Below are 139,007 nucleotides of genomic sequence, written 5' to 3' on the forward strand. Positions count from 1 at the left end.
CTGTTCCTCAGGTGAGTGAAGCACTGAGCCTGAGGGGGATGTAAGTGAGGCTACAGTGGCAAGGACAGAGCTGCTTCCAAAAGCTGCAGTAGCCAGTCTACCACAGAGCACTGCTTGGAAGGAGTGAGTGCTCACTATCAGGTGTTCAAACATCTCTGGTGATGGGATGTGAAGGATGGAGGGGTGTGCAGCAGTGAGGAGGAATGTGCCTTACTGAACGTTCAGCATGTGCTTTGCACTTTGTGTAAGCTGATCTTTCCTACACACAGTAAGCTAATAGGAAGTAGTTGAGGAGTAATGTTATGATACATCTGCATTCTGTCTCTGTACCAAACAACTGAATCTTTAATTTACTGTGCATTTTATTCATGAAGTTCAATTTCTTGTTGTTTTGCAGGAATGACACCAAGGAAGATGTGTTTGTCCATCAGGTAAGATTTCCTTGAAACTGAAACATATTCTTTCTCAGAAATTGCCTGTTCCTGACCTATTTAAGTAGGATTGAAGTTGGTGGAAGAGCCTTGCCTTTTCACTGTTACTTGAACACAAACAACTGCTTCTTGGTTGCATTGCAAGTAGAGCCTGCTTGCACTTTGGGGTTTTGCATATTGGCCGAGTGGGCTGATGATGTACAATGATGAGAATTGCACTGGATGCTAGCATGGACTTGCTGCATGGAACTGCTTGGAGTCCAGTAATCTTGTGGATTCATACAGGGTTAAGTAAGCATCTGGAAATAAAGTTAAATGAAAAGCTTGCAGCAGGGAGAGAAATTAATTGAACTTAGGGATGAAGTGCCAAAGAAACTCTTTTTTTCCTAGGCAGAATTACAGATTTTATTGCTCTAGTCTTTCAATTAAAGTCTACAAATATTTTAGTAGAGGCTTTTCAATTTAACTGATATGTATCCTTAGCTATAATGTATGGCAAATAGGTAAGCCTCTGGAAAACAGACCAAGACTGCACACCACACCTGTGTCTTACTTTATGGAGCAGACTTGCCTTGGTTTAGTTCTTTGTCTGAATTGAGAAGCTGTGATCAGCAATTTGCTTTTTGCCCTTTCTGGATCAAGATCTCCTTAGTAAGCAGCCCACAAAGAATAATTAGTGGAGCCTACATTTCTCTGGCATTTAGGAGTCCATGGGTCATTCTTTTGTCTCAAGTTAGGGATATGCTGCTGATGTTAACACAAAGGAAGGGAAAAACAGTGCCTGGAAAGCGTTTTGGTTTTGTCATCTTTCTGCTTCATGCTTGTTCTTTGTCTGAATTACCAGCTTTTAGAGGCACTGGTTTTTGAGAGATTATACATACCCTGTGGGTACACTTTCAGACGCAATGGGCAAGTAGGGCCTCCTGTAAGTGACCTTGACTTACTGGTTGTGTTACAGGACTTTTCATGTAGCTGCTATCTATGTTTCTGAAATAACAGTTTGGTAATGATTTGTTTTAGTGTAATATTTTTACAATTAAACAGTTATAGGGCTCTAATCGGAAAGAAATCAGGTTGTTTGAGAAGTCTAGCTGTGTATGCTTTTCTCCATCCCTGTTACATAGCTCAGGTGTCACAAAATGCTGTTGGACTGGTTGCTTGTTGTAATAAGGCTTTCCTTAAAGTTACTGAGACTTGTGGGCATGTTTTTCCATTGATTCTGTACAATTTAGGTGGAAGAAATCTAATAGAATTGTGTGGCAAGTATTTATATTAAAGTCATTACACTTTTATTGCCCTTCAGTTAAAGTGTTTGATAATCAGGACATGCCTGAGCACGGTGTGTATTCAGTGTTAACTTGTCTGTTGAAGATGTCATCCAGTACTGCAGAGCACTGAAAACTGATTCTGTTCTAGTAATGTTGTTTGACAGGTGGCTGCTAATACAGAGGATTGTCTGGTGCTGACACCTGGAAAAGACCAATCTTTGTTGTGCAGTACACAGCTGGAGTAGATTTAGGATTAATTGATTAGCCCTGTAGTAGAAACTATGGTGTTGGAAGCCTTGGAGGAGGAGATCTCTTGATGCCATTTTTATGTTTACAGAGTATGGAACGCATAAGCTGCTGTGTCCTGTGGTGTGTGGGAAATAATGGAGGGCTGGAAGTCCAAGAGGGTGATTAGAAAGGCTATGATATTTTGGTGTATTGGCATCAGAGGAATGTGTAACTATCATAGTGGTGTTGAATTTTAAACTGATTAGGAATGCTTTAGCCAGTGCATGGTGTGAGAGTTTTCCTCTTTGTTTTCAAACTGCCTTTTTAGCCAGCAGACAACATGTTGACAGGTGCTTCCAGTTAACGGTAAAGCTGTTGCACATTTCAAATAGTCCAGAGCGTAATACAGGTACATTTTATGACTTCCTGTATTTTCCCAATGATTCAAGTGCTTTTTCAGGAGTACAGGTCTTTCTCCTAATATAAAGAAACTGAGTATTTAATAATCTTTAAAAAAAAATACCTTCCTTCGTATTCTTATGCTGTGCCTGCACTGTTGTGTTGTTAGACTGCCATAAAGAAGAATAACCCCAGGAAGTACCTCCGCAGCGTAGGAGATGGAGAGACCGTGGAGTTTGATGTGGTTGAGGGAGAAAAGGTAAACACGTCTCTCGGGTGTCAGAGCGCACATGGAAAACTCAGATTGCAGGCTTTGGTGTGGTGCCTGTGGTTTGAGTTGATGCCTGATGACATCCAAGGAGGTGAATGGTTTTTAATTTCTTCACAATACGGATGTAAATCTTTGCTCAGTACTAGACTGTTATGCTGTAGCTGGTGGGATGGTGACTGTTTCACTAATGCTATTTCCACTCTTTAGGGTGCGGAGGCAGCCAATGTCACAGGACCTGGTGGAGTTCCAGTGCAGGGCAGTAAATACGCAGCAGATCGTAACCATTACAGACGATATCCACGTCGTAGGGGTCCTCCACGCAACTATCAGCAGAACTACCAGAACAGTGAGAGTGGGGAAAAGAACGAAGGAGCAGAGAACATACCAGAAGGTCAAGCCCAGCAACGCCGTCCCTATCGCAGACGGCGGTACCCACCTTACTATATGCGTAGGCCCTACGGGCGTCGTCCACAATATACCAACCCTCCTGTACAGGGAGAGATAGTGGAGGTAACATTTGCCTGACATGTGATGCTAAATGGGCTTGGTTGCTTTGGAGCAGGGTAATGGGATGCACCTTTTGACACTCCTTGTAGGTACTACAGATGATTTTGGAAAGGTTTGGCAGTAGCGTGGCAGAGCTGAAGGTCTTCATATTACAGCTTCTAAAAACCAGAGTGTTTCAATTCACATGATTAAGTGGAGGATTCTCCATCATGTGCACACCTGTTCCCTCAAATTGCTGTCCACCTTGACTGAACTGACGACCTTCCAGCTCCTTTTTTACAGTGTGACAAGCTGTGGAGTTAGCACATTTCTGGTTGGGGCTGAGACGGTCTGTGGCCTGATGTCTTGCAGGGTGCTGACAACCAGGGTGCAGGAGATGGCAGACCAGTCAGGCAAAACATGTACCGGGGTTACAGACCAAGATTTCGCAGGTATGCTGCAGATCAGCTGCTGGTTTTAGCCTTGTTCAGCAACAGAGCCAGGACATGGTGATGCTCAGATGCTGCATAGTTAAAGCTTAGCTTGACTTTCAGGGGTCCTCCTCGTCAAAGACAGCCTAGAGAGGATGGAAATGAAGAAGATAAAGAGAACCAAGGGGATGAAACCCAAAGTCAGCAGCCACCTCAACGTCGGTACCGCCGTAATTTCAACTACCGACGCAGACGCCCAGAGAACCCTAAACCACAAGATGGCAAAGAGACGAAGACAGCCGAACCACCAGCTGAGAACACGTCCGCTCCCGAGGCTGAGCAGGGCGGGGCTGAGTAAATACCGGCTTAACATCTCTACCATCATCCGGGTGCGTGACCGGGGCCTGGGGATGCTGTTTGCTGACTTTTTTTGTTGCTTTTCATTTGTGCCTTACAACGTTTGGACTCTTCTTGCTCATGCATGCTGTAACTGATCAGTGAGTGTCTCTGCAGAACTAAACTGTGAGGCTTTGTTGCATCAATGCTGACTAATTGGGAGGACTTAGTTACAAGCTTTAATTGTCATAGATGGAATAGTGTTCCGTTTAAAATCTTGGCTGTGTGCAGTAGTTCAGGTATACAGCAGTCTCTGCTCACCCAGAAATTCAAGCAGTGCAAGTGTAAAGACTTGAAAAGAGTCAGGAGAAGCGCACGCTGAGATTTACCTAGCTCCATCAGTGCCTAAGCTGAGTCCCTGTAGGGAGGTGGATGGCATTGAGACTTTGACATCCATTTCTACAAAGGTGATGTGGAATTAGCAGGAGTGTCTCAGAAGCAGATTTTTATCTAATCAAAGCATTGGAAAAACTGGTAGAAATGGCTGTTTTGTCATAGCATGTGGGAGCTGTATCACAGTGCTGAGACGTGTACTTGGGAGGTTTGTGTGCAGGGCAGGGGCCAAAGACTGGTTTAGTTTCAAGAGAACCTGTCTCTGATTGGGGCATGTTTGGTGCTGACTCCTGAGAGACAGTTCTGCTAATTTGGGAATATTTTCATTGCCAACTCTACTTGTTCTGCATTTCTTGTCACCCGTGTGTGTATCCCGTTCCTTTTGTCCCTCACTCCTTGCTTATTACTTGGAGAGCAGGAAAGTGGAAGAAGCATTTGGGCTGTAGGTGGGAGCAGTCTGAGTGGTCACATTGATGGGATGGACTGGGGCTGGAGGAGTTGGGCTGGGAGAACGCTCAATGTTGGCAGCAGCTGCAGCCTCTCCCAGCTGTGGGAGCTTGGGGATTTGATCTGCATGGGCTCTACTGCTTCATGTTCCACTTGCAGATGGATCATTCACTCACTGTCCAGGCTGTGCTGCAGTGATCTCTCTGTACTTTGGGTGAACATTTGTATCCTGGTATTCATCTTTGTGGTCAACACTTCCTGGATGAATTCTTAGAACATGGGCTTCAGAAGGATGTCACAATGGCACCTTGCCTCCTCTTGCTCTCTGGTAGCATTGGAGAATATTGGGTTTCGTTTCTGTGCTTTGCGCAATGGCTGAATGTTGGCAGAGCCTCGTGGAAGCAGCCCTCCCCATGACTGGAGGGATCTCTTTGGGTTTAAGTTGACTTCTCTCTTTGGAGTCCTTGGCATTGTTCCTGTGCAAAGGTGGCTGGTGTGGTTGTGGGGGATGGAGTGGGGCTGACAAGGAGATGTAGCTGGTGATGGTTGGGCTGTGAGCTTGTGACAGGCAGCTTAGGATGAATTTTTGAGTTGCAGGTGAATCTTGGTACACAGAGCACCCCTGTAACCTTTGACACCTGTTTGATCAGCCTCTTTTTCCCCCTCTTTTTCAGTTTAGTCATCAAAGAAAAGACTTCAAGAAATGAAGAAGAAAAAGAAATTCCAGCAATAAGAAATGAACAAAAGAATTGGAACTGAAGACCTTAAGTGCTTGCTTTTTGCTGTTGACCAGATTACTAGAACTATCTGCATTATCTATGCAGCATGGGGTTTTTATTATTTTTACCTAAAGAATTCTCTTTTTGGAAATGATAAACGCGTTTTTTAAAAGCCTGGTTTTTCTCAATATACCTTTAAAAGTTTGTAAATTGTTTCATATCTGGTCACGTTGAGATTTTTAAGAACCTCATTTTTAATTTGTATGAAATATACGCCTGATTTTTTCAAGTCAAACTGCAAGCATCTGTTAATAAAGGTCTTAAAGCGTTACCATGTGTCCTTAGATGTTTTAAAGGTTTTAAGTAAAAAGGTTTTAAGTATTCATAGAAGGTTTGGGGAAAAAAATGACCGCTTTACTCTTTGGGCATACAGGCTGGTGGGGTAAAGCAGAAAAGTTGAAGTAAAAAAAGCCAATGAAGGTGCAACTGAGTCACATTGGAGAATGATGGGCAGGCATGGAGGGGTGGCAATTTCTAGTGCTAGCTCAGTGTGTTTCCAGGAGCTGTTTGCTGGTACAGCTTGGCTGGAATGCAGCACTTGCAGACCTGAGGTGGTGTGAGGGTGCTTAAAAAAAGAAAGGGTGGGGAGGAACCCTCCCCCCAGAAATGGTAAAATCACACATTGATTTGGGTTGGAGGAATGAGGAGCTTTAAAGCTCATACCCTGTCAGTGGGGCAGGGACACCTTCCACTTGACCAGGTTGCTCCAATCCATGTCCAGGCTGGCCTTGGAAACTTCCAGGGATGGGACAGCCATGGCTTCTCTGGGCAGCCTGTGCCAGGTTCTAGATTCCAGAAAATCCCAGACTTCTCACTGGGGCTGTGCTTTAGCACAATTGCTCCATGAGTGCACTCCAGAGCCAGCTGGGTGCAGAAGCATGGAGATGGAGCTGAGCCTTATGACAAAACTGGCTTTGGCTGCACCCCACTGCCATGGTGAGAGCCTGGTGAGTGGGGACTGCTCCCTCAGCATGGAGCTCACAGCTGTGCCATGGTCTTGACAACACTCGTTAGAACCACTGCAGAGCACCTGCAGGACGGGGTGGCTGTCCAATGGCAGCTTTTGGGACCTTTCTACATACTAGTCAGCTCTGTGCTCTTACTAATTTTTCTGTGGGGTCCAGTGTCCCCCTGGTGTCCCAACAACCCTAGTGCTTCAGGCTTTGCTCTCTCCAAGCACCTGCTAATGCTCCCACCTGCCCGTCCCCTGGCTGTACCATCTGTGAGGATCCTGCCCTCCAGACACTGCTGTTTGACAGCACAATCTCATCTCTGCTCCTTCCTGTCACTCAGTGTTTGAAATTTTCTCCTTTCCCAGGTCCCTGGGGTCCTGGGAAACAGGGACAGACTTGCCCTGGACATTCCATCTTGCAGAAGTGTGAGAAGTTGCAATAAACAACAGCTTTGCTGCTTTTTGGCTTCATGTGAGGGGGCAGATGGCTCAAGAGGACCCTTATAGCACCTCTAGGTTCTGGATGTAGGTGCTTTGCAGCCTGACTGGGCTGCAGGAGTGGGACTGCAAATCTTCACATCTATCTGTTTTGGGGACTGATTGTGCCCATGCAGCACCATCTGCTCAGGCCCGGAGCTTGACCATCCTCCTCTCAGGGTGACAGTACTGAGGAGCTTCTTAGTTTCCGTGCTGCAATGGTGTCTGTGTGCTTAGCTTGGGGTGAGAAGTAAGGGATGAGGCCACAAGCAGCAGTCAGTAATTGAGGGTGATGGGGATTGTGTTAGTGGTGGTTTCAGGTTCTAGCTTGTTTTCATAATGGTTTACAAATGCTGAAAGATGATAATTCATTTGGAAAACAGAATTCCCATTTTGTGTGAACGTAAAAACTGCATCTCCATCAAGCTTCAGACTGACTTGCCTCCTTTTGTCTGGTGTGTATGGCTTTGGTGTTCCTTCATGATCCCCCATGAAAACATGGATAACTAAGTGTTCCAGACTCCTGGTTTTACCCAGTTTTTGAGCACAAGCCTTGTGCTGCCCTGAGTCTGAGCCCAGGGAAGGTTTCTGGTGGGGCTGGTGTGGGAGGGCTACCAGCCACATGGAGTCAGTGCTGCTCCGTGTGGAAAAGACTTCCCACTGAATTCCCCCAAAGCATGGGCTGAGCAATGTCAGAGGAGCTCCTCTGCCCTCAGTATCCTGACAGCTTTCCCGGGGAACAGGGGTATCTTTCCTTAAAGCAATACCTTTCTGGGATTTATTTTCATGAAACCTGGCTGGAAGTGGGGAAAAAACCCTTCCCTGGCTGACTGCTGCAGTACCTTTGCTTTTAGCAGTCAGCTGTCTGTGTCAGAGCCTGGAAGCAGCTGCAGAAACTCAGTACAAATGCTAGTACTTTAATGGGATTGGACTGGCAGGGAGTGTCCCATATCGGGGCTGGGTGCAGGAGGTGCTGCTGGCCATCACACACAGGAATCCATGGCGTACATCTTGCTGGTGGCTGTCCGGGTGGCTGTTTGGCCCCAGGGCTGGGGATGCCTCTGGGGTTGACAGCAGCTGCTGGGGGCTACCAGGAAAGAGTTGGAGTTGTGTCATGGCCAGCAGTTGCAGGGTGACTTGGGACTGCCACACCATGGGGACACGGCAGGAGAAATTAACTTGGACAGCCATCAGGGTTAACTTCCACCCCCTAGGACCAGGCATAAGGATTGGAGATGACATCTGGGGAGGCATCACCTGCCCAATGTCCCTGATTAGGGGGGCTGTATTTCAACCAGCACATCCCTGCAGCCACTGTCTCAGGCTTTGGCTGATGACAGGGATTCAAGTCCATCACAGCCACTGCTTTGAGTAAACATTAGCACATCTTCACCAGGACCTGGAGGCCCACAGATGTGGATGGATCCCTGCACCCCCTTCATGCCCTTACAGGATTTATGGAGCCCCTTACTCAGCCCTGTTCTGACTTGTATAGCCTTCCCAGCCAAGGGGCACAAGCTGGGCACAGAGGGGTTCCCCTTGGTTAGGCTGGACCCAGCAAGAAGCTTCTGTGCCCTCTGAGCTGGTCCTTCACCCCTTAGCCCTGCAGGTCAAAAAGCTACTTAAGATAGGATGGGGTAGAATGAGACAGACTGACCTGTGCAGGAATAGAGGCAGCAGGTCAGCAGGACAGATGCCACAAAGCAGCCCGTGGAGCCAGCCATCCCCAGCCAGCACGACCACCCAAAGTCATAGTGGACTCCCAGGAATATATTGTGTGATACCAGCATGGCCCTCTCCACGTAGACGTCCACTGCATACCACACAGAGCCTATGAGCCCCAGGATGCCTAGGAGGAATGGGGCTTGTTAAAAAGAAGCATACAACACCCCATGCTCCCCAAGCCCCACTGAGGAGGTGCCGCTAGCTCCCGGCATGCTCCCCAGCTCCCTGTGGGACATGAGGTCTGTCTGCTTCAAAGCTCTCCCAGCCACGCACTCCCAGTGCAGAGTATGACTCCAGCTCCATAGCACATCTTCAGTTTGACACAAGGATCTTCCTTGAGGAACGTGATGCAGTCGAGCCCAAGGACCAGTGTAGCCAAACCCAGGCCAGCCAGGAGATCTGCCATGATCATCAGGGTCCGTGTCACCACGATCTTCACTGGGCGGGGAAGTTAAAAACAACCAGAAACAGGAATGAGGAATTATCAGAGGAACAGGTGTCTCCACTTCAGATTTCTGCCCATGTCCTGTTTGACTCACCCAGCTCATCAGTGGCCATCACATTGGAACCCACCAACCCCCATCTCTGCCATGGGCCAAAGGAAGGTGCTCAACAAGCTCATCAGAAACTTAATAAGGACTTAAACACATTATTAGACCAGCTCAAGAAACCAAACAACTCAAGGTATACCAAATTAGCACCTGGTATGTGGTCACCTGCTCAAGCCATTCTTGAGCAGAAGACCCTACTGTCCACACTGTTTTTTTCCTCCAAGTTGTGTAGCAGGTGTTTTGAACAGCAAATGTCAATATACCAGTGAAAAACTAGAGCTGGCATGGATCATATCACCAACTGTGATGGGACTGTGCCCTGCAAAGCTTCCTTCTCCACAGAGCAAGGTGGCAGCCCCCTTTAGTCCATACCATCTACTTTCCTTCTCCACTGCCTGAGTCTGTGTTGTTCCATGTCATGACCCACACAAAGGTTCTCTCTGCAGGGCTTGATGTGCCCTGTGCAGGCCAGAAGAAATGTCCCTGACAGTCACTTTGATGTGACTGTCCCTGAGCTGTGGGCATGAGTCCTTGGCCAGTGGGAATGGTCCTTGCTCTGCCTACAGCATAGCGGGTAGCAAATCCTAGGCTCTGCATGCCGGAACATGTTTGTCGTGAGGTGGCACAGCTTCACAGCCTCTTTTCAGCCTGATGACCCCATGGCAGGTCTGACTGCCAAGTTTCTGCCAAGACCAGGCTATTGGGGCAGGAGACCAAGAGCAGCCCTAGGCTGGTGTGTCTTACTTACAAAGGGCAGCTTGGTGCAATGAAAATCACTTTCCCTCTTCCCTTTCAAGAAGACTATGAGCTGTCAACTTAATAAATGCCTCCAGGCCAGGTCAGCTCACCTGGGTGGTCAGCCAGAATCGAGTCATATTGGTCACAGGTCCTGACCCCATCCTGCATGTTGGTGACACACTCCCTCCAAAGGCCCCGGCATTTGTGACTTACCTGGAAGCAGGAGAAAGGCACTCATGGAAAAAGCACCAGGGTCTCCCCAGCTTCCCATGGATCTCCCAGCCCAGCAGGGCAGATCTCAAGCTCCCACCACTACACCTGGACATTTCCTGGTGACTCCCTGCCCATACCTGCTCTCTGTTTTCTCCTGCTCCGTCCCTCTATCTCTATAATTGTCTAATCCTCCAACACAAAAAGCAGTGGGTTTGTCCCACCGTGTCCCTTTTCCAAGCTGGTGGAGACATGGTGCAACCTCATGGATGGCAGGGTACCCACCTTGCTCTCAGCTGCTCACCTTGAGGATGACGGTTGCTCTGCTCACCTTAAAGGTGGCTACTCTGCTCACCTTCCAGGTGATTTCTCTGCTCACCTCCAAGCTGTCATCAGCATTGACCATCCAGCAGTCTGTACACGTGGCCAGGAGTAGGAAGAGTGTTGAGAGAAGAGTGAGCCCAAATGCTGTCACCTGCAGGGCTGCGCTCATGGGTGACCTGCAAGGGCACAGAGATGTTCACCAAGTCTGCTCTGGCTACTTCCAGACACCCAATCTTACAAGGACAAAGTGCCACCAAGGCCAGGCATCCTCTGGATACCTAGGAGTCATCTGGGTCCTGTCTCACAGTGCTCACTTGCTGCCAAAATGCTCTAATATCCTCAGCCAAGGCTGGGTCACCAGGTTTACATTTAGAGAGAGCTTTTAGACACACAGTAATTTTGTAGTGGATACATTCCCACATTGGTTCCCTCTCTTCCAAATAGAAGATGCCAACCATCAGCACTTGCCCTTTGGCAATCAAGAGCTGCTGGAAACCACTGTCAAATAACTGCTACTACAAAAACCTGTGACCTAAGCATGTCTCCAGAGAACCTCTAGAGACCTCCATCCCTGCCATATGACTTGGTGGGTACATCCTCTGCCTTTTCTTGCTTTTGTTTTTCACTCCAAGAAAACCTGTGAGGTGTTGAACGTCCAGGTTCGAGCAAAAGCAAGTGTCCCATGGAAGTGTCCTAATCTTAAGCACAAGCCCAAAGACATATCTCCCATTCCAAGGGGGACAAAGGCTGCTTGGGGCATGATGTCAGTGTCCTGAGGAGCTGCCAAAGCTTTCCACACAGGAGAAGGGATGGCACCATTTGTTTTTCATCCTAGATGGATGTTTTCCATTCCTAGATGAAGGGACTCTGCAGAGAGGGGAGCTGTGCCCAAGGTATGAGCAGAGGACATTGTGTCTGCAAACCCTGGGCAGGAATCCTACTTTGTCATGTTTTTCAACCCAAAGTGCCAAATATTTTACTGCCTGAAGTTGCAACCACTGCAATAGCCCTTTGGACAGGGGTTCATACAAATGTGTTAATTAGCAAGACCAGATGAGTTTCTAAGCTACATGGGTTAATTGCCATGAGATGATAACTCATCATCAGCAGGTTTAGTACCTCCAGCCAGAGGCTGCCCGCCCTGGCATGGCACAGGCTCCCTGTGGGGCAAAGGTGGGAAGGAAGGTTGTGGTCCCCACACCCAATGTGCCCCATCTACCCCCACATCCCCTCTTGGGATGTCACTGGTACTAGAGGCATCACTCTCCTGTCATCTCTGAGCACTTCCATCAGCTTCACTCCAAGTGGGCAGTCTCTTAGACCCCACTTTACAATAAGTTTTTTTAATTCCCCAGGCTCCCTTCTGAGCTAATTCCCCGGAGCCTTATTTGTTTCTGCTAGACCCCGGCTGTTTTGGAGCCTTTGAAGAAAATCTGTTCAGCCACTTCAGCTATATAATCAAGAAAAAAAAGGAAGAGAAAGAAATTCTTAATGCTGGGAAAAATCAGCTCTAAACCTTGTTGATAATAAAAGGTGTTCATGGGGAGCATTACCTTTACTGCAGGCTCATCCTTGTTGCAGAGGGGTGATGACAGAATGTCTTTGTTGCTGATGATTTGGGATAAGGGATGTAGACCTGGAAGGCTTTTAAGTGCTGATGGAGTTGGATCCTGACTCATCTAATGGAGTCAGGGATACACAGCACCAGCTGGAGCTTGTGCTGGGCTATTTAAGGTTTGTCCAAGGCAGGTCAGCTGGATTTTGTGCTCTGAGACATGATGGGCATCCCTGCAGTTAGAGCAGTCATAGGCTAGGAATGGAGCCTCCCCAAAAATGTCACATGAGAAAACCATTGGAAACCTGCTGGGAACTCTCCGCAGGTGGGGCAACTATGTGTCCTGGACAAATGACCCGTTTTTAAATTAGACCTTTCAATTACTGCCTAAGAATGAGTGGCCTAAGACACTGGAATGGCCTAAGATCCAGGAGTGGTACCAGAGTTCAGAGGGTCGGAAGAGGCCAAAGAAAGGAGCTGGAATGCCAGGGTGGTAATGAGCCTCTTTGGCTGGTAATTAAGACCTTTCTTTTTTCCCCATTAAGCAGAAAACAAGTGAAAACTACTGCAGTGGTGATGGCTCAGGCACCACGTCTGGTCAGCCCCCAAGAGGTGCCTGTGAACCTGGATAGCAGCACCCCAGCTGTCTGGCACTTGGAGCTGCCCTAAAAGCTTCAGGTTTGTTCTCTAATCCCCTACTGTTTGGGGATTACACAGGATCTGTGTTTCAGCATCCTCTGAGCATCCCTGGGCTCATCTGCGCCTCATGGCTCTGCCACCGCTCATAATAATTTACTAAAATATGAATATCGATCTAATATCAATATCCAACTGAGACGGACAAAAAACTCTCTAACAGTTTAAAGTTAGAAAGTGTATATTTATTGCAACGTCCGGGCAGTACGTGGGATAATTCCCTAATGCGCACTGCAAAAATCACAGGTATTACAAAGCCCTTTTATTTACAGAAGTCTTGAATACACAAAATATGAAAGCATATTCATATCCCTGTCACTTCCTCTGCTCCGCTTCATGTGCTAATTGGCAAAAAGGCTATTAAGCATGCATAGTTTTGTTCCCTGAAATGAGTCGGGGGTCCATTTTGAGGAGGGGTCTCCAAAATGAGGAAGTAAAAGAAGTCTTCCTCGTTCTGACTTTTCTACCTTTTCAATGCATACGTGACAAATGAATCCTTGTAGCTTTCCTGTGTTCAATGTTCCTCAAGTATGGGAAGTCTGCAACTGTTTTTGTGTTCCTGAAATCTGTTTATTAAAAACATTCTGTTTTTCATAAGCACAGCTACCCAAACATAAAGTTGACAAGCAATGAGTTACTAGATCCTGGATATCTTATCTAAGATCCGGCTACTGTTAACTATGAACAAAGCCTATTTATCTACTTCGGCTAAATCAGCAACATCTAATTTAACTATCATCTGAACTTTCCTAAAATTCTTAATTCTTCAAAATTAATGTCTCAGTCCTCATCTCTCAATTCTATTTGTGGGTCATAGTTGAGGTGCACTTGGGTTTTTAGGGCAAGTTTGGTTTTTGTTGGGGTTTTTTTTTTTTTTGGTTTTTTTTTTTTTTGGTTTTTTTTTTTTTTTTGGTTTTTTTGTTTGTTTGTTTTTGTTTTTGTTTTTGTTTTTTTTGTGTTTTTTTCCCCCACTCTAGGTAATCCTCTGCAGCATTTTGCTATGGGCATTTTGGCAAAACACCAATCTTGGCAAATCCTTCAGCCCTGCAGAGACGCCCAGGTACCTGATGTGTAAGATTCCTGGGGCTTTGAGTTATTCTATTTTCCCAGAATTCTGGCACATGGCAAATCTAATGCTTTGGAATGTAGCAGTGAATCAAGGCCAAAAATGTTCAGAAGGGTTTGTGAACCTTCATTTTCCAACCTTTACAGTTCAAGAATTTATGGTTCTTGGACATCTGTGACACATTAAATACTGTGTGACCCCAAGTGATACAAAACTATATCTCCATGGTCTTGGCAACACCTATAAAATAGGTGTATTTATATTTTCTGCTCTCTCTAAACACTCAATTTATGATATATCAAACGAATTTGCCTTGTTAATGCCCAACTGAAATCTTTTTGGGGGTGAAAAGAGGCAGGTAGAGGAGCAGAACTAGGAGTAGTCTGTCACAACACAGCTAGTCTGTAGCTGAACAAGGTAAATCTGGCCATAACAAATCCAATTGAACTGACCTGGCTCATTCTGGAAAAGAGGTAACAAAGACCTAGCCAACCCTGTTCAAGCTTAGATGCAGATACACCAGTGGCCAAAGAGCTGGGGGGAGAGAGGTCCCATCCAATCAGCTATCTAAGCTGGAAGATTCAAAGGCCTTATAAAAAGGGCAGCCACATTAAGCTCAATGCTCTTTGCTGATGACTCTCCGTGTTGTGTCCTGTGTCTGTCTCCAACCCACGACTCCACATGACAGTAGTCAAATGATTAAGCTCCTTTCCCAGGTTAACGACAGTGAAAATCAGATCTTGGGTTCTATGAGGTTTGTCAAAAGCATGTGTTAAAAAAGCGCTGACCAGATCCAAACCTTGAACTTCAGCAAATATTTTATTAAAAAAACCTCCCCACCAGCTGTGGCTGGAAGGGAAAAAAAGAAAGATGTTTTCTGAGATGGGATCATCTCAGAGAACTACAGAGGACCCAGTAGATGCTGTAGGGACAGGACAGTGAATAAGAATTATTAAAAACACCACCAAATTCAAACAGCCATGGGTCAGATGTGTGAGAAAAGCTCTTCTGCATGCCTATGTGTGGGAGTCATTTTCCCTTTTCCCTCATTTCTGCCTATTTAAAAAATGGCTGTTATTTCACAGGATTCTGGCTGAAAGCAAGAGGTATGACCCAAAACCTCAATACTGCTCATTAAACTGGTGTCTTGGTTTGAAGAACAGGTGTCTGCTAGGGAAGGCAGGAGCCTCCCTTGGAATAGAGAATGTAAACCCCCTCCCCCCGAATTATTATAATTTTGAAATTAAGGGGCTCTCAGGCAAAGATATGAGGATATAGATAAGAGTTCTTTACTAGTGTGTACAACAAGGCAAGCAAAACAATAACTATGACGTTAACAGAACCAGGGACCCAGTAAAAGCCTTTTTGGCTGCTGGCACTTTCCCCTTTGGTGCAGTTACCGTCACAGCTGGTAGGAATGAGCAAAAAAATCCCGGGGTGGTGGACTAGATGTATTAGAAGTTCCGCAGTGGTAGCTGGAACTCAGGGACGGTGCCGGCTACAGCATGAAGAAACCCAGAGCCGTAGCGAAAACACAGCGGGGACGGCCCGGCTCGGGGCCTTGCAGGGAGAGGCGAAATTCAGGATTCTCAGGGCGCACGAGCAGTTGGGGATCGGTCCCTCAGAGCTGAACTCTGGTGCCGGTTCTCCCTGCAGTAAGCGACAGCCTGGCCGTCCTCCTCCGATGCCAAAGAGCAAGAGCACCCAGCTGCCTCCAACCCTGTCTTTTTACCTGCCCCCCATTCTCGTGGTATCTCTGTCCCTCGGAGAGAAACTCCCCGAGAAAAAAAAAGGTATAGCCAGATGCTCCATTCCTCTCCCGACTTCAGACACAGTCTTTTGTCTTTCTTAAGTACCCATAAGTATCCATAAGTACCCAGTAGTAAGTTTCCTAGCAACGTATGGGGAAAAAAAAATTCTGTAAGTAAAAGTAAAGAAACCAAATCCCCAACAACTGGTTTAATGACCAAAAGATGTCTGTTTCAGCCTGCCTGTGCTGTGAACAAAGGCAGATCCCCCTCTACGATGTGCTTCCAGCCTAGGTGTCCATCCCCAGGGAGCCTTCAGGTGACTATTGTGACTATGTCACAACAACCACCAAGGACAGCAACCACCCAGGACAGCAAATCCCTGGGTTTGAGGTGGGATGGGATGTATTTCTGGACCAGGTACAGGGGGCAAGACGAGGATGCTAATACGACACAGCAGCCATGCAAAAACCTGGATGGAAAACATGATCTCTGAAGAAAAACATGCATAGCAGGGATCACGTCCCTGCCTAGGGGATTAGAAATCAGCTTAAATTAGTAAATACCCAATTAGGCACAAGTCAGCTCTGAATTCACGGAAAATGGGAGAAAACAGGGAGACTTCAGCTATGAGGGCTCATAAGAGGGCCCATAAGTGGAAGATGCTGGTGGCATTTCAGCCTTGGGAAGAGACTTGTGGAGGGGCCAAGCTGGATTCCCAAGGATTTAACCTGAAGTTAAGAAATTTGTAAGACCACATCCCTACCTTTGAGAGCAACACGCGGCAAAAGATGCAATATATTTAGCCAGGAGGGCAAGAACCATTGAGGACTTGGGGCTCCTGCCACACTGCAGAAGTGGCTCTGAACCAGCACTGGAGTCACTGGAGGGGACTTGTGCAGATGGGGAGTGAGGGAAGATCAAAGAGACAGTTCCAGAAAGATGCCCATGACTGAAAATATTTTAATACCACCAAATCACAATTTTGAGTACAAAAAGCAAAGAAGAAAGAAAAAGGCATTAAAAAATCCCCACCTCTCCCATTTCCAAGGCCATGCATCCCATGGAAAAGTTAATGGAATTTATATTAATAGAATAAAAACATTCTTTACACTGAAATATAAAAAGGCCTTTTTAGTATGGTGGGTTTTTTTTGGGGGGGGGTTTGTTTTTGTTTGTTTAAAACTTTGTTTTAAAGCACAAAGTTCCTTTTCAATCCTTACTGCAGTGGCTTAGGTTGGTGTTTTTCAAACCCCAAAATCTGGGTTCAGCACCTGATGAGTGATGTCAGCCTACAAGCACTGCTCTCCCCTGAGGGGTGCAGGTCCCAGTTTTACAGGGGGACTGCAACCTAAAAGAGATAAAGGCAGTTAATGCCAGGGAGAAAGAGAGAAAACACCCCTGCTCCACCCGGGGGAAAAATAGCATTGTTTCTCCTCCAGCACAGCCAGGGACCCAGACCCGGGCATGGCCATATCATCAAATAGAGGGAAATTAAATAAAACGTAAGGAAAGAAAATAAAACAGAGAAAAGTAGAGTAAAATAAAATAGAGCAAAATAAAACAGAGAAATAGAAAATAAAATAAAGCAAAATAAAATAGAGCAACCCAAAATTAAAAAAAAAATCAGCTTTCTCTTCATATTTGGGTTTAAAAATAAAATAAAATAATAGATAATGAAGCTGTTTGGATAATTTGCTGTGTCCTTCCCTGTGGGTTGGTTGGCCCAACACCTGCAGCAAGGCTGGAGGGATGGAGTACAGAGAGTTTGGAGGATTTACAGAAGAAATCGGAGCTTTGGCAGTCGCAAAACAATTAGTAGCAGTAGAATAGAGGTACAAAGTGGTGGAGGTAATTAGCACGTTGTGTTTGGAACCTTCACTGTCTGCTCTAGGGGATCCTGGCAGGTAAGAGGGATTTGGACACAGCAGGGAGGCACCAAAATTCAGGGCTCTGCCCATCTGCCACTCAAAATAGTTGAGTTGGGCACCAAAACTAAAAACAAATAATTTGTGTTCAGAGCCCCTTTTTGCTGCTTTAATTTGCCCAAACTCATTTATTCTTGTTTAACAAGGCACAGCCTGGTCCTGGACAGGAACGGGTCCAAGGTAGGCTTGGGCTGGCAGAGCTCAGCTGGAGCAACTGGCCTCCAGGCAGAAATCAATAATAATTAATAATAATTTTAAGTGTTGCTTTTCAGTAGCAATGAGGCAGGGGAATGGTGCACCCTGAAAGCATCCCTCTGCCAATAGCGGGGTGTGGGGATGCTTGAACCCCAAGTTGGGCTGGTGCTGTTAGAAGTGAAAACCTCATCCAAGGAAAACCAAGCACTGGCTTTCCTCCCTGCTTGCTCCTGAAAACATGATGTGGGAGAAGTGTGGCCATGGTACAAAGTGCTTCTGTGCAGCACACCCCCGTGGGATTGGCCAATTGGCTCTGTGCCTCTGTGCCACTGGCATCAGCCTCTCTGCATCACCCCCACATCATCCCTGTGACAGACAGACATGGCCTGACCACAACGTGGGGCTGGGGGTGCCACCCCGCCCAGATGAGGAGAACATGGCAATGATGGATATGGGAGGTGTGGCACTTAAAACCTCTACTTTATAGGCTGGCACTGAAAATGGTGCTGAAACCTGGAAGGTAAGAAGGAGAAAGGTCTCACAGGGAATTCAGGGTCTAGGCAGGGTGGGAGCACCAGGGTCTTGCCTGTTTTTGGGAGGGAAGGGAGGCATTGGGCAGCAGGAGCACAGGGTTAGGGCTCAGACATACTCCCGGGCTGCAGAGGGCTGTGACTGCTGATGGTACTGCTGTCCTCGGCGCTCCTTGGCAGGGCAGGAGCAGCACAGGAGGGACCCCCCCAACATGGAGAGGCTGGCGGCCCCCCAGCCCACGAAGAGAGCAGAGCCAAATTCGTACCTGTGGTGAAAGGGGCGAGGGAGCATCAGGGAGGGGCAGAGAGGCACAGGTGCAAATGAGATGGGCAACAGGATACTCGAAGCCCTGACGAGGTGATCAAGGTGATGTCAAGGCAGATTTTGGTTCTTCCCTCTCCATCCTCATCTTTCCTGTTGGCTGTATCCAGCTCCCACGTGTCCCCATCTTTTAATCCTCCCCTGGGCTGGAATTCCACATGTGCACCATTACCCTTTCCCAGCTTGTAACAGCTAAAGCTTTAGCATCAGGGACATCTTCTGCAAGGTGGCAGCGAGGGCTGGCAGAGGTCCCACCCATGGGGCACACTGGCCCACAATGCTTTGCCTCACCAAAACCAGCAAGTGAAGGTCCAATGGGAAGTGCAGGGACAAGACAGGATTCAGAAGGGCACCCCCTGAGCCAGGCTCTTACCTAGCGTTGATGGGGATGGTGCTCTCTCTGAAGAACTCATAGGTCACCTGTGTTGCATACAACGACACGGCAGCCAGTGTGCACAGACCTGGGCACAGAATCATGGAATCACAGAATGTTTTGGGTTGGAAGGGACTGTTAAATATCACCTAGTCCAAAGCCCCTGCAGTGAGAGGGTTGTCTAGCTTTTCCACTAGACATCAAACGTTGACTGTCAGTGATATCCAGCCCTCACCAAACTGCTCCCCTTCCTCTATCAGTGTTGAAAGGAGTTTGAGGATTCCTGTACCACTGATGCATGAAGGCTAGAGCTGCCTTACCAGAGAGAATGAAGAGAACACCTCCAGCAACAGCTACGCGGCTTTTGGTGACAGGATCCTCCTCCCCAACTTTAGTGCATTTCATGCCCATCACGCTCATGATGATGCCAAAGAAGCCCAGGAGGAGAGAAATGACCATGAGAGCCCGGGATGTCTGGATGTGAACTGCAAGGGGAGAAGAAAAACTGCTTGCAGCAGGTGCCTTTGGCCACAGCCCGGCACTGGAAGCAAGGTCACTTGTTCCATGCTGGTGATGGATCTGTCCTTAACCATGTCCTTGCTCTGTAGCTCCTGTGTCATATCCTCCCCACTTGACAGATATGGAGACCTCAGCTCAGCTCAAGATACTGCTCCCAATGCCTTCCCTGACCTTCCTCCCTGCCACCCTCATCCTGGTCATGACCAGGCTGGGCTAGGAAACACCTTGCCAGGAACAGCACCACAGTCACCAAATGCCAAAAGGGTGATGCACAGTCATAGTGGGGGGGTTTTGATGTCCCCATGTGGCACTGTTGGTATCTAAATGTGATGCCCACACGGGAGCTCAAACCTGCAGGGGCCAGGAGTGTCCCAGCCACACAAAGGGGCTCAAACCCACAGGGCCAAGAGAGGCTCAGTCCTGAGATGGGGAGGTTGCGGCCCAGGAGTCACAGATGGAGAGGGAAGCTTGGACCCACATCGAGGCTCAGCTCAGTGGATGAGTGGACTCAGACCCTTCTGAGGAGGGTCAGAGATACAATAGGGGTGGGGGCAAGAAGGACTTGGACCTGAAGGTGACTCAGGCTCCAGGAAGAGCCAGGGGAGCTGAGATGCATAAGCAAAGGGGGCATCCAGATGTGAAGAGGGTACAGACCTGTTGAGGATGTTTGTTCAAACTCATACAGGTGGGTTCAAACACAGAGAAGGGCTCAGAGCCATGTGGGGAAGGGTCAAACCCACAGCGGGGCTCAGACAAAGGGGCAAGGACAGCTCAGGATCCCAGGGGAGCTCAGACCGAAGACAGAGACGGGGAGGGGGGACTGCACCCAGGAAAGAAAGCGGGGCTCATCCTACGGAGCCCCGGGCCCCCGTACCCACCTTCGAGGGAGAGCAGCGAGTCGTGCAGGCGGCACTGCACCTGCCCGGTGCTCTGGGCGGCGCAACTCATCCACAGCCCCTCGTGGAGCCCCACGGCCGTGATGATGGCGTCCCCGGCGTACGAACTCTGCCGCCACTGCGGCAGCACGGCGGCCGCCAGTCCCGCCACCCAGCCGGCCAGCGCCGCCAGATACCCGGCCAGCTCCCGCGCCCCGCCGGCCATCGCCGCCCCGCGCCTGGCCCCGGCTGAGGGAGAGCGGCCGTGGGAGGAGGGAAAAGGCCGGAGGAGGGGCTCTGAGGGGGAAGACGGGCCGGGGAGGGGGGGGATTTAAGGTGAAGGGAGAGATGTGGGTCTTGCGCGACGAGATTTAGGTCCCGGGGGGGGATCTTTTGATTCTTCGAGTAGGAGAGTTGGGGCCAAGGGAGTGGGTTACTTGGAGCTTAGGGGGAATTGGGTACCGGGAGGCGGGAATTAAGAAGCCTGGAGGGGGAGCACCGGGGCCCAGGAGAGAGCATTAGGTCTGACGGGGAAAGATTTGAATCTGAGGAGAGTGATTTAGGGTTGGAGGCAAGGGATTTGAATCCTAGAGGGAAGAATGTGGTCTTAGGGGAAAGCTTTGAGGCATGGAGGGTATTTGGGTACTACAGGAGAGATTTGAGTCTTGAGAGAGATGGAAACCGTCAAACGACAGTGGAGGGATATGGGAAAATGGAGGGAGTGGGTTAGTGGGAAGTTACCATCCTTGACCCCCTGCCGTGGGCTGGGAGGCCCCAGAGGTCACTCCAGGAATTCAACAGGGAGCAGGGAAACGGTTCATTCAGTGAGGGAATTCAGGCACACCATGCCACCATGGCACCAACAAGAGAAGCCATTGTCAGTGCAGGAGAGGGACCGGGGGTGTGGGGAACACGTGTCACCACCCTGGTGACACCAAGTCCATTGCAGCCCCAGGACCTGGCAATCGTTAACTGCCATGGCCTCATCAGCAGTCTGCTCACGCGCTCAGGCAGCTGGGGGTGGATGCTGGGATGGTGGGCAGCCTCCACTGGGACCGTATGTTCATCCTGGAGAATACATCCTCCAGATCCCCCCTTGCCCACCCCAATGCTGAATGGCCCTCCAAGTGAGATTGGGGTGCTGGGTGGCTGCACATGGGGCAGGATTTATTTGCTCACATTCCTGGGATGGTTATGGTAATGGCCAGACATCTGCGGGAACAATTCAATGTCCTTGGGGGGGGGGGAGGGTGTGCCAGGGTGCTCAATGCCCTTCTTATTCAAGTTCCCTCCTCACTGGAATATCCCACTCTATGGGAGCAGGGTCCAGGGGATGCTCAGCTGGAGATTGCATTGCCCCTACTGACCCTGGGGCACCCTGTCTCCCACAAACGCCTTTGTGAGGCTACAGGGCTACAATACTCCTGGGCAGATGCTTGCCAGGAGGGAAGGTTGTACCCCAACACTGACGACAGCCAAAGGGTGGCACCAGCCTTCAGTCCCCACTCGGAAAGTAACAGCTTAGAAAAAAAATACTTTTATTCACCCATTTTCTGCAGAAGGCACTTAAATAGCTGCAAATTCAGGAAAGGCACACATCTGTACCTGCTGGCACCAGGGCCCCACCCCTAACACAGCATCCCTCCCTTGTCCCCATGTCACCCATCCCTGAGCCTCCATCACAGACCCCAGGTCAGTTCCGCAGAGGGATACGGGATGCTGCAGGGGTAGTACATGGCATTCCCCAAAGCCCCATTCCAACTGGGTTGGGGGCAGAGGGGGTCCCCTATGTTACCCTTATGACTGTGCAGCCCAAAGCCGCAATGCTGACATGACGAGTCCCAGCAGAGACGTCCTGGTCCCGGTAGGATGTCACAGTTCATCCTTCCCCACCACAATGGCAGCTGGTGATTCCTTCTCTGGCTGTGGCTCCAAATCCCCCTCTTCCATGCCGAAAAGCATTTTCACCAGGTCATCTGCCTGCACACGCTCCTATGGGCAGACCCATGGTGGTAAGTATAGCCACTGTCCCACCCAAAAACCCTACGCACTGCCAGGAGGGAGCTTACCCGCTCACTGTGCCGAGGGTCCAGGGTGAACCAGAGGGCAATAGCGCAGCGCTGACCCTTGGTCACAGCTTTCACCCCATGGGGGTTCTCTGAGCCAGAGGAGAAGCCCACGGCACGGCCACACTGCGGCTGGACTTCCGCCTGTCAAGGGTGGGAGACCAGGAGATCTCAGTCAGGGGTGAGTTGGTTCCCCTCAACCCAAGTTCATCTTTTGCAGTGGCTCAGGGGATATTCCCAGGGGACAAGGCCAACAGGCAGGAGCTGGATTTGGTGTTGCACATGGATCCTTGGAGCTGAGGTACTCACGGTCTCAGTCTTGGCATCCAGCTCGGTGAAGTAGAAAGCGCCTCCTTCAAAGTCCCCATTGAGGTAGAGGATTGCACTAAAGGGAGCAGGGAACAAGTGGAGGTGACAAGTAACCATCACCAGAGCTCCCCAACACCACGGCAAGAGCCAGAAGCAAGAAAGCCCAGGTTTGGTGTCCTCTGACCTTGCTTCTCCTAACTCAGGTGCCACCAAATCATGTGGTACCCTTAGGTGGGGAAGCTGCAGCTGACAGCCACCACCAGTACCTGTAATCCCGGAAAGTGTAGGCTGGGGGTTCCTTCATGCACAGCAGTGCCTCTGCATTGAGAATGCAGTTGTCCACATGCACCTCGTGGCTGTTGTCACTCCTACCTTCTTGCTTCTCTAGGGTAGAACAGGACATGTCAGGACCCCTCTGTGCAAGAAAAGGGTCTATCCCCAAGTATCTTGTGCTTGCGGATGACAAGAGAGTCATGTGTTAGCCTAAAGCACTTCCAGTTGCTGGAATGTGGATCGTGCAAGGCCATTTGGGTGGCACGAAACACTGTTGATTTGTCCCATGGCATTTCCATGGCCCTCCAGGCACAACCTCTCTCAGCACCCATGCCAAAATGCCTCAGAGTGATGAAATCCTGTATGGCATGAAGCCATCTGCCCTGTTAGAGGCAACAACAGAGCTGCTGCTCATCTTCCCAAACTGGGCTTAGGGACAAGCTTCCTACACCCTCCGGGGAAGAGGAGTGGGTTAGGGAACAGCAAGGAGGTCTCCAAAGAAAGGTCCAAGACTACACCACTCCAGTTGTTAGAGGAGATCCAAACAGGACAAGACTTGTTCCTCTGGGCCACACTCACCATCAATGGCTGTGCGACACACTAGATGGGAGTAGGAGAAATGGAGTGGGACCTCCAGGCGGAAGTAGGACTCAATCATGTGCCGCACCTTCTCTGTCACGTTGTAGTACAAGTAGGCACTGTGCAGGGGCACCTTGCCCTCCTGGCCCAGCTGTGGAGGACAGACAGGACAGGGACTCAGCCCCAGATGGGCATGGGCAACCATCTCCCCCAAAACTACCCTCCCTTGTCCCCACCGCCTGTTTCTCCACACAGCCACCCAACCTTGAGGGCCTTGAGGACAGTGACGCCATAGAAGGTCTCGCTGGGAGTGTGAGGAGAGGTCTTCCCCCGATAGCCATCTCCAGCCAAGGCAGCTGCCTGCAAAACCCAATTGGTGTTACTGGTCTGATGTGTGAACTGCAGGATGGGACCCCTTGGCATCCTCTACCCATCTCTGCCTGCTCCACCTGTTCTTGCACTCACGTTAGCGAGTCTCTGCAGCTCTCGGCACTCCTCGGCAGAAAGGACTCCATCCACCACGACACGCTGGGAGCCATTCAGGGCCTTGGAGTTCATGGTGACACTGGCTCCTTTGTACACCAAAGGGCCACCTGTGGCACAAATGGGATTGGTGGACATAGGGAGAGATGCCACCAACTCTGGTGTGGCTGGGGGAAGCTGTGGTCCCTCCACTACTCCTGCTGCCACTCATGTGTGGAGGGACTGTGAGCTGGCAGCAGGGGTCACAAAGGTCTCCATCCCACCTCCCCTCCTGGCCTTCTCCACCTTCTCGGATGAACTTGCTCATGTCGGCAGACTCTTTGGCCTTCTCCTCCACCAGTGTCTCAATCTCCTTCATGAGGTTGCCGATTTCCTCAGAGATGCGTGCTGCTGTCTCCCGCTCCACCCTGGGCATGCGGCAGCCATCAGCACCACCACCCCACTGTCCCCACATCAGAAATCAGGGCCACTAAGACAAGGGCAGGACAAGTTGTCTCAGGTGCTGGTAACAAAGCTGGCACTTAGACTGGAGGGAGTCACCTCAATGCGTCCCTCACTCTGAGGTGTCTGGGGTGACCTACGCATGCCCATCATCCCATGGGTTGATGGGAAGTAAAGTTCTGCCCTCCAGCAGCCTCTTCCAGTCCCAACATCAAAACTTCCCTGGGCAGAAGCTCTATGCCATGTCCTTTGGCCCAAAGCCCACAGAGGAAGAAGGGTTTGTCCTGTCAGACCCCCATTGGGTGAGCTTGGCTGGGGACAGCACTCACTTCTGTTTCTCTCGCAGTCTTTTTGGTATCACCTCTTCAGGTGTCCATGTGTCCTGCCGCCAGAAGAACAACATCAGGAGGTGGACAAAGATCTGGCCAGGACACAGACCCCTCATTTGCATTCCATCTGGCCACTGCATCACCCTGGTCTCACATCACCCACCGGGTCCACAAAAGGGATGCCAAAGACGTCATAGCTGAAGAAGAGCAGCTTCTTCTCCATCAGACTCTGCTGGTAATATACCTGGATCTCCTGTGGCAAGGGGCAGAGGGATGGGGTGAGATACAGCAGGAGGATTCTGAAAAATCCTGAGTGTGGGTAGGAAGATGCAGGTTTACACCATTCCTGTGATCCTTGCTCCAGACCCACAGCCTGGTTTCCTTCTCCATCTGGCAGCTGGGAAGCAAGTGGCACTCCCCATCCTGTCTGAACTTCCCTGTGGACAAGCCCTGGGGAGATGACAGTTGATCAGAGGCACATGTGTGTCCCTTCTGCAGTAAGCTCTTTAGGAGCAGTTTCCCTTCCCCTACTCCAACTGGTGTGGGGCAGAGACTCCCATCATGCCTGTCAAGTCCCAGGCAGGACCTGGCCATCCAAATTTGGCTATTTTGAAGCCAAATCCTCTGCTTTTTAAGCAATTTCACTTTGGTTGTGGAAAAGTGCAACAGAGGTGGCCTCAGATCCTCCTAAAAAGATCGTCCACCTGCCTCTCACAGCCCCTTCTCTCAGGAATGGGTCCATGTGCGCCAGTCAATCAGCTTCACTTGGCCTAAGACATTTTGCCAGTGATGTTTTTCAGCTTTTCAACTACTTTCCAGCTTGTCTGACCTTAAATTCACCCATTCCTGTCCACCTTCAGTAGCTGGCATGGAGGAGACCCTACAGCTTCTGCAAAGATTCCCAGAGAGGAGAGAAGATGTCCCTCACTGAGCAATTGTCCTATCTGATTGCTCACCTCTCGAGGTTGGATGGGTCTGGCCAGGTTTTCCCCCAGGATGGCAGTGTAATAGGCCAAATTTTGGTTCATCACCTCGTCATGTGGGAAGAAGAGCAAATAGGTTTTGGCACATTCAATGGCTTTTTCATAATTCCCATCTGCAATGAGAAATGGGGCTGTTAATGGCATGTCCAAGGACACTGGAGGCAGAACAAAGACAGATATGGAGGAGAGATGAAGTTCTAAACAGTGTCACGAGTAGGGCAGATCCCCTGGAGCAAGGATAACTGCTGCCACAAAGGCAAAATTCAGACTATATGGTGCTCTCCTGTCTCCAGAAACCATCACAACAGAAACCAGATGTACTTGTACAGCTTGGGTACTTTTCTCACTTGGAAAACGTTACAAAGCCTATTTAGAGGTAGCCAGACCCAACCATTTACTGGCAAACCTGCAGTTTCCAGCCACTGAAGCATCCTACCCCACTTTCATGTGGTCTTTCACGGAATCAATCAGATTGGAAGGGACCACAGTGGGTCATCTGGTCCAACCTCTCTGCTTGAGCAGGATCCTCCGAGAGCATACAGCACAGGACTGTCTCCAGATTGCCTGGAATATCCCCAGTGACAGAGATGTGACAACCTCTCTGGACAATCTCTTCAGTGCTCAGTTGCTGCATACGTCCTCATATCCAGGTGGAACTTCCTAGCCATGAGTTTCTGCCTCTTGTCCTATTGCTCAGCACCACAGAGCAGAGCCTGACTCCATCCTCCAAAACTACCCTGCAAATACTGACAAACATTGAAGAGGTCCCCTCACAGCTGTCTCTTCTTGAGGATTTCCATCCTCTTGGACTTCATATTTTTTCTCCTCCTTTTGAAGAAATTCACACAGAAACATTTTATACTTTTCTAAAGAAGTAAATAAAAAATGAAATCAAATCAGGTGTATTTTCCTGGGTTGTAACTCTTCTGCAGTGGGAATGTGCTGCTGTGAATTGAGGCAAGAGGTGGACAGTTGGCGAAGAGGAAAAAAAAAAAAAAGCCTCTCTTGGCTGTTGTTTCACTTGAAAAGTGAAGCTGCCCAGTAATAAAGCAACGTGGAGAGTGACTGCTGCCAAGCACAGAGAGATCCAAGCTCCTGGAGAATGTTTCAGGCAGGAGGAACATGCCTGTATGAACCTCATGAAGTACAAGGCCTAGTGGAAGGCTCTCCATCAGTATCAGTGAAGATGGGGGGATGGATGGGATTAGAGCACCCCATGGAGAAGGATATGGAGATAATAGCGGATAAAAAATTGCACAGGACCTATCCAGGTGCACTAGCAGCTCAGAACCCCACCCCCCAGGCTGATCCCTGGCAGCATGGGCAACAAGTGAGGGAGGGATTCTGCCCCTCTGCTCCACTCTGGTGGAATGCCACTTGCAGTGCTGCATCCAGCTCTGGGTTCCCCAGCATAAGGATATGGACTCCTTAGAGTGGGTCCAGAGGAGGCCACAAAAATGGGCAGAGGACTGGAGTCCCTCTGTGAAGAAAGGCTGAGAGAATTTGGCTTGTTGAACCTGGACATGGGAAGGCTCCTGAGAGATCTTGATGGCCTTCCCATACCAAGAGGGGCCACAAGAGAGATGAAGGCAACTTTTTATAGTTTATAAGGTTTATAGAGACAGGACAAGGGGAATTGTCTTAAACTGGAGAAGGGCAGCATTAGGTTGGCCATAAGGAAGGAATTTTCTCTGATAAGAGTGGTGAGGCCCTGGCACAGACTGCCCAGTGTTAAAGACCAGGTTGGATGGGGCTCTAGGAGATCTGAGTGACCAGTGCTAGATGTCCCTTCATCTTCGGTTGGACTGATGAGATTATTTTTGAAGCTCCTTTCCCCACCCAAACCACTCTGAGGATCCATATTTCAGGCAGAGTGCCCAGTGCTGACAACCCCAGAGGATAAGGTGAGGAGCTGCTTACTGTTGTAGTAGGCAAACTGCAGGTAGTTGAAGTGCGAGGGCAGGAAATCCTCCAGAGGCTTCTCCTGGCCGGGCTGTGAGGCCAGTTCTGTGACGCAGCCCTGCTTGCAGCTTAGCACTTGCATGGAGTGATCTGGCAGAGAAAAACACCATGTCACTGCTTACAGTCACCCATGGGCTGATGGGCAGGACACTGAGGGGTATCCAATCTCCTGCTCATACTGGGGTTGTTGCAAGCTTTTTCATAGTGGAAAACCCTCAGGGATAGGGGTTGTCCACCTCTGAGTTGATCAGTGTGGGGTTATGGTGCTCTCTCATGACAGACTAGCCATCCTCAGCCTCCCATCACATCCTGGTGACCCTCTCCTGGTCTCTCTTCTGTCTTTCCAAGTTCCTCTTGGAGAATTCCTGGGCGTCAGCCCTAGTGCTAAGTGCAGGTAAACACTTCCTGCCACTTACTGGCCACACTTTCCCTAGTGAAAGCTAGGATGGGGTTTCCACTCTTCAGGGACGCCCTACCCCCACCCCAGGTCTTTGTGGACCAGCCCCCGAAGAATTGTACTCTTGTGACAGGACCCAGAAGGCATGGCTCCCACCTGTAACGGCCTGGAAAAGGTCTGCATTGTACTCAAGATAGTTGTAGCCCTCGTAGTCATACGGTCCCTCGCAGAGAGCACGGCACTCAGTGTCAGCCACAAAATACTCCTCCAGTGCCTTCTCCAGGTGCAGGATGGCAGCAGCTGGCTGCTCCTCCGTGTAAAACCGGATGCCCAGCTGAAACTCGCTCTGCGGAAGGATGAGAAATGATGAGGGGATCTCAATGTTTCACTCCCCATGATGGATCACAATGCCACAATGGCATCTCATGAGCTCTCTGAGCCAGCAACTGTGGTGTGATTGCCCTGGGTTGCACAGCGGACAGGGGCTTTGGGAGGGGAGGGTCTTACCAGGTGGGGTTTGGCCTCCAGGTCAGTGAAGTCATCCTCGTGGACTCCCACCATGGCCTGGTAGTACTCCAGGTTCTGCCTCATCTCCTGGTGCCCGGGGTTGGCCACGAAGAAGGTGTGAGCAGCCGCCGCTGCCTGCGCCGGCCGGTTCATCTGGGTGGGACGGGGGTGAGACAGCGCGGATCCCACGCGGCGCGGAGGGGACACCCGCCCCCGGGGCATCCCGGCAGCGGGGAGGGAGGGCGGTGACAGGGGCGGATCCGGCGAGCTCCGACGTGGCACTGGTGGTGGGGGAGCGCGACGGCGGGGGGGGGGGGGGGGGCAAGGCCAGGACTGCCGGCCGGCAACCCCACTCCGCCGGGGCACACACACCGAACCCTCTCGGCGTCCCGGGACCGGGATCGCCACCGGCCGGTTCACCCGGTCCCACCTATCCATCTTCCCGGCCTGATTCCGGGATCGTCCGCGCATCTCGCCCGTCCCAAAACCCGTCGTAGCGGAACACCCGTTCCCCTTTTCCTTCCCCGCCGCTAGTGCCGCACCTTGAAATAGGCGACCTGAAGGTAGTTGTAGGGGCTACGCCGGCCGAACTCCCGGTCCAGCTCCTCGCCCAGGCGGTACCGGGAGGGCGCAGCGGGCCCGCAGCCCCGCAGGCAGGCGGCGCGGCGAAGCAGCGCCCGAAAGAACCACAAGTCCCGGAGCACCGGGTCGGTTTGGGACTCGGTTCCCTCCGCCGGCTCCGCTGTGGCGTTGGCGCAGCGCAGGCGGCACCGCACCAGGCGGGAGCGCACGGCGGCCCGCGCCCGCAGCGCCCTCTCCATCTGCAGCACTACGGTGGGCCAGTCCCCCCGCGCGTACGCCTCGGCACCGGCGGCGAACAGCGCGTCCGGGGACTGGGCGGGCAACGGCGGGTCGCCCGGTGCTAGGGTCGGGACCGGGACCTGGACCGGTTCCGGTGGCGTGGCCGCCCGCGCCAGCAGCACCATCAGCAACGCCGGCAGCAGCAACAGCAGAAGAGGCAGCGGCGACAGCGCCATGTCCGAACGGCGGCCGAACCGCGGCACCACACGCCCCGGGCACGGCGCGATACGAACTCCGCCCCCTCCGCCCCGCCCGCCGGCCAATCAGAGACAGCAGAGCCCCGCCATGGCCGCACCCCTCACTGTGCGTGCTGACGCCTCGGCGGAAGCCTCTCCACCGGGCGGAAGCGGTGGGTCGTGGCTGCCGATGGCGGAGGGCGGCGCGGAGCCTGGGGACGAGGGCCCCGGGCCTGGCCCCGGGCTGGCCCTGGTCGAGGGCAGCGCCGGCCGCGCCGGCCGTGTCGGGGAGCCCGGGGACCTAGTGGCCCTGGCCCAGCAGGTGCAGCAGGTGAGGGCCGGGTCCCAGCGGCGGGGCTGCGGGGGCAGGGCTGGGCTCGCTGTCCACTGCCTCCCGGACGTCTCCCGGGCCTTCTCAGGCGGCGGCGGCCTTGGTGCCTCCCAACGCGTCCCGCTGCTCTTCGGTCGCCCTGGCAGCCTCCTGGTGTGTCCTGTGCTGTTTCCCACAATTTCCCACTGTCCCCTCCCAGTATGTTGCAGTGCCCTGCCAATATCTTGCCGAGTTCCCATGTTGTTGGTGTCTCCAGAACCTCCCATTACACTTCAGTACTTCCCACTGTGCCTTGCTGCCCCACAGTGATTCTTAGAGCATCCCACTTAAGTCCCATCCCAGTATGCCATGCTGCCTCCCAGTATGTCCCACTATATATAGTTCACAGCAGCATGTACAGATGCCTCCCACTACCATCCTCCTAGTCCATTCTAGCACCCCTGATATGTCCTATGACTCCTTCAGTGATTCCCAGTCCATCCTGCCTCTCAGTCCACCCCAGTTTTTCCTGATCTGTTCTACTGGTCCTCCCAGTGTGCTCCAGTATGTTATACTGTAACCCCAGTGCCTCAGAGTACATCCTACTGATCTCCGGTGATGTGTCCCAGAGCTTCTCAGTTCATCTAAATGCTTAGTGTATGTCCTACTGCCTCCCTGTGTATTGCACTACCTCCCAGTCCAACCCACTGCCTCCCAGTATGTCCTACTGCTCCCTCTCACTGCCCCTCAGCCTATCCAGACAGCTCCTGGTCCTTGCTCCTGCCTGGGGGTGCCAGGACAGCTCCTGCGCCCTCCAACTGTTGATGCCTTGAGCTTGACCATAGGTGGCTCAGCACAGTCCAAAGGGCTGTGGTTCTTCCTGTTCTGACCAGCCCTGATTTTCTCTCCCAGGCCAATGACTTTGTCCGAGCAAATGCCTGCAACAAACTGACAGTCATAGCTGAGCAGATCCGGCACCTGCAGGAGCAGGCGCGGAAGGTGAGTAAGGATGGGCAGAAGGCTCATTGCCTTGTCTTGGGAGATGAGCATCTGCTGCAGCTGCTGAGCATTTGGGGAGAGCTGTGGCCTGTGTGTGAGTTGGGGCCAGGAGCTGAGCAGAGGAGATTTAGTGGAAAAATGAGGAGGTTTATTGTCCAGTGTCAAGGGGGATGGGGGAGGGTTGATTTTTGTGCTTTCCCTGTGTCCTCAGCAAACCAGGAAGGACTTTGTGAATAAAGTAGGGGAGCAAGGGTGGCTGGTGTAAAACAGCTTGCAGGTATCAGGACAGAGAGAGATGACTCTGGTTTTGGGACAGGTGACTTGTGTGCACTGTGCTCTTGGAAGGATCTGATGATGATGTGGCCCTAGCTGGATCTGAGGCCCTGGGATAGTGGTGCAATTCAATGGGTTCCTCTGTGAGCAACTAGCGCTTTCGAGGCCTGGAGCACAATCACTATGATACCTGACAACAGAGGCAAAGGATGGGTCTTTGTATGGAAATCTAGGGACAGTTTATTGAGCTTCTAAGGGAATCCAGGAACAAACTTGGATTGAGGGCACAGGTTTTATATGGTGAAAAAGGGGCGGATCTCAGGGTCAAGGTCCAATGGGAACAGGTGAAAATGGTGCAGAGGCGGGGCAGCCAACCAGGGGAACCAGTAGGGTAACAGAGGTGGAACACGGCCTCAGACTGGGACCAATGGGGATCAGGAGAGGGGAGAACATTCTAGGAAATATGGTGAAGAGGGAGCTGAACTGGGGTGGAGCGACTGTACGAACCAATGGAAATTAAGATATTAACATGTGCCTGCAAAAGCCTATGGGAGTGAGGCACTTCTCACCTTAATCTAAGAGGGGTGTTTCTCCTTGCCTGCTTCTGCATCCCGAAGCTTAAAGGGTGATAGCCCTAGTGGTTGGCTCTCAGGCCTCCGTACTGGGAAAGATGAGTTCTCTACCTAACGGTAAGCTTGGTTTGCATGTTTATTCTGATTCATTTGCTGGAGTGGGTGGTCCCAGGAGTACACAGCAGGGCTTGGCTGTGTTCATCAGTCCAGCCTTCCAATCTTACGAGTAAAATCAGGAGCCAGAGTGGGGAAGGATCTGCCAGTCATTGCAACTGACCCACTGCCATTGAGGCCATTACATCATGTAATCATTAACTGGTGGAGCTGTAGCAGTCAGGTGGTGGAACTGGGAAGATGAATTCTCCTTTGTTTGGTGCCCCCACCTGGTTTTAACAGGAAGGCCTGTCTTAGGTTGCAAATGCAAGTTGTAGCTGGGGGTGTGTATTCAATTACCATCTGTTAGAGGTGGGGCAGTTATCTCCTGTTAATTGGGTCACCTGTTAAAACCAGGTGGGGCAGTTTTCTTTATCTCTTCTATGACCCATCTTCCCTCTGGGGAGATATCTTCTGGCAATGGGCCATTGAGTGTCACTGCATGAGTGATAAAATTACATCATCCCATTGGGAGAAGCTCCCCCCAGGGGAGGAGCTAAGCATTCCTACCTGAATATAATCTGACATTTGGAAGACCACAGTCAGCCTTTTCCCACTGGATTCCCAGTGAAGCAGCTTTGTTTTCCACTGGATTCCCAGTGGAAGACCAGGCCCATCTACGCCATCACTGGACCTTCAGAGGAAAACTACATCCTTCTACAGGATCACTGCTTCAACAGAACCACATTTGTCATTCCAGGAGGACTGCAGCCATTATTTAATCAGACTGCTACCAACAGCGTGACCAACAGGGTGTCAGGTCATATTTCTGATTCTGTCAGTGTTGTTTTGTATTACTGCATTTTTATTTTTATTCTTTTCCTAATAAAGAACTATTATTCCTACTCCCGTATCTTTGCCTGAGAGCCCCCTTAATTTCAAAATGATAATAATTTGGAGGGATGAGGCTTACATTTTCCATTTCAATAGAGGCTCCTGCCTTTCTCAGCAGATTCCTGTATTTTCAAACCAAGACAAGACCCCAGTCCAGCAGCTGTGTGTGGAAATGAGGAGTAAGCCCAGCATGTGGTGGCGTCAAGTGTAGAGGTGAATCTGGGGTGAGATGCAGAGGTATCTCCACCTCTGTGGAGAGGTTCTCTTAAGTCCTACTGACAGGGAAGAATTGAAAAAAACTTGATCTCTTTGGAAAGCATCTCTTCCTGTGTGCCAGGGAGATCAAGGCCTCGTGACCCATAGGTCAAGTGATGTGCCTTGGGCTATGGCTGAGAGGCAATAGCATGTTGTCATGTTATTTCAAGTGTAAAGATGTTAACTTTTGTGTATTCCAGGTCTTGGATGAAGCTAACAGGGATGCTGATCTGAACCACGTGGCCTGCAACCTTGTGAAGAAGCCAGGAAATGTTTACTACATGTACAGGCGGGAGAGTGGGCAGCGGTATTTCTCCATCCTGTCTCCTAAGGTGGGTGATTACAGGCCATGAAGAAGCAGGGAGGGGAAAAAAGTAATGTTTCTGGTGCTTGGGAACATATGGACCTCAGGCAAAAGCACCAGCTTGATGGGGATATTTGTTTGTCCCTACTCAGGTTTGGTGTTTGCCCTTGCTCTTGGTTCATCTGCTGGGGCCAGAGCCATTTTATGGAGTTCTCTGGCTCTTGATGGAGAATGGCAAGAAGCCCTTTGGGTCATGGACCTGAATATTGTCTTTTGGTACCTGTGGTTCTTTGTCTGAAAGTAAAGAACTGACAACATGCCCTGAGCCTTCCCTGGCTGGTGTGGCTGCCTGGCAGGATGGTCTCTTCAGGTACTTCAGCCCAGGAACTGAGTTTGCCTGCAGCTGAAGGGATGGTCTTGGAGATCTCCTCCTTCCAGACTACCTATTTTCTTACATGCAGGGTGAAGGCTTCAGGGCAGGTCAGGGAGATCTTGTGTCCACAAGCCTTCCTCTATCAGCAGTGGTGGTGCTCGACCTGATCTTGGACTTGGGGTAGCTGAACCTATTTTTAGGTTAGGAAATGGTATGGTCATGTAGCTGGGACTGCTTCAAAGGTAGTAGGGCTGAAGGACAGCACAGCCCACCTCCAAGGGAAACTGAACACTGATGGAATCTCTCTTTTCTCCACCAGGAATGGGGTACCACTCCCCATGAATTTCTTGGCGCCTATAAGCTCCAGCATGACATGTCCTGGACTCCATTTGAGGACATAGAGAGACGAGATGCTGAAATAACTGTCCTGGAGAAGCTGCTGAGCCAGCCGGCAGCACTGCCTCTGTGCATGGAGCCCAACTTCCAGGGCCTGACCAAGTCACACAAGTGACCACACAGGACCCCCTGAGCAGAGTCCCTGAGTGAGGGGACACAGTACCTGTACGCTGCCAAAGGCAGGGTGGAAAGAGACCAAGAAACAAAAATGCTGATTGCTTTTGTGCTTTAAAGAGACTAATTCTGAATTCAGTCTTACTGGATTTTCTAGTAATTCAATAATTGACTTCATTGACCTATGCCAAGCTGTAGCAAGAGGCAGGTGATACCAGGAGGTGTGAGTTCCAAGAGTGCTCGGAGCAAAAAGCAGAAATGTTTGGGATAGATGTGCTAATACTGTAAAATAATATCTCCTATCTGCCTGGCTCTGGTGTACCTCCCTGTGAAATGCATCAGGTAATGATCTCAGGGCTGGATTTTCCCCCTTATTAAAATGCACATTTAGAGAGCTCTGTGGTCTGGGAAGAGTAGTCAAAAGCTTGTGCAAAGGGTCTGCTGTGATGATTCTTCTGGTCTCTGTCCTAGCTGGTCTGAATCTGGGAACATGAAGCTTTTCTCTGGAAAGAGCATCCTCAAAAGTGCCATGCAGGCTTCAGGTGTTCTCCAGATGATGTGTGTTTCACATCCTCATGCATTCCCCCTTGGATTTGAGTGCATGAGCTGCTAGGTAGAGGCAGGATACCGGATGACTTTATGCCAGAGCAGTGGGGAGAGTACAATAAATCAACTATGATCTCACATGTACCACCAAGACAGGCCCTGTGTTCTTCCTGCATGGCAAAAATACCTTTAGTTTTGCCAGGAAGACTTAGTGGCACGTGGAGCTGGTAGGATACCTCCAGCATGTTTTTTTCCATCTAGGAAAACTAGGGAGAAGTAAAGATCAGAGCTGCTGAGGAGATATCCTCCCTCTGCCCAGCCACACAGGGCTTCTTCAGGAATTTCTGTGAGGAACCAAAGTTGGAATTTGTTGTCAGAGAGGATGTCCAGGTTGGATCCTGGTATGTAACATTAGATCTGGTCGGATTCTCCCATGACTTGCTCACTTTTCTGACATGACAAGACGATCTTGTATGCTACTCCAGGCATTGCATGTAGACAATCACCTTGCCATCTCCATGGGCAACATGAGAGTGTTGGGGACCACTTGTAGGAGCTGAATTCTGACCCTGGGGTCTGGGCCAGCTATGGATGGAATTGGTGCTTCTTGGTGGAGCCTGACTGTGAGGGCATCTGCAAAAATGAGAGCTTGGGGACCAGCACTGTCACTGTGTTTTGCCATTGCTGGAGTTTATTCCCCCTTTGCAGGACACAGCCTTACCTCAAGTCTCTAGCATCCCTCTGTCCTCATCCCCACACACTGGGAGTTGCCTTGGGAAATGCTCAAGGCTGCTGGCAGTGACAGTTCCTCATGGGAAGAGCTGTCTCCTGCTGGTGTTACAGAAGATTGGAAGGTTTGGGGCAGCTCCCTAGCCCAGGATTTTTTTTGTCCCAGATTTTCTTCTCTTAGCTCTGTCCAGTGCAGTAGCTCACCTACATCCCAGCATGGCTGAGCCTCTGTTTGGCAGAAACCTTGGATTCAATATGGGACATTTTTTCTCAATATCTTTCCTCACTTGGAGCACAAGGGCATATTAACAGCAATTTGTTATTAGTAGTAGTAATATTAGACCAGGCTATAATTAATTCCTTTACAAGTTACAGGTGCTGAATTTGACAGGGTTTTTCTCTGCTTGTTTCACCGCCTTGAGTCTGATTTTACTGCATGCTATTATATCTTAACTTGGAAGGGAGAAAGTTAATTACTGCATGGACTTTGTGTGGTGCTAATTACAGCAACACCAGATTTTCATGTGTGTTGATTTATGTTCCTCTGGGACGTGAGGATTCCTGCCCTGGTTTTATCTGTTTCCATCATTAATATCTGTACCGTGGTATGCACAAGAGGATTGGGGGATGTCATGTGTGTCCAGCAGACACCCCTGGCTCTCCATACCCCACAAGTCACCAGTGTTCTGCAGTTCCTCTAGGCACTGTCAAGTCTTTCTCTAGGATTTGCCCCCAAAAAGCAAAACCACTATGGCTTTGTATGAAAAGACAAAGGAGGCCTCAAGAGACAGGACATTGAGGTGATGAGCTCATAGTCATGCTCAGTGTTCTTGGTGCTGTGGGAAGTGGGGAATGAGGCTGGTGCAGGGAGCAGTTGATGGAAAGGGGGAACCATTCCCTCAATACTGCTTATGCACTGTTGGGATGTAATTAAAGCCAAAGAACCGAGGCATCATCAGAAATATTGGAAGGTGCTCTAGAGCCAAAACAACACATAATCTGGAACACAGACAAGGATTAAGCTGGTTGAGGTGGAGACTCCTGTGATGCTTGCGGCGAGGATGAGTTTCTGGAGGAATGATGAGATGGTGCTGTGTGGGAGACTCCAGGGTCTCTCCAGGTTCTTGATCTCATCCACTTTGCTCAGCCTCTACCCAGCTGGTGCCTTTGTGCTAGACAGGGCAGGGATTTAATTGAAAATTATCTGGAAGACACAGTGAGACACTGATATCCATTCATGATTTCATCTTGAAAATTCTTTTGAGAATGTTCCTCTTCCTTTGCTCTTTTGTGAGTGCTCAGGGCAGCAATGAGCATATTCGGAAGGCACAGGCTCTTTCCAAAATCCCCAGGGATGTCGAATATTTGCAGAAGGCACAGATATGCTTCTGACACCATTACATTGGGCAGAGTGGGTTTTGTTCTGTCTTTGGCCATGCAGATGAACCAGGGCTCATTTAAGAAGTCCAACACAAAGATGCTCTGAGGGTTTGACCCATTCCAGGTGCTCTCCAGAGCCAGTGTTTGGTGACTTGAAGCTGCTGGCACTAGTACTTGCAGCTCTTTCCAGCTTTTAAAATTTGAATTACTCTGAAGTTTTCTGTTTCAGGCCAGATTCTTGTTTTGCTTCTCAAAGTAGTCATGCCTGGAGATTTTCTTTCTTGCCTCTTGTTCCTGAACGATGGGGGTGGTTGCCGTAAGTGCCCACTGCTCTGGGGTGTAATCTCCCAGCCACGAGGAGTGTCCCAACAGGAGGAACTGTGGATCTTTGGCCCTTTTTATGTTAGCTTCAGGTCCAGGGAGAAAAGAAAAAAAAACAAAAAACACGAAAAAACCCAAAACAAAACAAAAAAAAACCCACCAAAAACCAAAACCAAACAAAGCCAGAGGGAGTTCCGGCGCTCCCCAGGCGAGCCCCACATCGGGCAGGCCGTGCCTGCGCGCCCCCTGCCGGTCCATGCAGCGCGCTGCGAGCAGCGGCGCATGGCCGGCAGGGGGCGCCGTAGCTGGCACGCCCCTCACCAGCACGCTGCGCGGTGACGTCAATCGGCTGCCCCTGTGCCTGCGCCGAGGAGACCCCGCAGTGAGCTGCCAACGCCCGGCGGAGCGTCCGAGGTGAGAGTGGGGGGGCGGGGGGCGGAGACGGGACTGGGACCCCCAGCCGAGCACCGGGACCTCCGGGACCACCGACCGGTCCTGGTCTCCGTGCGGCACCCACCAATGGACTCCCGGCCTTCACCTCGGCCGGGGCGCCCGCTGTGCGGGAGCCGCCCTGCCGGGCCCACTGTGCGTGCCGGCCCTCCCCGGCAGCCGCCTGCCTGGAGGGAAGGGCGGCCTCCTCCCGGCGGGTCCCGGTGGCTGCTGGCCGGCGCTTGCCTTTGTGGCCCTGATCTGCTGAGACGGTGGGCATGGCCGCCGCTTCTCCTACCCACCCTTCCCCCCCTTCCGGGCGGCGGACAGACTGGACCCTCGGAGCGGCGCAGGAAGCGTTCCCGCGGCCATGGCGGGGCCCGCCCGCACTCCCTTGGCCCTGCCCGTCCCAGCCCCGCTCTGTCCGTCCCGGCCTCAGCCGCGGCCCTCCGCACTCAGTGCAGCCCAGCTGCGCCCGGAGCTGTGGGAGAAGCCTCGAGGGGCTGCGGGCACAGGAGCCCTGAACCGCAGCGGGGTGCGGGCATGGCGAGGAGTAGAGCTCCAGCTACGTGCCCTGCACAGACAGCGCTCAGTCGAGAAGTCGCAGACTCTTCTGGGCATCTGCCTCACGAGCAGTGCTGTGGGTTACCCAGAGCTGTCCCACAGCTCTCGTTACACCGTGATGCCGCTGGCTGTAGCTAGGGCAGGAGCTAGCACTGCTTCGAAGGTTGGTGTTGACATGTGTTTTTCATTCTCCTTGGAAATCTCATAAAAATGTATATACTGCAGCAGCATAACGCCTGTCTGTGTTTTAAAGGTCTGTTTTAGTGATCTAGATTTCAGTTGTGTATCTGTAAGTAGATAGAACTTGCAGCTGGTGACAGCAGTAGGAGACAGTCGCAGAGCCAGGTAGCTGTGGACAGCTAGCACTGGAAACCTGTGCTTAACAAAGAATGGTCAGGATTCCTGGTGTCCTTTCTGTGTGGATGCTGTGGTCAGGGCAGCCAGAGATCCTGTCTTGACAGCAAGCAGCATGAGGAAGACAAGCTCTGGCAAAGAGGCCATGTTAGATGGCAACTGGGTGATCAGAAGTGGCTTGCTTGGTCTGGCCATCTGTGATTGTCTTTGTCTGTGCTTCTCTCCCAGGGAAGGAAGTGTGGGCTGTTCAAAGTATTGAGTTGCAGTGCCCCAAACACTTTTTTTTTATTTTTTGGAAGGGGCATTTAAAACCTGGATCAAGCTCTTTGTATTGCTGATTGGGATAACTCCGTAAAGCATTACAGCTTCTCTTTTTCAGTAAGTAAATTATATTCAGGTGGCTGAATGTGAGGAAGCTGTATGTGAAGAAGCTGTTGTAAATTTCCCTTCTGTTGTAAACTTCTGATTTGTAAACTCTTGTTGTCAGTGTAAGGTTCTGAGGAAGATAATATAGGCAAGTGTATATTTGAGTCAGGTCTTAGACATGCATGTAAGGTTTGAATGAGTATATTGCTGACTCTAAAAATGGTTTGGTGTTTAAACTGTTCTCATTTATGCTTCAGTAACAAAAAAAAGAAAAAGATTTTTAAGTCTTGGCAAGGAATAAAAAATTGCTGTGGTGCAAGATAAAACATGTTTTCACATTGGTAACATATCCCAGGCAGAAATTTTAATCACTAGATTTGCATACTTTGAACTTGGTTATTCATGACCTGCAACTGATGCTCTGAATTCCTTAAGTGCTCTGCTTTAGGGTTGTTTGTTTGCCTAAAACTGATGGCTGGGCTGGGAAATTCATGATGTTTTTACTATTTAAATAGAAAAGCTCTGGAAGCTTTAGAGTGTGAAGTACCTAAAACTGAAACTGTCGTTCTGCTAAAAGCCAACAGTAAACATAAATGGAGCCCCTGTGAAACTCTCAGGGATTTCTCTTATAAGTGTGCTGTGGGCTTTCCTTACTGTAAACTGTGTGTGAGGCTGATGGAAAGTGCAGCATGAAGCTGGTCACTAATCTTGATGTAAAGTTCTTTTTGATTAAAATGCAGCTTAGTACTAAAATAATTTTCCAAGTCTTATGAGCATAGATAGTTGGACCTTACAATTAAAATCTTTTCAGCAGCTCTCTTGTTACCATGGGGGGGTTGGCGTAGCTGGGTTCCAGCTCTGCTGTTAGCTCCAGAAGACTCGGACAATAAATGAACATGCTGCACTACAGCTGAGGTTTGTGTAAGATGTTGCAGGTGCGATGTGTATAATCTGCTTGATGCCCATGTGATTGCTCACAGCTTTTAAAAGTTGTCTGTGGGCTTGTGTGTTTTATCCTGCTTATTCCTCTGCCTGCCCTTTGTGGTCAGCTGAGCTCTCCTGCTGTCATTTGGCTCCATCATGAATTTATGATACGAGTTTCTGGAGCAAGAGACAGGAGGAATTGTAGGGGGTATAGTTATCTTTGCCATTTAGGAAAAGGTTCTTTGCTGACAAAAGAATGACATCTTTTTAGTTTTAGAAGATGAAAGTTCTGTCAAATCAAATGGAAGTGAAATTGGTTTCTGGTGCTTCAGGTAGCAAGAAGCTCTCTTTAACCGCTTAGTTTTCTTCCTTGGCTCCTTTCACTCCCTTACATTAAATGTAGGTGAAAGCACCCTATATTCAGTAGTTAATATATGACAAATAAAACAACTTATTGACCAGATAAGCTTTTATGCAAAGCTTTAAAATAAATTTAAAGTATCTTTACATTTCTGCAGCCTGTCAACATTTAATTATCTGGCTTCCCCCAGACCCTTCACTTTACACTTTATTATGGTTTTACACTATACAACCTAAGTGTATATCCATCAGGAGGGACTGCCATTAGGAGTGGTAGGTAAAGAAATCCCTTTCTCCGGAGTTTCTGCAAGGGCTGAAGCTTGGCATAAAAGTTCTCCCTCCCTGAGGATGTCTGGCCACCCCAACATAGTGGTCAGCTGCCTCTTGCAGCCCACGGTGTGTATGTCAATACCTGAGGTGAGTGACAGGAATGGCATTAAGGCAGGTAAATCCCTGGTGGGGGATCCTTTAGGTTGCTTTTGTGTGGATGGACTGGATTTGATTACCTGGCCCTGGGTGTGCAGAAAACTGCAAACAGTGAGAGCAAGAAGCAGAGTTCGTGTAATTAATCTTTGTAATCTCCCCTTGGAGTTTCAGAGAGTGACTCTGACCTAAAGAGTTGTAAAACTTCATAATACTAATTGGCCTGTTTTCAGTAGAGCGGTGTTGAGAATGTTGATTTTTCTTCTAAACAAGTGATATTTTATTAAGAGAAAACAAAGAATTTGTTTTCAGAAGCTTTTGAAAGATGTTATTATGTTTTAAGCTCTTGTGCTGCCAGTTCACCCCACTACTTTAGAGTGTTGTGGCATAATTCCTACCAGGAGAGTTGGTCCATGCACCATTTTTTGTCTCATGAAAAACCAATACAGAAGCTTTTTAAATTAAGTAAGATGGGGGCTTCCCTGGGACCTTTGTCTGGAGAGGGTGTGTAAGTACTTCCAGCTACATTTTTGCCAAGTTGTCCATGCCTATGATCAGATTGTGTGGGATCAGCATGTGTTTTCCAGCATAGACCAAACACTGGCGGGTGAAGGTTTTCACCAAGCTGAGGTGGTGTTAGAGCAATCCTTAGGCTGTTGTGGATTGGGACCAGTAGAGACCCTGGGGGAGCTGCAGAGGATTGCTGTGGCATGAGGCTGCCAGAGTTGTCTTGCTTTGGAACAAGCTGGTTTGAATTGCTCAGCTCTTCTCAAGTTGAAGGATGCTGTGTGGTGTTTCTGGCCAATGATGAGTGTTCTATTTGGGCAAATAATGACAAAAATGCTCCTGCAGCTTTGTATGCAAATCAGGAAGGCCTCTGCCACTCCATGAGCTGGATGACTGTGCGCACCAAAGAGCAGCTGGGGAACAGCTGAGTGCAGAGAGGCTTGTGTGGGGCCTGGATCTGACTGCATCAGTGTGTTTGAGCAGTTACCTTGAGTTCAGTGGTACTTCAGGGCTTAATGCATGTGAAGTGTTGCTGAGTCTCCCATGTCCTGGAGTGCTGTTACTTTTTCGTGAGCCTTTTGTGCATCTGGCAATGGCTGAATAACTGCCAGTTGCCCAGCAGGCTCTTGGTCCTGAGGAGGGGCCTGCTAAGGCTCATCTTGGGCTGGGCAAAGTGGGATGGTTCCAGCTGCTCTGTTTCCTTCTGTTGGTTAGGTGAATGAAGGGCAGCTCCCCTGCTGCTGTCATGGTGTTAGTGAGCCTTCCAGCTACTTTCTTTTAACAGCAATCCAGGATAGCTCAGTATCTGAAAAAAGTTGCTTTTGCAGTGTTTTTTAACCAAGCTTTATCTTTGGAGTCTTCAAACAGCATGTTAGTACACAGCCTGAGCTATTCTCCCTGAATACAGTGCATCTTCCCAGGAACTTTACGTTTGTGTGGATGGAGGACCTGCAGCTGTCCTGTTTCCTGAGCATAAGCAGGAGTAAGCAGGATCTGCTGCAGTGTGCAAGACGGGGTGCTTCTCATGAAGGAAAAACATGCCTCAAAATAGAGGAACTTCTGCCAATGTCTTTTCTGCCTCTGTTGAATATAACTGGCCATGGGAAAGTGGGGAGAACCATCAGGCCACGTGGGCCTTGGTTGGATGCTGTGTCCATATAAGAGTGTAGGTGTAGCTTGTATTTTTAAATATTATCAATAAGCAACTAAGTTAGTGAAAATAGGTTTTTTTCAGTGGTAGTAAAATACTGAACAGGATTTTGTTGCATGGTTGAGGAATACAGCCTCCTGTAGAGTATGAAAGTGAAGACTAATAAGATAAGATTAAAATGGCTTTGGCAGAAAAGGACTGAATGTAACCCCACGCATTTCCCAGTGCTTAATCTGGGGCAGGTTTTTCCAGTGGTGATGCCACTTTTGACAGTGTAACCTTAACCAGAGTGTTAATGGGAAAGTTGTCACTTTTTTCTGCAGAGTTTGTGTTCAGGTAAAGATGGTTGGTTGGAGCCTTGAAGTGGGATAGTGGGATACCTGTGGTAAAGGAGGTGCAGGCACAGCTGCACTGCAGTGTAACTGGTGTGGCAGCAGAGCCTGCTGAGTCAGCTTTCTGGTTTTGAATTTAGGGCTAAAATGGGATGACATGTTTTTCCTCTTCTTTTTTTTTAAAGTTGCAAAACTTGGAATGTGTGTTACGGTGCTGCTGGTAGTTTGGGCTCAGGCTATTCAAATTTCCCTGCCCAACTGTCTTCACTTCCTGTCTTGTGCGTGTATGTACCAGGTGGTTGTGAGGAGTCTTTAGCAAGATGTGCAAAGTAGCTCTCAAATCTTACAGAATTAGAAAAAGAAAATTGCACTAAGTATTGAAAATATCAGTTGACCTCAAACAGTGGGGTCCCTTCCAGCTCAGCATATTCTGTTCTGTTCTATGATAGCTCTATGATAGTTGCATTTTGAGAAGAGATCTCTTACTGCTTCTTTGGCAATTCACAGTAATTTGTCCAGAAATGGGACTTCAAACCTGCAGAGGTGCTAGGGTATGCAGGCTCTGTTGAGTGGCAGATTAAGGGATGTTTGAGGACCTCAGACACATGCTTTATCTCCCAACAGAGATTCCCATGATGATAGCAGACTTTGTGGGTTTCGAGAGCAACTGTTTCGGGAACCTGTGAGATAAATCAGGGCTGTCATGATATTGATCCAGCTCTATTGATGATGGTGATCCTGTGGCTTTTCCCGCTGCTTGTTTTTGTGTGCCTACCCACAAATTTCTCATGCTGATGTCCCGCACTAGCTTGAGACTGTTGATGTGAGCAGGCATGTGGGATGGAGCCCAGCAGTATCCTCTGCTACTGTTGGTCTCTTCAGCCTCAGATAAAAACCCACCCACTACAGATCCAGGTCTTTACCTGAATTCTTGTGCTTATCTTGACAAAGCTTCTAGTGCAATTGAACTTTAGTGGCTCTGTCTCCTACTTAGACATGCTTATACAGTAAACAGCAACACTGGTTTTTGGAGACAGAATTTGTACTCTGCAAGGAGAACTGGTACTATTTAAAGGATTGTGTCTGATCTGTTAGTGACAGTTAACCCCAAAACAATGCTTAAAGCAGGATGGCTTTTTCAAGATCCTGAACTGATGGACTACAAGATTGTGTCTCAAGTCCGTCCCTTGTGCTTTTGCAGGCTTTAGCTTGGACTTCATGATTTGCCTTGTTCTAGAGGAGTGGAACTCCAATACTGTGCCGGTTGTAGTTCAACAGCCAGTTTAAGCTTCACCTAAGAAACTAAAGACCCAGGCAATAAGCTTGACATGGAACCTCTGGGAACAAGTGTGTTTGTGTATAGAGATTAAGTGTCTGCAGCAGCCTAAGCTCTGGGCAGGATGGGCAGTTGAGCTTGGGTACCAGGCAGTTTACAACCTAATATATTCTTTTATGTGTCATTTACCACCTTACCTAATGTAGAAGTGGCAGATGTGTTTAGTTCTGGGGTGAGATCTTCATGAAGAAGATGATTCCTAGCAAGCTGGAAGATGGGCTTTGGGCTGGAGGATTTCTGGCCATCCTCTTAAAACCAGTTTTGCTTTCTGTGCCAGTTCGTCCTTCTGTAGTTAACTCTTAATCAGAGAGTGGCTTCTGTTTGTGTTTTGCATCACAGATTTGTGAATGTACCAAGAGGTCCAAGGTCTTCTGCCTTTGTGATTGGCAGCTGAGCTCATGTGGTCCCTTTGTTAGTGGCTTGGGATCTCTGCAGAGAAACAGTGTGTTGTATGTGGTGACCTTTGTCATGCAGTGTTTATAATACAGGCGTAGAGTATCTCCTCCATGTAATGCTGGTAGGTATCTCTTGTGAGGCAAATCAGGTTGCTGGGGTTGTAGCAGCCAAGTACCTCTTCTCAGTGCCCCTGTGACTAGAGAGATTTGTCACTTTGAAAAGCAAAAATGTTAGTTTGTAGTAGGGCTAGAAGAGGTGGCTGAGGGTAAGGATCTTGAAATGGATTGGATTAATTTGGGAAGCAATTATCAAGTATAAAGGAGGACTTTATTTAGAACTGTGTGGTTTTATAGGATATGAAATGAAAGTACTGTGGAAGGGCAAAAGTAGTTACCAGAGCTCATGAATAAAATCCTGTGAGTATTGTTTCTGTCAGTGTGGACTCCTGAGTGCTTTGAGTTGGATGAATAAACTATTAACTGTAAAATGACATTGGATGGGGAAAAAAAAAAAAATCTTAGTTTTCAGAAATGGCTGCTTGTTTTCTTGGAATGAGGAGCAGGTGCCCAAACAGGATCTGGAAACTGTGATGGACTGGTTAAGGTTCAACTCTTATGTTAATGGTGTATCCCAGAGAGCCAACAAATTGGTTCTTGGTTGGCAGTACCTTGCAGTGAGCCAAGGTAGCTGATCCTAGTGATGAAATGGCAGCAGTTTCAGTGCTGCCTGATAGAGGAAGTGGTGGTGCTGCCGAGGCAGGAAGCGAGTTCAGGACATGCAGACAGATCTGACGGCAGTTTCCTTTGGCTGAGAGAATGTGCACATTTTAACCTGAAAACAAACTGCGGTAGCTTAAAAGTTAGAGAAATTTTAACAAGCTTGAAGGCTTCAGATTACACATGAAGTAAGAGTGAAGGTGAGATTGTGCAGATTCTTAACTCTGGGTGTAGTAGGGAACACTGATTGTGTACAAAACCCCACAAAATTTCACTTTAATTCTCCAGTTAATAGTGCATGTGGGTACTGGAACTGATTGGAGCCACTCTTAAGTTACAGAAAGTCTGTGAATGCCAAGTGCTCCCATAGTACCGCCATGTTTCATATGCTTGCCTTGTCTTTAGGATGGGAAAGTCAGACTTGCACAGGAGGTGCAAGTGTGTTTGGGATGGTACGGCTTGTACTTAGTCAGTGGGAACCAGCCACAGGTACCGTGGATTTCTTCAGCCTCTTGTGATCGGTCAGTGTCTTGGTGCTTGAACAGGCCTGTGTGACCAAACTGCATCACTCCTGAATTTCCTTTATGCCAGGAAGGATTACCAAGGTCTGGAATGTCCTGCTGGAGACTTCAGTTCCTCGTCTGTTGTATTACTCGCATCTCTGTTAACACTTCTGGAATTAATGCTAAATGCAGATCAGCTGTCTTCCACAAAAGTGTAATTGAGTTTTAAAGCAAGTTTTTCTAAAATGGGCCTATGAATTTGACAGAGTTTACATGGCTGTGTAATCCACAGTTTCCAGATGCCAGATCCCAGTTCTGTAGGACAGCATTGAGTTCTCTGAAATCCTGCTGTTGTGATCACATGCTGAGCAGGTTAAAATTCAGCAAATACTGCAAGTGTCATTAGTTAACATGTACTTTACTGAATTGCTGAAGGTTTTGGTTACACTACAGAGAGGCTTGAGGGATCAAATCAGTGCAATGCTCAGTTTCTTTTTTTTTTCCTAATTTTTATTTATGTTTTTAAGAAGTCTTCAGAACTCCTTGAACAGAACTAAGTCATATTGACCTGCATTGCATTCCCAGTCTTTATCAGCTCTCCTGTCTGGGCTTGGCCAGATGGCGCACAATTACATGGCTCAAAATCCACTCGCTGCCCTCAGGCTGGGATGACTTCAGTGCTTTCCAGTCTCTTTCAATTTCTTCAGATATTTAAAACTGCTTGGAGTGGTCTCTCTGCTGGGTGTTGTACATACAGACTCCTTCTAGTAGGTGGTGACTTCTGAGGGGAAACAAGACCAATGCCTCTGTAACTTCTTTGTTTGTATTTCCCTTGTCGTTGCACTCTGGGGATGAGTTATTCTGTGGTTAATCTCAAATTGGATTAAATTACTTTTAAACCTCAAGTCAATGATGTAGGTAATCTTAAAGCTATTCCTATGGAAGAGGAGATCTCAGAATAGTGAATCTAAGCTCCTTAGAAATGAGCTTGTTTTCAGCTGTGATCTGTGGACTTCTTACAAGTGCAAAACATTAGCTCATCCAGCTAATCTAGAAGGTCTACTAATCCAAGGAAAATAACTTAACAACTCCACTTTGCTGCTGCTAAGACTTTGGAGGCCTGTGCTGAATACTCTAAATCTATTTAAAACTTACACCATCTTCAGTATTTAAACATAAAGTTATACATCCACTTAAAAAAATGGGGGGATCTCTTTACCTAAGAGATGTGCTCCAATTTCTGTTTATTTTAATGTGTAATTTTGAAATGTCTCATTGTGGTGGGGGCAACCAGAATTGAACAACTTGTGTGAGAGCAGTGGTACTTGCTTGTTTCATATAGAATTTCCAGTGATCCAGTTCAATTGTTTTCATGGTAAGTGCTGTTAGTTTTGTGTTTTAGAAAGGAGGAAAAAAAAAACAAAAAAGAAAGAAAGCAACCCTGCCTGGGCTTTTCCAGACCCCTGTTGTGCCATTCAGATTCTGCTTTAGGCTCCAGAGCAAGGCCTTGGTTTATTTGCTCTCTGTTTTGTTCCCACTGCCAGAAAACTGAAAGGATCAGGTCACCTGGTAGAAAAAGGTAGTGTGTGCTGTCTCACCTAGTGCAGTGGTGTGTTGTTTGAGTCGTTGATCTGCACCACACCAATGCTTCACTTCAGGATGGAATTGGAGGTGCAGAGAGAATGAATGAGCAGTGCTCCTGTAGATGCTCTTGATTTGCAGTGCTGGTGTTCTCTGCAAGAGAAACTGTGTGGATAGGGCTGATAGCTCACTGCCAGAGTCGGAGCTGTGGCAGGCATAATGAGATGTGTGCAGCTGGTGCTGTGTCAGCCCCAATCTCTGACCTGAGCTCTTGCCAGAGAACAACAGCTTCTCTCCCAGCGTCAGCGTGGGGACTTGGCTGTATCCAAGGATAGGGAAGAAGTGAAGGCTTGCAGCACACTCTGTGACCTAAGACGCTTTCTAGTACTGTGGCTTGCTTGGTGCTCTCTGGAGTAATAAGCTTTAAAGAGTAATACTAAACCCATGTTTTTTTTTTTCTTTTTACAAAGGTGTGTGTGCGTTTTTTTGGTAATATACAAAATCTGGGTTTATAGAGAGTCATGGATTGGTCTGTTGCAGTGAGCACAGGGAATGCTTCAGAGCCAGGATTTTTTCTCTAGTGTGCTTTCTGCGCTCTGGACAGGTGGTCTGAAGCAGATGTGTAACCCGAAAATTAAAGGTAGAACAGGAAGGGAGGATTACAGCATGGAGGAGTTCTGGTCTGCCAAGGGGAGCGCTGCATGGAAAGAGTGCTTCTCTAAAGGTTTGACTGTAAGTGCTGTTACGTGGGAGGGATATTCCTCCACTTGTGCCAGCCCTGAGGTGAGCAAGGACAGCTGGAGAAGAGGTTCCAGGGATTGGCTAGGCAGTGTAACAAACTCGAGTGGAAATTGGAAAAACATATGAGAAGTGGCTGGGAAACCCAGTCTGGAGATTTGCTTTGTACTTCATTTAGTAACTCTCAGAGGAATTCTTGGAAGCAGCAGTTTACCTGCACTGAGCAGCACCAGAGCTGAATGCTTTGGGCTTTGCCCAAACTGAAAGGTAGATGGTAGAATTGTGTTGCCTATGTGAGTGGGGCATACTAGTGACTGTGGCTCGAATTAGCTGGAATGCACTTGGGTTCATTTGCTCTGCCTGAATTTTGGCATGTTTTCCTTTTGAAATCACCTTAATGAGTGGCCGCATCCCTTTTCACCTTTGCTCTGAGCGTGAAGACTTTCTTAATACGGTCCTGAGCTTTGCTGTTCCACTGCCTGCTTTCTGCCTGGTTGCTTTTGGTTTTTTGTTGTTCTGAAGTGGGACTTTCTCTGGGATCAATCAGTGCCGACAGCATGGCGAGGCAGAACAGCGGGAGCCCTTTGCAACTGAGGCAATATTGAATAATAGTACTCGGATGTAAGCAGTTGAACTGGCCTGAACACAGAAGATGTCTTTTGAAATGTAAACAGTTACTTTTTTCTTCTGAGTAAATATGTGTTTGCTTCAGGGCCAGATTGCTGAGCTTTTTGTTGTATTAGTGAGGGGCCTTGTTGATATGTCTGCACAGTTCATCCTTCTGGATGTCTGCTGGGAAACAGATCTGCATAAATCAATAGATTCTATTGATATTGAAATGGATCACCAAATAGAGGACTGGTGGCAACACCTGATGCTTACACACATAATTTATTATCTCTGTGCTTGCTGAAAGAAGAATTATAGATGAGGATAGCAATATGAGCGCCTGGTGTACCAGGCTCTGGCTGATGGCCTGCCCTGAGAATCTTTGCTACCATTTCCTGAAACTGCTTGTGGTTTTGTCCAGGTCTTGTGGGAATGGTCGTGGCTAGTATTCCTCTACAAGCACTGTTCTTAGGAACTTTTGAGGACTATTGTGAAGGTAGCTGGCTTTCTTGAAATCTTAGAGCAACCCTGTGATATCTAAAGAAGAGCTGGGAGTGGTATGTTTCTTTTGAGTCCCTAGCAATTTCCTTTCATTGCGGGCATGATGGTGTGATACAGTATCAAATCATGTTGTTGGCTGTGACTAAAGCCTCAAAAATCTGGATTTGCACTTACTTTCTTTACATTACTGTAAGAAGTGAAATCCCCAGGAAGTGACCAAATGCATAGTTCAGGAGGGATTGATTTGGATTTTTTAATACAGTACCCTGACTTGCAGTTACCCAGACCTGAGAGCTGTGGCAGCATCCTTGCTTGCTAAAGCTTTGCTGTTCCTGTGATGGCAAATTTGCTGCTTGCAACACCCCCTGCCCCCCATCAGGACTTTACGAAGACTTTGCAGCAAGTCTTTGGTGCTGTAAATAAAAGTGTTTTGGATGCTATTATGCTGACAGTCAGTGAGAGCTTTGCCACTAATTTCCTGGGGTCAGGATTTCACATGTCTGTGTTAAGGCACGACCGGATGCCTGGTACACCTCTAATTAAAGTAATACACAGATGAAAGACAGCTGAGCAACACTGGAGAGAACTATCAGTTTGGAGGAGATATTGGTGATGCATACTGGTTTAGTTCACGTACTATAGTTTTTGCTGAGACAGTGTTGGAGTAGCTGGGTGCATTTGGATTTTGTGATGTCTGAAGAGTAATCCCATCCCCTTGGGATCTGAATGCCCTGTTCTCAGTGCTGTTAACACTTCACAGTGGGCATAAAGGTGTGTGTTAACTAGCAGCTTTAACTGGAAAAATGTAAAATGGTGCTTAGGTCTTAAAAAAAGGCAGAGAAAGAAAAAAATAATGATGTTTATTTCTGCCTGTACATGTTAATTTTTATTCCATAAACACTTCTGGCGTGTCTCACGCTGAGCTGCTCTCCAGTGAGAACTCTCTGGAAGGCAGGTGTGTTCCTGAGCAGCTCTCAAGACCAGAGCTTACACTTACAGCTTCCATTGCATCTGAGGCTAGATGCTTCCATGCATAAAAAATTGAGTCTGGAAAAGCCAAAAGGTGTTTTTGCCCACCTCTAGGTAACTAGGCAAAAATTCTTCCACTTACGAATGTGAGCAGCTTTGTGTATGTGGTAGAGGGAAAGGATCTACCAGCTCATTTAGGAATGTCATGTTTCATATCTCACATGTGCTGTTAGTGGTTTGGGCTCCTGTCAAAGGTAATGTGAATGGCTATCTAGTGCATGTGGGAAACATCTAAATATATGTATCTTTTTTTTTTCTTCTAGGTTCTCTTTGGAGTTGATATTCTAGTAGATTTCAGCAATGCAGACGATCAAGTGTGTAGTAGTGGGTGATGGTGCTGTTGGTAAAACTTGTCTCTTAATTTCTTATACAACAAATAAATTCCCATCGGAATATGTACCAACGGTAAGTGTGAGAATGGCTCAAGTTGTTCTTTGGGCATGATGGAGTGGGGTAGCATGAGTTCCCTTCTGAACTAACCTTGATGGCATGCATGCCCTAATATGTGTTCTTACAGCCTCTTGGAGACTGACTAATACAGCATGGAAAAGTGAAAATCAGTCTGATACTCTGCTGCTGCCTTCCATATCAGCTGGTAGTGCTAGTCAGTTCACCTGTTCATGGTCAATTCTTGCTACTTGACTGCTGTGCAGAATCTGTGTTTTCTTTGTGGATGGATTCTGTGAGTGAGATAAGCAGTGCGAACAACTGCAGACTAGTGGAGAGCAGGCAGTAGGAACACCTGCTCTTCCAGTTGTGCTCTTACTTCCTGCTACATCTTTCTTTTTAGGGAAGGGAGAGTTTCATGTTGCTAGAATAGTCAGTGACTACAGTTAACATTTTCTGAGGTTCATTTTTCTCACTCATTTTTCTCACCCTCACTATGGAGGGTGATTGGTCAACTTCAGCTAAGTATGAGGAGTGTGTTTGGATACAGTCACATTCTTTTGTACTTCCAAATGTATGCATAGTCCTTAACTACATTGAAGTAACAGTTTTGAGTTTCACAGGCTCAATTTTTTGAAATACTGAATCCCTTGACTTATCCAAAGTTCAAGTTGAGAGCAGTTTGACTGCCTGTGAGGCATGTGCACAGTCTTCCTGTTAGAAAAGTGCTTTTCTACTTAATATTGCGTATGCAAGATCAGTGTACTGCCACTAAGGTGGGTCAGTTTTTAGTGAGGTTGCTGCAAGAGTCTGACAGCTGCATGCTCTTTTTACTAATTTTCTCTGTTATGGATTGAAAAGGCCATCTTCTATTAATACACAAGTTGAAGAGTTTATCTGTGTATCCCAAACAAATTTGGACATGGAAATGCATCACAGAGAACATCTGCCAGTGAAAGGATTGGTAATAGTCTCTGTGTTACAAAGTAACTCAGAAGACCAGCTAGCTCCTCTGAGATGCCAGGTAGCTCTGCCTGGTAGCTCTTTCAGAATAGAGCTTTACAAAAATGTCTTCTCTTTGTGGGAAAGAAATTGCAGTAAACATGATCACATCTTTTTGAGATACTGGTTTTGTATGCTGTCCAGAATTTTTCAACTTGCCAGATACGAGGTTTGTCCTGGGTAGGACAGACTTCCACAAAATAAAAATGTTTATCTTTAGCTGTAGATCAGGAGCTAAAGGGGAAAGGACTCTCAAACCTTGTAGTGTTCAAGGTAGAGGCAGTGGCCACTATTGGGAACTTGTGGATTGTGTGGTAAGCATGGAGACCCAGGATCAGCCTCTCTCATGGGCTCTGTTACGGATTGGTAGAGAAGTGGCATTTGAAACTGTTTCGCCATTCTTAAGTTTTTCAGTGGCGTCAGGTGTCCTGATGTGATGCTTGTAGGGCAGCCACATTCTGTGCTGAACCTGTGAAAGGCTGCTTGTCCTATTTAAGCTGTTCTTTATAATCAAGGCAAAATAAAATTGATCAGTGAGTGCAGCAGTGAGTCTTTCTATACTTATCCCTTAAGGGAAGTGATTAAGCTGAAAAATGTTATAATCTTAAAATCTATGTTTTGAAAGCCTTCAAGTTGGTCTTCTGTCCTGCACACAGTAGTACTAGCTGTAAATCTCTGCTAGCAAGGAATGTGGAAAACTTGCTAAAAAGTTAGTTGCCAGTGAAGTGTGTTCAAGGTGTGCTAAGGCTTCTCTATAGTGCATTTTAAATCTGCCTCATGTTTCCAAAATTTTATTTACCTCTGAGCTTTATGGCTTGAGGAACTCACTGTTCCGGAGATATCAGAGGCCCGTTCCTAATTCTGTGAACAGCCTAGAGGCATACTTCAGACTCTGTAAACTGGTACGTAACCTCTGATATTCCAGCTAATGCTTCTAGTAATAAATGGACAGGGAAATAAAACAGATACTTCTGTTCTTATGCAGTGTCCTGGCCACAGTATGGATGGAGAGCACACCATTTCAGACCAATAGATAGTTCTGTTCAGTTGACTTTGTGTTTTGCAGTCCTTTCTCTTTCTTCATGGAGGATATTTCCCAGTGAAAGATGGATTTCATGGTGGTACTGCATGTAGTTTGTTACCTGTATGTTTTTGATGTTGTTGCCATTCTCAAAAATCAAGGTAGTGAGGGGCACGTCTTTGGAAAGGCACTGGCAACGTTTGGGTTGTGGCAGCTCAAATGTGAATCTTATCCCATGAGAGCTTATGTGAGTTGCTGCAATGGGCTGTCTGGCATTGGCAGGAACTGCTTTGGGCTCTGATTTTTAGCCATTTTGGCACAACTGAGGATGAAATTGTCTGTGAATTGTACTATGGGACTATAGTTGCCTGGTTTCTGTGAAGGCCAGCCTCATAACCCTGGCCTTCTTAGGGCTCTACCCCAAACATTTCAATAGAAGCTGTACCTTAACAAAAATATTGAAATTAAAAAATCCAATTTGCAGATAGGGAGCTTTAAAAACAATAAAAAAAAATATAGGAAAGGAGACACGCTAATTGCCCTGAAAGGGCAGCTACTGGTGGTAGCTGAGCAAAAATGGGGGGATATTGCTGGGGGATTGAGCTGCTGACCATCTTCTGACATGTGGAAGAGGAAATGCTCTGACCTTCATCATTCTGGTTCCTTGTTCTGCTCCTAGGAACAGAGGAGTCCTCATCCTGATCTGTCTTTTGAGGTCTTGAAGCAGTACAGTCATGGGATATTGAATGTGCTCTGTGGAATACTTTCCACTTTCCCTCAGCCTCAAGGTGTGATTTGGAACTAGACACTTTCTTGTGTGCTCAGTAAGGCAAGCCCAGTGCAGTGTGTGATGGATTGGGTTGCAGGTAGTGGGGACAAGTGGTGTTGTCTTTTGCAGTGCTTTAAAATCTTGAATGTGCTAATTCAAAATAGTGTGAGAAGTGGATTTCTGCTTCTGGATGATGTTCTGGGGATATGCAGTGTGCAGTGGCCGTAGTTGCTTTCTCAGTCATTGTAAGTTGTGAAGAGCTGAAAAAATTAGGGTAGTGTTAGGTCTGTCTTTAACCAGGGCAGTCAGGTGGGAAGGAGACATCTGAACTCTGGGGAATACAGCTTTGAAGTGCAGTCTCACTGCTCTTACCTCAAATTTTGTTGCTTTTTTTTTTTCCAAGGACCTAAGTCATACTATAGTAACAGCAGATGCATGTGACTATTTGTTTTCCACATCACTCCCTTCTCACTTCCATGAAAAGCCTTTGAGGTGGCTGCTGACCTCTTTCCTGTTGGGGTTTACTTCAGCTGTGAGAGCTGCTCAGGCTGTAGTTCTGTGAGGAAGCAGAATTTCCCCATCATTCTTTGGAGATCCTGACTGGCCCCGAGTGACCGTGCAGCAACTTGCAGGGACAGGTGGTGGGTTTTGTTTTTTTTTGGTTTTTTTTTTTTTGCAGCAGGGAGGATCTTTTGCCAAAGGTAGCTTCTGCAGTACTGTCTGATGTGGTTCTGAAGATAACATCATTATTGGAATGAAGGATGCTGACCTCAGACAGTGCTCTTCTGAGTGGCTGGGTGTTGGAGTTGAGCTTTTGGGTAGGCACTTGTGCTCAGTTGTACTGTAAACCACTTAGTGTGTGAAACACTGGGTAGTGCTGGTTTTAATCTGTGTAACATCCTGGGGGGCAGTACTATTGTGCCAGGTGCTGTTGCAGAGGTACCTGGAGCCAGACTCTCCTTTTAGATTGAATTTGACACAGATTGATTTTTTTACCAGATACTGCTTCCTTCAAAGATGGAGGATAAATCCCTCTTGAAAGAATGGACTCTATAATAGAGTTCCCTAGATATTCAGAAATATGGACTTCAGAGGATTTAGGTACTGTGAGATGCAGCTCTCTCACTGTGTGACCTTGAAGGGCTGGGCTGACTTTACCTGTTCTTTCCTTCTGAGGATGTGTTTACTGTGTCAGACTAAGGATGAAGTTTGAAATTTCTGTGGCAGCATGGGAAACCTCCTTGCAGTAACAGGCAAACATTGTTGTAGGCGTTTTGCTCAGTGGTTTTTACCATGTGTTATTCAGTGGTGTACGTTATATGCCTTTGCTTGAGTATGTCATGGAAACAGCTGGAGTATCCCTATTCCATATGTTAATGGTATTAGTGCTAATAGCACTGTAAGCCTGATGATTCTGTTTTCCTGTAGAGGTGTCTCTTGTTCAAATTGGAGGTACTCTGGCAAGGTGGGTAGGATGATGGTTTGAGAGATGGCTTAGTCATGTCTCCTTTAAACATGTGTCTCTTTTGTTGCCAGGTTTTTGATAACTATGCTGTAACAGTGATGATTGGAGGAGAGCCTTACACCCTTGGCCTCTTCGATACTGCAGGTGAGAAATCAAGTGCTTGTGTCATTGTACTTGACCAAGATTTACCTGTGGTGATGTTGAACATGAAGACATACAGTTGGGTTTTTTTTTGTTGAGATTTTTTTTTTAAGAGAAGGGGAAAATCTCTCTTGAGTCTGTCAAGACAGAATGACTAATATAAGAACCTCTTAAATGCATGTACGTCTCCGCATCCTTAATTTGGATGAAGTCAGGGAGTGGATTTCCTAAGCCCTCTCACTGCTTGCTTTTAAAAATTAAAAATCTGCTGGCCTCTTGTTTAAGCTGCATCTCAGTTTTAGGCTGGAGAAATGTGCGGTGATGAAACCGTTAAACATTGCTTTGCATGTGTGAAAAGTTACCAAGAAACTGGTTCAGCTGCTGGATTCTCAGTCCCTACTGCCTAATAATACTGAAGTGATGTGGCAGCAACTGGTATTGTAAACTCTTCTTCAAAAGAGTCCTTCTAGAGAGCTTAGTTCATAAGCTTTCATCTAAAATTGTCTGATCTAATTTAATCTGTTTCCAGCATATTCTTACATGAATCATTAGCATCTAATTTGATTAATGAAACAATCTTAGATTCCCAGTTAAACCCTACAGCTGTTAAAGAAACTTTCCTTTTTGGCTATCCAGTCACACTTCACCACCTAAGCTGGGACTGAAGCCTTTTCGTAGTGGCAACTCCAGTGACCCAGTGGTGGCGGGTCCTCGCTTGATTCTCAATGTGCACCACACTTCACAGTCAGACGAGGTCTCCTTACTGCCTCGGCCTCAGGTTTCCCATAGATGTCTCAGGCATCCAGAGCCTTAAAATTTATTTGTGGTGCAAAACCAAAATAACAGCTTGAGCTAGTGCCTCTGGGAAGAGATCCTGAACAAAGCAAACTGTGGGCTTTTATATCCCTCACAGCATGTGTTCAAAAGTCTGGGGTCTTCCAGCTGTGTTGCTGTTGCGTAAGAAACGACACAGACTCACCAGAAGGCTGGTTTGCACAGCATAGGTGCTTTACTTCGAATTCTCTCTTTTTATATATTGTTCCAATACAGATAGACCAGATTGGTATAGATAGATTAATTTCACCTGATTGGCTAATTAACAAAATGCCTTTCTTATAAACAATCTTTGAGAAAAACAGGAAAACAGACAGTAGGAAAACAACACCTGCAGGTTGTTTATAATAATAAGCTATCATTGTTTAACTCCCTAAAGTCTCACAAGCCGATTCTGGGAAAACTTGCCTAGTTTTCTCACTCTCTGACCAGGCTGTCAAATCCAGACAGCTGAGTCCTTGGCTCCTACTGTATTTCTGAATGTGCATCAGCTGACTATGCCACAGGTCCCTGGGCCCTTTGTTTTGCAGAGGGTCAGTGCCAGCTCCTCTGGGGCTCCCGGACACCCAGAGCTCAACCTGCAGCTGGCACTGCATCTGTACCTTGAGCTGTCTGTACTGAATGTATTCTTCAGCATGGCTTCACTTAGCTCTCCAAGTTCTCCTCCCAAATGTGATTTGTGTTCCTGTTATTGTAAGCTCCCTAGTTCATGGATGAGGAGTTAGGTGGAAAAGAGAGACTCCTTCGTGACACTTGTTGTGTGGTCTGCTGTAGGGATCTTGGTGGTCCTACGGCAGTTCTAGCATTGCATGGTCCCTTGTGTGGGGAGTTGTGTTGGGTCCTTCTCTGCCTGTTTTCCAGCTGAGGGTTCAGACCTCTGAGAAGTGTTGTGTGTGTAGTTACGCACATTTTCTGTTATCAACATGAGCAGTGATCCAGGTAGTAATTTTGAGAAGTTACCAAATGACTTTAATGCATGTGGGTGACTCTGTGCACTTGTACCAGAGCTGGACTGCTGAGGGGAAAGTATTTGTTCTTAATGATTGCATGCTTTTTCTAAATAGCAGCCAGCACAGGTGACAAAGTTTAGCGATGTATGAAACCCTTATTGCTAGTTCTCAGATTAAAACCCAAGTCTTTGTTTTAAGCTTGTACTTGGAAGACAGACTTTTGGAGTAGTCTGTTAATTGCAACAAGATATTTTAGATTTAGATTAGATGCTAGGAAGAAATTCTTCCCTCTCAGGATGAGGAGGCCATGGCACATGGCCCAGAGAAGCTGTGGCTGCCCCTGGATCCCTGGAAGTCTCCAAGGCCAGGTTGGCTGCGGCTTGGAGCAACCTGATCTAGTGGAAGGTGCCCTGCCCATAGCAGGGGGTTGGAATGAGATGATCTTCAAGATTCTTTCAACCCCACACCATTCTGAGACTATGATTCTGGTCAGTGCTCACTCTTCTGTGTCCAGCCAAGCTCAGTAGACAGGACAGGCTGTCTAGATTTCCATCTTCAAACTGTAGGTCTTCTCCATTGAGGTGTCCCAGCTGTTGTGTCAGCTCTTTCAAGATCTTGTAGGTCTTTGTCCTGTATGATGAGTGAGACAGCATTAGTTGGAATCTGAGACATTTTAAATAAGTGTTTCAGATTTTGTTGCTGGTAAGTGCAGCAGCTTCAGTGCCAAATAGGGTTTCTAAAAGCAGTGCTGCTGAATTGGGCGGGAGGAGGTTTAAGAATGAAATTGGACAGTGAGGCTGATCGATCAGTGCTAATGGTGCCTTGCAGAGACTGTGTGCCCAAAGGGAGGAGGCTGGCTTCTTCCAAAGCACAGCCCATGCTGGGACTTCGGTGAGGTTTTAGGAGAATACTGCTGGGTGGCCTGGTCGCAGTCATGTGTACCAGCAACCTTCTCCTCCTTATGCCTGGAGACACTTCACTGAGTGCTCCCAGCATAAGTCAGAACATTCTTGTGAGCAATACTATTTTTTTCTCCCCTCCAAAGAGTTGGGGTTTTTTTGCAGGATAATGAAATTTGATGGCATAATACTTATGAATGGACTAGAGGACCTCATCTATAACTGGATCGACGTTCTGCAACTTTCCTTTATAACTGAACAGAGTGTTATGCAGTCCAAGGGTGTTTGATCTCAAAATGTATTGGAGGCGTCCCAGCTTTCCTGTGACTTTGAGCAGCTCACTGTTACGTAGCAACTGAATGAATTCTGGATTTGAAATGTAGATTTTTCAAATGTTTGAGTTCACTATATGCTTGGCTCTCTGTTAAAGAGTTAGGATTAATCACAGCCATGTTATTGTGATGAAATGTGCATTCTGACTCCCTGTAAAGGGCAGGATTTTGTTGTCTGGGTCTAATACAGTGTTAATTTCTTCCTCTCTAGGTCAGGAAGACTATGATAGATTACGACCCCTCAGCTATCCACAGACAGATGTATTTCTGGTCTGTTTTTCAGTGGTCTCTCCTTCTTCATTTGAAAATGTGAAAGAAAAGGTTGGTTGAATTCTGCATGAAAATGGAGCTGCTGAAGTATGTCAGGAGTTATCTTAGGTGGTTAGTAACAAATGCTGTGTCTCTTCTGTCTTTAGTGGGTACCTGAAATTACTCACCACTGTCCAAAGACTCCTTTTCTGCTTGTTGGGACCCAGATTGATTTAAGAGATGATCCCTCAACAATTGAGAAACTTGCCAAGAACAAGCAGAAGCCCATAACTCCAGAGACTGCTGAAAAGCTGGCCCGGGACCTGAAGGCTGTAAAATACGTGGAATGCTCTGCACTTACGCAGGTAAGGGTTGGTCTTTGACCATTTTTGCTTGCTTTTATTCCATACTTTTTTTCAGTTCCAGGGAAAAACAACTCAATGTGGATGTGAAGGGGTGTAAAATCTTTTTCTGCTATTTACAGTGTAGCTTTCTCATTGTCATGTTGTTCTAAGGCACAGAGAGTTGGCAGTGGTACAAAGAAAATCAGCCAGTGTGGTTTAGGCCTAGTGTGGGTGATGGAGGAGGATGTGCTTACTGTGTTTGTTTCTGTGCTGGAGAAAAATAACTCTTGAAAACTTAGAAGGTACATTTTGGACAATAATTGGGTTGGGACACAGAGTGCTCCTCACTGCTGAAACAAGCAGGCAAAGGAAAAAAAAATGCCTCTCATTAAAGTTAATGCTGGTACTTTGAAGACTGGAAACCTTCATAGTTGAGAACTGCCTTCTCTTCCTGTGCAGCTGGTGGTGAGCTGTTTCCTGTGTCCTTCCTTCAGATAGAAGTTCTGTTAAGACAGAAAGTAACAGTTAAATAGTTCTTAAGGCAGTTCTTACATGATGTTTATTACTTGTGAATGTGAGTGAAAAGACAACTAAAGTAACTGATTTAAGAGCAAGAAACTCAATTATCTCTTCAGTTAGGAATACTAGAGTGGGAGCCATTTTCTGGCTAGCTGACCTGTTGCCTTGACTTTGGATGCTCTGGGAACTTAATCCTAGGTTCTTACTCTTGCAGAATTGACTATATATAACATTTTGAACAACTTCCTTAATACTGGTCTGTAAAGAATTTGTTCCTCTCTGATGTGCATGGAACCAAGGGTGCACAGTATCAAGCCCCTCACTCTTTCCAGTTACATTGTGCATTCATCTCCTTGAGCACAAAGCTATTACCAAACTTCACAAATCCTGAAGTTCTACTTATCTTGCCCCTTTTTCCCAGATTGCATGTTTACTCTTCCATTTAAAATCCTCAGGCTTTTTTTGTAACAAAGATTTGCCTGGGTGTCTCCTGTGATGGAATTGGCTTTCCTGGAGTTGTGCAGGACACTGGCACTGGAGGTGGTGTGGTGAGGCATGCTGCTGTTCAGCCTGGGAATCCCTGATCAAAAGGTGGTCTTGGCCATGCTTCCTAACTGCTCACAGGCAAGCTGAAGTCTGTTTATGCTTGAGCTCTAGTTTTTCTTGGATCTGTTTAGCCCCAGAATACTGTTTTAGATGGTGTCTGTCACAGCCTGAATGCTGCTGCTAACTAGGTTGTAGAGCCTGCTAGTTGGGTAAATACCTGCTAGGGCCTTTGTCCTGTTTTGCTCTCTGAGACCCTTTCCTCTGTAGCTTTGGACTTGAGCTTGTGTCTGCTCAAATTGCATGGAATCACTTAGAATTACCAGAGCAAGAATTGATACGACAAAAAATGTTGGTGTTTATCCATTCTTTCTATTTCCAGATAGACTAATCTATATCTGTTGCAGTGAACAACTTTATGCACTTGGAAGCTCAGCCTGAGTTTTCTTCCAGAGCATTAGTGCTTGTATACCAAGTGATGATTTTAGGAGTCAGGAGTGACCTGGGAGGAGGATTCAGAAGCCTTCTCACCTGGACAACTAGTTGGTTTGCATCTGCTCCGTTCTTCTCCCTTCATTTGTTGTTGACTCACAAAACACTTTTTTCCTGGGTCTGTCATCAGTAGCTGGTGAACAGCAGTGTAACTGATCTGCAAAGGGTTGTGTGAAGCTCCTGCAGTGATCTCACTGGCAGCTTGCTGAACACAGAAACCAGCTGCTTCCCTGGCCTGGAGGGTTATTTTCATACCTGCAAGGCAATGCTATAGTAGCTGATTTCAGCTGAAGTGAGACTCAACTAGGAGTTCAGTCTCTCTTTGCCTAGGATGCTGTCTGTGCAGTTCACCTCAGCAGTCCAGGGTGGTTTTTTTCTTCCCAACTAATTTACAAATTACTTTGACACCACAGTAGCAAATACTCATAGAATCATGGAGTTGGCATTATTTGTTTTTGTACTATATGAGTCATGAGAGGCTGGGTTTTTGAGTTTCTTCTGTAAAGATAGAGTATATTCTCCCCAAGTTTGGATAACTGCTCTATTGAAGAGTGAGTTCTATGCCCCTTTCCTCAGATTGTGGAATTCCTTTTTGTGATGAAGGCATTTTCAGTATCTGTCTCCAGCGTTTCTTTACAAAATGGCCCAGTGCCACTGTGACAAGTAGGTAAGGCTTTGCTGTTAGGAAAGGGTGACTGACAGATTGCAACTACAGTGATTGTTACTTCTGTTACTCTTGGGTACAAGTGTCTGGACTTTCTGAAGCCCAATCCTAGTACCTAACACCAGAGAGAATGCTGAATTTGGTTTCTTTTTCCTCCTGATGGTGGGTTGCCAGTTTTGACACAGATATATCAAGTGCCTTAAGCTGTCCATAAACAGCGGAAGCCCGATCTCAGCCTGTTTCCAGTGTAATACAAAAGTCATGATTTTAGCAGGCCTGTGTGCCTGTGGTATTGAACACAGTTTCTTCCCTTCATGTTGTTACTCTTGGGCATCCAGGCTTTTAACCCTGGTCCATTTTCACAACAGTTTTGTCCCAGTCCTTTTTTTTTAATCCTCTTCCCTTTTTTGCTAGGTCCTTCAAAACAAATTCCAAATTCTGCACTGCTGAACAAATTTCTTGCAGGAGATATGAAAATAAGAGGAGTTCCTGAATAGGGGAATTTAAGTAAAATTGCCTGGGTTCTTAATCTAACAGTACATAAATTGATTTTATGCTACAGCCTTATTCTCACAGACAAATTAAATCTAATTACTATTTAGACTTCAGAGGCGTTATTTATCTGAAGTCTTTAGCTCTTTTGTGAGCCTGAGTTGCAACTCGCTTAAAGAAAAGAAAAATTGCTGGGGAGGATGTACAGAATATACATTGTAGTTTCCTTAACTTATTGTTCTTTCAGGTATAATATTGCATGCTATGTGATGGCCATAAATGCTTCCAGATCGCACTGCCTTAGAGGTCTCTCATGTATGTGCTTCAGTAAAATAAGATTAAAGACCTTCTAAAAGGGATATATCCAGTATAACCTGTAAGGGAGAAACCAGTTACATTTAAATGATCTTAAAAGAAGTCTAAGTTTTGCACAGATTGCAGTTGTTTACAGGATGTAATTGAAGCTTTTCTGTTTGCCTTCAGCTGTCATAAAGTAGTTCTCCTGAATTTTTGAAAGGTGCACTCATGACAGTAGATTTAGGCGAGTCCAGTTAGCCTAAACTGAGCCAGGTTTCCCTTCTGGTGTGGTGTGTAACTTAGCAGAGTTGGGTGGGAGTGGTAACGCCCTGCACTATTCCTGTTGTGCTTACAGCAAATGCAGTGCATACTCTGTGCTCCGATGTAACCCCTGCAGAGTCCTGCAGCTCTGTGACTGCTTTTCTGGTGTTGGATCCCAGCTGTTGCACTCATAACACTGTTCCTGTCTTTCTGTGGTTACACTTGCTTTGGCAACTAAACTGAATAACTGAAATGCACCCTTTCCATGCTGGCTCCCAGTGTCAGAGTAGTACTGGTAAGGTATTGCATCACTTCTAAAGACTGAGAGTGACTGCCAGTGATGATGGCTTACCAGGGTGGTCCTGCTTCCATCCCAGAACGTGTATTCCCAGCCATTTGGAGACCTTCAGTTATTCAGGGGCTGAATTCACAAAGCAGAGGAGTTGTTTGGAGCCTTTGCTCTGGACTTGGGGAGTTGGGAGCAATTGTCTGTGCATCCGAGGTCTTCACTTATCCACAGTGGGTGATGACAAAAGGTTAACTGACCTTTTAGGTCCCCCTGCTGGGGCAAGCTGCTGTGTGCTTGATTTATTCCCTTGTAAACTCCCTCAGTGTAGTACAGCAGTGGAGTGGAAACCGTCACCATTTGTGTGGCCCCCTCCCCTATGTTCTTGCTGTGTTTGTGCCTCTGCCCTTCTGAATGTTGATTTTGTCTAACTTGGCCTGTCACATGTTCTGTCTGTCTCTGTCATTGACTTCTGGGTTATCTAAATGAGATTTTCTCCTGGGATCTACTTTGTTTTTTTGCAAAGTAAATCTGTTTACTACCTCTGTGAATTCAGCCTGCTCCTGAATGCTCTTTGTATCTGCTTGTTTTTCTCTAATCCTCTAACCTGGCTGCTGTTTTTTCTCCTCCCCTCTGTCTTGTAGAGAGGTCTGAAGAATGTGTTTGATGAGGCTATCCTAGCTGCCCTCGAGCCTCCGGAAACTCAGCCCAAAAGGAAGTGCTGTATATTCTAAACTTTCTTCTTCCCCTCTTGCTGCTGCTTCCTCTGTCCCACTACTGTAGAAACCCGGTTAAAAATGAATCAAACCATCTTGATTGAAAGCTGTTGTGCCTGCTTGCCATCTTAGAGCAACCTCTGTATTAGCTCTTGGACTGAAAACAGTACTTGAGATCTTTAGTAAAACATTGTGACTGTGGAACGTGAACTGGACTCGCTTAACTCCCTGCTGCTTGGGTTGCCAGGTGTGGCTAGCTTTATAATTCAGGCTGTTGGGGGAAAGGATCTGGTTACATCGTTATTTAAAGAACGACCAAAAAATAAGAGATGATGTTTGATCTTCCTGAATCCATCTGGAAGAAACGATGCGTGTGTTTTCCATTTCTACTTGTGACTCTTAACTGTATTTGCATGACAAAAGTACCTGAACTGGTGATCTGCAAATGATGCTGTAAAGTGAAGGGTTTTCTGGTTCTCCTGTGTGCAGTGAGATGTTTGCTGTTGCTTTGACTGTCTGTGCTATAGTGGAGTATCTGTCAGTCCCTCGGGGAAGGAAATATTGATGTACTTGCTACTGCTTTATGAACTGTTAAAATTTTTGCTTTCACTAACATGGTAGAACTCTTCATTTCAATAATAGATCCTTAAAGCCTGTTACTGTAAGATGTAAAGCTGCTGCCTACTATCGTGCTTCTGATTTTTATTGTTTTAAGGAAAAAACATCAATTGTAGCTTGTCTTTAAATTTTGAAATTAAAAATTGCAGTTGTTTGTATAAATGACTGATGAAACTTTATTCAAGTTGCATTTCCTGACTCCAGTTTAATCCTTAACAGAGTGTATTGGTACCCCTCTGTACTCCCAGCTTGACTTCTCTGCTACTATGGTAGCTTCTGGGCTCTGCCTGGCTGCTTCTGACCCTGGGGTGTTTAGGGCTGGATGCCCAAGCAGAGCATGTACTGGACAAGGTTATAATTGCATACTTACCTTGTCTCTCCTCCACTGACACACCACGTGTGTGTTGTTGCAGGCGTGCTCCAGGTTGAGTTCTTCCATCTGAATGCAGCACTTTCTACTTTGTCATTAGCATGTGAAGTATGAGTAGCCAGTTACTCATAAAAGTTGCCTTAAGGAAATTACTTTGATGCACATGTTTTGCTACTTCTGAAGCACACTGGTCTGCTCTCTGAGGATTAGTTTTCGTGTTCTGCAAACGAGATGCTCTGCTCAGAAGCTGCTGAGAGCAGTGGTACGGAGCCTCACTGGGCAGGCAGGCTTTGGGGATGGTAAATCTCCATGTGTTCTTAGAGGGGTGTGGCTGCCACTTGGCTTTCTGGGGTTTTGTTTGTGTGAAAACTCAAAAATGAGACTGCCCCTTTCTCTCTTTGCCCCTTTTCAGAAAGGCCTAAAGAATGTATTTGACGAAGCGATATTGGCTGCCCTGGAGCCCCCGGAGCCGAAGAAGACTCGCAGGTGTGTGCTGCTATGAACGTCCCTCCACAGCCCTTTCTGCAAAGCTGGTGTTTGATGTCATACTAAAAGCAATGTTAAAATCAAACTAAAGATACAAATTTTAAAATTTGTTTTTGCAATAATGACAAATGCCCTGCACTCCCATCTCCCCCACACGATCCTTGTGTGAGATGAGAATGTTAGTGTTTATTCCCCAGTGCCCACTCAATTCACTTAAACTAGTTAATTTTGAGTAATTATGTATTATCAGAAGACACTGATCATTACTAGTTTTTTTTTAATTTTGTTTTTTGTTTCTAATTTTTTTTGTTTAACATCAAGGCATGCTCAATGACTTTTTCTGTAACAGACTAATTTTAGGCAGTTTAACTGAAGTCTTGCCCCTTACACTAGTGTGGCAAGACTTGGTTCTGGTTTTTAGACCTTGTAGGGCTGTTCTGCAGCCAGCCAGCAGCCTGGGTATGAGCAGACTTTAGTCAGGAAAGCAAAATGTCCCAAGCTAGTGCTCCTCTAAGAAGGATTGTAGAAAATACATCTTCTCTGAAGTTGCCTTGTATCTTTTTCCCCTGGCTTTTTAACTGTGCAGGTAATAAATTTACACCCCATCCTCTAAGTCACAAAGCCTTAGGAACAGGAGAATGATTTTCTCTGGATGCACCATCAGACTTGAGACTAACTTGCCGGTCTCTTCCTTAATCTTTGCCATGATAATCTTTTGGCTTGTGTTGAAGAAATAACCATGCCTTTGGAAACACACCTAGCTGGGTCAGTTGGCTTTTAATGAATCTATCTTCTGCCAATCCTTAATTATTAGAGAAATGCTTACAATGACCAGCACATACACTGGCGCTTGGACACCCTGAAGGGACCTGGAATATGCTTCAATGGGTTTTAGAGCTGGCTCTGGTGGTGCATCTCTTGCTGGATGGCTTGGCATCCTTCGGGGAGAGGTGGAAAGATAGACCTCTGCCAGTTGAAAAGAAGTGTAGGGAGGAGCTTCTGGTGTTTGGTGTGACACCATACTGGGACCAATTAAGGGAACCCCTTTTTCTGCATTTTGCTCATGAGTGACCTTGAACCTGTAAGAGTGGCTCCAACCCCTGAGGATCATGTGCAGTGTCTCTACATAGACCATCTGCAGTATCATAAGGATTTTACAAAAAATATATTTTGGTTTGCAAATTCAAAAAATTTTAAGACTTAGGGAATCTTCTCCATCTTCCACAATTTCAATTTCTTGTAGACTCATTAGTGTTGAACCAATGCTTTTTCATGTCTAAGTTCCTTGTATATGCATTCTTTTCAGATGTATTAAAGTATCTTCACAAGCCTGCCTGAGGGTAGTTATTTCCTTTGCCTTTCTCCTGAGTGTGAAGGACTTGTAAATATGGCTTTTATCCCTTGTGAGACCCTTCTCCTCCTTGTGAGCTAACTCGAGTCTTTCCTTAATGTTTAATCCTTGTCAGTCTGCTTCTGGCCTCAGTCCTGTCAAAATCGCTCTAATCTTTGATGCAGCATCTTTGCTGTCAAACCCCTATGAAGAAGAGGGATTGGTAGTTCTTAAAGAAATATTCAGTGTGCTCCCAAATAGTAAAAGCTGGCTTTTGGGGCTTATTGGGTTCCTGAACATCTTCTGTCAAGAAATTTCCTGTTGTTCCCTGCTCATGGGAAGATGGCTGAAAGCCTAAAGGGACAAACGATGTCATACCTATCCCAATACTGCACACACTTCATCACACCTTTTTGTTCCTGCTCAAGAAGAATAGTGAAGTCTTACACTGTTGATAATAACTTACATTTAATATTAAAACACATTAGAAAGAACCTCACTTTTCTTTTAAGAAGCTGTTTTTTGGGTACTCTAATCCCAAATTTAGTGTAAAATGTGTGGTTTTTTCACTTTTCATAGTGATTAGTGCTGCTGTTCAACTTTGCAATTCAGTTTTAATTGCTGCCTTCTATAGGGAGGTTTGGCTGGAACTCTGGGCTTCCTGGAGAATGTTATGCTGGTATGTATTGGTGGCTGTTCTTACAGCTTCTTCACCTTGTAACAGCCAATCCTAATTCTTATGTCTAAAGCCAGAAGCAAGACCAAGGGATTGCCTGCATGAAACTGCCTTTGGAGTGGAGGGAGAACCCTTATGACTTCTTCAGGGTTACCCTGTCAAGCCTTTTCTGTCTTGGATATGTACTTAAGTGGTCCCTCTGCATATGTCTTCATGGCAGTGATCTGTGCCAGTCCTTTCAGCCAAGCAATAAAGTCTGTTCTGTTGAATCAAGGCCACAAGGTTAAACTTGGCTCTGGAGGGGATCCAGGAGGTGCTAGATGATGGAAAAACATACTTTTCAAGGAGTGGTGCTGTTTCCTTCTTCCTAGTGTTGCATTAGCTTTGCAGAAGTCTGACAGCTCCCTGCATCTGCTAGGATATAGCTGTCCCAGGCCTGTGACTGGTTAAACAAGCTCAAACAGCTCTCATGCTGTTTCACACTATGCCTGTTTTTTTCTGGAGTGTGGTGGAGAGGTTTGTCTGAGGCTAGGTGTGTGAGATGTACTCTATCTTGCCAGGTTCTTGAATGAGCTCTGTGGTGACTGCCTTCCTGCGTGAAAGCATGAAAAACTGTCAAAAGCAGGCAAATCCACCACTTGCTTCCCCTTCTGGAACTGCCACTTTCAGCTAGTGGGTTTGAGAGCACAGGGCTTGGAGGCAGGTGGGAATATGCGGCACTTTTTTCATCCTAGTGTGGCAAACCAGTCTGTAGTGTGAGCTGGGATTTCCTCATGTTACTGACAGAGGATTTGCTTCTGCAGATGTACTTGTGGCTAATGGCTGTTGTCCTCTCACCTGTAAGGGCTACTGAGGTACCTGCAGCAGCTCATGCGCACAAATAGGACACGAGTTTTGGACTGGCTGCTTAACCAGCTGCTACATAAAATGCCAGAATCCCAAACTGGTTTCGGTTGGAAGGGACCTGAAAGCCCATCTCGTTCCACCCCCTGCCGTGGGCCGGTACACTTTCCACTAGACTTGGTAGATCCAAGCCTTGTACAACTTGTCCTTACATGTGCTAATGCGGTCCTGTGTAAAGGGCCAAACATCTCTGATGGGAAGATGCCTGAGAATTGTATCAAGCTTGGGTTGAGGGCTGCATGGAGGCTGAAGAGCAGCTTTGTGTTTTATTGGCTGGGACACTGCAATTTCTTACTAAAATTTTTGGGTTATTCATATAAGTCTTTTACTAAACAGCCACTTCTTCCTGCACAAGGATTAAGTTTGTGTATTTGAGGGTTTTGGTTGGCTCTCATTGTGAACCACTAGTTCCTAATATTAATCAGCTTCTTGCTTCTGTTGTCTACTCAAAGCGAGTGGCAGTTGATCAGCTGGTTGTTGTCTCTGAAGCAGGAATCATTTCTTTTCCCTGTCTGGGCTATATGTTCTCACACGTCCTTCACATCAATTCCATCAGCTCCTGTACAGGGAGACAGTTACATTCACTGCATGGAAATATGACATCTTGCACAATATTTTCCTAATGAACTAGTGGACCCTGTTTTTTAGAGTCAAGCTGATACCAAAAAGAGTGCAAGGTAGGAGGTAGGAGAGCAAATCTGCTGTAGAGGGTTAGGGAGTAGGTGGGAGCATACCCACAGTGTGACCACTACAGCTGTATCAGGTGTAGTGTGCTGTGGTGACAAACAGCATGAATCAGTTTTGTTTTCCCACTGCGCTGTTGTCAATGGAGTTGACATATGGAAATGGAGGACTAAATACGGTTAATGTGGAGAAAAACCTTGCCTCTTGTAGGGGACATACTTGCACCTGAAATCCAAACCAAGACACTGGACTCCAAGGTTGATTACTGGTGGGAAGAGTGCTCCAGGGCAGCACTTGCTTTCCTGAGCAGAAGATAATTTTAAGTATACCCTAAGCTCAGTCCCTCCCTTGCTGATTTAGATGATATGTGGAAATTTTCCACTGTATATAAGATGATTCAGCTAATCCTGCTGTTTCTGTACCTTCTGGTGCAGACATAGACTCTCCATGGCTGCTATAAGGCTGACTGGTGCTAAGATTATATTAAACTGGTGGCTGTTTTTCCCTCCAAGCTTTCCTGTGCTCTACTGTCATGTTGGAGTCATGAGCCTTTTCTTGCTGTACCTTGCCCGTTTCCCTGTGGGGCAATGGGAAACTGTTATGCCATGGAAGAAATGGTACTGTTGAACATCAGATGCAGTGAGGGTCATCTTTACTGAAGTGTTTGGGAGATCAATGAGACAGGCTGAGCTCTGCAACTTTCCCAGAAGGCAGCTTCTTTGGTCAGCTGTGTTCTTCTCTCCTCTCTCTCCTTCCCAGTAATCTGCTGGGCATTATACATAGTGTGGGGATTAAGTATGGGGAGAGTATCAAGTAAGGAGAGATGGGCACATTTGATAGGACCTCTGAGAGAAGAACTTTCAGGAGCAATGGCATCTTCCCCAACACAACTGAGTCACCCAGGCTTCTGAACAGTTGGTTTCATGGCATTACACAAACCTGTCATACACCCCCAGTTAGCTGTTGACTGTGGCCTTGAAGGGCTTTCTGAGGATTGTGTTAGTTCCTCTGACCTAGGATGGTTCCCTTTGTGCTTCACTTTGTGCCTCTGCCTTGATTATGTGTGTCTGCCCTTCCTGTCCTAAGGGGTTCTCAAAAAGGAGATTTGACAGAATGCAGCTATGCAGCTGCTTTAGTGTTACATTGGACTAATGTACAAATCTCCTGAGTTTTCTGTCTTTTATGTGCTCTATTTCACATCCTAGAGTGGTTTTGGAGTGTGCTAGTAAGATTTGCACTAGTTGAAATGTAAGTGTGTATTTCCCTTCAGTAGAGAATGGAATTTGGGTCATCGGGGCCCAACTGGAGGGAGTTTGAAGGGCTCCCAGAATCTCAGTGTTCTGTCAGGTTGGTTTTGCTTGGTGGATCTGCTCCTGCTGCCTCCGCTGCTTGCTGCTGCACACAGCTGAAAACAGAGCAATGGTTTTGTCATATTCCCAAGAGACAGCAGTGTCCTCTGGTACTTGGCCACCATCTAGGTCTGGATTTGTAGATGGCAGAAGCTGCCTCCTTTTAAAACCAGACTTTTGAATGGTATTTGCAAGAGCATTGTCAGCACTGACCTGACCCAGCCTTCCTGCTGCCTTATCTTGTGTTAACCAGCCTCTTCTCTCTCTCCCTGTCCAACTCTTTTCCATGGGGTGCTTCTGGGGTGCTGTGCTTGGAAGGTGTCATACTTTGCTTCCCCTGGCTGCCCACACTCTGCATCCTCTGAAGAACTTTCCTCAGTATTGTTCTTTAAAAAGATCAAGCATGACAGAGGAAGTTACTGCTTCAAAAACTGCAAAGAATAATCCTGAACTGATTAAACTATAAATAAACAAGTTCTAGCTACTGAAATGCACTCGTGAATTTCTACTAGTTTTGTTACCTTGGTCCCATTGGTGATTTGTCCCTTTCATGGGCTGAATCAACTCCTGAAATAGAGCCTGGGAAAAAAGCAACCATGATCTGGGAATTGGCTGGAGCTCTCTGTGAACTTCTGCCCTAAATGACTTGTCCAGGATTGCACAAGAACCTGGCAGCTGGCTGGAGCTCAACAACAAGGTTATCTTAGCTAGAGATCCTGCTGCTCTGCCACAAACACACCAGCAAGTCCAGGGCTCCTCCCTCTTGTTCCTCTGGAAGCTGATGCTGACCGACCAATTCTTGCTACAGTGAGGTGAGATGAAAATACAGCTTAACATGGGCTTAGGAAAAAAGCCTGAATGCAAAATAAATTGACTGTAGAAGAGATGGAGGAGCTTGGATGAGGGACAGGGGAAATCCTGATCTGCATCTAGACTTCGGTCTCTGTATTTTTTTAGACCCACCCTGATGCTGCTACCCTCTGCCTACTGCTCAGCTTTGGAAGAGGGTCAGAGTAAGCAAGGGGGTATGTTTATCTGATCACCCCCTAATGCAGTGGTCCCTGGAAGTTAGTAAATTTGCTAACTTATGCCAGGGAGGTTTTGGCTTGAATTGTCAGTGTGAGCCCTGTGAATTAAGGACCAGCTGAACATGGACCCAAGCTGGACACGGGCCCTGTGTTCTGTCAGGTCCCTGGCAGTTGGCAGAGGGCTTCCCTGAGGCATGGATGGGGGGGCAGCTCCTGGCTGAATGCTCAGCAGTGGAACATCTCACCTTGTGTGCCTGTGGTGCGTTTCCAGCTGCCCTCTGGTGGTTTGCAACAGAAGGGCTGATATTGGAATTTGTCCCATGTTCCTGACATCACATGCTCGTGAGAGCCTCCACGGCCAATGGGACCTTACAGAGTTGAGCAATCCTTGGAGCCGGAGACCGCAGGGTGGGACATGGTAGGCTTGACTCAAGCAGCCCTCCGGGCCTCCTGGGTGACCTGCAATGATGCCTGGGTCACAGTGCTGCTAATAAAGCCTGATGAGGTGCTAAACGAATCGACTGTAAGGATCATACAGGTTGGTTCCTGCATGGGAGTTGGCCTCAAGGTGAGGGTTCTGAAGCAGGAAAATGAAGTCTAAAGTCTCTACAGGAGGTGTCTTCATGGACTCTGGTGAGAAATGGGCTTGGGCTCTGAAGCACAGATTTGCCATCACCTTTAATCTCTTGCCTTCAGTATTAGTGCTGGAATAAACTACATAAAATTAAAGTAGATATATACTGAGTTCCTGACCTTTAGTCTTGATGTATGTGTGAAAATACTTCTGTTAGTTTTAAATTTTCAGCTCTTCCTTGGTTTTGAAGAAATCAGGACCCTGCTGAGGGTTGTGTAGGGTAGCCTGGGGTGACTGCCTGCACACATGGGAAGTGTATGTGCATCTGCTCACCCCCCTGTGCTTCTTTGTGCTGCAACTCTCAGCCTGAAGTGGCTGTGTAAATGTTGTTTTCAGTGTGTGAGGGAGGAGCCTAAACCCCATAATAAAAGTGATGTACTGGTTCTGTCTGTACAGTGCTTTGGTGCTCACCAAAGTCTACCTGTAATTGCATGGGGAGGAAAGAGGATTTCTTTCCACAGGGGGGAAAGGTTGGTTACTTAATCCAACACCCAGCTCTGGAACGATGGGGGTGTCAGAAGCAGAGTGCTGCATACATCTTCCTTGAATTTAGTATAGGACCTAAGTCTAGGCTGCTGTCCCATACATAGCTGTGACAACCTCCCTGTGCTCCCAACCACATAGTTAGAGCTGGAGGGAGCTTACCCCAGGAGAAACACACCTCTTGGCCCTTCCTGAGTGTTTTGGGAGGATCAGATTGGAGCAGAGGTTCCCTTGCCAGATGCTGTGGCAGCAGAAAAGCCCATGGGTTTCTTGTCCCCTCCTTCATAGTTCTCTGCTGGTTTGGTGGTTTTCTTCTTCCCATCAGGTGGGAACCTTCAAAAAGCCCTGTGCTCCTGATCTACAGCTAGTCCTGGCTTGGATCATGTGCTTCTCAAATCTCCTCCCTCCTACCTTTCACTGTTGGCTATCCAAGGGGAACTGGAGATGCTAGCACAATGCTGCAACATTTCCCAGAGTTCGTAGCGAGGTGGGCTCCTCCTTGATGGTTTCTGAGTTGTTGGCTGTCTGTCACCTGCCTGTGCCATTCTGGGCTGTGGACCTTCCTTATATCCCAGGGTCAGCCTAGGGTGAGAAGCAATTCCCTTTAAATGCAGCTGAGACTAGTGGAGGCAAAACTCAAATGATTGGAAGCTTGCAAGAGTTGAGACCTGATGTGTTCCAGGCAAGGTAAGTGACTGCTTTGGACCTCAAGGAATGTTCCAGCCTCCTCAGCCATGGCCTGGCAATGCAACCAACTCCTTCCTTCCAGTGTGTGTGCTGCAGAGGTGCAGGACTGTGCTGAGTCCACGGAAGATGCTTGGATATATTTGGGAATTTAGAGCATGAAAAAAGCTTATCCTGGAAACCTGCTCTAGCTTATTCTCTTCTCTTGTGGAGAGTCTGAACTGGGCATCACTTTCAGAAACCGCTGAGGCATCATCCTGGCAGCCAAGAGGCTTGGTTCCTGTGAGCCTGGTGAGCTCTGAGATCTGGCCATGTCTGAGTGGTTCTGCTGCAGAGGAGAAGCCACTTTGTTTTCTGGAAAACAGAGGAGGCAGGAGAGCAGGGTGATGGGCTGGGGGGGGGGGTGGCTGTGATGGGGCTGTGTGGTTGTTTTCTGCTTTTATCCAACATGTGGCTTTAAGAGACGTTGGCAGCCCACTCTGGAGCACAGCATCTCTGGCTTCATTCCTAGTAGTGACAGTGCTGGGATATGTAGGTGGCTGGTGAAGTCACTGTTCATGGCAGGGGATACTCAGGAACTGAGGGGGTTGTTACAGCAGATCATAGAATCCTAAAATTGAGTTTGAAGAAACCTTAAAGATAATTTAGTTCCAGTCCTCTGCCATGGACAGGAATACCTTGCAGTAGACCAGGTTTCTCCTGTCCAACCTGGCCTTGAACACTTCCAGGAATGGGGCAGCCACAGCCTGTCCAGATCCCTGGAGGCATTCAGCCCTACTTCAGAGCTGGAGTCTCTTGAGCAAACAAAGGGTGAGGTAATGAATGTTGATTCAGCCATGACTGACTGTGGTTGGATCCTGGTGGAAGATAAGGTCTTCTCAGTTTTCCAGGATTGCTATGTGCCAGGAACTGGAGCTCAGTGGCTCCTATGGAGCGAACCAGAGATTTGTGAGCAAACTGGTGTGACATGGGACCCTTTACTCGCTGTTGGGGTTTACTGTGGGTGGGACAGTCTTGTCCTATGTTGCCTCCATTCAGCTCAGCTCATAGAAGTGTGCATCAGTAACTTGCAGCTTTCCAGGGATCTGCCTCTGAAGCACAAGGAAAAAGCCTTTTCCATGAAGCTGCATTTCCCAGCTCATCTTCTGCACCAGGAGCAGAGCTCCAGCAGTAAACCAGGTAGGTATTGGTACAGGCATGGTATTTGCAGGGCTGGGGTGTTTTTTTGGATTTCAGGACAAAGAAATTAAGCCACTGAGCCCTAGTGAGGCTGGCTGGCTGTATGTTTTACCTCGGGCAGATAAATCTGGGCTTCTGCACAGATTCTGGTGGTGGTACCCAAGCTCCAGGGATGCTGTGAGGCTGCAGACCTTTCTTTAGTTCCTTTGAAAGAATGAAAAGAAAATGGGAAAACTGAAGAAAAATAAGTCTCCTATGGCAAATGAGGGCAAACAAAAAGGCGCTAGCTGATAGCTAAAGCTTGTTTAAAATAAACCTGAAAATGTTTTGCACAGCATTTTTTTCTTTCCTTGTTTGATTTACTGATCGCTGATTTGGGATGTGTTTGGATAACATGGGAATTTGTCACTTTTGTGTAGTGGGTGAACAGGTGGAGATGGAGTTGGCTGCAGGAAATAATCTGGAATTTCTCACTGCTGCTTGGCATGTGCGTCACTGGGGCCTGTGCAGACAACCTCATCATGGGGTCCCCTCCTCTGGTCATGGGGCTTTACTTGAAATCAAATCCAGCATTTGGGTTGGTAGTTTTCCATTTTTCCGTCATGTGCCACCCCTGAGCTCCTTTTCTCCAGGCTGAGGCCCTCCAGCTCCCTCAGCTGCTCCTGGTGTCCCAGTCCCTTTCCCAGCTCCATTCCTTTCTCTGGACACGCTTCAGCCTCTCAATGTCTTTCCTATCATGAGGAGCCCAGAACTGACCCCAGGATTTGAGGCGGGGCCTCACCAGTGCCCAGCACAGAGGTACAATCACTGCCCTGGTCCTGCTTTGCCATTGGCCTCTTGCCCACCTGAGCACACGCTGGCTCGTGTTCAGCACCGCCAGGTCCTTTTCTGCCCAGCAGCTTTCCAGTCTTTTCTGCATGCCTGGAGCACTGCCTGGGTTTGGTGTGACGTGAGTTCAGGACCTGGCACTTGGCCTTGTGCAGTCGACTTTGGCCCGTCAATCCAGCCTGTTCTGATACCTCTGCAGAGCCTTCCTCCAGCACATCCACACTTCCTTCAGCAGATCCACACTCCCACCCTGCTTGTGGTGTTGGATGTGACAGCACCACCCTGGCTGCCTGTGGTGGATTTTTCGGCTCTCACCACATAAGCACAGCCTCCTTGCCATGCTGGATGTTATCCCCAGCCACGTTCTCCCAGAGCTGGGCTTTCATCGGCAGGATGCTTTGCAAGGTGCTGGTCCACCTTGCTGTTCTGTCTGCACCACAGAGCATCAGGGGGTTGAACGGGGACACTGCCCTGCCCCAGGCAGAGGTGAGTTCTGGCTGTCTCAGGACTATCCACGTCAGGTTTGTTCCCAGCCCACTAGATGGCAAACATGTAAAGGCTTTGCTCGTTCCTGGCCAGCCCGGTCCTTGGCTCCACTGCCAAGAGGAGGAGTTGGATTTCTTTTCGCTGGTGCCGTCTGCACCAGCAGTCACCGGCTGTGAGTTCAGTGCAATCATTTCCAGCTCCTTTGTGTAACATCAATACTGGGGCGTGCACTAACTGCTGAGCTGTTTACAGCTGTGCTGGAGCTGCAGCATTGGCCAAGCAAGCAACATCCAGCTATACTCCCATTGCTGCTGGTGTTGGTTTTGGCTTCCTCCGGATGAACCCAGCCCTGGTTAACAGAGGACCAGGAGGAAGAGGACAGAGGCTTGGGGGTTTAGTGGGATAGTTTGTTCCACTGACTATACTGAGCAGTTTAGGTTTCCCTGAGTCTCCCTGGCTGCTAAGCAAGCATATCCTCAGTGACTGCCCTGACACTGTGTCCCCTTTGAGTGCTTTATGGGCACAGTGCCCCTCGGGTACCCCGATCCAAGACCTTATTGCAGTCCACAGCTTCCTCACAAGGGGCAGTGGAGGGGCAAGTGCTGATTTCTGCTCTCTGGTGACCAGTGATAGGTCCTGAGGGAATGACATGAAGCTCTATCAGGGGAGGTTCAGGCTGGATGTTAGGAAAAGATTCTTCCCCCAGAGGGTGGTGGGGCACTGAAGAGGCTTGACAGGGAATGGTCATGGCCCCAAGGCTGCCAGAGCTCCAGGAGTGTTTGAACAATGCTTTCAGGCACAGGGTGGGATTGTTGGAGAGATGTCCTGTGCAGACCCAGGGGCTGAACTCGATCCTTGTGGATGCCTTCCTGCTTAGGGTGTTCCATGGTCCAGCGTGGTCCAGCGTAGAATACTTCCCAGACACCCTGTCTATCTCTGTAGATGTTCCTTCAGTGCTGTCCCCTGTTGTCTTTAGCCCTGGTGAACCTGGGGTGGTTTGGCCTCTTTGGTCAAAGAAACTGCTATAAGTTGGATGGGACAAACCTATCCGAGGAGTACACTGCCAGCAGACCAGTTCCTCTCTCCAGCTTTGGCTCCTGGGCCTTTTATCTTTCTCGTGTGAACAGAAGGTGCCACTTGAGTTTCCAGGCTGGGACTTTTCCTCTGTGGTTCAGCGAAAGAGTGGGAGCATCTTCTGTTTGCTGAGAGTGATGAAGCTGGAGTCTGCCAAGCTTTTATGGGACATGGAAGAGCTGCTACCACTTACAGATACTGGCTAGGGAATGTGGGGACATGGCTGTTGCTGCAGCAGAGCAGGGGGCTTTTGAGATGCCTTAATAATTCAGGAACTTGATGGATGCATGTACTAAGGTGCCTCTGAAAATCCCTCCAGACTTTAATCTGTATGACGAGGAACTGAAATACCTTTGAAAAACTGGCTGTGGTGTCTGGCTGGGGCTCAGCTGCCATGATTAGAGAGCAGTATTACTTTGAAGATGGGATTAGGTTGATTGATGGGCCTTTAGAAGTATGAGCTTTGACCTCATGCTGTGATCAAGCCTGTCCTGTCCCTCAGTCCTGTATAGAGATGGAATAGGGCATGATTTGCCTGGGGTGACCTGGTCTGACTGAGGTGTATGTTCAGATATGCTATGGGCATCTACTTTTTCACAGTAATTCAGACTAATTTGGACTGGAAGGGGCCTTAAAGCTCATCTTGTTCCATTCCCTGCCATGGGCAGGGGCACCTTCCACTAGGCCAGGTTGCTCCAATCCCTGTCCAACCTGGCCTGGAGCATTTCCAGGGATAGGACAGCCACAGCTTCTCTGGGCAGCCTGTGCCAGGGCCTCACCACCCTCATGGGGAAGAATTTCTTACTAATGCCTTAAAAGACCTACTGTCTTTCTGTTTAAAGCCATTTTGCCCTGGTCCTTCCTGGGGTCGCTGCCCATTGCATAGTGCAGGCTCTGCCTCTGCAGTTTGATTCCTGGCTCAACCTCCCCTCATTCAACTGTCTTCCCCTTACTCTGCTCTCCTCTAGTTTCATCCTGCCTTGGCTTCAGCCTGGCTCCAGCATGGGTTAATCTGTCAAACTGTTTCTAACAAGCCCACCCAGACAATGGATGATCATGGATCTCTGCCTCCTCTCCCTTCCTGTGACCTACAGCAGTTTAGGTTAGAAAACAATAGTCCTGGTCTAACAGACCTGATTTCATTCTCAGGAAGATTGCAGCTTTGGTTGTAAAGATAACCAAGTTTGCATAGGGGGCTCCAGATCTGCAAAAGGTGCAATTTACAGTTGTGATATTTAAAACTTCTCACAATACACTGTGAGCTGAGGGTGCTGCTTGCTCAGCCTGCTGCTCCTGTCCTGTGGGGGGGCCAACCTGATGAAGAGAGCAGGAAATGGCAAACACCCCTGCTGTGTTGCTGAGGATTAGCTGAGGCTGTGGCCTCCCTTCCTGAAGCACAGAGACTCAGGACACTGCCTCTAAGGCAGAGTTTTAGGGTCAGAAGGGGATGGAGCACTGGCCATCTCTGTTGAGGGGAGTTCCAGGGTGATGGCAGATGCTGAAAACATTTTGAGCCAGCTACGATGCCATTATAGCCAAGGATGATGTCCAGTGCCCTTTCCCAGCTTTAAATCTGTAGAAGGACTTGTTCGTGTACTTAGAGGTTCATTGCTCATGCAGTAATGCCAAGGTGGTGGTTGTGTTGGAGGTGGAGGTAAGTCTGGCTCCCACCTTTGCTTTGCCTGGTAGAATCACAGCCCAGTCCCAGTGCCCTGGTTTTATTCCAGGTGTGCTCTCCATAGGTGTCATGAGTGAAGCCAGATTTCCATTCCATTTCTTGCCTGTCCCCTGCTTCTGAGGAGGGACATCTATTTGCATACTGACAATGAGCCTCTGAGCTACAGCCATGTTATTCCTTGTCTTTGTGTGCTGATTTTGGCTGGGATAGAGTTAACTGTCCTCAGAGTGGCTGATGTGGGCTGTGTTTTGAATTTGTGCTGAACACAGGGTTGATAATATAGAGGTGTTTTTGTTATTGCTGACTGGGGCTTACACAGGGCCAGAGCCTTTTCTGCTTTTCTTAAGGCCATGCTGGGGAAGAAGTTGGGGGTGCAGGAGAGGTTGGGAGGAGGCACAGCCAGGACAGGTGACTCAAACTGACCAAAGGGATATTCCAGATCACATGACATCATGCTCAGTATATAAAGCTGGAGGGAAGAAGGAGGAAGGGGGGGACATTTGAAGTTATGGCGCTTGTCTTCCCAAGTTTCTGTTACATGGGATGGGGCCCTGCTCTCCTGGAAGTGTTGAATACCTGCCTGCCCATGGGAAGCAGGGGATTAATTCTGTTTTTCCTTGCTTGTGTGTGTGGCTTTTGGTTTCCCTATTGAACCGTCTTTATCTCAACCCATGAGTTCTCCAGCTTTTACCCTTCAAATTCTCTCTCCAATACCACTGGTGGGGGAGTGAGCGAGTGGCTGTGAGGGGTTTGGCTGCTGGCTGGGGTTAAACCAGGACAATGTGCCAGATGCCTTTTGTTACTGTGTTGGGTGGAGTTAGGAACTGCTGGAAAAGCAATCCAGGAAGTGCTGGAAAGCATGGTGCACCCTGCAGGTCCTGCCACAGCTGGAGCTGTAGGGGAGACTCCATGTGCTGTATGTTCATTGCCAGATCCCCTTGTCTCTCAGCACCAATCCCCAAGGCACACCAAGAAAGCTGGGGGGACCTAGGCTCCCTCCTGGGAGCCTGACCAATCCTGCAGCTTTGCATCAGTGATGCATGTATCCAGAGATCAACACTGGGTCCTGGAGTCTTGGAAAATGAGGATGAACAAGGGGGGAACACGAAAGCAAGTGACACTGGAGGAGCTACTGCTGATTCCAGTGACCCATGGGCATGTCTTAGGACCGGGGTGCTGATTTGGGAAGGTCTGTGTTGTATTTCCATTCCTGGGAACAGCTCAGGGAAACAGAGCTGTAGTATGCAGCTGGGTCTGTCAGTCTTTTGACACTGTCCCGTCCAAAAAGCCCCGGAATCTGCTTGCTGAGCTTGCCAGCTCTGGCTCCTTGCGTGCTTCCCTCCTGAGGGCTGGTTGGAAGGCATGGGTATGGGAAGAAGGAATCTGTCACTGCAGTGACAACAAGGATAATTTTGGTCACTAGAGGTGCTGTCAAATCTTGAAGGACCAGACACTCTCAACACAGCCAACACCAGAGGTTGACACCCAGCTGGGTGGTTGGCTGTTGTTGGCATCTCTGGCTGGGAGGTTCTCCTCTATTCTGGGGAGGAGCTGGCAGCTGGGAAACCAAGACAAAACGGAAACATTGTTTTTTCTAAGCTTTCACCAGCCCGAGCAGTGGTTGCAGCAGGGCCCTAATTCCAAGGGAATCATTCTGTCTTCAACTGTGGCAATGCTGGGTTAGTCTGCTCTGTGGCACCACTGCTGCCATGGTGTGCTGGGTCAGTCCCAGCTGGCCTGGAGTTTGGGGCATGTTCAGTCATGGCTTTCAGAGGTTTATTCCTCTGCGTCCCTGGCTCTTTCCTTGTCTTTGAAGTCCTTGCATGGGAAGGGTGGGAATCTGAAGGGTAGATGTCCTAGGAGTTCAGCTGCCTGCACAACATTCCCAAAAGAAGCTGCCACTGCAGTGGAATTTGTAGAGACAGTCTCCAACCACGTTTTGTGCTTATGGCTTCCTTCATTCTCCTGTCCACCCTGCTGAGGATAAGACCCTGGGGATATGGCAGCAGCCATTGGGTATGCTGGAATGCACTGAGAAGACACTGAACCACAGAATCAGTTTGAAAGACCTCTAAGATCATTGAGTCCAACCTGTGAACACCATCATGTCAACTGGACCATGGCATTGAGTGCCTTAAACACCTCCAGGGACAGTGACTCCACCACCTCCCTGGGCTGGTTGCCTGGGAGCAGAGCCTGACCCTCCATCTGGCTACACCTTCCTGTCAGGGAGTTGTAGAGAGCAAGAAGGTCCCCTCTGAGTCTCCTTTTCTCCAGGTCGAGCCCTGTCAGGTCCCTCAGCTGCTCCTCACAGGACATGTGCTCTAGACCCTTCAGCATCTTTGCTGCTCTTCTCTGGACCTGCTCCAGCACCTCAGTGTCCTTTCTGAATTGAGGTACCCAGAACCAGACACAGCACTTGAGGTTTGGCTTCCCAGTGCCCAGTACAGGGGGAGAATCACTTCCCTGGTCCTCCTGGCCACACTATTCCTGATACAGGCCAGGATGTCATTGGCTTTCTTGGCCACCTTGGCCTTCTTGGGCACATGCTGGCTCACGTTCAGTTGCTGTTGACCAGCAACCTCATGTCCTTATCCACTGGGCCGCTTTCCAGCCACTCTGCCCCAGCCTGTAGTGCTGCATGTGGTTATTGTGGCCAGGGTGCAGGACCCAGCACTTGGGTGGGTGATGCCAGTGATCTCAGCCCATTTATCTAGCATGTCCAGGTCCCTCTGCAGGGCCTTCCTACCCTCCAGTAGATAAACACTTTGACCCAACTTGGTGTTGTCCATGAATTTACTGAAGGTACACTTGATCACCTCATCCAGATCATCAGTAAATATATTAAACAGGGCTGGGCCCAGCACTGATCCCTGGGGGACACCATTAGTGACTGGCCACCAACTGGATGCAGCACCATTCACCACCACTCTCTGAGCCTGGCTGTCAGCCAGTTTGCCGTCCCCCAGTGAAGATATACCTGTCCAAGCTGTGGGCTGCCAGCTTTTCCAGGATTATGCCATTGGAGATCATGTCAAAGGCTTTGCTGAAGTCCAGATAGACATCTACAGCTTTCCCCTCATTCCCTAGGTGGGTCACCTGGTCATAAAAGGAAAAAAGGTTGGTTAAGCAGGACCTGCCCTTCTTAAACCCCTGCTGGCAAGGTCTGATCCCTTGGTTGTCCTGTATGAGCTGTGTGATAGCACTCAAGATGATTTGCTCCATGGTCAGGCTGGCAGGCCTGTTGTTTTCCAGATCCTCTTTCCGGCTCTTCTTCCCAGACCAGCTGTCTGGGGAAAGTGCTCAGGAAGAGCTTGGTCCTGCCAGGTATAGTGGTCTGGCTCTCCTGGTGTCAAACTTCCAACCCCTGATCCATCTGCCAGCTGATGCCCTGGTTGCCTCACATTTTCCTCTTCTGTGTCTTTGCAGATGCATTATGGGGCTGGAAGCTTCTGGGTACCCACAGGCACCATAGGAGGGAGCCCAAGGGCTAGGCAGGAATGGTAAAGGGGCTGCTTTGTGCCTAATGGCAGCCTTTAGGCCCTCCTGGTGCTAGAAGCCCCCAGTCCTTGGGATACTTGTACTGAGGCACAGTTTGCTGAATGCCACCAGGTGCTCCAGCATGGGGAATCCTCGCCAGGATGACAGGACAGCTTAAGACTCCACACAGACAGGAGCTTAACAGCTTGACTGTGGGACCTCTCCATTACCCCCTTGGGGCAGCAGCTGTGATTTTATAGTGTGGGTGGAAATGTCTCCTGAGTAAGTCTGGACACTGGAGTGAATTCCTGGCCGTGTGCTGCAACAGGGGCTGGACAGACCCCAGCTCATGGCAGAGAACCGAGTGTCTGTGGGCCAAGGCCTTGTGTGTGCACTGTGACCCTGAGACACAGCAGCAGATGGGCTGTCTGAATCCAGCTTTTCAGGATGTCATGGTTACTCCATTGTTTGGTCATGGAGCTGGTTGGGGAGGATGGGCAGCAAGCCCCTGCCTGTCTAAGTGTACTTGAAGGGACCCCTTCAAGTAGGTCCCTGAAGGAGAGGTTTGTCCCTGGCCATACATGGGAAAAGTGAATTGGAGGACACTCCTTGATGACACAGCTCTCATCTCTCCTCCAGCAGATGACTGCAGCATGATCCCAGCTGTGTCCTGGCATGGATGCTGGGTGAGCTACGTACAGCTCCAATATAGTGAAAGGTGAGGAGGATGGCACACTGGGATCCCAGCTTCTCTGATGCCATCTGGGATCCCCAGTACCTGCAAGACACGGTTCTCAGCATTACCATAAGCCCACTGATTTCTCTCACACACTGCTCCCAACACATCTCCTGGTGTGCCAGCTCTGGTGTGTTCTGGCTGCTACCGTGTGGCTGTCTCAGCACACTTGATCAGACAGGCAGCTCTGACACTGGGGATGCATGAGTGGCATCTTGGCCTGGCAGCAGCTGCACAGTGCCTGGTGCCAAATGGCTCCAGGCAGAGCTGGCCTGATGCAGGCCAGCATGCCAAGGGGCAGGGTTTGCTGCCATTGTGCCTCCTGTCCTCAGCTGTCAGTCTCCTGGAGAGCAGCCTGGGTCCCTTTGTTGTCACATGATGTCCCTGGAGAGGAGGGGCCTGGTTTTAACCTTTTTCATCCAAAATCCTGATGTGCCTCAGAAAAGTCTGTCCACCCTGCTTGCGCCACTGCATCGAGTGATTCTAACATGAGCAGGAGGTCTTGGCTGAGTCCCAAAACCCTGCCAGGGACTGTCACCAAGCCCAGGAACATCCCTGGCTCCAGAGGGGATGGGTTGATCTTTGTGGTGACCCACTGGCCTGCATCCCAGCAGTGCCTAGCCAAGCAGGGCTGGGGCAAGGGGGCCCAGCAGTGTTTTCTCCCTTTCCCCAAGTTGTTATTTCAGCTGCTGGAGCCTTGGCAGAGCTGATAAACACCCTGCAGGTGCCGTTTGCAAGTACCTTCTCCATGAAATTACCCCCATGCCCTGGCTCGGGGTTCCCTCACTGCCTGCCCCCCGCCCTCACACCTCTTCCCCAGGCCCCTGGGACAGGCACTGCATACACAGACCCTTGTACTTGCCTCCCTCCTGACCCACTGGTTAACAGAGGCTGCTTTTCTGTGGGCATAGAAGCCGGCAGCAGAGTTCAGCCTCAGCCATCGTGCTCCAGTCCTCTAGGGCTGCTTCTTAACCTGGAGAAGCAGTGGGTTATTTATGTTGCTCTTGGCAGGCACATCCAGGCCCTCCAAAATGCATGGAGGTGTGGGGCATGGGCCAGTCTGCGCTGTTTGTGTTGGATCCAGCATGCTAGGAATTAATTCAATTCAGCCGCTAATTGCTTCAGAGGTGTGGGGCTGTGTCAAACAGATGCATGATAGGGACAGCAAGCATGGCTGGGGAGGAAGGCTGGCCCCATGCTGTTTTGCTCAGTGCTTTCAGACTTTGGTATCCTCCCCTGGCTGCACCAGCCCCAGTGAATCTGCAGGGAGTGTAGGTGTCTCTGCTGTGACCCTCTTTCTCAGGAGCTTCAGTATGGAGATGTGATGCTCTGTTTCTAGTGGAGAGAGAGCAACCCCCTTCCCTGCTGCACATCATCTCTTCTAGGATGGAGAGCAGAACTGGTGGGCAAGAGGCTTTCCCAGCCCCAAATCCCCATGCTAAGTCCTGCTGGTTCTTCCTGCATTGGCTCACCCAGGTTTGCTCTCATGCTTGTTTGTAAGTTCCACAGTGCTCTCACTGGGGGGAATGGAGGATTTTGCCCCACAGAAGGGCTTCTCCCTTGCTCAAGCATGAGCTGACCCCCTCCATTCCTGTCCTTCCACTGTGCCTGGTCCCTGACATAGTGCTGGGGTGGTGGTAGAGTTCACTCACCTTGATATGAGCACAGCTGAGGGCAAGGAGGAGTGGAGAGGCCTTGAAAGCACAATCCTGTGTGTTGTACAGTGCGTTTCTGGGACCTCCAGACATGCTAGCATCGAAACCCTGGATGCTGGTTGTGGGCTGCTGAGCATTTACCATTGCAGGCTGGACATGCCATCATTCCCCTTTGAGCAGGTCCGCTTCACCACTGTTTCCTGCAGCATCAGCTGTCCATCCAGGTGGGAGGGGATGTCCTTTCCCAGAGCTGGGTGGGATCTAGGGCAGGCCAGGTGCTATCCTGGCCTTGGGAAGAGGCCACTAACCCTACCACCATCTTTCATGCAGCCATAACCATGCTGCTGATCCAAGGCATGTTGACCCCAGGGCAATGTGCAGGGAGAGGGCTCTGTGCCAGGTCAAGGACTGAAAACCCCAGGCAGACTCAGGTCTCTGGGGTAGACATGGTCCCTTGGTCCTCATGCCTCTGAGATTTAGCATTGACTGTTGCTTTTGAGCCTCTGTGGGCTAAACCAGGATGCCTGTCCTGCGGTTTCATCCCTCCTGGATGCTTAGCCCTGCCTGGCTTGCTGCCCCGCTGGCCTGCATCCTGTCATCCTGCCTGTGCTCTCTCCCACCCTTCTCTCCCTGCTCCTGCTTTCCTTCAGTAATTGTCCTTTAAAAGCCGAAACACCTATTGTCCAAACGGGGATTAAGCACCATCTGTACAAACTTTGAGGCCATTTTCAGTGACTGGAAGGAAACAGATAAACTCAGATAGGCATTGTGACACAGATCATCAGTGACCCTAGCTGAGCCAGAGGATCTCAGTGGAGCAGCCCTGTTAACCCAGGCATCTCCCAGCAGCCTTTTGAGGCTCATGGCAAAGCAGCTAGCAGCAGTTTTCAGAGCAGTGGGAATCCCCCTGATTTGTGGGCTGTTTCCAAACAGCCATCCCTCGTGGCATAGCTGTAGTCTATCTGGTCCTATTGTTAGACCCTGAGTCCTGGTTTGGAGTGGTGCTGGTGAGAAGGTGATGCAATGTGTGGGCTTCATGGCAGAGTGCTTAGGCCGGGAGGTCCATGGTTAGTGTGGGACCTCCCAAGACCTTCATGCTGTGGTCCTTTTCCTCAAAATGGTGACCAAAGATCAGTGAAGGTAGCCCTGGAAGAAGGTGACAGCATCCACTGATAGATGTTGGGAGATGTCTTCTCATGGGAGCAGAAAAGTTGTGCTCAAGTCCCTTCTCTCCACATCACCTCACCTGCCTTTTACATGACATGTTTCTGTAGCCCCTTGGGACTGTGATGGCATCCAAACTGAGGACATGGTAGTAGTGCATGGGAGGCAGAGGACCAGGTTGCTGGCTGTGGTGACCCAGCAGTGAGGAGCACTTGGTCAAAGTAGGATATGCAGCAGGATGTTTTGCAGGCAAAAGCAAAACCCTGCTTTAGCAAAGTCCAACAAAAAACCCCTTTGATCCTGTGTCCTGAAGGAAGTTAGGGGAAACAAAACAGATTAAGGTTGGGAAGACTGAGTCGATTAGATGTTTTGAAGGATTTGAGATTATTTAGCTGATCCTATGGTTACAGGAGGTGGATCCGGGTCCTGAGGAGTGCAGGCACAACTAAGCCCAACGAACTGAACAGGGATACCTGGATGATGGATGTGAGGATGAGGAGTGAAGTGCTCCTGTTTTTTGTTTGTAGAGGAACTGCACTTGCAGCTTTTTCCCTTTACTTGCTGTGTTTGTTATTCTCCAGCTCCACCATTGCTTGTTTCTGGCTTGCCCAAACTCTGCTGATTTCCACGATGTGATGCTGGAGCATCTTTGAGCTCAGATCCAACAGCAAGGGTGAGGCAGGCCTGGACTTTGGGTGATGGCTGTGGTGTGGGAGGAGCATCAGGAGAATGTTCCTCCTTTGAGAGTGTTTTGCTCAGCTCCTGCTCATGGTGCTGTCCATGCTCACTGCATTGGGATGGAAAACTGGTGTGAGATATACTGGGGTGTGCACGTATCTGAATCTCATATCCTGTGCACAGCTCAGTGCCTTCACATCCTGAGAGGTGAGGGCTGGGACAAGAAATAAGTAGGTCTCAGTAAGGAGCTGTGATTAAGACAGCTTTACTACCACAAGTGAGGCCTAGACAGATACAATAGGGCGAGAAGTTTGTAAAACTATTAGGCAGAGTTTAAGTAAAATGATCGGAAGACAGTGCTAAGGCAAGTAAGATTTTGCTTGGCTTAACACACAAAACAGAGAAGAAAAGGAGAAGAAAGAATTTCCCTTGTGGAAGTCTCAGCTGGTTCAATTTCTTGTGACAGTCAAAGAGTTAAAGTGATACGTTGGGAGTTACGAGTGTTTATCTAAAAGAAAAGTGGCAGGTGAAAGGGATAAAATAACACAGTTTGTAAAGCAATGCAATATGTTTGAATTATCCAAGGATCAGAATAGGAATTTGGAAGGTAATATTGGATAGAAGGAAATGAGAGATGGAGACAGAAATAGGATGGGGCAAAACCAGCTTGAGGTGGCTTTCCCATTGGTTACTGCAAAGGAAAAAAAAGGGCTTGGTATCATTAGGACCATTGTGAATTTGCCTGTTAGAGGGGATTTTTATTATACTTTCAGAGTTAAGCTCAGGACCTCTGCTGTATCAGGATGCAGAACAGACCCTCCTGAGCTGGGTTTGGCTGGAAAAACATGTGCAGAGTCTGTTACTGTGCTCAGAACGTCCCTGAACGGCCCTTGTGCTCAGATGACCTGTGGAACACCCAGTGCCGTTCCTGACTGTGTGCTGCATCCTTTGCTTCCTCCTCAGTGTGCTGTGAGTGCTCAGCCCCATGGCAGAATTGTGTTCCCCCCAAATCTCTGGTGGGCTCAGCACTTCTTCAGCAGTGCTGAAACAACTGCTTTCCATCTGCCCAACCAGGTGCTTCTGCTCTTGCCTCCATAGTACTAGGAGGTTTTCTTCATGGGGAAGCACGTGGGTGAAAGGGTGTTGGCACCACAGGAAGATGCATGGGATGCAGCTGGGAAACTGCTCTGCTGGGAGAGCTTGGGCACTTCCAAAGGGCTGCTCTTAAACTGTGGCAGAGCCATGTAGGAAGATTTAAAATAGATGTATCCCACTGCCCTCACTCTCAATTGGCTTATACAACCTTGTCTTCACCTGCTCTCCAGGTACCATCCCCACTAGCCCAGAGATCAACTTTTCCTGGGCTGTTTGCTTGGTTCTGGGACATTTCCAGCTCATGCTGGCTGAGAAACTCAGAGAGTGTTTGGGGAAGTTGCAACACCACCATTGCCTCTGCCCGGACAGCTCTGAAATCTCTGCCTCCTCAGCCACATCTTCATCCTCAGCTCTGCTCCCCTAAATGGTATGTTGTTGTCTCCAGCACCTTCATCTGACAGAGCCCTTGGATGGCAGCTCACAGCTGTGATGTTGGAAGATGCTTTCCCATTCCATGAGTGCCTTTTCTTATAATGGTTTCTGTGCGTTTGGCACTCACCAAGGAGACCAGAACTGTGTTCCAGCCTTTGTGAGGTTTACAGGTACAGTGACAGACACCAGCCTTCTCTAACCAAGAGAAGGTAAAGGAAAAAAATCTAAGGCAAATGAATAATTGATGCCTTGACTTCCTGAACCTGCAGGCTCCCCAGAGCAGGGGCTCCAAGGTCACCATAACCCCAGTGACATTTCTTATCAGCCTGACATTTCCTAACTGTGTCACATGGAAAATTGAGATGATGAAGTGACTTTAATGAGAAAAAAATATCACAAAGGACTGATTTAATTTGCATCTAACTCAGATCTGAGGCCCTCCCAGATATGCTAGGTTTCTTGATGGAAATTAAATGGTGGTATATTTTTCAGCTAGTCAGGTAGCCGAGTACTCACCCCAGGCCAGGTGTCAGATGAGCTATCTGCAGGGCTTCCACTGCTGCTTCTTTACTTTGATTGTTCTGCCTTTTCCCATGGTCACCTCAAAGTTCACTTTTCTTCACAGCATCCTGGAGGTCTGGTCTATCCCACTCTTCCCTTGTGGTCCCAGACCCCTTGAGAGTGTAATCATTCTGCAGTGGCTGTCCAGAGAAGCTGTGGCTGCCCCATCCTTGGAAATGTTTAAGGCCAGGTTGGATGGGGCTTGAAGCAACTTGGTCTAGTGAAAGGTGTCCCTGCCCATGGCAGGGGATGGAACTGGATGAGCTTTAAGGCCCCTTCCTGCCCAAACCACACTGTGATTCTGTGATCTTCATGGTGTCCTTGAAAGTGGCTGCAGGCAGACCATCACTTCGTATTGGACTCATGGAAGTTGTCTGTGCAAGGTCTGTTACCCCTAGTAATTCTGAGATGCCACATGAATACTGATGTTCCTTTTTATTTTTCCCCCAGAATTCCATGTTTTTTTTCACACTTCAAATTAAGCTACATAGTAATCACAGTGCCTAGACCCTCTGCTCTGCTCTGAACATATTCTATATTTCTCTGGTCATTCTTGTACATCTTGTTTTACAGCCAAGGCCTCTATAACCCTGCTACATTAAATTTTCTGCAACAACTTCCTTCCTGGACAGTAGCTTAACAACAAATTCTGAAGTACAACAGGATGCCTGGACTGTCTTTTTTCAGAAGCAGCCTGAAAACTCCCTTTTGAAAGTTCTAATTCTTGGGTTCACGAGCTATTTGCTGATAAACTTCTATACGCCATCTTCCTCTCCTTCAGAAAAGTGGAGACTTTGAGGCTATAAATTTGATGCTATCAGATGCTGCTCTCCTGGGTGTTTTTGGTGGAAGCTGTAGATATGTGGGAAGATGCAGCAGCACTTCTGGTTCCTACATCCTTTCCTGGCCACAGCAATTTTTCTGACAGTTCCTTGGCATGTTGTGGGGTCGTGCATCTCTTGTTTCTTAACCAGCAAAACAATGATGTACATGCAGGTAGTTGAAATCATCTTGCAGACCAAAGGATGGGAGCTGGAGAAGCTGATGGCTTCTCAGATTATGCTGTAGGGAAGAAGTCACAGTCCATTGTGCTCTGACTCGGTGAGCAAATGGCAGGTACATTGTTCTGGCAGTAGTTTATGCAGCTCTATGAGATCACCTATGGGCACCTAGGGATGATAAGATAGGTGAGAGGTGACCAGCATCGTAGTTTCAGTTCCTACACTGCAGAATAGTCACCAATGAAGACAAATTACCTACCTGCTAGTTGCCTGCTTTGCCACCCTGCTTGATAATCTTCCTTTGGAAAGGGCTTGAGGTAGTGGTGAGACTTTCTCATGGACTGTGTTTGGCTACTCCCAGCTCAGGAAGCTGAAACCCCTGAAGAGACAGGCTATTGTATTTTCCCACCTCTTCTTAGTAAGCTTTGCTGTAATAGCCTCACAACCCTCTGGGTAAAGAATTTCTTCCTAACACCCAATCTAATCTCACCTCTTTTAGCTTAAAATAGTTTCTCATGGTCCCATCACTATCTGCCCATGTAAATTATAGGAGCAAAGCTGTGATAATGCAACAACTGTCCTAGACCAGGGCCAAGAGGGACAAGTAGGCTCAACAGCCACTGAGGGGTTTGGGGTGGGTTATATTTTTGCACTGCTGAGCAAATGACTCTAATTAAGGCTTTCAATTTGTGCTTTCATTTGTGGTGATGAAGAACTGGAAGGAGAGGATCATGGTGGATCATTTAGCTCTTTTGGACCAAACATCTAGTGTTGAGGCACTGCCAGAGCAGTTTGGGGATCCACAGTGGTATGGAGTTCACCTAGGCAACACTCCTTGCACATGCACTTGAGAAAATACTGATGGTCAGATCTGGGATGGGAGAAGGAATGTGTTGCCAGGTCTGGAAGCCAGCCTAGGAGAGATCATAGCTCCTGAGGACTGAACACAGGCACAAGGATGGGACTTGCATGTAGCTGCATTTCTGGATCCCTGGTAAGGAGCTTGGTGGCTTGGTGGCTGCAGAAACACCCTGGGCATACATGTGAGGGATGAGAAGGGCAGAGCCCAGTGCAGATGCTGCTCGAGCTCCAGGTGTTAGTGTGGTCCAGCCTAAACGCTGTGATGCAGGGCCTGATCCTCAGCGCAGCTCCTGCCCCTTTCTCCCCTCCACCCAGTGGAGTGTTACAATTCAGTCCAAGGTAGGTTGCACAATTTATTTTCCTGTGATTAAAGCAGGATTTTGGCAGTCAGGGTCAGGAGGCCTCTCTGAGGAGCGCTGGCTGTGTGCCCTCCTGTTGTCACGGTATCATGCTGCTGTCAAAGGCTCTGCTTCTGCTGAGTGTCTGTCCTTCAGCATGGCCTTGTGCTGCAGCCTAGCGCTGCTGAAGGACACACTGCATGGCCAAGGCACCACTGACATCTTCAGCAAGTGCAGGTGGAAGTGATGGTCACCCCAGCGTGGGTTCTCCTGTGCCAGACTGACGTGAGGCCTGTCATGTCCAATTACAGGTGTCATGACGTGTGTGGTGTGGCGACTCTAAGGAGAACTGATCCTCTTCTTTACCTGCCCATGCAGTGAGACGCCATTCTGTCCTTGAAGTATCTCTTTGGTAGTCCTAGACACTTCTTTCCTACTGTCTCCATCACCTTGCTTCCCTACAGCCAGCTGGTAAAGTCATGTGGATAAAGGGAGAGAAGGACATGCAGGAGAGTTACTGTGCTCATTGCTGAAGGAATATGCAAAGGGATTTTCTGTAATGTTCACTGATGGTGTGAGGGAGGGAAAGGATGTGAGTGCTAACTTATACTCCATCTGCATCATTAATGTCACCCACAGTGATTTAATTGCTTTGCAAGGAGCAGTGGGTGAGGCTGAACATGCCCAGGGAGGGAGAATGAGATAGTTGCGAGTGATGGAAATGTCCTTGCCTAATAAAGGGCATGAGGGTGATGTGGTCAAAACAGCTGGAGAAAAATACCAGCTCTGCACATGTGCTTGGCTGTGCTGGGCTTGGACTGGATCTGGGATGGAGAGTTGGGAAATGTGAAGCCCAGAGTTTGAAATAGCTGAGGCTGAAGGTACCTGTCACCTAGGTGTATTTTCCAGTAGAAAAGGCAAAGAAAACAGAAGAAGCAGATCATGGTGGTAAAGTTTTGAATTTGGGGAATGGGAAAAAAATAATGGATTTAGCCTTCGGAGCAGGGTGGAGAGGACTTGGAAGTGATGTCCTATTTTTGCTATGATGATCTCGAGTTGGCAGTGGGACATCCAGGAAGGTTTATGAGGGGGAGAGGCTGGGTGAAGATGTCAGCCTGTGAGTTCTCAGAGGAGGGATGAGCTTACTAAGGAAAAGGTGTTGGGGGACTGAGGATGAGGACCTAGTGCTGGGCCTGTGGGGCTGGAATGGGGCTGAGCATGTGGCAGGATGCAGTGGTGGGGAGAGGCATAGTGTGATGTGGTCTGATGTGTGTGGAATGCAGGGTACAGCTGGAGTAGGCGGAGGGTATTGGAAGAGGAAAACACAAATATCTTGCTCTGTCTATGGTCACAGAGAAGCTAGTGTCTCTGTACACCTTGTTTCAGGAGAAGAGTGAGGCATCTTTTTTTTTTCACTGGAGACAATTCCTTACCTGAGGCTGAAGCTCGAGTGGGGAAAAGAAGTGCTGGAGGAGTGGGATCCACCAGGGGAAGAAAGAAGCTGTTGGAAGTGAGGGTTTTTGGGAGGCTCAGGCATAATTTTCTCCCATCCTACTGTGCTCTTTCTGCAACAAGTTAAACTTAACAAAATATCCCTCAAGCCCTCTCACCACAGAGGCCAAAGGGAGAGAAGACATTGGTTTTGCCATGAGCCTATGAAAAGGTGAGCTTTGAGAGCCAAAAATGGAGAGCTACAGCTAAAGGGGACGAGTCAGGGTGTACCAGCTGGACCCAGCAGCAACCCCTGCTGAAGCAAGAATCTCCAGACTGTAGGGAACAGTGTGAAAAGGATGCAACCAATGCTTCTGGCTTGAGGGAAGGACAAGGGACAAGCAAAATGCACTCTGTGGGCAGCTTGGAGCATACCTGTGTATCAGGCACGGCATCCGCTTCAAATCCAGCAAACTGCATCACAGTGATGGAGACAAAAGGCAGCAGGTCCCTGACTTGGTATTTATGGGCAGTTTTTGCCCCCTCCCAGCTCAAATGCACCTTGAGCCCACTGGCAGGATGCTTCCAGCAGCACACAAGTTAGCTGTGGCTCCTTGGCTGTGGGCAGGACAGGGGAGCACTGTTCTAAGCAGATGGATATTGATGCCCTCTCCACAGGAGGAAGACTTACTGAGAACTAAAATAAGTTGCCTCTTAAGCCAGTGGTGTGTCAAGTGGTTAAGGCAGAAGCAAGCTATACTTCCACTGATGGGAAAGCAGGGATGCTGTCTGTGGTCCAAACACCAGCATCTCCTGAGGAGAGACTAGAGGAGGGACAAAGAGAACTTAAGTGTTCTCTTTGCATTGTCAGGAGGCACCATGTGGGCACCTCTCTTCCCAGCTAAGGACTCCTGGGAGGAGACCAGCAACCATGAGGTGTCTGCAGCACATTATGGTTTTACACAGCCCAGTGGAGCTGATTTCAGGACAGGAAAACCCCATGGCTTGTTCAGCACAAACTTACTATTTCATAGACAAAGTAAATATGAAAATGCATTTCTAAACCCCCCTGTGGTGTTGAAACTTACAGTTATGAGAAGAACCAGAGCGCTGCAGAGCGAAACTAACCCTGGGTGGCATTTGCAGGGCTTAGCTTTCATTGCAGCCTGAAAAAATCCCATGTACAGAGATTATATCCATGTTGATTTGAGTTGTCTTGTTCAGCTTTGGCCCTCATCCTAGATGGACAAGGTGCAGAAGACTTGGCCAATGGCCTGAGATTTGTGACCTCCTCTGCATGAGCTGGAGAGGGAAGAACTGTCTCTAAGGTATTTGAGGATTTGCAGCCTTGGGTTGCTGATGAGATGAAACCACAGGAGGCAAAGCTTAGATTTAACACCCCCCCCCCCCCCCCCCAGGGATTTAATGCTGTACCTTTGGCCAACTGAGAGAGGCAAACCTTGCTCTAGTGAGGAGATCTCTGGTTTGCACTGAAATGGATCAACCCACAGTGCTCCACCTCAAGACTCACCTAGGGTGTCCCTCGCCACCATATGACACATTTATTGGAACTGGTGCTGAGCAGGCAAGAGAGAGGCAGCTAGGGTGTGCTGGGGTTTGCCCTAATGCAAACCTCCCTCACCCTGCACTGCTTCAAGTCATTTGTCAGCAGATGGTGTCTGGAGACCTTCCAGTGGCCACAGGCTCTCCCCCAGCCCATCGCTACTATGGCACAGATGGGATTTCACATATATATGGGGTGCATTCCCCCAACCTTTTCCCTCTCAAGGAAGAGCAAAAAACTGCAGGTTTTTAAGGGATCCCCTCCTTCAGCTGGGAGGGCGATGGCCACAGCTCTGGGCTTTCCTGGACCATGCAGGAAGCTCCCTCCTACACAGGAGGGCTTGGCAATGCTGAGCCTCACCTGTTGGCTTGAGGTGTCATTTTGAGGTTTTTCTCTGCTTCTCTTTTACTTCTTGACTCATAGACCAGTGGGTGAGGGAGAGAGAAACTGGTTCATTTTCCACTTTCCCTCACAGTGCCCCTCTGCTTATTACTTCTCCAAATACTTCGTACTGCAGCCCAACTGCAAAGACTCTGCTCAGTCCTAGGCAGAGGGAAGCCAGAGCAGGCAGGACAGCACCTTATCCTCATGGCAGTGTCCCTGGGAGGAGGACAGGACAGCTGGGGCCCTGTTGCACTAAATCTCTGTGACCAGGGCACACATGGCAGCATTCCTCTGGCTGAGTCCTTCTCTTGTGGCTTCCTAAGGGTGATACAGCAATAGTGACAGATCACCAGCATTCCTCCACTTCCAATTGCTCCACTTTATACTTTTGCTTTTCTCAGCATTAATCAGGATAGGTACTGTCCCCCAGTGTCTTCATGAGTGAGGAGAACAGGCACATGGAGGAGAAAGAGGAGACCTGTTGTAGGATGCCTGTGAGGTGGGGGCAATTATGGGACAGAGGAGAAGAAATCAACTTGGTTTTTCTCCCATCAGCTCTCAGCTCCATGAAGTGTCAGTGGATTGCAGGTATCACTGCCCTTCACTGTCTCCAGTGAAACCAGGTACTGGAGAAGAGATGGGGGAAAGGGAGCATGATGGGACCATTGTATTCTCCAACAGCCTTAGGCAGCCACTGAAGAGCTTCTGTAAATCAGAGCAGTCCCTGGAGCTGCTCCAAAATCCACCCATTCCCAGAGGGCCTTCGAGCATCCCACAATAAGGAGGTGCATGAGTGCCTCACATTGCCCTCGTGAACTGATCACCCTGGCTGGGTTCCATGTGGAACTTAACTCTTGGAGGACAGTACCACCCTGTCACCACCTGCCTGTCCCTTGCCATGCACCTGGCTGCACAGGCTGGCTGTGCTCCTTCCCTTCCTGAGGCTTAGCCAGGCCAGCGGCTCTCCCGGATGCTCAGCACGTGCCTTTAAACAAACCAAAATAACTACAATAGAAGATTTCAAATGCTGTACTACCCTTGCCTTATACACTTGTCTGCAGCACTCCAAAAGCAGCAGGAGCCCATCCGATGGGAGCTGGCATCACACAGGTCCCCAGATAGCCAGAGAGCAAATGTTTGTGCCGGCACAGGACACCAAGGGGCTCTGGCTTCAGCAATACATACAGCAAAGCAGACAAAATAAAAAAAAAAAAAAAAAAGCCAACAATGATCAGTTTTTTAAAACTTTAAATATTTTTTTCTTTTAAATCTGTTTTTCTCTGTGGTTCTGTCTCTGTAAAGAGCTGTGCTCTCCCTGCAGCATCTGGGTCACTTCCTCAGTCCTGGCTGTGGGGCAAGGGAGAAGCAGGGTCAGTTAAAGAGGATACGGGTGGGTGCTCTCCCCCGTGCATCACCGGCACGTGTGGATCTCCACCACCCGATGGCAGGGTTTGCACTTGACGGAGCAGCACCAGTGGAATTTGCAGCTGCACCTTTCCACAACCTCCACTTCGTCCGTGTGAAAGCCACGACCGCAACACATCAGCTCGCAGCCATCGATGGCCTTGGAGGTCTTGTTGCACTGCCGCCCACTGGTGCCCAGGACCCCATTCTTGAGGTCATGGTCACAGAAGTCGGGACTGGAGTCTAGGTAGACCAGGTCCTCATCTGTGTGTGGCTTGAACTGGGAGTTCTTGGGCACCAGCACTTTGGTGGATCCAATCTCGCTCTGTTCAACCTCTGTGGCACCATCAAATTTCTCCTTCAGGACGTTGCCCACTTTGCGGAAGGGGGGCATGGCTTTCCAGCACGTCTTGAACTCGCATGAGCCTGACACACCATGACACTTACATTCCACCCGCATGTTGTTCAGGATCGCCTGGAGGAACAGACACAAGGAACAAGATGGGATGATCAGTGCGGGATGGACATAGCAGGGAGGGTGCAATGGATAGGGCCTGGGAGGGCTGTGCAGAAAATGCTGCTGGGTGGGTATGGGATTAAAAGAAGCCCAAATGGCTCAAGCCATGGCTGCAGAGCCTGGCTGGGATGCTGCAGAGCGGTGCCAACTGCCTAGGTTTTTTTCTCCTTGCCATTACCTTCCTCCCTGCCTCGTTGTTGTGGAGGTTCATTAATGCTCTGTTGGAAGAGGCCCCTTTGCTCCTCTCACGGATGTCGACGAAGGACTGCGAGAAGGCCACACCATAGGCGATGTTATCGGAGCAGCCCGACCACTGGAAGCCTGAGGCAGAGAGCACAGATGAGACAGGTACTGCCACCCTGTAGTGCTTGCACTCTCCAGCCCTGCTCTTCCTAAAATCCAGCTGGCCTGCCCTCTCTGTCTTGCTGCCTACTAGTCTGCACCACATGGGAACAGGGGAAGCTAGGGAGTGTGGCCCTGGGGAACACATGGACAAGATGTTTTCAGTCCAGTGGGTGATGCACCCAGGTGTCTTTTTGAGGCAGTCACATGGACTAACCAGCGTTTTGGTTTTTTTTAAACTTTTTCCTCTTTTCTGGATGGCTCCAGAGAGTGAGTTTGAATTGCAGGTATTTTGGCTACTTTGGTCTCCCTGCAGCTGCAGCTGCTCCCTGTTCAGACACTCACCCTGTGGGCTGCCCCCCTGCACTGTGCGGTCACATCCACACTTGTCCAGCTCGCCACTGCTGCAGGCGCGGGTCACGGCGAAGGCCACCCCTGCTGAAGAGATGGCATAGACGAACGCTGCCTCTCGTGTCCCTGCAATGGCACAAACCATGGTGGGAAAAGTGGCATAAAGTCTGAGGCAACACAAGCGGGAATGCTGGAGGCAATGCAGCCTGGTGGCCAAAGGCCGTTGGTAGACTGCCACATGTGTCTCTTCTCCGCTCCCCTCTTAACTCTAGTGTAGCATATAAACTCCCCTGGAAAACTGGTCTGAAAGACAGCTCTTGGCAAAACATGCTATACAGAGCTATCAGGCTAAACCCTTTGCTCTGTTACTTCCTCCTAAGATAGAGGCAGGACACGCAGGACCCTCATTGTCCCCAGCCCTGGGGGTGCTGTTTGCTTAGTGCCAAGCCTGGACCTGACTCATCAGAGACCCCTGGGTGCTGGGAGATGTTTTGCAGAAGTGAGGGCCCATTCTTGCAATAAGCAAGAAGCTGGGAACTGCCCCACAACATTAAAAACATGAATGATGGGTGAATGATAAAACCTGGCAATGGGAGAGACAGAAGCTGCACTGCCAATGTGGGCAGAGATCTCCCAGAGAGCTTATATGGAAGACTGTCTTGCCTTGTGCTTGCCCAGCAGCTCTGCCATGAAATCTGTCCTGCATCCAAAATAGCTGTCTGTTTTCCACATCCAGGAACATCCCCTGCAGCTGCAGATCCTTGCCATCCTCTTTCACAGGGTCGTGTAGCTCGCAATGCCTCCCAAACTACCCTGCAAAACCCTGTTCTGCTCCCAAAGCACCTCACACAACCCCACTGGTGTCCAGGGTACAGTGCAGTCCCAGCTTTTGTGTCTACCTGTGGTGCCACATGGTTGAGAAAAACTTGTTCGGGAAGTTGAGCGCATCCCTGGGCATGAACACAGAGTAGCAGGGGCAGGGATCAGCTTTAGCAACACAAAATCCCCACTATCCTCCAAGGCTGGTTGAGGGTACATACCCTCCATTTTTGAGCAAGGAGGGCTGGTATTTGGGGTGGTCCCATGTTTGGTACAGAGGGGCAATGGCTTGTGAGCAGGCATCACTCAGCTTGCTGGTCAGAGAGAGGGCAGCTACTTTGGTGGTCGCATCCCAGACTTTGGTGGCCCAGCTGGCAGTGGCTGGGGAGGACCCAGCCAGTGTGGGACTGAACCGCCTCCAAGTTAATCAAGGTTAATAGTAGGATCATGTTGGTCGGTTTGTGCTGTGGCTGCCTAAAAAGAGACGACTTTTAGTTTCTGGTATTTCTGGTATTTCCAGTCCCTGAACCTTCACAAGAAGAGATCTTCACCCCTGCATTGAGGAGAAGAAAGTCAAATAAGGAGCCAGGGGGATGCTTTGGTGTAGGGGTCCTGGGATGGGAGGTGAGATAGTGCCTCAGAGATAGCACCTGAGGGGAGGCAAGGGATGCTTCAGTGATCTTAAGGGATTGCAGAGGGGCTTTTCCCTCTGTATCCTCACTCCAGTTCTCTGGTTTGATTACAGTCCTGTGCTTCTGGGAAGTCAGGGTGCAGCTGGGATCAGAGGGGCTGAGGGCTGCCCTGGCCATATCCAGCCCTGAAGGCTGGTGGCGGGGGATGATGCTGCCAAATGTTCTTCCCATGCCAGGTGGCACTGAGCCATCCTCCTGACGGTGCCCCCATTTGATGCTCTGCTCAAGAGTGGCCATGTGCCAGCCTGGCTTCAGCACTGCCCAGAAAGAGACTGAGTAAATGCACCCATGGCTTTATGGAGTGGAGCTCCTGGGTTTGGTGGGGAAGAGATGAGACCAGGGTGACTTCAGGACCTTTGTTCAAACTTGGCATGTCTTGTCAATGGGTATGGAAAAGGTTCAGGAGAGCTGAAGAGCAGCAGGAGTCTGAATATGCTGTACTCAACATACTGAATAGAGCCTCACTGAAGTGCACAGGGACCCATCCACCCCAAGATCCAACACTGGATGGGCTATTCCTGACCCTCTCCAGCCACTGGTTCAGGGGCAAGCAGGCAAAATCCCATGTGCAGCCCACAAGACTGCTTTTATAGCCATTCCCCCAGCAGCATCACCCCAGACACGTCCTTCCAGCTCACCTTGCGTCACCACCTTGCCGAAGACAGGCAGGGTGTCCAGTGTGGAGCAGTTCCAGCGGCGGTTGCGGAATTGGTACTGGCATTCCTCAATAGCCAGCTGGGCTCCACGTCGCACCGAGTCCATCACCTCCAGGTTCCTCTTGCACATCTGTACCTGGCGCTGGATCAAGCCCTTCAGCTTCTCGCAGGTCTCCTCCTCGGAGATGCTCCCCACTGAAGACAGCTTTGCCAGGTACCTGCCATGACACCAGCACAACAGGTTAGGAGGCAAGGACTGCGGGAGCCCATATTCAGCTGGGGCCCATGTTCAGCCTTCCAGAAAGCAAGGAGACTGAACCTCTTACCCCCTCCGTAGCTGAGACCTGCTGCCCATCTGGGGTCACCTTTAAATGTACCACAGCAGTGGCTCTGCAGGATGCATTTCTGGCTGACAGAGAACAAGCCCAAGCAAAACAACCCTCCCTCTGCAGCCCAGTTCCTGTCTCTTGGGGACTCCATCTGTTGGCTCCCCTTTGCCTCTGTTGCCTGCAAGGAAGATATTTTCAGCGCTGTCTGAATGTGCCTGGTCAGGTCTCCTGAGTATCGGCATATCCAAATGCTACTAGGAAAAGCCAGAGGTCTCTGAAGTCAGCCAAAACAAGCAGGACAGGCACTTGGCTGCCAGCTCCATCTGCCACAGTGCTCCCACAGCATGGCTGTGTGCTCATAACCGGCAAACGTTGCCCCCCAAACCACTTCCCTCCTGGAGGCTTCTTTTAGCTGCCCCAGATCCCAGCAGGCAGGGATGGCCTCTGGGAGCTGCCAGGTTTCTTGTCACTTGGGATTCAAGCAGGGTTTGAAGCAGGGAAGCAGAATCAGGAGCCTGCCAGGGCAAAATTGCACAGGCTGGGCACCTCCTCCAAGAGCCTAACTTGTGAATAGGGCCATGAGGTCTTTGCTGATCTGGAAAAGACTGGCCATGTGTGGAGAGGACCATGTGTTCTGCTTTCCATAGTGCCATCCTCAGCAGTAAGAGTCACAGAGCTGCTCTTGGGTGTCAGTGTTAGGGGAATGAGGGAGCAAACACCTTTAAGAGCAAGCACCTCAAAAGCTCTCAGCATTTCCTTGTCCAATGTGCGGGCATGATGGTCCCTGCTGCACATCCCAGCAACTCAGCCTCCCACCCCTTGTTGTGTTGTGGGCATGGTGTCCATGCTTGCCCATTTCCATCCTCCTGCCCCAACCTCTGGAATGTGGAAGGAGCTTAAGATAGACCCAGTCAGATTTTCCAATGAAGCTGTGTGCTAATCCAATATCCTCTACAACTGTTAGTGACTGTGTTGGCAGGTGTGTATATGAGACTCCCTCCTTCCTGTGCCTTCAGGTAGCCAGTTCAGATGACACTGCCATAATGGAGCCCTGACGTGTTGTGGACATGGAGGTTTCCCTGCACGGGACAGGTGTAACTCACACTTGCACCCATCCACTAACCACACTGAGCTTTAGCGTCCTTGGGAATTACCAGCATTGTCTCACACTGCTACCTTGTCTGCACCAAGAACTGCAAGTACTGAGCTTTTTGGAAACTTCATTCATTGGCTCTGCATTTCCCAGCCCTACAGAACTTGTGGTTTTTTTTATTTGTGTGTTTTTTTAACTCCTCCTCCCAAGTTGCAACATCCTGCAAAGGATTTTTCTTTTGAAGTCCTGCTTGTCTCCGAGAAGTGACTGTGCAAAAGTGGCTCCCGCTCCCTGCCTGTTCCCATGTGTCCCAGGAGCCAGATCTGCTGACTTCAGCCACAAAATCAAGTTGCCACAGCCTCTTCCTCCCATTAACCATGCCAGTCTGCCCCAGGAGGAGAGAACAAGATTTTCTCTTCTGTGGATCAGCAGAATTATCCACCAGCTTGGTTTCATCCTCACAACTGGGGGGGGAGCATGGGAGCCAGGGAGAAGGCTGTCTTGGCTTATGGTGTCTGTGGGGAGTCTGCATGGCAAGATGTCAAAAGAATTCAGTTTTCCCTGTGTGTGATCATGGAGGCAATGCTTCTCTGACAGCAGGAAGAGACAGGCTGCTGGGGTTTCAGAGCCAAGTGCTGTTAGAGCCTTTATATCAGCAAATCATCTTTGCCCAAGGCTTCCTGCTCCTCCAAGCGGACAGCCCAGTTTGCAGAAGACAGGATCTGATGCACACGGGTGGCTTGAAAAACCCACTGTGGCCAGACTCAGGACTATCACCTTTCTGCTGGCCCCCACACCACGCAATAGATGTCCCCAGCCCTGCGTGGCAGTCCCAGACATTGAGTGCAACAATTGCTGTTCTCCCATCTTGCTGCACTTGGCTGACCTGGGATGAAGGCACCAAACCACCTCTGGGAGCTTTGAGGATGTTGAATGCTGAGCACACACAGAGAGCCCATAACGGCTGTCTCCTCCCAGGTCCAGCCATCATTCCAGTTTGGGCATGGGGAAGATTACATACAGCAGAGTGGTAAGATTCAGCTCAAGACAATGTCGGTTATTGATCAGCTTTGAGCCTGGAAGCCAAGAAAATCAGAATCTATCTCCAAAACCAACCCCTTGTGCTGATTTGGCTTCCCCCTCTGCCTGGCATTTATCATGCCAGGCAAGCAGTTCCTTCAAAGCTGAGAGACTGGTCCTACAGATGCCTCCTTTGAGTGCAGACACATTGGTGGAAGAGTTCTGTGACACAGATGTAGCACCCACATTATTATCAGCTCTGCTCAGGATGGGGCATCATCTCCTTTTCTAATATATTTCCCGTTTGAGATTCTCTGGGCAATGTGGAGTAATAAATTCAAAGCACACATAAAGGAAAGTGTGACAAAAGCCTTTCAAGCTTTTCCAAGGAGATGCACCTGATAAGGTGCCTTCCCAACTCACATTTAATGCTATTTAAGATTATAAAACAAAGGCCAAGGATGCTTCAAAGATAGGTACAGCTCTGCAAGAACAGGTCTGGTAATTTGTTTTGCAATGCAGACAAATAAGATTAAACTATCCAGAACAGTGCTCTGGCCTCTCTCCCCCTTGACAGGTCCTGGGTCCTATCACCCCTCCTCGGTCTATGTTTGCCAGCCCCTCTGTGGAGATGGAGGCAACTGTGCCAAAAATGCTGTGGCCCCATCACGCTACTAGTTTGCTACTCATCCAGGAGAACCATCACTGCTTTCCAAAAGACAAGGTTTCTAATGGGGGAGGAAGCTCCCATCCTGATCCCTGGTTCAAGATCCAGAGGTTGAGGCAAGGATTTAAGGAAGGACCTTTGCTGAAGGACCTCAGCTTTGAGGCTCTCACATGGCATCCCATCACACTACATTCAGAAGCACCAGGCAGGAATTTCTTATCCCCTTCCCCTCTCTGGGGCAGATGAAGAGTTAGGTAAGAACTGGGAAACACGCTCTGCCCTCGTCAGCACTCAGAGGTGCTTCCATCTTATGTTTCTCAGGGCTGTGGAGCACCAAGGCTGTCAGGAACCAAACACATCTGCAGCATCCCACGGTCCCCATGGAAACCTGACTCTAGTGCTTTGTCTGGTCGTTGACAAGAACTTTGCTCCAAACTTTGTTTCCCTGGGCTGAAGTGGTAGAATCTGCAGCCAAACCCTTTGTCTATCTGCACAGACAGCTAGACAGGCACAGCAGGAGGAATGCAACAAACAGCTCCTGCCCTCTACAAAGCCTCAATGCAGATCCTCCATTGTGACATCACATCTCGATTGCTATGCAGAGGTCTCGATTATAATTTAAGTCTCACATGCAGCCTCAAAACAGCCTTATTTGTGGAAAACAAACCCAAGCAATGGTGTATCTTCTTCCTTTTCCAAGACTGGGCAAAGAATGTTTCAAGAGGATAGCTGCTGCCCACACAATTTTTTTAAGGTCCGTCTTCTTGCTTCATCATGGCCTTGTATATTTCTTTTCTCCTGCCTTTAAATTCAGGCACGTCACTTGCACAACAGACTCCCTCTTAAGAGTCATTGATTTAGGAGAAAACTGACTGAAAGCCCTTCCTTTTTTCCCATCTGAAGTACTGAGATCAGGATTGAAGCCCCATAATTTAAGCAGCTGCAGCTGATGCACTCTGCAAGATGGCAAGTAAGTAAATCTCAAATCCAGGGAGCTTTGGAAAGGTGGAGAATGTCAAAAATCCCTGCTTAAATAAAAATTATGATAATACTTTCATGAGGAAGAATAATTGGTGAAATGACAAGGAGACATTGAAAGAGCCATAGCATCTGGCAGATAGAGCCAGGAGGAGAGGGGAGAAGATTCCCTGCCATGGAAAGGTGTGGAAATTTCAGTCATTCACCAATACTCAATTGAGGTGGGTCAGAGAAGATACCTTGGGGAAAGCAGAGATGTCTGGTGTTTCTTTTTGTCAAACAAATGAGTTTCAAGTGTGAATTCTTTGTATTGTCTCATTTTGAGAATATTTTCCTGAAGATGATAACTTTCAGACCCAAGCCAGTGGCATCCCTGATAAACCACTCAATAGATGTGTTCAAATCAGGCTCAGAAGCTTCACCCTGCTCAGCAAATACTCAACCTTCCCACAAGGTTGAGTGGCAAAGGCCACAAAAGACTTGTCCAAGCCTTAAACTGTGAAGATGATTCAGCTCTGCTCCTGTCTGAGAGGCAGCAAACACCCCCCTGCCTGTGGAGGGGTCAGTAAGCACATCTCTGTGCCTCCTGAGGGTGCAGGGACAGTCAGCACTTGGGATTGTCCTAAGGATTGAGACAGCTCATGCAGGCAAGTTTATTCTGGGGAAGAACTAAAGGCTTGTTTATAATGTGAAAAATCCATGGAAAAACCCCATGTATTCCTGCATGCATCTATCTGTCTCCATAGATATATCCATGCAGGGAGGGGTACTGACTAGTGTTATGGCTCCTTACAAGGAGCCACCCTGCAGATATGGAGAAGTGTTTTATCTTTGCCTTGTTGCTTTCTCCTACCAAGCAGGATGAGTGAAGCCATGGAAAGATGTCTCAGTCTGGCAGGCCAGATGATGCTCCATGCATGCCATACAGCTCCCACGATTTCTCATGGTGTCCTACACTGGGCTTAGTTCCAGTCTCCCTCTTACAACAGCTCCAGGCTAGTAGGGCCCACCACATCCGTGGTTCCTCAAGCCTGCCAGCTTGGGCATGTTCCTGTCAGGATTTGCAGGAGATCTGCAAGGTTGCCCTTGTCCAGTTACTGGCTCTGTAGCAAACTTGGCCCTCCCAGGGACCAGGCATCACCCTCCTGGGATTAGACATCCTGTCTTTCTAAGTGTAAACTATGATTTACAAGTCATCACCGGAGAACCTGTCTGGTCTCTTTCTTGGAAGAAATACAGCTGTCTGCCTCAGTCCTTCCTGTCACAGCTAGGGCACCATCTCTTGGCTGAAACCTGCTTTTCACACCTACTCTTCATCTCCAATTAACAGCTGCTGAGACAGTCACCCTGGAGGAGACAGTGCTATGCCTTTACCTCGGCCCCTCAGCTCAAGGGTGAGCCTACGCTTCCAATCTTGTCCCCCATCTCTTGGACCCTGCATCTAACACCATGCACACCCAGCAAACACCCATGCCCCAGCCACTGGTGGTGGCTTACCTCCCCCATCACAAGTCTTTGGGGACAGCGAGATGGCCAGCTGTTGGTCCTGAGCCAGTGCTGCTTTTGGCTTTCTGAGCATGCAGGGGCACAATCTCCACTTTTTAATGGGGGAGAGCAGGATGGAAGCTGGGAAGAGCCTGAACAGCATCTGTTTTGGAAATCTGCTTTAAATGTGTAGGAAATTTCCTTTACATCCTTTATAAGACAATAGAAGCTACTCCTGGATTCAGGTACAACACCTAGACCTTGTTGCAAAGGGATACAAGTGCAGGCCAACTCCTGCAGTGCTTCAGGCTAGACCTTATTGCAGAAAATCTGATGAGTTTTAAGTTTTGATCAGAATTTGCAAATATGTGGCAAAAAAAGCCTTCTACAGGATTAGTTTAATCTCACCCAACTTTCAACAGACCCCAGGCTGCTCTCCATTGGCCAAGAGACTCAATTACTTTTCCCCAAGTAATTTCATGAAAGCACAACACTGGCTCCAGTTCTGCTGAGCCAGCCAGATCCTGCAAGGCAGCTTCCTGGCTGTGAAGTGCAGCAGCCCATAGCAGCATCTCCAAGAGAGCCTGAAGGATGCTGCCAGGGGTCACCCACAGGTGTCGGGAACAGACACCCCTGCGTAGGCAAGGCAGAGGTTACCTGCACTGAATATGCAGAGCAGAGTCTACCATTCAAGCAGCCTTGGATGACTGCAAGTTTTCAAGCTTTAAGAAAAAAATCACCAATTATTGTAAGAGCCAGTGTCATTGCACTTGTAAGGAAATACAGAAGAATCTCCTAAAAACTGTTAACCTCCAGGATTGCTCAGCAATTTCATAATTTTAAGAAAGTGGCTGTAATGCATTTCTCTACATCTACAAGGATGAATTAATCAAGCAGACAGTAGCTCTCAGCAGAGTAACATAAACACTTTTTTGCTTCAGTGCAGAAGTCCAGTTTTGATTCATGGAGTCACATCAAGCCATTGCAAAAGAGAAACCTGCCTCTTGCTGTTGCTCATATTTGGAGCTTATCCAGTTCTTCACAGCCTGGCATGCAGAGTGGTTTTATCTCCCTCCTGTCCATCCTCCCTAGAGTTAGGTTCTGCTTTGAAAGACAGGGGTGTAATTTTACTTGAGGCTTTCTTAGGAAAGGAAAGAAATGCCCATCACCACTGAGGAGCTAGAGAGCATGGGGCCCTCCTACACCTTGGCAAATGCAGCCCTGAAGGGTGTCTGCCAGACAGGTCCATTGCTTAGAGACAAGCCAAACTTGTTTGGAAGTCCAGTGCTAGGACCACTGGGTGCAACCTGCAGGGTGCAACCCACAACCAGTCCATTTTCATCACTGAGCTAAAATTCGCTGATATTGTCAGAAGTGGCAAGACCTACAAATAAATAAAAATTAAAATCTATTTCCAGCAGTTTCAATTTCTCACCTCACAGCTTTGGGAACAGGTTCCATAGGTTCATGCACCAACCTTGTGGATCTGACAGGATCCCCAGAGCAATGCAAAGGAGCCCTGGGCATCCCAGAAGTGGAAAGCCATTCATCCAACCACAGCACCCCTCGAAGTAAGGAAATTCCTCATCAAACCCAAATGGTGCAACCCACCACCCCAGCTGCTGGGACCAGATCAGATGTGACCAGGGAGCCTTCCTGACATTGTCCTCACAGCAAAAACCAGGAGCATGGAGAAGGGAGTGGAGCTTGGCAAGAGCAGCTCTGTGTTAGAGCTAGCAGCATCTGCCAAATCTGTGCCATGGCAGCATGGCATCTGAAGGGAAAATGCTGGACTGTTTCCTCACCAGGTGGAAGATGGAGCATTGCAATGACAATGCAAAGAATATTGTACAAAATTAAACTATGCCAGGCTCCAGGTGAAGTGATTTCTCCCCACTATCAAAGCTGTGGAGACTCACCTGAAAAAAATAAAGCCTGTTTTAAAACCAGAAGGATGCAAATGCAGGACCCAGGCATGCTTCCTCTCAAATCCTCTGCATTGCATAATGACCCAAACAAAATGAGCGTTCTGGCTGCTCTTGCAAATCCCTACTCCTAAGCTGGCAGAGATGGGCACAGAGAATTGGGCCCCCTGTTTGAAAGCACCTTGTGATGTTCAGATGAAAGGAGGCCAGGGAAATCCAAACTCCTTTTATCCCTTCCTCACCAGCCCTTGAAAGTGGTTAGAGAGCAGCTGCTTAGCCAGGCTTGTTGTGACCTTCAAGCTTTCCCATAGCACTCATATAATTTTTTTTTTTAAGGTTTTAAAAGCCCATCTGTGCTCCTGGCCCTTTAAGCCAAGTTCCAAGCCCAGATGGAAATTTTAAATCCCTGTAAAGAATGGGTAGACAGAGCTGCTGGTGGTACACCCTACTCTAAAACATGCATGACCACATCTCAGACCAAGCATGTCCATATGGAGCGCTTCCTCCAGAACCAGTTTTAGCTGCAAGAAAATGGAGAGAGGCTGTAATGATTCCCAGATAGTTTGATAACCAGGGGTTTCACCCCTAAAGGATCCTACCCTGTTGTATCTGATGTTTTCTGTTTCTGTTCTCTCATCATTCAAACCCTCTGAACAGCTAGAGAGCAAGGCTGTGGGCCCCAGTGCCTCATGCATTTAGTGGATGCTTACATCCATAACCCACTTTGCACATGTTCTAGTTCACTTTTTCATGTGGACTTCCTTCTCTCCAAAAGAGATAAATAAATTAATAACTAACTAACTAAACAACTGGACTGAAACCAAACCTGGCACTCCTATGCCAGCTGTGGAATGATGCTTGTTTGGCTAGAAGCCTCTATGAAACACCCTCAGCATCAGGATGAGTTTGGAGCAGAAGAGGCCTTGCTTCCAAATTCAACCACATCACTGCACATGTGGGTTCAAGAGTCTACAAAGTGCAAATTGCTTTGAAAAGTAACTCATCTGCTTCCCCTGTAAAAAGCACGGCCCTGGACTCTTTCAGAGATAAAGCAGAAGCCAGAGGGACCTTTCTGCGCACAGCCAACAAGATGTAAAAGGTTATATCTACAGCCCTTTACTTAATTTACAAACCTCTGCCTGAAGAGGCAGGAGGCAAATCAGAGCCTCCAAAGGCAGAAGGAAGAGCAAGCCTGAGACTTTCACAAGAAGTAGGAACAGAGCATCTCTTCAGATTTGGAGAACAGAGGCTTTCTGGATAGGCAACAAGGCAAGCAGCAACTCCCCAAACTCAAAACACTGAGAAAAAACACTTGAGGTTTACTTCCTAACCAGGGAGAAAGTAGGTTGGTTTGTTTAATGAAAAGATTTGGGAAATCCCTTCCAGCTCAACGGCCACTGTAGCAGAGTGATCTCTTTGAGAGATCCCTACATCATCTCCTTTTTATACTGGATGGGGCAGCTCATTGCATGGCCAAAATGAGCGCTTTCCCCACAAAGCCAGGCTTAAAGAAGCCCCTAGCTCAAGCATTGCAAGCAGCGTATCTCCAAAGCACTGGGGGAATGCGAGTCTGTACAGGTCGAAAGAAGCTTTAAAGCTTTAGGGGGAGAGAACTTAATCTCTAATCCAGCAGGTTTCTGGAAAAGCAAACTTCACCACACGCTGCCATTCCGTGCACACACCTCTCTGCAGAACTATGTGCCTGGTGAGGCTGGATCCATTCCGGGCACAAGCTGGCAGTGCCCTGGGATAACACCGAGCATGCCGAGCCCACACACGTGAAGACATACGAGGCACACTCATTCCTCGAATATCTGATAATTCCCGGGATCCTTCTAACTCTGTTTATGGCCTCCGGCAGCCTTTGTTTCTGATGTGAGAAGATAAACAATGGGAATTGTCTTAATCCTAAAGGCAAAGAATAAAAAGCACAGAGCGGGGGATGATCCTTTTATCATGATACATTTGCAACATCAAAAAAAGCTGACCCCCTTCCTTTGAAACGCACTGAAATGTATCTGCTTTTCCTCCCCTGTTGGCAGGAATGAGCCCTCCGCTCTTTGCTGCCGAGCCCCCCGCGCCCACCCTTGCTCTGCCAGCACGGACGGCTGCACACAGCCCTCCCTGACTAGTGCGGCGAATCACCACTCCGCCTTGCCTCCCAAATCCTATTCCAGCTGCGTGCGGCGCCGGGGACTGAGGGGAGTCCCACCTCTGCACATCCGTGTGGGGCAGCTTGCTGACCTCACTCATGAAAGCCCCACTTTCCGCCATGCCCGTCCCAGGGCAGCCGAAGTTGCTCCTCCTCTCCAGAGATCTACCATCGTCTCACAGAGCTTCCTCAGCAGGACTTTCTTCCTGCAGGAAAAACACTCCCACAGTTCCCAATATACCTTCACCAGAAGCATGACAGCTTAAAAGACCACCTTGATAGCTGCTATGATCCACCCACCAGTTGCTAGAGACGTGTGGCATGCAAGTCGCTCCATCTGGCAAAGAAGGAGGGGAGAAGGACTAACGCATGCCAGGCAGCCACCTTTTCCCACAGGCAGGACACTCAGAGAGTGCTGCTGACCTGGCACTTTCCCCAGGCATTGGGGAGCATCCTCCAAAAACCACCCACATCCCACAGCCTCTAGCGAGTCAAAATGTAAAGGCAGGAGCTGTATCTGGATACAGAGAGGACTCCTTGCGGAGCAGATGTGTGCCCACCTGAGCACCTGTGTTGGGCTACACGACACTCGGGATCTTTCATGCTGACAACCCCGGGAACTCCTTATCCTGTGTGGTATACTTGCCCCTGCCGAGAGAAGCCGATGAAGGTGAGATGGAGGCAGCCCACGCTCCTAGCCGGAGAGCGGGTCTGCTGGGTGCGTGCATGGGAACTAATTAGTTCCCGTGAGCTGGCAACACGGGCAGCAGAGGAAGCACCATCTCCCACCAAAGCAGATTTATTAGGAAGAAACGATGCCTTCGTTCAAAGTTAGGTGGGAAAGTGCTGTCATGCTCCATCCCCTCTAACCCGGGAAGGGGGAAAGGGGGGGGATGTCCTCTTCAGAAAGTAGTCCCACCGCCTTGGCAAACACGTAGGAATTTTCCAGAACGATTTCCGCCCCTGTTTACCTTAGACATTATTTCAGTGTTTGTTCAGCGGGTTCCCGATGTCATCGGGCTCCTCTGCGGCGTGCAACAGCCCCCCGACACCCGTCCTCCTACCGGGAATAGGGGACCGAGGCGTGGGCAGCCCTGCTCGCTGCAGATCCCCGGGCCCAGCACGTTTGGCCACCCCAGCTCTGCCAAGTCCTCCCCTGGACCGCTGGCCCTCGCGTGGCATCTCGCCAACACCCAGGCCCCACTCCGACCCGACGTCCCGACCTCCACCCGTGATCCCGGTGTGATCCGGATTCATAACTTAAGGACAAAAAATGGCACAGGGGCTGGATAATCAGCCCCATTCCCATCAGCCGCGATAACACACCGCCACTGAGCGGCTGGGGAGAGTCAGCATCCCCTGCCGCCCACCTGCCTGCGGATGAGGGCTGCAACCCCACCGCCACGGCGGCAAGGGTCAGCGGGGACAGGAGACCGACGCGTTGACGACGGACGCCCTGTGCCCCGCCGGGGACCGAGCAGCATCGCTGCAGGGGGTCGCGCCCGGTGCTGCCCAACCCCGCGGCACCTGCTCCGCGCCCCCGGGGCTACCAACAAGTTGCGGCGTGTCCGTATTCCCGTTCTCGCTCCGCGGCTACTCACAGCCAGTTGCTGGCGTTGGCCGAGAAGGTGGCGAGGATGATGAGCAGCAAGGAGCGCAGAGAATACTCCGGGCTCATCCTGGAGGGCAGGCGGGGTGGGACTGCGCGGAGCCGGCGGCGGCAGCGCCCCCGCCGCCCCGCGCCCAGGGCAGCCGCCGCCGCAGGTGGGCGCGGGCAGGAGCGGCGGGCGCTGCCCGGCTGATGCTCTCGCGGCGGCCGCTCAGCCCGACTGTCAGCGAGGCCGGCCCGTCCCGGGATGGAGCGGCGGGGCCGGAGGCGGGCCGGGGGCGGAGGCAGCCCCGGGGGCCGCCCCGGCTCCGCCGCTCCTTGGGCGGGGCTCACTGCCGAGGACACCCCCGGGGCGGGCCAGCAGCGGGGAGGGCTCCGGAGAGAGCATCGGGGGCTCCGACGGCAGGGAGGGCGTTGGGAGTTTCTCCGGCGACGTGGAGGGTAGCGGGGAATCCGTCAGCGTCCCCCACGTTGCTGCTGCAGCTCTGGGTGGGTTCTCTAAGTGCGGAAGAGACGGGGGAACTTCGCAGAGGGGAAGGGCGGGGATTTCCGCATTTGATGTTTTTGGGGTAATTTCTTGGTGGCTCTGAAGAAGCTGAGCCCTGAGATGTCCTGGCGCTGCTTGGAGTGCATCGCCCAGGCTGCCTTCTTCAACAAGCACCTTGACTTGGAGTGATTTCCGAGATTCTAGTTTCTGAGGATTCACTGTAAATGCCAAAGTGCATTTGAAAATTTGCAGCTAAGGAGAGGGGTCTGGGCGGGCTCTATCTGGGGTATCACTCTGGGGGTTCTATCAGGAAAACAGCATTTGGAGATGGAACAGAGATGAGTTTGCAAACCCTCTTGGCATCTCAGTAAGGGCTGCCCCATGGAGAGCTGCCAGACACAGCAGTGGCTGGCAGGCTCTAGAATGTGCAGATGGAGGGTGATGCTTGAACAAATACCATGGCTTAAATTCACCTCTGGAAAAGTCAACTCTTGGGAAATATGAAGAGCTCCTAACACTGGCTTAACCACCCCGAGGCCAAGAGATGTGGTGGGGATCCCTATCTCTGCTCCATCCACCATGCCTCTGTCTATCCATGTGGGCACAAATGGCTTAATTTAAAGCCAGGAGCAACATGAGCTGGCTGCCTGGTCTGAAATCCAAGATCCCAGGCAGCCACAACTGTGCACCAAATCTCCTCTTGACAATGTTGTTACTTAGATCCATTACTAAAACCTCTTGCTACCATCTCTAAAATCTTGCCAAGCTGGTTTGGAGCTATTCAAAATTCCCTTTGTCTTTTCAACTCCGTTTTCCTGTAGCTGGAGCACACTTATTCAAAGCACGGTAACTTGCACTAGGCTGCACATATGCCTGTCTAACTTTATTACACCTACTTTAAAATCTCTGCATTAATTCCCTGTCAAAGTGAGAATTTAATTTCAAAGTGACTTATAGTTGAGCTTACGAGCTTTGACTTATATTTCAAACTTGACTTATAGTCAAGTTCCTGACAGGCAGAAGTGCACCCTCACCTAGTCATTCATCTGGCTTTCACATCCTTGCTGATTATCTTGGGTGAAAGCAGGATGCTGGCTGCTTTGCTGGTGAATTGGAGGTTGTTGCCGTGAGCCCCGTCTGGGTAATCCAGTGCAACTGGAGCTGATTAATCTGGCTCATCATTTGAGACAAAGCTGATACCTTCTGGCTTCTAATTGCTCAGGGTGTTGAGTGAACTTGTCACGAAGGCAAGAACTAATTGAGAGGCTAAGGGGAATGAGAAGTTAGAGGGCTGTAGCTGGCTGGCCAGAGCCACGTGGGTCCATGGGAATGTCATACTTTTGGGCTTCTCATGTGTTACTCCCCTCCAAGGAGAAATATCAGACAGAAGCCAGAAGGGTGGGCATGGACCCTGGGGTCCTGTCTAGCATGGACATCTGCAGCCCACGGAGCACTCTTGGCAGAAATGCTCCTGGTGCCAGGGCTGGTGGTGCTGCGGGCAGGCTCGGGGCACCCTGATGCTCTTTTTGGGGTAGCTGTGGTGGCAGGATGGTGCAGTGGGTACTTGACATTGATCTGGAAGACCTCTTGAGACTTCTCTTAGCCTGGGTGAGGATCATGCCCACCTAGTTCTGCAGCAGCTTCAAGTCCTGTTTCCATTGTAGCAGGTGGAACAGAGAGGACTGTCCTGACTTAACCAGCAGGAGAACATGAAAGCCAGGCCATTGCAGCAGTCACAGTGTGTGATCACATCCACAGGATTCATTTGGGATAGGGTGTCCATGGACTGATGAGTGGTACCCCCATGCCAGAGGGGAGGCAGGTGCAAAACCCTCTGGAGTAAGTCACCCTGATAGGAAGTGCAGTGTGAGCTGCCTGTGGAGATGATAACAGTGCACCAGGGCAGGAGGGGTGTTTATTTTACTGTCTCTGGGGTGGAGGAGGTGATGCATGTGAACAGAGGACAGAATATGGATATGGGCACTCACTGCAAGGATGTGGGTTCCTTGGTCTTTTCAAAGATGCCCATGAAACACTGCTTGGTCATTACCTGCAGCTTTCTGGAAGCTGGGTTCTTTTGGCCTCTGATTCAGAAGGTGCTAAGGTGCTTTAAAAACCTAAAGCCCAGCTGATTTGGGAGAGGAAGGCCCAGATCCAGGGGAATGTTTAAGGGACACAACAGGTCTCCTGGCCTGTGCATTGCTGCAGAGCCTCTTGGCCAGCAGGGCCCCTCCTGTGTACTCCTCTCAGGACAGCAGCTGGTGATGAAGGCCCCTTGTCACCGCCAGTGTGGGTTGGAGCTCAGCGCCTGCTGACCACCCCAGGCTGCAAGGCATCACTCTTTGTTACTGACTGTGTGCTGCTTTAATGAACATCAGACTCCCATTAGATAAGGAGACTCCCTTTGATGTGTAAATATTTCAGTGGATGGGAAGAGGAATGAAATGCACCCCAGGAGTGTTTCATAGGCTTGCCCAGGTGTGTCTTTATTCAAAAAGAAATTGCCATCACCATATCACAGGCAAGGAAAAGGGCAAGCACTGGTAACAGGAAGGGGTTTTCAGCTCAGAGACCAATGTGAAAGCAACAAAGCATGCAAAAGTCCATGCAAAATTGTAGCCAGGCTCTGGAAATAAGTGATGTAAATACAAACTACACTGAAGTGTATGTGCAGGCAGGCAGTGCTCTTCCTCGGTTTCTGGATCTGACTGGTGCTATCAGTCATGGAGGTTGTGAGAAGTATTTTACAGGTTCTTTTCAAGTTTCTGATGCCCCATGGGCTTACCAAATGGGATTGAAAGTAGGGTACTCTACAATCTAAAGGATAGTCTCTACATGTGATAGGGAAAAGAGCTGCAAGAAAAAGGAAAGGAGGACTCATGGGTGAATCTGAGGCTGTGGGAGTTGGCTCTGAATAGAAATAAATTCTGTTTTGGATTTAAAGGAACATAACTATCGGACACTTTAGCAACAGTACATGTATTAATCCTGTCCTGGAGAAAAGGAGAAGCTGTTCTGGGAGCCTCCATACCAGAAAATACAGGACAGTTGTACTCCTTTACAGAAACTTTTTTTTTTTTTTTTTTAAATGAAATTTATTTCAAACTATCCAAACATTTCTGAGTGGCACTGATGACTGGTCAGAATAGGGACTGTATAGGACTGCAGTTCACAAACAGAAGCAGCTTTGCAAACATGAAAGTTGCTCTGACAAAAGAGCTGTGTCCAGTCCATTACAATCAGGGAGAGAGCAATTGCTGTAACCCATACTCACTTGGGCAGTTCAACACATCACAATAGCCACTGGAACAAGACCAGCCTTTTTTTAGCTGCAGCAGGATGCCTTTAGCCCCATACCTATTCCAGAGCCTGCTTGGGAATGTGCATTTATTTGTATGAGTCTTCAGAAGCAGGTGTTCAGTTAAAATAAATCTTCAGTGGCATCACCTGAAATCTGGCACTGAGGCTGGTAAGATTCACTCATCCAATTTTATTGTCAAATAGGGCACTGAAAAAAACACAGAGTGGCTTGGGACTTAGGGACTTTTCTTTTGCATGTTGTCTCTGAACACACCATCAAAATTTCTCTGGGGAAAATGAGTGGCTATCGTGAACTGGTGGGTGCTGTCCATGAGGGAAATTAAGAGCATCCCCAGATGTTGTGAATGCCTTCAAACCATAGAATTGCAGAAAGAGCCAACTTTTCCACTGCTCAGATAGATCCTTTTTCACAGGTCTTTTTCAGGTGAATGAATTGTCCCCTGGGTTGTACTATTTTCAGAGGAGATTGTTATCACAGTTCCAGATTCTGGCATTTAAAATATTTCCCAACCGATTTCCCCACTCACTTGAGTGCCATCCACACCAAGCAGTGTGTAGCACTGCTGAAACAAACCTTGATCCAGGTGCTGGACAAGTGGCCATACCTGGCAGGGCACATGTAGACAGTCGACACTGGAGTGACAGCTCACGACTGCAACCTTTGCCCTACTCATTCTGCCCAGGAAGAAAATGAGATTTCAGACTGGTTGAATACATAACACCCTAATTCACTCCTTTCCAGTGCTCATTATACCTCCAGGCATTTAAAAGCACTGAGACTTCATCCCCCACCATGGGAGCTGGGAGAGCCATGCTCAGCTGAGCAGGATGGAAGGAGGGATGGAGGCTACCAGGACTGCAAAGGATATTCCAGGCTGGGGATGGTCAGGAGAGGACAGGGGGATGGTCAGGAGAGGACAGGGCAGGGGTGAACACCTTAGACTGTTCATGACTTGTGGTGGAGTTGTCTTCAGCTTATCTTCACATTCAGCAGATGTGGCAGATGATGGAATCCCAGACTGGTTTGGGCTGGAAAGGACATTAAAGATCATCTCATTCCACCCCGTGCCATGGACAGAAACACCTTCCACTAGACCAGGTAGCTCCAAGCCCCCTCCAACCTGGCCTTGAACACTTCCAGGGATGGGGCAGCCACAGCTTCTCTGGACAATTAGTTCCAGGCTTCACCACCCTCTTAGTAAAGAATTTCTTCCTAATATCTAAACTAGTCTCTTCTCCTTTAGTTTAAAACCATTTCTCCCTTGTCATGTCACTATCTGCTTGTGTTAAAAGGTTATTCTTCCTCTTTTTTTATAAGCACCTGTAAGTACTGGAAGGCTGCAATGACATTTCCCCAGAGTGATGAGACCTACAACCATCCCAGGTGGTGTTACCATTGCCAAGGTGCTCAGCCTAAGTGATGTCCACATCTCTCTTCCTTTGTGTGACCAAGGAGGTCATGGGGCTGTGTCTTGCTCCACCTCTGTCCTTGCACCACTCAATCTGTTGGTGCTCCTGCTGGTGTAGTTTTGGCCCAGCCAACATGTACCTTGCAGATAGTGGCTAGGCAAAGAGCAAGGGATATCTTGTCCCAAACCATAGGAGAGGTAAAGCCAGTTTGTTTTAGACTTTGGTGTATGTTCCCTGACAACTCCATACCATCTCACCTTCAGTGCCATGATTCCCTTGCCTGCTTTGTTTTGTAATGCAGACATGACCTTTTGGGTATACAAACCAGAGGTGTGAAGGAGCAGAAGAAAATCGATGAAAAGACAGGTGCTGATTTGGATTATTTGGTCTACTGGTAGTGATGGAGAAAATCTTCTAAATCTCTGGAAGCAAGAAAAGCTATGCCTGGAAAGAAATTCCAAGCTTTGTCCCATGACAAGGGCTGAAAGAGACAAATGAGCTTGTCTGGGCCAGTGGAGAAGTCCAGGACCAAATTCTGCTGCTTCTCATCCAAGGTTTCTGCTTCTCCGTGTGTAAATTCCTCCTCTTTCATTTGGCAAAGAGGATGAAGAGTTGCATTGGCCAAGCCATTTGAAAGCCATGTGAAGTATCAATAAAGACAGAGTTTTTCCTGTCTTTGGCTATGAGATAAATGACAAGACACTGGCCTTACAGCAGAGAATGGCTATGTTTGGAGGACATCAAGCTGCATTTCCCTGCCCTGACTGGTGAATGTTTTAAATGGGGACAGCATTCTCCCTCCACACCCATCTTCAAGAGGTCCCAGTGTTTCTGTTGAACCATCTCTTCATTGGCTCAGTTTGCATCCACCAAGTGGAGGAAACAGGAGGCTGAGATACGAGCAGCATCTTTGGGAGATCTGTTCCTTTTGTGAAGATGCATATGGAGCAAAGTGTTGGCTGTACAATGTTTTCATGCTGGTGTCAGATAGGTGATGCAGGTGTGTGGATAGGGAATTCTCTCCTGACTGGGAGAAAGAAGCAGAGCTGGGCTTTGGGAGATACCCAAGGGACAGGTTGCTGCACTCATACCAAGTTTGAGCCTACTTCTTTGCCGAAATGCAATTGATAATTGAACCTGGTTCCTGAACCAAGTCCTTGTTTCTCCTGAAACACATCAAGAATGAAGCTCCTGCGGAAGCATTGGGCTGTCTGGGGCTCATCTATTTAATTTTCTCTTGTAGCAGGAAATCTCTTATTTTAAGGAAAGTTCTTTTCAGAAATGACTAATTAAACCACAGAACAGGAAGTGTAAGAGACAGTAAAATCCCCTCAGCTGCCCAGTGCATTTCTACGTAAATATGGTGGCAAAATGATGAAAACAAAACCTTTTGGAGACAAAGGCGAATGAGAGACCTGGTGAGGCAGCATTGAAAAATCTATTGTTTGTTATAATAAAGTGAAACCACTGTGTTTATCTTGTGTCTTGGAGGATTTGGCACAATTATTCTTAGGAAAGGAGGGAAGACACATAGAAATCAGAATAGCCCAGATATTTTGCTAAAATATTTGTACAAATCAGGTTATTCAACTACAGAAAAGGACTTCTTTGGGGCTGTTGCTTCTGAAATTATCCTGCAAAACTGGAAGGACTGTAAATGTTTGGCTTTAATAGCTACATACAATGCAAACCTAATCAGTGAAGCTTGAAATGTCCATGGCAGGGAAGAAAGGCAGAGTTTTATGGCTCTATGGAGGTGTGCAGAAGACCAGACACAAAAGCTGCCTAACACCCATGTAGGAAGGCAGCCGCTGCTCTTCTATCTGACAAAAGTCACTCTGTGATCAGAGACAACTGGACAAATTTTCCAAGCCAACATGATCTGCTTGTTTTCCTGAGTTGGTTGTAAAGGCTGGGAAGAGGTGTAGCACAGACTCCCCTTGCAACCAGCCTCCCCCAGGGTGTTCAGGCAGCCTCATTACCCCAGCTCCCACCCAGGTTGCGTGGCTGTGGGACAAGGACCTGGCAGAAACCATCCCAGCAATTTGAGGAGGAATTACGGTTGTGCTGTCTAACTTTCAGTTTTTGCCTCCAGCAGAGGCTAAAAATGTTCCACATTGCTTAGAGGTGTCAGGTTCTGTAGCTGTAGGCTGGGAACAGCCCTCAGAACCTCTCAGTTACACATTACCCTGAATATCTCAGCAAATTACTCGTAGCTAATTGAAATAAAGGAAACACAGAGACTCAGTTTACCTGGCGGACTGTATGCAATGCAACCACTGCATTTTGCATTGGTCATAAAAACACGATTTATTATCGCACCTGTCAAACACTGACCTTTTCTTCCCCCTCAGTCTGTGCTTTCTTCTCATGTCAATATAGCAGTGTTCATCCCAACTAATGTCAATCATTTCTTATTAACATTTCAGCTCTAGAAGTGCAGAGCCTTCAAATAATCTTAGACATTCTCTAGAATCCCAAAACTTCTGGTCAGTGATTTTCAACCTGCTTCGGTTTGCTGAGTCTGAAAAATTTTCCTGTGGCAATGCAGACCCTTCTAAAGCAACTTAACTGTACTGATAACAGACTCCAGGTTGATGAGTTACTTTCTGTGGACTCCGCATAAGTAGGAATTTGCGGATCAGAAGTTCAAAAGTGCAGATGCAAGAGATACATGGGAGACAGGTAATCAGTCAGGTGTGTGTCATTTTGCATGTTGAATTTAGAGGGGTTCTTAAGTTCCTAAGGCAGGTGTGCACCAGAAAAACTCTTAACAGAAATCACAAGGAATGAGACTGTTAAAGCAAGTTATGGTTGTGGGTAGTTGTATATGTTTCACTTACGATGATGCATAAATATCTCAAAAAAATCTCTGTCTATATCTTGGTGTATGTATGTATGTATGTATGATCTATGATCTGTGAATTCAGCTTGAACTTCAGGAAAATGTCACATGGGAAATCAGTCCTGCACTGGCAATGATGAATCCATCACCTCTCCCCTGCTATTGGGAATGCTTCTGGAGACAACGTGCTTGCTGCAGCATAGGGAGCTTGTCCAGCTGAGTTCTGCAGCATGGGGATTTCTTCAAAGCGGAATAAAGAGATAAGTCATAAATACCAGAGAACCAGGGAAACAAAATGCAGAGGAGCAAGAAATTTTGGGCAGAGGTGGGATCAGAAAGGCACATGTTCACAGTCTCAGGTGAGAAAGAATGAAACTGCTGGAGTAAAGAGCAGGGAAGCTTCACATGTTTGGGGGACAAGCCATGGGCAGGTGGAAGTGGAGAGGAGATTAAAAGTGACAGATTGTGTTATCCATGTACCTGTGTTTCTTGCACTCAGTGACCTGATGATGGATGGTGATAGATGGTGGAGCAACACCGTGTGTCCTTGATGAGGGGAGCTGCACCTCCAGAGTAACTCCTTGGGGGCTTCTGGGCAAATGCCAGTGGAAGGGTGGCTGTTGAGGAGGAACTAGACACTCTTTAGGCCTGCTAGACCCAATGTCCTCTTCCATCCAAGGGGTAGCATTTGGAAATTGTGCCCTGGACACAGGATGAACATTGTGGGTTTTCAAGATGGCAAAATGTCCAAGCCACAGGGTGGACCACTGAATGCTGAAATGCAGGAGCCCTACCAGGATGGTATTGGCAAGTCAGAACACGCTAGCAGAGATGCTCTGGAGTCACAGCTGATGAGGAAGAGATGCCAGGAGCACAAAGGCATGACACAGAAGTCCAGCAGTGGAGATGGAGGATGTGAGGTTCCCATCACCCTTAGATGTCTGGGTAAGCAGTGCCTCAGAGGGATGTTATGGGCACAGGATTTCCCTAACACAGATATTTTCTAAGGCAGATGCTCAGTATCAAGGGAAATGTACTATGTCCTGACCCTCCAGGCAGTAAACAACCTAGTAACTGAAGCTGAGAGGTAGCCGTGTTTCTTCTCCCCAGGTTTCTTCAGTGTCCTTTAACTTTGGACTCCAGTGGGTTCCTACCCCAAATGGGTCCCTGTTCCTTCTCTTGAAGAGGGAGAAATAGCAGAACACATAGGGGAAGGAAGGCCTTGGGGTTACTGAGTTCTCAGATGGGAATGCCGTGCTAAGATGTACAGCATGCCACCGTTGTCTCTGGAACGCCTGATAGCCTGGAGGATATTGTTGGCCTGCTGGATCCTTTAGAGATCCTCAGATGTGTCCTTTGCTGTGATTTGAGGATGCATCATCCTGCAAAAGACAGATCCCCAGCACACTGTAGGACGTTCATGCAGGGCAGCCCACCACAAAAAGTGACACATCTTCCGTAAGTGTAATTACCTGAAAAATGGATGTGAACTGTAAGATAATCATCCAGGGTCCCTTCTTAACCCATGGTGAAATGCTGGCTCCTTCATCTGTCCCCCATGCATTATTCTTGCAGAGGCTGTCGCAAGGCTTGGCAAAGCTGTAGAGAAGCTGCCAAAGTTCCAAAGACTGGATTTTTTTTTGGTGTATGAGTGGGTGAGATGAGCTCACCCCTGTCAGCCCTTATGAGGAGGACTCAAAAGCAAGATTTGTGAACCACTTGCTGATCAGAGGCATTTTCCCAGGTTGTCTCTGCAGGGGAAGTTGGAGCAGCAAGACCCAGAGACCCAGGCCCACAGAGCTGCTGTCACTGATGCCAGAATTTGTAAATGAAGTCGTGGGTGACTCAGAAGTCTCAAAGGACTCCCAGCTGTACATGTTGACATTAATATATGGGTCATCTCCTGTTCTAGAACAAAGTTATGGGCTTCATACGGACTACAAATGTTACATGACTCAGGAAATATCTTGGGGCACATCTGGCACTGAGGGAAAATGATAGGGAGGATGTTTAACCATCTCTCTGGCTTTCTACCAAGCTGAGATGAGCAGTACAGAGTGACCAGTGTGCATGGACTCAGGCCTGCTGAAATGAATAGAAAAATGCTCAAAAGTTTTAGGGTTTTTTTTCCCCTTCACAAACTGCATTTTTTGGTAATTTCTTCATTACTGATTTCTGCCACTTGGGGAAATTCTATTTTTTAAGAAAATTGAGAAATATTTGAAGCACTGTTATCCAAGTAGTTCCTCTCCAGAGATGCAGGAGATGATGGCAAAAGCCTTATGGTGACGGTGAACAGGGCCTGCAGGATTCACAGCATTCTTTTCAGTGGACCCTCTGATGCTAAGTGTTTGAGGGTGCTTAGTTTGAGGCTCCCCATTAAGAAAGAAATTGAAACACATTTTTGTGAGTTGAATTTTTAACGATCTGGCTATATTCCAGCATGCTCAGCAGATTCCCAGGGTATCCATCTTCTCTTAGGGCTGTTAATGGTCACTTGCTTTAGCACCATTTCAAGACCAAGAGTGGGTCTACCCTCCCACCAAAGGAAACACCATACCTATTCCACATAGTTCAACTCTCTTGGGCAAACCAGTGCAGTTTTCATTTTTTACTCTACCAGGATATATGGAAACATGAAGCTGTGAAAGAATTGTTGTTTAAGAAAATCAACCAGAAAAAGTACTAAATGTTTAGGAAAGTAGGAACAGTGATGTCCCACAGCACACACAACTAACAGGGAAACAGACTGGATGTGTTTTTCAGGACTAAACACAACAGCCATAAATGCAGCAAGGATATAAGTTTTCATCCTGCCCCTGTTGTGATACGGGGGATAGGGAAAAATGAAACCAGAACTGCTGAGTAAATCTATCCAAATTAACAGTGATAAGGAGTGCTACATCCTTGTTGGGATGAGGAGGCATCTCACTAGCTTTGCAGCAGGCACTTATCCCTCCATCTGCTGGCAACACCTGCTGGAAGGGAATTCCATTTAATCATCCCAGTCCTTCCCAAAAATAAAGGCCTTCAGAGAGGCAGGGAAGCACTACAAACTCAGGTACCTCTGGCTGGTATCTGTAACACTGTCCTGCTTTTTCAAGCCATCCTCCAGCCCTTTCTAGTCCAGCTCTGGAGAGGTTTGGGGGACTTGGGAACATCCTGCCTGCCTTCATGGGCCAGTGTCTCTCTTACAGAACACTATGCCCTGCCATGCTGATGGAGGATGGCACTCATACAGAGCAGCAGCAGCAGCAGCATATCCTCTTGGAGGTCCTCTTTGTGCATGCTGTCAGGAGTACAGGAGCTGAATCACAGCAGCACGAATTCATGGTGACCATGCCACAGGGAGCACGTCTGGCTTGCCACGCTGGCCGGGGCCGTGCTGGCTGGGACACGCCACTAGAGGGGGACACAGCCACATGTAACGGGACTTGGCCACGGCCACCTGTGGGGCAAACTCGGTGGCCCAGTGATCAGGTGGTTAGCATGCGCCATGACCAGCTCGGATCTTGTGGAACGCCATCGCCAGTGATGCTTCCAGCCAGCTCACACCCTACCACAGCAAGGAAACATGCACATCAAACTCTCTGACACTTCTGATGGTGAAGCCAATGGCTGTGGTGTGTGATGCATTGACCTTCTCTTTGCTCTTCCCACTCATCATTGGTCTCGCTCTGGAGGTTAGTTGGCATTTTCCAGATCTGAAAATCCTGGAAACTCTGCATTGGATCTGCTCAGTATGTGGAGTGGGCATAAGGTATGGTGGGATATGAGCTGTAGGGTAGACCCAAAAATTGATCAAATGAGAGGAAAAGTTTCTAGAGTTTTGTCTTTATCTTTCTTTTTACTATGGCATCTCTTTTAAAAAGCATCACTAATATGGGATAGCCAGGCTGTATGCATGTCTGGTTTCATGACGTGCAGCTTCCTGCTTCTTTTTGCTTACCGACCTTTTCCTGAGGGCTCTTAGCTGCAGTATCTTCTAATGGTACAGCTGGTTTGATCCTGGGTGTACTCCTCTGTTGAGACCTGAAGGTGGGGCAGGGTCTCAGAGGAATCTAGCGGAGGATGGAACAGGATTCCTACTAAACTGTAATGGCATCAGTGCTTAATTCTTCAACTGACTTTGAAAGCTACAACGTTGAGGATCACATTCCCCCCAAAAGAGAACAAAAATAATAACTAATTATGCTCATGATCTTCTATTTGTCTGGAAATGAGCGAATTTTTTACATGTCTTCAAGGTCCATCTGCTGAGTGAAGGCAGAGGTGTGATCCCAGCTATAGACCTGCAGTGGGGAGAAGAATAGGATGTTCAGAGAAGAATGTAGGCTGGAACCATGGAACTTGATGCCTAGGGTGTCTTGCAGATGCTTGTTCAGACAGATGAAGGTCTGAGGATGGGGTGAGAAGTGTCCCTTTTGGCTGTTTGTGAATGTCAGTGGGGCATCTGTGGCTTTGGTGTTCTGTTGAACACCGACAGCATGGACAAGGCAGGTGTGGGTGGGTGTGGGACTTGAAGAACACATGTTTGTGTGTGTGTTTGGATGGGATCCACTGACTCCATGGCATGTCTCTGGTGGAGGAGTTTCATGTGGCATATCTAATCCAGTGCACCATTTATCTCATCCTCAGCAAACCACACAAAAGGCCTGATAAAGCTGACAGATATAAAATTGAATGATTCTCTCACATGTGAGGGGCAATGGTGGGGGATCCTGGCATCTGCAGGTGTATGCAAACATGCAGAAATACAGCAAAGATGTCTAGGGAAGGCTAAAGTTTTTGCATCAACATCTCTCCTGGTTATGTTTTTCTCTGGCCAAACCCAAGGCTGTTGCAAAAAGCAGTGGTCTGTGAAGTTTGACTGAGAGATCATGATTTTGTCAAAAAACATGGCAACACCTGTATATTCCTTAGAGGTTTTTCAATCAGCCAGACAAATTTCATTTTGCATCTGAAAGGAAAAACAACTTAAAATTCAAACTAAGAGTATGCCAATTTAAATGGGTGGCTTCAAGTCCCAGCAGAAAATAAGGAATGAAATTACTTTGTATTGTTTTAGCTATTTTGCTGAATTTTAGAGTAATTTCTCCTACTCAAATGGTAAGTATTTTATTTAGTATATTTAGTGCTAACTGAAACTGTCCATAGCAGTGAAATTACTTAGGATTTCTTTAGTATAAATTATTATTAATTTCAGCAATTGATTGCACAATGCAATCGCTCCAGAGAAATGCAGGGCTGGGATTTCATACCATTAATTTTTATGGGAGTTCAATGTCAGGGCTCCTTGGGGAGCTTTGAAAATCACAGCCCTTAATTTTTAATTTTCAGTCCTTATAAACAATGCTATTTATTTGGGTGTGCCTGTGAACTGTGAACCCGTCAAACACTGGTTCTTCATAGTCCTTGCCAAAGGCTGGGTCCTTCTGAGTTTATTGTTTTAATCTGTAGTTACAGGGAAGAAGCTGAGCCCTGATGCACAACTTGATCCTGTGCTACCCTCCCCCAGGCCCTCATCCGCTTGTCTTTGTTTGATGCATTGATGCACTGGACCTATGTAAGGCCTTAGAGATGTGACATGTAAGAGCCAAAAGGTGTTATTTAGAAGGGTTAGTGGGGTGGACTTTGCTCCTGCTAGGCTGAGTCTGGACACCTATAGCAACTGCAAGAGCTTGGAGGAGTCTGTCGCCGTGGTGGGTCCTGGGAGATTTCAAGCTCAAGAGTAAACACTGCACGAGGATGATCTACAGGACCTTGAAAAAATTTAAGAAAATCAGTGTGGAATCATCTGTCTGGATGTGCTAGAGAGGGGGTAGGAGGCAGGAGAAATTTGGAAAAGCCCCTCTGCAGCATTTGGTCCTGAAGGGATCATGTGAGTTTAGGTTTGTTTTTTGTGACCAAGATGGAGCTGGCTTCCCATGCCTGAAAAGTACCTGAAGCTTTGGTAATGGCCCTGCCATACTGTGATCTTTACCTTTCTCAAGAGAAATGGCATGAAATCACCCATTTTGCCTTAGGGTGCAGGCGTTTCTCCCAGGAGAGTCTTGACTGGCTCCCACTGCAATGACCTTATTGCCCTGACTCATATCTTCCTGGCCTGTCTTCTCCTCTCCCTCCCCTTCATAGACAGGGTGCTAGGGGCCCAGTGGCTGCCAGTACCTCCCTCTGCAGTCTTGGGTGATGGAACCCATGATCTAGCCTGGCACCGCATTTGCTGTGCTGCTGTTCATCCTCTGAGGAGCAAATCTTCCCCATGCTGTCACTTGTAGCCAATTCAGCAGCTCTTGTCCTCTGCAGCAGCTCTGTGGCTCTGGAATAACCCAGAGGTTTTTGTACCTTGCTGAGTAGTGGATGTGGGTTAAATCCTATTTAAAGAATTGGGAAGGTCAGAGTAAACAATGCTAAGTAAAAACCAGGATCATGCCATGTCCATCAAAGGTAAAGCCCAGGGATGTGAGCTGTCTCCTCTACTTCACCTGCAGCCTGTGGTTCCCTGCTCCATTTGCTGTGCCAGGAGTACAATTCACAGTGCCACTGGTTTGGGTGGGGAAGGATTTAGCAGGGGTCGTCATTCCACTCAGAGATAGCCCTGGGTGATGCGTCAGGGCGTATTGGAGACTTGCAAGGAAGGGCTGGAAACTCCCAGCATCTGAAGCTGAGAGGCAGTGGAATGTGGGGACCCAGTCCTTGGATGTATCCTTCTGCCCTCTAGCAAAGGGGCATGTTGCTCTGGAATTTTGGATGGTGATGAAGGACCATGACTGTGGAGGACTCTGACTTTCTTGCAACAATGATGAATAGGGTAAACAGCTTGCAAATGAGTGCAGGCATTTGCCCCAGGAAAGGCAGCTCACAACTTGGAGGCAGAATCTTCATTGGTCCTGGTGGCCCATTAGATCATACCTGGCTCTGGCATGCAACACTGAGGTCTGTGAGACTGGGCTGATGAGGTCCAGGACCCAGGGGAGGCTTTAAGGACCAGCACTGAGCATCTCCCCTCACCATGCACCCATTCATGCACAGTGGTCTCACATGGGAGCCTTTTTGGTGACCTCTTACTGCCAGGTGAGCTCTTGTTTGTGCAGTTGCCCAGTGGATGAGATGTATTTATAGCTGCTGTTAAATCATAGCCATGCAGCTGAGGGACTGGGCCGCTTCCAAGGACTGTTCATGATGATGTGGTGGGGGATGGAGGCAGGTTACATATTTACACATTAGTTTAAAATGTGGATTCTTTCCCCCTGGAGGCCCAGAATAGCTCATAGGCAGCTGCTCCAGCCATCAGCTCAGCTCATATTTATTTGTGTTTTTCAAACATTTAGTCAGTATTTACACAATAGATGCAATATTAGTAATATCTGAAATAATTTATATGATACCAAATGAGATTTCTCATGCCAGTGGACTGCCTGGGGACTTGGCCCCTGATCCTTGTTAAAAACTCAAAAAAGTACAAATTAACAAGCTGTAAAATAAAGTCTTCATAAAAGAATAGAGGAAAAAAGGCCAGATCCTGGGATGGGCTGAGTGATCGTGACAGCCCTGAAGGCTGCTGGGAATGGATGGTGCTCAACACCTGTGCAAATCAGGGCTCTGCTCTTCTGCAGGGAGGAGGAAGGGTCCTATGTAGCTCTCCCGGCCTGGACCTTGGCATTTTTCTGTGCCATGGTGGGAACTGGAGAAAAACCTACCACTGGATGCTAATGGCAACTGCTGGAATCCCTTTGTCCCCCAGGCAGTGGCTAGGGACCACACACCACTGGGCTGGAAGCTTTTGGCTTCTCCATCTTCGTCTTCTGTAGGTGCTCATGGTGAGAGGAGTTGAGAGGAGGCAGCCAGGCTTTCGGGGAGGGGTGGACCAGGGGGCTCATGCCAGAAGCAGTGCTTGGGAGGGAAACCAGTGCACCTCCATCATCTCCATGGCTGGACCACCCTGGTTTCCACCCTGGTCCTCTGGGCACAGTGCTGCTACAGGGACCAGAAAGGTGACCACTGTACCTCGAGGACATGTTTTCCTGAGAGATGGACTAAAATGGGAATGTATGTGGGACACCTAAATATAGGCCAGTATTTTCCCATCCTTCTCCTGAAAAGCCAAGAAAGAGAAGCATTGCATGCACATTGCATGCCAGGGTGCCCCTTCATCAAACATCCTTCCTCCCATTCACCAAGCATCCTTTCTTGCATTGCCAGCAGCTGCCTGGCACTGTGAGCCAGGCAGCTCACATATTCAGCATGTAGGCAACTCTTGCAAACTCCCATGTCTTCTTGCAGCCTTGCAGAGTCCTGGTGGGTCTCTTGCTTCACTAGAGTCCCTACACGATCCCTAACCTGTACTGACAGCAGATCAGCATGAGAATAAAGGGGGAATAAGGGCATCTTCTGTTCTTTGGTGCTGCCCTAGAGTGTTCCCCTCAGCACCTTACACCCATTGACATCAGACCAAAGGTGACTTTCCTCTGATGAAATTCTCCTTTGGCTCCACCTCCCCCTAAGCCAGCCTCAGCACCCTGGGGGCAAATTGGCCCTAGTGCTTTCATGCAGCCCTCACAGTGATCACACGTCTCTGCTGATGGGCTGACAGGGGGCTCTGGGGAGGGTTAGAGAAATAAACTTTGGCATCCACCCTGCTTTCTTTTCCCTTTGTATCTCCCCTCCTAACCTTTCTCAATTCCAGGAAAGGTCGCCATTTCATCTGTTACCCACAGCCATCCTGGCCATAACAGCCCAACCTATGGATGTCACCCCACACTGCTCTGAGGGGTTGTCCTCCTCTTCCTCCTCCTCCTCCTCCTCCTCCTTCTCCTCCTCCTCCTCCTCCTCTTCCTCCTCCTCCTCCTCCTCCTCCTCCATGTCTCACTCCTGGCTCTTGGCCAGGGTTATGAACTCCTCAGCAGTGTCAGGGATGTGGGTCAGGTTGTCAGTGGCCTGAGATGATGGCATGTGAAGATGGTGGAGAAAGTTTGGGGATGCAGGGTTGGGTCTTTCAGCATGATGTAACTGTAGGGCACATGGTCCAGGGGGGCTGGAAGCATGAGGAGGCATGTGTTGTATTTCAAGCATGTCCACGCTGTCTCTGCTTCTGCAGCCACTCGCCATATTCAAACCAGATGCAATATCCGCTTGTCAGCAGTGCAGTGTGCATGGGGGGATTTCATTCATGTGTTTTGGACCTATCCCAAGCTAAATAAATGATGGAAAGGCGCAATTAACCCAATTTCAAATCTAATCCACTCTGAGTGCCTCTCTGTCCTGGGCCCTGCCTATTCCATGTGGTGGTGACTTGCCTCCAGATATATGTGAGGAAACATTGGATGCTTGGCCAGCAAAGTAGAGTTGGTGGTGAAGGACAGGTGCTGGTGTTGCTGCTGTGGTAGGGTGAGCCTGAAGAGAAGGTCACACACTTGTGAGGCACCATCCTTGCCCCAGTGTGTGGATGGGGAGGTATGACACAAGACTGAGATCATGGGTGGAAAGGGACCAGGTGACACACTCCACCATCTCCATGGCCACAGTAATGGCTGTGGAACACAAAAGTAGGGATGTTCTCATGTGGACTCCCCCAGCCCTGTTCACCAGGTGTGTTTTCATGGCCAGTGCAGTGGAGGCCTGTTTCCATTCTGCTTTGTTCAGGGCTGGCTCCAGAGCCATCAGATATTCCCGAGACTGAGCTGTCCCTCTGAACACCTTTTGTCCTGGTCACACCAATTTCTCTTTTCATTTCTCTCTAGCTGAGAGCCATGTGGTTCTTCTTCCTCTGCCAAAATGCTGCACGAGGACTGTTCCAAAAACGTCTTTTGGCAGATCTGTAGACATTGCTTTCTCTTCAGTGTGCTGAGGGAAGAGGCTTTTGTGTACCTTTTAATCTGCAGGGGAGAGGAAAGGCCATTGTGTAGCTTGTCCATGGACATACTGACAAGGGATGTCTTCTAAAAGCAAACTCCCCACGCAGTTTTTCAGCTTTCTACCTTTTTGTTTAGGATTATCTGAGGGGGCCTTGAGCTCTGAGTCTGAGTCCAACTGACTCTCATGAATAATCCTGAGGGAGGCTCAGGGCTCTTTCAGGGGAGCATAATTGTGAAGAGATGTTGCATGAAGAAACTGGCTATGGTTCTGGATGTGGGAAGCTCAGTGGAAAAATCCCTGGGGGGCACCACTAACTTTCACCCAACCTCAGAGGTTCTTTCTCCTTCTGGGATGGACTTCAGCCCCTGGGGAGATGCTGTCTCTGCTCAGACCCCAGGAAAGTTGTCTGGATTTGGGACCTGCAGGTGGTGAGAGGGGTTTGTTTTCTGTTGGGTTGCACTTACCATCTCAGAAATAGCTCAAAATTTGCAGCACAGAGCTTCCAATCTGCTGCCAGCTCAGGGAACCTTCTGTCCTGGTGCATGCATGACGGAGATCCTCCAACCTCCTGCATCACGGGAGTTGCCTTTCTAATCCAGCCGTGCTCATGACCAGAAACTATATCATGGTGGACATGAGATAGGAGGGATAATAAGGCAACACCTCACTGGGAAATGGATCTGGGAACATCACTGACCAACACCCATCCCGACGCCATCTTCACCGACTGCTTTCCTCCTGCAGGGCCAGGTGTGCACCCATCCCACCTGCCTTGCCTACACCTGCAATGACAAATCTTCATTTTTTCCCAAGTCCATCTTCAGCTGGCTCCATTCCACATGTCCATATTCTCCTGCCTCTCTTGTCCAGCACAGGTTGCTCTTGCTCTTACCCCACCACTAAGGCTGCCATTGCCCTTCTTTGCATGCTGCCCAACTGCAAAGGGCAATCCTTCTCTGCAGCTGTGAGCTCTGCTCTCCTGTCCCAGCTTTTGGAATTCCAAAAGCTCCAAGGAAGACCAGGACAGACCCTTTAGCTGCTGTCAGCCTTGCTTTCTGCCAGGGCCTGCTGGTCAGCTCAGCAAGCTGTTTGGGCTGGATTTATCTGTCTGGGTCTCTTTATAGCTCATTTCATCTGTCTGTATGCCTGGCAGATGAACAGGCATCATGGCCCAACTGTGCCAGCCAGCAACTTTCATGATATCTCCAGCAGGGACTGGGTGATGAACTGTAGCCACATAGCATCTTCTCACCCACGCCGTTAATATTTAGAGATGCTCTCCAAGACTCTCTGTGGGTCCTAAAGCCCCTGAGGCAAAGGTCTCCACAGGAATTTGTTCAGGAACATATTGCCCAAGCCTTCTCCTGGATTTGATACCCACCGTGAGGATCATTGCCAGGGCACCTTGCTGGGCTGACTGTGGATTGTTAAGATGGAGTCACGGAGTGCTGGGAGGGTTCATCCAGACCAGGCTCGCTGGTGTGGGTCATAACTGGTATTTCATCCAAACTGATACGTTTTTCTTATTCTCCTTCTGCTGATGCTGTAGGCCATAGGAGCAAGAGAGTGTTTGTCTGCCTTTAGGCAGACAAACATGCCAGAAGAGAGTGGAGATGGAAGACAGCCCACACTTGGGAGTAGAAAGAGAAGTTGAATGTTTTCAGAAAGTGTTATCTCTGATATCAAAAGGCTGCTCTGCACAACAGTGTGATCTCTCCTGATGTGGCTCCTCCTGGCATCTCCAGATATATGAATAGAAACCTGTTTTCTAAATGGTTGAAGGGACTACTCCACCCTCACAAAAAGAAAAAAAAAATCCCATTGTGCCCTTTGCAGCCATGTACACTTTGGATAAAATCATACTTGTCCCTATCTGTGTTGCCACTTTTTGAAGATGCATATGCACTTCTGCCTGACCACACCTGGCATGCAAAGAGTGCCAAAGTACTTAAATGCTAAAGTGGAGGAAATCACCAGCTCTCAGTAACAAGGTGAGCCCGGAGAAGGACTATCCTTGCTGTTCCACTCACATCCCAGAAGACAATCCTGTGGATGCAATATCTAGCTAGCACTGTGTTCCTTATCCCCCCATTCTCCTTTCTCCTCATCTTCTCACCTAATTTTTGCTAGTCTGTTCCTGTGCAGGCTGCCTTCACAAGCTTGCATGGAGAATGCCAGATGAGGTACATCCCAAGTAAGACAGAGTTCAGGATTCCTTGTGAACTTGCCTCCCTGCCACTTGCACTTCATTACACCTGTTTCCAGCCCTGTGGAGCAGCTCTTCAGGCTGTGCCAGGTGGCTACATGTGCCAGAACCCATAGGCAACTCAACGAGGGGACTGAGTATCACCCATAATTTCTTCCTGGCCTCCAAATCCATGTGAAGCTCTGCAAAGATCTGCAGGGGAAACACCATGGCATGGCACCACAACAGAGATCTGAGGGTCTGCTGGCTCAGGTGAGTGGTGGTCTGGCAAGAGAGAGCCACAGCACATCTTGTCTCTGCCAAGGTCTACATGGGAAGGGAGCCAAAGGCAGCAGGGAGTTTGCAGTGAGTAAAGTGGCTTTAGCATGTGATTGCAATGTGTTCATGCATCAGGGCCTGGCAAGTCTGGCTGTAAAAATTAGATGAAAGCAAAGAAATCTACAGCATCTACATGCTCTGTAGATGCCATCTGCCAGTGGCTTTTTGTAAAAAAGTCTCTGGATTTGATGCAGAGGAAGAACTCAGTCTTCCTTTGGTAATCCCCTGATTCCAGGAGCTGGGTCTTGAAGGAAACAGCACGTCTTCCAAAATGAGCACTGAGAGTTGGCCAGACTGCAGTGTCCTTGGATGCCTGGTTTCTTCCTGCACTGCTGGGCATTGCTTGGTCCATCCCAGCTGGGGGTTCTGGGTACAGCCGTGGATGTTGGGTCCCTTCATGCACACGGGGCAGTAGTTGATATTGGTGCTTGCTTTTGAGTGTGAACTGGTGGGAAGGTACTGGGTAGGATTTCCATGCTAGCAAATGTGTTTCCCACTGCAGGGTCTGTCTGCCAAGGGCACATTGTGTGACACTTGTATATGTACACAGGATGGGATGGCTTCCACTGTGGTGGGCCTTGAAGTCCTCTGCCAGTGCTGGACCTCAGAAATGCCCTTCTGCCATCACAGTCAGAGACCATGTCCAGTGGAGACCATCCCAGCAGCTGGACAGGGATGTGGGGCTGTCGTGCTGTCAAACGCCATCTAGTTGCATGTGTGGATCTCATCATGGCCAGACCACCTCCATTCCAGCTGCTCCACAGCCTGGACACTTGGAACAGCCAGTTGGCCCTGTCCTTGGCCACAGGAACTGAAACACCAGCAAATTTCTCCCTGCTCCTCTTCTCTGTCCTGAGGCTGTCTTGTTGTATGCTGGACAGCTTTGGAAGAGAATTTTGTAGCAGTGATCTGTTTATGAGCAAGGTAAACAGCTGATGCAGCAGGGGCACTTGCAGGGAAGACTTTGCTTCATCATCCAGTCAGGAGAGCCAACAAAAAAGCTTTGGGATTTGGCCATTTCGATGGAACAGTCCAGCTGGCAAGTTGCGTGCATTTGTCCCTTCCAGAGGTTACAGATGTCTGCTGGACACTGTGGGAATGGGATTTTATAACAGTAATTAGTTTATTCCTGAGGTAAGCAGTATAAATAGGAGAAAAATTTGTTTCCTGTTCCAATGCAAATAACCAACTGGCAGCCAGTTGGGTAAGGGCCACGGAGTATCAAAAGCCGAACAGGGGACTGTGTCAGCTCTATATCCCCTTCTGGCTTATTTGCATGCTGGTTGGTAGTGGAATGTTTCTCTTTAGGTTACTAAATTTACTAGCTTACTGCATTTTTTTAGCTTGGGGCTGGTTATTTGAGTGGCCACTGGCCAACTGGCTGCCTACTGTTTATTTGAATGGCCTGTAGCCAGCATTTGTCACTGGTCCTCTGAGCATCCCAAACCCAATTGCAGTTATTGACCCAGGAGAATGGGCTTCTCAGCTTGGCTGACCCCGAGACAGCAGCAGAGCTCTATGTCATGCCCCGACAGTCTTCTCCTTATCCAGCCATGAGACTTTTGCTTCTTTGTTGCTTGGAACCACTGTGTGTTTTCTTTCTGCCTTTCTTGCTAGCTTTTAGTTTTCCCCATAGTGGCATAAGCCGCAGCTTGAAAGAACTCCTGCTGTTCTCTGCTGGGTGATGCTTTCTAATAACAGTCTGGCCTGTCTCTGCACCTGGGCTGTGAGGTCCACTTCCTGCTCCAATAAACATTGCATTTGTGTTTTCCCCAAACTTTCTTCACGCCCAGTCCCAGACTTGTACAGGATCACCACCCTCTGACCACTGTGCCTGTTTGGCTTTGGCTCTCTTATGATGTCCAGATGGGACACAACCCCACAGAGGAAGAGGAACAGCTAATTGTTTTCCCATCAACAACCAATCAGACTAGAGATCCCTTGTCTGGCTATTGGTGTTGGATTAGCAGAATGATGCTCCATTCTCGCCTAATCAAGATCTGCACAAAAGACTTTATTTTCCTTCCTCTACTAGAACCATGTGGCCTTTTCTCTGTGACTTTCTGGCCATCTTACAAGCCACTGCATTGTCCTTCTCTGCCAGGGCTCACCCCCAGATTGGGGTGACCCCAAAAGATGGAAAAGTCTCTCCTCCAACCCGTGCCTTCAAAGAAAGACCCAGTAGTCTTCAGTCATCCGGTCTCAAGGTAGTTTATTGTATGTTATTTAAAAGATTTTCTTCCTGAACTGCTGTGGTCCATTCAGCAGGTCCGACAAAGGCACACACACACACACAGACTGCCCAGGGGTCTGGTGCCATCTTTTATATCATACATTACGTGTTAAATGTTTATGGTTTTTCCCCAATGCCTATTACCTATATTGAATGGTGACTTTCTACTCTAAACCAATCTGTGAGTGCCAACATCACCATGAACATGGAGGTTAGGAAGGAGAAAGAAGGAGGACAGGGCACGCCCAAATCCCTCCATCTTAGAACTTCTGACCCCCATGTACAAAACTCAGACCCCTCTGTACAAGGCCTGAAACCCCCCTGTACAGCACTCAAAGATTCTTCCTTTCACTTTGTGACTACTTCTACTATAATATCTAAACTTTTGTGATTTCTTGTTCTTCCTGCAAGGTTGGTAAATTGTTCCATGGATCAGATTCAAAGCCACAGGGGTTTCTGGCTGCATGCCAGGGTCTCAAATGCTTCTGACCTGGGCCCGGAACATCCAAGAGTTTCTGAGGGACATTCTGGGTTCTGACACTTCTCCCAGTGATGTTTTTACATGAGAGGATGCAGCAAGATTTGGGGAGCCTTGACAGTTCCTCAGGCCTTCAGAATCTTCCTTCTTGTCTGCTGACCTACTTCCACCTACTATCTGGACAGCTTTCTTCATCAGCTTTGCAGGAACAAGCAACTTTTTTTAGGAGGGCCAAACCAGCCTACCTTCATCTTCCTCCATAGTCACAGTCTTGTGTGTTTGGGGGTCTCAACCTTCTCCATTCCTCTATCTCCCTGCTAAATGTGTCTAGCTAGAACTCATTTAATGCCAGCAACATCCCTGTTTTTTCATCTCATTCATATAGGATCATCATGCAGGACAAGCCCCTTTCTTCATGCAGACCCTTGGCCTGTGAGGGCAGTGCCATAGGTCATGTCCTTCCTGTAGTTTGTGACAGACATTTCATGGGAGCTTTCCTCTGGCCTGTGGTCAGGTTCATAAATCCCTCCTGTTTGCCTGGAGAAACTCCACCCAGCACACAAAGGTCACTCAGTGTTTCCCACAATTAAAGACTTGCCATTGAATGTTTTGCAACCCTGCCAGCTCTCATAGCTGAGGTTGGAATTATCCCTAGCATGTTGTTTGGGGTTTGTTTTCCTAAAAAAAGTGGGATATTGGGTAAAAACAATCTCTCAAAATAAGGCCAGGAGAAGTGTACTGTGTGACAGGTTAGGAGCAAGCTTGGTACCTGTGACTGTGGAAAAGTCAAAGAAGGAACATTCTGGTGTTGGGAAGCTCTTTTGCATCCTCCTCTTGAACATTTTCCATGCCTGGTATCTCTCTTGTATTGGAGACAGATATAGTGGATATAGTGTATGAGACATGACCTCAGCCCCCAGTCTGGACAGTGCTCCCCTGGGGACCTGCCAGGGGACAGGGTCGCTGCGGTTCAGCGCTGTGGTTCTTCATTGCCCAGGGGCATGGAAGTTGATTAAGGACACTGCACAGACACCAACACGCCTTATTTATCAGGCTGAGTAAATAAGATCCTGGGATCTTGTGAGTACTTAATACCAATCCTTTTACATGGGGACTTTCTTAAAATGTTTTTCAAACACCTGCAGAACAGGTGTGTATTCCTAAATGTAGCCTTCCTTTTCCTGCCTTGAAAATGCACTGCAAGTGGCAGATGCTTCCATGTGGGCTGATGGCACCAAATATTCATGGAATGATCCTTGTGTCCCCAGAGTCCCTACAGACACAGCAGTGGATTGCTGTAGGGACACCAGATGCCAAAACCCAGACTCATGAGGGACATACTGCGACATTTAAGCCCTTATTTCCAGCTGCTCTGGAGTGAAGTGACTATGTGTTCATGCTAAAACACTTCAGGAGAGACTGTTTCAGTCAGAAGAGTCTTTCCTTGAAAAATTGGTAAATCCCAGACCTTTTGGGGTTATAGTGTGAAGAGAGAGTAACTGTTGGGTCAAACCCCATTCATGGCTCTGGCCAGTGTGGCTGCAGATCCCTGTCAGCACAGCCCATAGGATTGCACTTTGCTGTCTTGTTTCTAGACACACTTCTGGTGCTGTGTGGCTCCACATGGATTTCATCTCCAGCATCTCCCAGCACATGCTGGTGACTCAGCAGAGCTCTGGCTGCCAAGGAGGGGATTAGGGCAGGGCCCCTGAGCTCGTCCCTTCCCCACCATCACCATGCAACTCCCACAACAGATGAGTCCCCTGTTCCTGCCCTCCCAGCTGTCTCCTCAGACACAGGCTGGCATCACTCCCTTTTTCTGAGCTCAGTCTGGCTGGGTGTTGCTGGAGAGTCCTGAAGGGACTGGTAGGAGATTTTGTACCAACCCATCTGGGGTGGGAGGTGGAAAGACAGCCATGAGGTGTCTGCAGGGACTGACAGCATGTCAGATGATGGAGGCACCTCTGCTTGTGGTCTCAGATGTGTGAGGAGCAGGGGCTGGTCCTAAAGTGCCCAAGGGGGACAGGGACTGTGCTGCTTCAGTAGGATGCTGTGTGTGGAACAGCCTGTGCCAGGGGAGGATACCTAGAGTGGTGCTGGTCACATAAGCCAACTGCTCTGGCAGGTAGGCTGAGTGGCAGGTCTCTGAAGAGCCCAACGCCTACTTTGACTTCCCTTGGACACTCAGTTCATGCCAGGTCAGAATAAGGATTGCTGGGGCATGCTTATACCTCATGGCGGACCTGCTATGAGGAGACAGGAGATGGTCATGGTCCCTGGGCCAAGGCACAGCTGTCTCTGATGGGGATGGGTTTTGGAGTTTTGGAGTCCCTTGTTCCCAGTGCCAGAGGTGGTCTGGGCTCAGCATGGGCTCGTGGCTCCTCTTTGTGTTTGGTTGCTGCCACTACCAGAGTAGTTGTCTCATGAGCTCAGTGAGACAACTCCTTGCCATCCTCCCATTGAGGAGAGCTGCTGCCTGATGGGACCTGCCATCACCAGCCCAGTGGCTGCAGGACATGAGATTTCATCTCCTGGCCCTTAGTTCCTCCATCTGCTCTGCCAAATCCAGCCCCCATACCGCCTGCTGCTGGCTGGCTCTCCAGCGTATTCACAACCTGCCACACAAACCCGCTTGGGATTATTTTGAGTTTAAAATCCTATTAGTCTTAAATTAATTGCCTTTTCTTGTGGAGCAGTGGGTTGGAACTGGCGGGCCTGGCTTGTAATTATTAACTGGAGAAAGGCTTGCCCAGAGAAAAGCTGCTTCTCTCCTGCTGGGTTTTGCTCTATAGGCGTGGCCCTTCAGTCTTGCTTTCTTCTTTGGCTTTTATTAACTAGCTCATCCCCTTTCGCTGATCGCCTTTTTATCTGGGAAGGGATGGAGAAGCTTTGAACCCTGGAATTAAATTCTCCTCAGAGCCATGATTAAGGGGCAAGTTTTGGTTCATTTCACTCTTGGGGAAAGTGGGAAAGGCCCTAATGGGAAATGAGATGTGTTGGCAGGAATATCAAGGGGTTAATGCAGGGGGAACCACTGCAGCACCTGGGGAGATGATCCCACCTGTAATGAAGCCAGGGCTGGCTTCTGGGATCTGTTCTGGGATCTGCAGCCCTGGGATCTGTTCTCCCTGCTTGCATCATGGGAGAGAGCTTCCCCAGGAGCAATATCCTCTGCCTTTTTCTGGCATAAGGACCCTTGGATCTGGCACAAGCCAGGGGGAGCCTCAAGCTGTTACTGCAAACAGCTCAGGTACAAATGGCAAGCAAAAATTATGGGTTTTTTTTAAAGATGACATTAGATTCAGGAAATTTCTGACACTAAGGCCTGGCATCCATGCACCCATTGAATCCAGATAAAGAGGGTGTGCATATCTAGGTCAGGGCTATGTGAAGGTGTGGGTCTCCAGACTTCCTATGCTCATCTGGTGGGATGGTGGCCAGCCCCAGGACATAGGTCAGGATGATGGAGGCACTTCTGCTGTGTCCCTGCTTGTGGTCTCAGATGTGTGAGGAGCAGGGGCTGGTCCTAAAGTGCCCAAGGGGGACAGGGACTGTGCTGGATTCAGTAGGATGCTAGGTGTGAAACAGCCAGGGGAGGACACCTAGAGTGGTGCTGGTCACATAAGCCAACTGCTCTGGCTTTTTTCCCTCTTGGGTGGAGCTGAGGTCTGGCTGCTTCAGATCCCATCCTGGTGGTATTGACTGCATGGAACTGTCTCCTCCCAGTCTTTCTTTGCCCAGAAGTGCTGGTGATGGCCTGTGCTGCTCTGCTGGTAATGAGGCTCCATGCTGGTGCCATCTCAGGTCATTCCCACCTCTGGTCCAGGGACTCTGGAGGGATTTTGCCATTTCTCCAAGGTTGCCGGGGATATCTCAGGAAGCTTCCTTAAACTTTAAGCCTCAGTGACCAGCTGGATCAGCATTGGTCAGCACGGACCACAGCAACCCCATCTGCCCCCAGCTCCAACCCCAGGCAGACAGCAGCAGGGGGAGAGCAGTCCAGTGAATACGGCAATGGTGGTCCAGGCTTTTCCACGATTTTTTGACTCCCAATGACAAATCTCTCTTCAAGTCTGTGCATGACTGAAATGTATCTTGGCTTGTGGGAGTTCAGTGAGCCCAGCCAGGGAGGAGGGGTGGGGAGACTGGGCAGCGAGCAGCCGCTCAGCTCACCCAGCCTGCTTGCCAGATTTGGCAGAAACAGCTCTCATGATGACAGCTCATGGCCAGGGTGAAACAGGAACTCCAGCTTCACAGACAAAGTTATTTTGGTAGTTGTGTGCAAAGCCCCCCCTGGAAAATGTGACATGCTTCTTACCCCCTTGAATTTGCTCACAAAACACTAATTAAGGCATGTAATGAACACAGCAGCATTCATTAATAAAGAATCATTATGGGGATGGATTAGTGAGCTTATCAGAAACAGGTGAAAGTGAGCTGGGAGTCTACTCTGGGTAGCATGTGTAAGTCAAGGCTTTCCCAGCCCTCCATGACAGCATGCCAAGAGCCTCTGTGAGATGCACTAGATGGATGGGGTGGACTGGGGGGTGTGCATTTAGGAAACTCCCCTGCCTTCCAGTTTGTTTTAGGAGCTAGCTCTTCTGCCTTCCTCAAACTGCTCCACTTCCTGGGATGCTACCAGTGACCTTGGGTCCCTTCCTTTGAGAAGTCACATCCTTCTGGTGCAGCAGATAGGAGTTGCTGGGGAGAGCAAGATCCCCCAGGAAGGAAGGAGGTAGGGATCTGGAGCATGGGAAATATTAACTTCTTGGAGCAATAATAGCTTCTCAGGCCAGGGGAGCATGGTGTCTATTGTGCCCTTGTTAGCCCCTGATACCTGCCTGACTTATGTCTTGCTATTAATACAGACTTGTCTCATGGTCCCTACAGCCCTCTACTCAGGATTTAGGCTGTAAAGACACTCTCACTGGCCTCACAACCCTTGATCAGGAGATATTTCCATGGAATCCTGTATTGCTGTCTGTGTCATTGGGAGCTGCCTGCCCTCCTGTAAACTGGGGACATGGCAGCCCTTTTTCCAGTCACAGACCCTGGTAAGACCCCCTCCCACCTCTCTCTGCCAACAGCTCCTATTTTGTTTGCACAGGCCACCAGCAACCTCTGTCCCTTTGCTAGATGGGGCCTCCCATGCTCCCTCTGACTGTCTCCTCCTTTCAGCTCTCAGGTCCCAGTCCACCCACACAACTCTCCTCGTATCTCCAGTTTTCTGATCAGGTGCACCCACATACCCCAGTATCTGACATCCTTCCACATTCTCTTTCCTTAAAAATTTCCCATTTCCCACAGGGTTCCGACCCACCTGGGGTGACTCTGGCTGCATGCTCCGATCTTCTGTCCCAGGGAGGGTGGGCTGGAGGTCAAGGATGCCTTCAGGAAAAGGACAAGGTGCCTGCACTTATGGACATGTTGGGGAGAGCTTTCCCAAAGCCCTGTCTTTCCAGAGACAGGCAAAAAGGAACTGCTTCTGCTTTCACAAGTATCCTTCAGTGTGGATGCTGGAGCTTCCTAAGCGCTGCCCAGGCTGCAAGGGACACACAAGGGGGCTGAGGCTATGGTCTTTGTGGTTGTCCTGGAAGGGAAGCAAAGCAGCAGGTTTTTCTTTTTCACCCAGGGCATGATGTCCTGTGAAGAGCAGGGGAAGGTGTGAGCCAGCCTCATGGAAAAGGAAACCAGAGAGGTGAGATTTATCCATGGGCATTATGTGTGGTCTCTACAGAAAACTGGTAATGCAGAGAGGTCATGCATTTAACAGGAGGGATGTTTGGCTGATGGTTCAGGAACATTCTGTATATTCTGGTGGGTTATTTTGTATATCTGTTAGCACAGCAGAGGAAATGGGTCTGAGCAGCCTTGCTGCAGACCTGGAGCTGTGTCCCAGAAGAGCATGACTTACTCCGATGCAGGCCACCCATTTTCCTGAGATGGAGAATGTTCTGGCTTCGTCTGGAGCACCTGGGACAGAGCATTTTGATGGAAGGGCAGTCCAGAGTCCAGCCTGCCAGAGCTCAAAGAACATTTGGACATTGCTGTCAGGCATATGGTGGGATTCTTGGGGTTGTCCTCTGCAGGGCTAGGGATTGGACTCAATTATTCTTATCTGCCCCTTCCAAGTCAGGATATTCTATTATCCTATGATTCAAGGATCTCACAGTGGCATGTAGAGGGACAGGATTATGCACCCAGTGGTAGGACCAAGCTTTCTAGGGTGAGAGGATGTTTTCTTGTGAGTTATTGAGCCCCCTGCTCTGGTGTCTGGGCTGCAGCTGAATGGGTTACACCTGGACAGACACTTGGCCCTCAAGTGCTGAAAGAGTCAGCAACTTCACATGTTTTACTTATCACCTTTTTGTCTCAGATGGGTCCCTTATAAACTAATCCTAACTCTCTAGTGTGTCTGTGTTTTGGTAACATTGCCAGGTATCGGAAAAAGCAGAACTGTGACAGGTCTCACTGAGGTGTTGCTGTTGGGATAATGCAATGTGCTGGCAGCCTAAAGACCTCTGCATCATGGAAAGACTAAGGGAACCCCAAGAGAAGTGGGGTGTTTAGTGCCAGAGGCTCCTTTTTTTTGGGAAGGACTTCTTCAGGAAGCACCCCCCAAACATCCACCCTACAAGGACCTGCTGAAGCTTACCCAGCCATAGAGGGCTGGGGCAGGAGCACAATGTGTGAAGATATTATTTGTATTGCATTTACTGCAATGTCTCTGAAAGAAAAGCAAAATCTTCTTTTGTTTTGGTGGATGTTTACCCCTGCTGGGAAAGCTGTGGCTGGTTGGCAGAATGTTCCCAGGAACTGATTTCATGGCAAATCTCATAAGCAGTGGCTATCTCCCAGCTCATCCTCTCCAGCTATGCATTCCCACTGGTCATGCTGTGGCTGGAATCTTCAAAGAAGTCTCTACTCCCACTGCATTCCTGTGCCTGCACTCATCTGTGAATCGGCTCCTGCAGACCAGCACAGAACTGGGCAGGAGGTGCTGGCAGGAAAGGAGGAAATGCCTGCAGTTTTTTTACTCCAGACCATCTGCACATCTTCAATCCAATGTGCTCTGAAAAGTCGTCCCTGGTTGAGAGTGGTGGTCTCCACTCAGTCCGGCTCTGGCATCCTTTTGGCTTCTTTACTGTGTAAATTGTGATTTGCAGGGGTAACAGAACCTCTCCACCAGTATGGCTATATCCACAGTATTTCCAAAACCCTTGTTTTTTTGGAACTGAAGTGAGCTGCAGAGCATATTGCTGGAGTGCAGAGCTTGGCCACCATCT

The 139,007-nt window shown here is 48.5% G+C and overlaps 6 protein-coding genes and 1 long non-coding RNA gene across 19 annotated transcripts in view; 4 read left to right on the top strand and 3 right to left on the bottom strand.

The window, feature by feature from the left end:
- YBX1 (Y-box binding protein 1) overlaps window positions 1-5,740 on the top strand; it is a 9,424-nt gene extending 3,684 nt beyond the window's left edge. Inside the window, exons 3-8 of one of the 3 annotated variants that reach the window (XM_053997638.1) lie at window positions 398-431; window positions 2,496-2,585; window positions 2,805-3,107; window positions 3,456-3,535; window positions 3,626-3,903; window positions 5,370-5,740. In XM_053997638.1, the coding sequence (XP_053853613.1) occupies window positions 398-431; window positions 2,496-2,585; window positions 2,805-3,107; window positions 3,456-3,535; window positions 3,626-3,872 (754 nt within the window). In that variant the 3' untranslated portion in view covers window positions 3,873-3,903; window positions 5,370-5,740. Of the gene's footprint in view, window positions 1-397; window positions 432-2,495; window positions 2,586-2,804; window positions 3,108-3,455; window positions 3,536-3,625; window positions 3,904-5,364 lie in introns of all 3 variants that reach the window. The other 2 variants (XM_053997637.1, XM_053997639.1) reach the window with 2 other exon arrangements.
- A 2,136-nt stretch (window positions 5,741-7,876) lies between these two features.
- CLDN19 (claudin 19) lies at window positions 7,877-21,292 on the bottom strand. Of its 2 annotated transcripts, XM_053997642.1 has the most exons (8): window positions 20,257-21,292; window positions 19,180-19,344; window positions 18,860-18,947; window positions 10,427-10,622; window positions 10,023-10,125; window positions 8,897-9,061; window positions 8,556-8,747; window positions 7,877-7,985 (listed from the first exon to the last, which is right to left on the bottom strand). In XM_053997642.1, exons 1-8 carry the CDS (start codon window positions 20,477-20,479, stop codon window positions 7,882-7,884), a joined length of 1,236 nt encoding a protein of 411 aa, XP_053853617.1. In that variant the 5' UTR covers window positions 20,480-21,292; the 3' UTR covers window positions 7,877-7,881. The 2 variants fall into 2 exon arrangements, with proteins under 2 accessions (XP_053853617.1, XP_053853616.1); XM_053997641.1 differs by lacking the exons at window positions 7,877-7,985; window positions 8,556-8,747; window positions 8,897-9,061; window positions 10,023-10,125; window positions 10,427-10,622 and adding an exon at window positions 16,406-18,430.
- A 482-nt stretch (window positions 21,293-21,774) lies between these two features.
- Window positions 21,775-29,619, bottom strand: P3H1 (prolyl 3-hydroxylase 1). Of its 2 annotated transcripts, XM_053997635.1 has the most exons (15): window positions 29,125-29,619; window positions 28,583-28,735; window positions 28,232-28,421; window positions 27,637-27,768; window positions 25,690-25,829; window positions 24,897-24,986; window positions 24,734-24,786; window positions 24,249-24,370; window positions 23,946-24,073; window positions 23,745-23,840; window positions 23,481-23,631; window positions 22,895-23,012; window positions 22,629-22,704; window positions 22,323-22,463; window positions 21,775-22,245 (listed from the first exon to the last, which is right to left on the bottom strand). In XM_053997635.1, the coding sequence occupies exons 1-15, from the start codon at window positions 29,617-29,619 to the stop codon at window positions 22,126-22,128; spliced, it is 2,205 nt and encodes a 734-aa protein (XP_053853610.1). In that variant the 3' UTR covers window positions 21,775-22,125. The 2 variants fall into 2 exon arrangements, with proteins under 2 accessions (XP_053853610.1, XP_053853611.1); XM_053997636.1 differs by lacking the exons at window positions 24,249-24,370; window positions 24,734-24,786; window positions 24,897-24,986; window positions 25,690-25,829.
- On the top strand, window positions 29,618-34,732 carry C23H1orf50 (chromosome 23 C1orf50 homolog). Its single transcript, XM_053997640.1, has 4 exons — window positions 29,618-29,950; window positions 30,842-30,928; window positions 33,216-33,347; window positions 34,012-34,732. The coding sequence occupies exons 1-4, from the start codon at window positions 29,618-29,620 to the stop codon at window positions 34,201-34,203; spliced, it is 744 nt and encodes a 247-aa protein (XP_053853615.1). The 3' UTR covers window positions 34,204-34,732.
- Window positions 34,733-37,517: 2,785 nt separating this feature from the next.
- CDC42 (cell division cycle 42) lies at window positions 37,518-65,466 on the top strand. Of its 4 annotated transcripts, none has more exons than XM_053997707.1 (6): window positions 37,518-37,592; window positions 50,260-50,401; window positions 54,712-54,784; window positions 58,008-58,117; window positions 58,213-58,410; window positions 64,060-65,466. In XM_053997707.1, the coding sequence occupies exons 2-6, from the start codon at window positions 50,297-50,299 to the stop codon at window positions 64,147-64,149; spliced, it is 576 nt and encodes a 191-aa protein (XP_053853682.1). In that variant the 5' UTR covers window positions 37,518-37,592; window positions 50,260-50,296; the 3' UTR covers window positions 64,150-65,466. The 4 variants fall into 4 exon arrangements, with proteins under 4 accessions (XP_053853682.1, XP_053853680.1, XP_053853681.1 ...); XM_053997705.1 differs by lacking the exon at window positions 37,518-37,592 and adding an exon at window positions 38,256-38,334; XM_053997706.1 differs by lacking the exons at window positions 37,518-37,592; window positions 64,060-65,466 and adding exons at window positions 38,256-38,334; window positions 62,588-63,456.
- Window positions 65,467-93,542: 28,076 nt separating this feature from the next.
- WNT4 (Wnt family member 4) lies at window positions 93,543-108,695 on the bottom strand. 4 transcript variants are annotated; one of them, XM_053997704.1, is made up of 6 exons: window positions 108,561-108,695; window positions 97,293-97,528; window positions 95,138-95,269; window positions 94,629-94,771; window positions 94,034-94,408; window positions 93,543-93,876 (listed from the first exon to the last, which is right to left on the bottom strand). In XM_053997704.1, exons 1-6 carry the CDS (start codon window positions 108,635-108,637, stop codon window positions 93,859-93,861), a joined length of 981 nt encoding a protein of 326 aa, XP_053853679.1. In that variant the 5' UTR covers window positions 108,638-108,695; the 3' UTR covers window positions 93,543-93,858. The 4 variants fall into 4 exon arrangements, with proteins under 4 accessions (XP_053853679.1, XP_053853676.1, XP_053853675.1 ...); XM_053997701.1 differs by having other exon boundaries at window positions 94,023-94,408; XM_053997700.1 differs by having other exon boundaries at window positions 93,543-94,408.
- LOC128818396 (uncharacterized) lies at window positions 100,979-104,223 on the top strand. Of its 3 annotated transcripts, none has more exons than XR_008440475.1 (4): window positions 100,979-101,173; window positions 101,323-101,618; window positions 102,728-102,791; window positions 103,824-104,223. It is a non-coding gene; the product is annotated as an uncharacterized LOC128818396 (long non-coding RNA). The 3 variants fall into 3 exon arrangements; XR_008440474.1 differs by having other exon boundaries at window positions 101,323-101,389; window positions 101,485-101,618; window positions 102,728-104,223; XR_008440473.1 differs by having other exon boundaries at window positions 102,728-104,223.
- Window positions 108,696-139,007: the final 30,312 nt, after the last annotated feature.

The sequence above is a fragment of the Vidua macroura genome, chromosome 23, assembly GCF_024509145.1.
Source record: "Vidua macroura isolate BioBank_ID:100142 chromosome 23, ASM2450914v1, whole genome shotgun sequence".
Classification (NCBI taxonomy): Eukaryota; Metazoa; Chordata; class Aves; order Passeriformes; family Viduidae; genus Vidua; species Vidua macroura.

Bases quoted from the DNA above. Each gene is read 5' to 3' on its own strand.
- CLDN19 (XM_053997642.1), bottom strand. From the start codon at position 20,479: ATGGCCGGCGGGGCGCGGGAGCTGGCCGGGTATCTGGCGGCGCTGGCC. The intron at 9,062-10,022 runs GTGAGCTGACCT...TTCCCCGCCCAG, and splicing joins GATTCTGGCTGACCACCCAG to TGAAGATCGTGGTGACACGG. The intron at 8,748-8,896 runs GTGCGTGGCTGG...CATTCCTCCTAG, and splicing joins AGTCATACTCTGCACTGGGA to GCATCCTGGGGCTCATAGGC.
- C23H1orf50 (XM_053997640.1), top strand. From the start codon at position 29,618: ATGTCCGAACGGCGGCCGAACCGCGGCACCACACGCCCCGGGCACGGC. The intron at 29,951-30,841 runs GTGAGGGCCGGG...TTTCTCTCCCAG, and splicing joins TGGCCCAGCAGGTGCAGCAG to GCCAATGACTTTGTCCGAGC. The intron at 33,348-34,011 runs GTGGGTGATTAC...TTTCTCCACCAG, and splicing joins TCTCCATCCTGTCTCCTAAG to GAATGGGGTACCACTCCCCA.
- P3H1 (XM_053997635.1), bottom strand. From the start codon at position 29,619: ATGGCGCTGTCGCCGCTGCCTCTTCTGCTGTTGCTGCTGCCGGCGTTG. The intron at 27,769-28,231 runs GTGGGAGCCATG...TTTCTCTGCCAG, and splicing joins CCTTTTCCAGGCCGTTACAG to ATCACTCCATGCAAGTGCTA. The intron at 22,705-22,894 runs GTACTGGTGGTG...TGCTCCCTTTAG, and splicing joins TACACTTTCCGGGATTACAG to TGCAATCCTCTACCTCAATG.
- CDC42 (XM_053997707.1), top strand. From the start codon at position 50,297: ATGCAGACGATCAAGTGTGTAGTAGTGGGTGATGGTGCTGTTGGTAAA. The intron at 54,785-58,007 runs GTGAGAAATCAA...CTTCCTCTCTAG, and splicing joins TGGCCTCTTCGATACTGCAG to GTCAGGAAGACTATGATAGA. The intron at 58,411-64,059 runs GTAAGGGTTGGT...GCCCCTTTTCAG, and splicing joins AATGCTCTGCACTTACGCAG to AAAGGCCTAAAGAATGTATT.
- WNT4 (XM_053997700.1), bottom strand. From the start codon at position 108,637: ATGAGCCCGGAGTATTCTCTGCGCTCCTTGCTGCTCATCATCCTCGCC. The intron at 97,529-108,560 runs GTGAGTAGCCGC...GTGTCATGGCAG, and splicing joins GCCAACGCCAGCAACTGGCT to GTACCTGGCAAAGCTGTCTT. The intron at 94,772-95,137 runs GTGAGTGTCTGA...TCTCTGCCTCAG, and splicing joins GCAGGGGGGCAGCCCACAGG to GCTTCCAGTGGTCGGGCTGC.